This window comes from Choloepus didactylus, chromosome 8, assembly GCF_015220235.1.
Source record: "Choloepus didactylus isolate mChoDid1 chromosome 8, mChoDid1.pri, whole genome shotgun sequence".
Classification (NCBI taxonomy): domain Eukaryota; kingdom Metazoa; phylum Chordata; class Mammalia; order Pilosa; family Megalonychidae; genus Choloepus; species Choloepus didactylus.
The window spans coordinates 16,185,389-16,326,362 of record NC_051314.1 but is presented as its reverse complement, the minus strand read 5'-3'; the positions used below and the strand labels follow the sequence as shown (position 1 = coordinate 16,326,362).

At 50.7% G+C, this 140,974-nt stretch overlaps 5 protein-coding genes and 1 long non-coding RNA gene across 11 annotated transcripts in view; 2 read left to right on the top strand and 4 right to left on the bottom strand.

The window, feature by feature from the left end:
- The window catches only part of MFNG (MFNG O-fucosylpeptide 3-beta-N-acetylglucosaminyltransferase), a 19,394-nt gene extending 4,173 nt beyond the window's left edge, over positions 1–15,221 (bottom strand). The window contains exons 1-6 of one of the 3 annotated variants that reach the window (XM_037846742.1): positions 14,768–15,220; positions 7,146–7,194; positions 6,720–6,822; positions 6,130–6,283; positions 2,692–2,777; positions 695–860 (exon numbers count right to left, since the gene is read on the bottom strand). In XM_037846742.1, the coding sequence (XP_037702670.1) occupies positions 695–860; positions 2,692–2,777; positions 6,130–6,283; positions 6,720–6,822; positions 7,146–7,194; positions 14,768–15,022 (813 nt within the window). In that variant the 5' untranslated portion in view covers positions 15,023–15,220. Of the gene's footprint in view, positions 1–694; positions 861–2,691; positions 2,778–6,129; positions 6,284–6,719; positions 6,823–7,145; positions 7,195–14,767 lie in introns of all 3 variants that reach the window. The other 2 variants (XM_037846744.1, XM_037846743.1) reach the window with 2 other exon arrangements.
- LOC119542182 lies at positions 8,923–10,617 on the bottom strand. Its single transcript, XR_005218430.1, has 3 exons — positions 10,113–10,617; positions 9,441–9,510; positions 8,923–9,114 (listed from the first exon to the last, which is right to left on the bottom strand). It is a non-coding gene; the product is annotated as an uncharacterized LOC119542182 (long non-coding RNA).
- Positions 15,222–18,611: 3,390 nt separating the features above from the next.
- Positions 18,612–44,246, bottom strand: CARD10 (caspase recruitment domain family member 10). Of its 3 annotated transcripts, none has more exons than XM_037847598.1 (21): positions 44,077–44,246; positions 43,654–43,905; positions 42,579–42,716; positions 40,857–41,182; positions 36,935–37,126; positions 35,886–36,041; positions 34,994–35,119; positions 33,093–33,284; positions 31,654–31,788; positions 31,202–31,317; positions 30,304–30,332; positions 29,657–29,822; positions 24,371–24,530; positions 23,813–23,924; positions 23,109–23,352; positions 22,890–22,959; positions 21,895–21,997; positions 20,709–20,867; positions 20,511–20,626; positions 19,939–20,051; positions 18,612–19,721 (listed from the first exon to the last, which is right to left on the bottom strand). In XM_037847598.1, exons 1-21 carry the CDS (start codon positions 44,213–44,215, stop codon positions 19,484–19,486), a joined length of 3,282 nt encoding a protein of 1,093 aa, XP_037703526.1. In that variant the 5' UTR covers positions 44,216–44,246; the 3' UTR covers positions 18,612–19,483. The 3 variants fall into 3 exon arrangements, with proteins under 3 accessions (XP_037703526.1, XP_037703527.1, XP_037703528.1); XM_037847599.1 differs by having other exon boundaries at positions 19,939–20,048; XM_037847600.1 differs by having other exon boundaries at positions 29,657–29,780.
- A 26,114-nt stretch (positions 44,247–70,360) lies between these two features.
- On the top strand, positions 70,361–77,921 carry CDC42EP1 (CDC42 effector protein 1). 2 transcript variants are annotated; one of them, XM_037848052.1, is made up of 3 exons: positions 70,361–70,513; positions 74,701–75,458; positions 76,706–77,921. In XM_037848052.1, the coding sequence occupies exons 2-3, from the start codon at positions 74,996–74,998 to the stop codon at positions 77,299–77,301; spliced, it is 1,059 nt and encodes a 352-aa protein (XP_037703980.1). In that variant the 5' UTR covers positions 70,361–70,513; positions 74,701–74,995; the 3' UTR covers positions 77,302–77,921. The 2 variants fall into 2 exon arrangements, with proteins under 2 accessions (XP_037703980.1, XP_037703981.1); XM_037848053.1 differs by lacking the exon at positions 70,361–70,513 and adding an exon at positions 71,123–71,697.
- Positions 77,922–78,405: 484 nt separating this feature from the next.
- Positions 78,406–82,495, bottom strand: LGALS2 (galectin 2). The gene is made up of 4 exons (XM_037848054.1): positions 82,463–82,495; positions 79,976–80,058; positions 78,793–78,949; positions 78,406–78,696 (listed from the first exon to the last, which is right to left on the bottom strand). The coding sequence occupies exons 1-4, from the start codon at positions 82,466–82,468 to the stop codon at positions 78,550–78,552; spliced, it is 393 nt and encodes a 130-aa protein (XP_037703982.1). The 5' UTR covers positions 82,469–82,495; the 3' UTR covers positions 78,406–78,549.
- An 11,727-nt stretch (positions 82,496–94,222) lies between these two features.
- LOC119541825 (ras-related GTP-binding protein C) lies at positions 94,223–96,803 on the top strand. Its single transcript, XM_037846109.1, has one exon. The coding sequence runs from the start codon at positions 94,268–94,270 to the stop codon at positions 95,462–95,464; it is 1,197 nt and encodes a 398-aa protein (XP_037702037.1). The 5' UTR covers positions 94,223–94,267; the 3' UTR covers positions 95,465–96,803.
- The last annotated feature ends 44,171 nt before the right edge of the window (positions 96,804–140,974 follow it).

The following is a 140,974-nucleotide window of genomic DNA, read 5'->3' as shown; positions in this document are numbered from 1 at the left end:
AGGATTCTGACTCACACGGGTGGGTGGAAGTTCCCAGGGGCCTTCCCAGCCAGCACCATCCGCGGGGCTGGAAACCCCTGGGTCGATGCGCGGCATCGGCAAGACACGCCAGCTCCACCCAGAAGCCGAGTCATCACCTGCCAGGTGGGGGGGATGCCCCCAGCCCCCCGCAGCCAAAGAGGACACCTGAGTGTCCCCACAAAAGACCCGTCCTTCCAAGTAACATCTGTGTTTGAATGAAAAGCAGCGGGCAGTGGCGAGGTCAGCCTGGATGATGGAGGGGCACCCACGGGAAGCTGGGAAAGGGCAGGCCTTAGGGTGCAGGGCTGGCCTGGAGGGACAGGGGGAGGGTGGACGGCTGAGGACTGGAGGCGGTGAGCAGGTTTGAGGGAGCTTAAAGACAAGCTTCATCTTGTCTCTGCAGCTCCTTCTGCCAGCATTTGGGGACTAGATCAAAAAATTTTTAGCATCACAAATGCTGGAAGGTTAGAGCTGGAAGGGGCCGAGTCACTGAGTGCCCTTATAGGGTCCTTCACCACCCTGAGCCTCAGTTTCTCCATTCACAGGGGCTGGCCCAGGCCCCAAAGTCTAGAGTTCCAGATTGATGTCAAATCCCAGAAACAGGGGCAGGAGAGACCCCCCACATTCTCCCGGCCTCACTGTCCCCCCCCCCCCCACGTCATGGCCAGCTCACCTGCTCTGGGAGCTCGGCCACCCCCAGCAGCTGCAGGGTCTCCAGGTGAGAGTGGAAGAGCGGGCTGGACCGCAGGTGGCCGCCCAGCTTACACTCGATGATGTAGCCCACAGTGCAGTCATCCGGCAGCCGGATGAGGGCGGACGTGTCCACAAAGCGAGGGCCGCTGAGGGACAGAGCCATGCTGTCGCCACTGGCCAGGCCCTGGACACCCCGAGCCCTCCTGGCCTCCCAGGCCTCCCCCAGGGCCAGCTGGCAGAGCAGAGCAGTGTCCGGCTCCAGTGTGTGCACTGTGTGGCCCTGGGCCAAGCCAGGACCCTCCCAGGCCTCAGTTTCATAATCTGTGAAATGGTGGTGATAGTGGCCCCACTCTCACGGGGCTGGGGTGGGGACTAAATAGAGGAGTGGTGAGGTGAAGCCCCTTACAAAGGTGTCCTTTCCTTCATTCTTTCATTCATTTATTCATTCACTGTTGAGCATCTATGGGGGTAGTAGATCACATGCAAGGGCTGAGGATACAAGGCTGAGAAACAAACACTCCCTGCCCTCAAGAGACCACAGATGAGCAGATTATTTCCAGACAGTAGGGCTGGCACTAAGTCAGGGAAATACACAGCCCATGGGGCAAACAGAGGGTGAGGCAGACTTCCCAGAGCAGATGGCAGCATTTAGAGTCTTCTAGCCTGAGCCAGGGGCAGCCAGGCACCGAGGGAGGGGAAGGGGAGTTCCAGGCCAGGATGCCACCTGATGGCACACACCCGTTAGTGCCCCTGGGAACCAGGGCTGCCTGGGATGGGTGGGCAGGATGCCCCCTGCACAGGATGCCTGGCCGAGGAGCGAGTGGGTGCAGGGGGCTAGTGCGTCCATGCGGGCTGCCCCTGCCCAGAAGGCGTGCCTTTCACTAATTCTACCAAAGCTGTCATGTAGGTGGGCAGGAGCCCACATGGGGCCACTCTAGGCATAGGAATGACCCTGGTCATGTGTACAGGTGCTGGGGACAGGCCGAGGACAGCGTGCCCGCTCCCCACTCCAGGTACAAATCTCCCCTAGGGATCCCTCCCCATCCTGGGCAGGGCAGGAAGGTGTCATGCCAAGCCCACAGGCCTTGGAGCCAAACCCAGTGGCTGGGTGACCTTGGGCCAGTCACATGCTTAGTTTTGTAGAAACAAGGTTACATCACCTTCCTCCCACGTACTGTGATGCTCCTGGTGGAGCATCGGGCTGGCTCAGGGCCCACCCTCAATACCAGGCAGTGGCCGCTGATGTAGTTATACGCATGATGGCCCACCTGGCAGACCCTGGAGAGCCCAGGCCTTTGCTGCTTCCTCTCCAGTACCCCAGCGTCCCCCATACCCTCATCCCACATTCCAAGGGTTCCTGCCACCTCCAGAATCCCCTCATCTGGGGCCCTCTAGGATAGAAGCTCACTGCTCTTCCAGCTCAAATGCCACCTCTTCCAAGAAGCCTTCCCTCCCATCTCTAAACAGATGGCCCTCTCCCTCCCCTGAGCACCCACACACTTGGCCTGCACCTCCCCTGTGGCACCAACGGGATCAGAAGGGGGCCAGGCCATGAACGGCAGCCAGCCCTTGCTTGCTTGGTGCCTACTAAAGGCCAGCCCAGACTTTTTCTCATTTACCCTTTACAACCACCATTGGCTGTCCTGTGATCAGGTCCATTTTACAGATGAGAGGACTGAGGCTCCCATACACCACATGATTGTGGTGAGCTCCATGAGGGCAGGGGTGGCGGGTGGCTTGGGTAACATTAGATGAAAATAACCTCTCTTGTGGGAAAGGTTTCTCAAAGGCATGGATGCAAATACAAAATATTTTAAAAAATCCAAATAAAGCTTATTTTAAATACAAAAAATAAATAAATAAATAAATGGGGGGCAGTTTCTCCTGGGCTGGCTCCCAAGCCCTTCTGTCTGCAAAGACCATCCCCCTACCCCCAGCAGACCCCACTCCCTGCCCACCTGGGGGTTCCCTGCTCACCTGGCCCATGGGACCATCTTCAAAGCCAGTTTGCGGTTGATGCAGAAGCCGGCGCCCCCGGTAGCAAACCAGAACTGGACCAGCCTCTAGAAGAGAGAGGACCAAGGGGTGGGTGAGGTTCGGGAGGGCTGGGGGAGGGGCGTAAATCAGAGGTCAGCATGGCTCAAAAGCTCTTTATTTTACATCTCAGGAGTCTTGCTACAGCCTGGCTTTATTATGCCCATTTTACAGATAAGGAAACCAAGGCCTGAAGTCACACAGCCAAATAAGAACAGTGGGATTCCTGGGTTATTGCTGATTTTCCCGCTAAACCTTGAGGACTGCTAATTTAGTAGGCTGAGCCCACAATCTGGGGGATTTCCCTTGTGAGGCTAGTTGCTGCAAGGAAGAGGCTAAGCCCACTTAAAATTGTGCCTAAGAGTCTCCCCCAGAGAACCTCTTTGTTGCTCAGTTGTGCCCCCCATCCTCTCTAAGCCTACTCAGCAGGTGAACTCACTGCCCTCCCCCCTACATGGGACATGACTCCCAGGGGTGCGAATCTCCCTCGCAAGGTGGGAAATGATTCCCGGAGATGAGCCTGGACCCAGCACTGTGGGATTGAGAAGATCTTCTTGACCAAAAGGGGGAAGAGAGACGAAACAAAATAAAGTTCCAGTGGTTGAGAGATTTCAAATGGAGTCGAGAGGTCACTCTGGAGAGTTGAGAGGTCACTCTGGAGGATATTCTTATGTGCTATATAGACAACACTTTTTAGTTTTTACTGTGTTGGAATGTTTAGAGGGAAATACCTGAAGCTGTTGAACTGCAACCAAGTGACCCTGATTCATGAACACTATTGTATAACTGTGTAGCTTGCACAGCGTGACTGTGTGATTGTGAAAATCTTGCGGCTCTCACTCCCTTCATCCAGTGTATGGACAGATGAGTGGAAAAATGGGGACAAAAATTAGATGAAGAATATGGTGGGATGGAGGGGATGGAAAGATTAAGGTGTTCTTTCATGTTTTTATTTTTATTTTGGAGTAAGGAAAAGGTTCAAAAATTGATTCCGGTGATGAATACACAACTGTATGATCGTGCTGTGAATAATTGATTGTACACTGTGGATGACTGTAGGGTGTGTGAATAAATCTCAATTGAACTGTATTTTAAAACAAGTAAATGAACAATGCAGGGGAGGAGGGGAATGGGATGTTCTAGATGTTCTTTTTTATTTTAATCTTTATTTTATTTTTTGGATAACAAAAACGTTCAATGTTGGTGGTGATGAATGCCCAACTATATGACGATACTGTAAACAACTGATTGTACACTTTGAATGATTGTATGTTATTTGATTATATCTCCATAAAACTGCATTTAAAAAAAAAAGAATGGTGGGGTTCCCCAACAAACCTAAATCCCTCTGGAATCCAGTTAAATTGACCTGTGTTGTTTTTGTCCACCCTGCACACCCGCCCTCCTTCCCTTGAGAAATGTCTCCACCTCCCTCCCGTGTGGTCCTGGAGGGGCTATCAATCACACCACCTGCTCCCCCAGCCACAGGGTTGGGCAGGAGCCCTGGGAGGGGCCCATTGCCAAGCCCCGCCCCCAGCCCAGTGATTGGCTCAGAGGCAGGCACATGACTCAGGCCAGCCAATCAGATTCCTTCCCTGAGCTCACTCTGCTGACCCTGGGAAGACAGCTCCACCAGGGTCACAAAGGCTGGGGGCTGTCCTCCTGGCCCACCTGCCCCTGCCCTTGCCCCTGAGGACGCTTTTCTGCAAAAGGGGAGAGAGTCAGGCAGACAGGCCTGGGACCCATGAGTCCACAAGACCTCCACATTCCAGTCACTGGTTTAAACCCATTTCTGACCCTGCCAGACATCACCTCAGCCCACGGCCCCTGTCCCCTCCTCCGTGAGGACCCAGGAGTTCACACGTGAATTTCTCTAAGGCTTTTGGGAAACACTTTATCCTTTCGGCTGTACCACCTCTTGGTCTAGCAAATTCCTATTTACCTGGTTATCTCCAACTAAGGTCACAGTTGGTGCTTAAATGATGCAGGGAGCATTGGGCTGAGTTACCTGCCATGACACAGCCAGGAGCTAAGCCCGTGTGGGGAGTTAGGAAGCCTGACTCAGGGGCCTCCTCGGCCTCCTCTGCAAGCTGTGCAACCTTGAAAACCTCACGCCCCCTCTCTAGGCCTCAAATTTGTCACCGGTGAGCACAAACGTCTGCTCCAGTTCTGAAATCTGGTGGTTCTCCTGGCCTGGAGGTGTTCCCCTGCCTGAGGTCGCTGTCAGCTTACTTCTGCAAATGCTGTCCTTGTAGAGGAAGGTTGGGGCTCAGCGAGGCAGAATTAGTGGGTTCTCGGGGGAACGGACCCACACAAGGTACCCAGTAGATGCTTGTGCAATGAACTAATGAGTGAGCGGCTTTAGCTCCCAGACGATCACAGCCACACAACCACGCCCGGCACAGGGTCCTACACACAAATGCTGTGATGCAGGGTCAATCCCTGTTTTGCAAGCCAGGTGGCCAAGGTACAGAGAAGTAAAGTGGGAACTCTTCAGCTGGACCCCAGGATGTGAACCGACCCTAACCCTTTTGGGGTTCTGATGCACTCCAGGGCAGAGTCCTGGGATTCCACTTGGGAGTGTGCCAAGAAGGGTGTTCACGGACATTGTGGGGGACAGGGCACCATATGTGCACGGGGGGGGATGGACATGGCTCAGAAACGAGGCTAGGCTGAGCCGGACACTGGCCCCCTGCGCTCACGGGCATCGCTCACGTGCCAGAGCCCACTGCAAACACTGGATAGGTGACTTCATTTAACTCTTTCTTTCATCTCGGCACATGACCACCCTGTGAGGTAGGGACGGTTACCACCTCTGTTTCACAGATGAGGAAACTGAGGCACGGAGAGGCTGGGTGACTTCATTAAAGGTAATGAAGCCAGGAGGGGGCCGTCCTGCTCCACAGCTGAGTTCTCAGCCCCTTGGGCAAGCTGCTTAAGCAGAGGTGAGTGACCAAGGGTGAGGCCTGGGAAACCCCTCGGCTCCCCTAGACTCAGCCGGCCCCCACCCCCAGGCCCCACGGTGGCCGGCCCGGGCCCCGGGAACATGTTGATTAGGGCTCAAAGGCTGATTGGCCTCCGAAAATTAAGGCTTTGTGTTTTCTGCTGTTTTCCCCCATTGAAGCAGACGGTGACATGTGGACAGGGTGGGGAGCAGGGGAGCCCAAAAAAGGGCTTCTGCTCTAGGCACTGCCTCTGCAAAGGGAGGCCCCTGACCTGTCATTTCCCTGAGGCCAATGGAGCCTGGGCCACCCCAACACTTGGAGCCTGGTGGGTCCTGGGGACATGCTACACCCCCCCAGCTCCTCAGTCCTGCCCCCCAGTCCCCACCGCACCCCCCCGCCCTGGGCCAATACACCAAGGAGGCAGGGAGGGACCCACCGTGCGGTTGCGTGGCTGCGGCTCCGAGGCGTGGATGGGCCGGTTCAGGCTGGGCCTGCCCACGTAGACGTCGCAGGTGGCCGGGAAGGAGGCCAGCAGCCTCAGCAGGGCCCGCGGGTTCATGTAGTTGTCGTCGTCCATGTGGCAGAACCACCTGGTCATGGAGTTGGTTGATGAGGCTGGAGGGTTCCTGGAGCCAAAGGCACCCTCCCCAGACCCTCCCCTGCCAAGGTTCCCAGCCCCAGCCTCGACTGTGCCCCAAAGTCAGTCTACAAACAGTCCCGGGAGGGGGCTCCTGTTTCGTGCTGTAAGCGCCTGAGGAAGGTATAAGCAAGTGAGGGCCGAGGCTCAGAAAGGTTAGGACATTTGCCCAGGGTCACACAGCCAGCCAGGGGCAGGATCTGAATCAGACAGTCTGCCCAGCCCACCGCACACTGCCTGCCAGGTGGGAGGGTGGGTCAGACCCAGGAGGCTGTCCATGATTATATTGACTGGGCCCAGACCACTTCCCTCTTTTGACGTGACATCCTGTTCTGGAGCTGGCCTGAGGCAAAGGCCATTCCTGTCCCCAGAGACCCAGGCACACTCACTTCAGCCCACTGGCCAGAAAGGTGTCGAACTCGGCAGCCATCTTGCAGGACAGGGCTGGGTGGCTGTGCTCTGCAGAGCAGTTGGTGACCACGAAGTGGGGCCCTGGAGAAGTGAGGAGGGGTCAGGGGGACCAGCCGGCTCCTCCCCACAGCCCTGCACCCTCTGGGAATGTAGGGTAGGGCCAGGCCTCAGAGAGCCTGGGGAAACTGAGGCCAAGGGAGGGCTGACTGACGTAGTCTGAGCCTTGTCCAGCATGGCCACTCCCCACATCCCATTTTCAAGGAGAAGCTGCTCCCGCTTGGGCAAAGGGGAATCCCCATGTGCTCAGGGTGGGGCAGCCAGAGCCCAAGCCAGAGCTCGGCTACCCCAACTTCTCCTAGCAACAGCCATGGGGCCGCCACCCCACCCTGGCAGGGCAGCATTACCCAGTCTCTTCTGGAGGCCTTCATCTGGGCTGTCGGTGAAGAAGAAGGTCTGGGGGGGAGACAGAGGTGTGAGGGCTCAGGTCCGCCAAGGGCAGCCCTGGAGCCTGCCCACAGCCCACCCAGCCAAGCCCCCCAACAAACGGCCCATCTTCCCTTAGGGACAGGAACACAGCCCGCTCCCAGCACACCCCTTTAGATCCACAGGACTTTATCAGCTACTCACCAGACAGCACACACACGCAACCTCGTGGTCTACACCAGCCTATCAGTTTCCCACACTCAGCCCTTTATAGACCAGCACCCACTGGTCCACATTTACACACTCGTGGCAGAATCACACCCTTTTCTGCCCCCTACCCATAAACACACACACACACACCAAACCTTCACAGTCACACCTGGCCCCTCCACAATCGCACACTGGGACACTGCACCCCTTAGGGAGACAGTCACACTTTCAAGTCACACAAAGCCCCCATGTAAGTTCAGAGGTCCTAATCCAGCTCCCCCAGACTTGAGGAGGGCAAGCAGTGAGGCAGGAGTGAGCTAAGGGTCGGAGCGTCTTCCCCCTGCCCCGTGGCCCTGCCTCATCCCCAGCGACCCTCGCTAAGCCTCACGTGGCAGGTGCTGCCGTCTGTCCCCTTCACAGAGACAAACCGAGTCAACCCAAGGGCCAGCTCCCGGGCCAGTGGAAGCTGCTCAAGCCCTAAATGAACCGCTGGCATGTGAGACGCAGAGACAGACCCTCCAGAGGCCGCACTTGGGCCCCACGAGGCCCTGGCTACTGCTTTCCGGAAACTTCCCCGCTGCCTTCCCAGGATGCTTTGCTTTGACAGGAAGGTGATGTTGCCAGACAGTCATCTGGGCTTCTGTAGTCCTATTTATTTCCCCCTTCGTTTCAGTTGGGGGGAAGTTCCTCTGAAGCAAGGGGAACCTGGCATGGCCAGACTCACGCAAACAGCAAGGACAGCGCAGATGGCCAGGGAACTCTGCCCTCTGTGTGGCTGCGTCCGGCCCTCTCCCCCAGGCCTGGCTTCACTCCCTGCTCCATGCCCTGGGCACACAGCAGCCACAGTGGTGACCCGGCACCCTCGGCTCCTGCCCCTCCCACCCCGTCACGTCCTTCCTCAGGCTCTTTCCTACCCCCAGAGCCTGCCTGTGGCTGGAATGTCTCCTCCCTCCCGGTGTAGCAAACCTTCCTCCTCCTTCAGCTCTGAAGCAAAGCCTCCCCTGGCCCCCCAGACAAGGGTAGATCCCCCAGTGCCACGTCACAGCCCCTTCTCTCCTCCTCAGAATTGGAGTCACCTCTGCTAGGAGGTGGGTGCCACACAGCACTCTTTAAACATCTGTTGAACTAACATGTTTGTTGAATAAATGGGTGAATGAATGAACAAGCACACATAAACATGGTAGTTATTCAATACAAATCGTAAGGGGATTTACCTAACCCGAACCTAGGTCCTTAGAATCTAAATCCCATCTCATTCCATTGCCCATGTCCCCAAAGGCACTTGAAATGTCACATACGTGTATGCTTTTTAAGTTAAGTGATATATTTATGTTTCAAGTATTAGAGAACTAAATCATGATATAAAGTTTCTCTTGAAAATTAAACAAGCAAGGAGCTTTAAAGAAAAATAACAATAGTGACCATGTAATGAGTCTTATCGTGTACTGGACTTGATGCTCAGTGCTTTTACATGTTGCAGATACTAATATTTTCGTCATCTCACTGCTGAGAAAAGAGAGGCCCAGAAAGGTGAAGCGACTTGCCTGAGCTCACAGAGCTAGTAAATAGCTGAGCTGGGATTTAAACCGAGGCTGTCCGGCCCCAGAGCCCCTGCTCTAAATTGGCTCAGCCTGCTATTCGGTGGTATTACAGCACAGGAGGTGTGGGGAAATGGCAAAATCCATGTCATGTCAGTGACACCACCTGGGAAACTCAGCCTCACCCCTCACAGGTGAGGGCCTGGTGGTCGAGAGGGGGCAGAGGGGAGAGAAGAGAGACAGACAATCAGAAGTGCCGGCCTGGGGCCTGGTCTAACACCCATTCGGCACCCAGCCCAGCAGGTACAGAGCCTCTCGGTGACCCAAGGCAATCCTCTCATCCATCAAGCACATCGAGGGCCTCCCCTGCTCGGAACCCTTCCCAAGCGAGGAGCAAGGAGAAGGCAGCCCACCTGTCTGGGGCCCCTGGGCTACCCATACACCCTCAGGCCACCCATGGCCTGTCCCTGTCCTCCCTCCAGGCTCAGGGCCTCCGGCTGCAAACCCCCTCTCGGCTCAAATACAGACCTCTCCCTCCTTTCCAGGGGTCAGCCCTTCACATCACAGCAGCCCCTGCCTTGAGCCTCAGTTTACCCACCTGTAAAAAGGGGGATGGAGGTGGCCATGAATGTAAAGTGAGATAATGTGTGTGAAAGAACAAGGAAGGGTTGGTCAGTGAAGCTCGGCTCAGCTCCTTGTATCTCAAAGGAAACTGAGACACGGGAGGCCAGGAGGACAGAAGCCAGGGTTGGACACACAGAGGGGTGGGAAGGGACCAGGCCATCTAAGGAGCCAGGTCTTCTTCTAAGCCACCATCATCTCTCACTGGAGACAACAGCAGTATCTTATCACTGGAACCCTGCCCCATGCCCCAAGATCTGTTTTCCCAACAAAACCAGTTTCCAACCCACAACCCAACCCCCCAACACCTTCCGTGGTGCCCCACTGCCCTTGGGATAAAGGCCGGCCTCCTAGGTGTGGCCAGAGAGAGCCATCGTGCCTGGCTCCTGCACCCTGCGCACCCTCGTCTCATCACTTCCGGCCCCACCCTGGAGCTTCTCAGCCCGAAGGACTTTCAGTTCCCCAAACATGCCCCCAACTTCCCCCTCCGAGCCTGTGCCTGTGCTGTGCCCTCTTCTGGAACACTGACCCTCTGCCCTGCATCACCTCCTCCAGGAAGCCCTCCTGTCATCCCTGTACCTGCGTTAGGCCCCTGCCATGTGCTCCCCAGTCCTGTTCCTCTTCACGGCGACAGGAACCACTTGCTTGCAGAGATTCTCTCCTGTCTTTCCCATCAGATGGCAGCACCCTGGAGGGCACAGGCTGGCCCAAGGGGTCTCCTTCTCCTGGCACTTGGCTTCCATCGGGGAGACCCAGGCAGCATCCCCTTCTGAGACCCTCTCTTCGGGTCTACCTCCCACCATCAGATTTAGCTAATGCTGGGGGCCCCTGGATTGCCTTGGGGAAAATGTTGGCAATGCTGAGCCCACCCACTTCCTCAGGGAGGCCATCACCCTCTCAGCTTTAAACACCATCAATAACCGGGAGGCTTTCATTTCCACCTCCAGCCATCTTCTCCCCGGGCATCACGGCCTGAGCTCCTGCCCTCCCCAAGGCCTGCTCCCCGCTCACCGCCCCTCTTGGCACATGGCGGCTCCGCCTGCCATCCTGCCGAGGCCAAAACCTGGTTGTCGCCAGTGGCTCCTCTGTCTCTCACACCCCACATGCAGCCCGCCTGCAAAGTCTGTCCACCCAACTTTCAAAGTATCGGGATGCAGCCTCTTCTGCCACCTCCCCGGCCACCACTGGCTCGCCCCACCATTGCCACCTCCCACGCTCCTCGGCCATCGCCTCTTCCCTGCTCTCTCCTGCCCCCCACCCCAAGTCCATTTCCAACACAGCCCCGAGGGATCCCATAAAACTAAGTCAGGCCTCCCTTGCCCAGCTGCCTGGTACCAAAGAACTACCAGATAGTGGAATCCTCTCGAGTTTGAAGTAGGTAAGTTTGTTGATGAAAACCAGTTAGAGCTACATACTGTCTGGTTCCAGTTCTACGATAGGCTGGAAAAGGCGAAAGCATAGGGACAGAAAAAAGATCAGTAGCTACCATGGATTTCAGGGGGAGGAGGGGGGGATGACTAGGTGGAGCACAGGGCACTCTTAGGGCACTGAAATTATTCTGTATGACACCAAAATGACAGGTACATGACATTGCACATTTGTCACACCCACAGAATTGCACACACAGAATGAACCCTGATACAAACTGTGGACTTTAGTTAATAATAATGTATCAATGTGTTCATCAACCTTGAAGACATCATATTGAGTGAAATAAGCCAGACACAAAAGAACAAACAGTATATGATCTTATTTAGATGACATAATTAGAATGTGCAAGTTCAGAGAGTCAGAAACCAGAATACAGGTCACAGGGGTGGGGTGGGGATGGGGAATGAGGAGTTAATCATTAATGGGTACAGAGCTTCTGTTTGGGGTGAGGGAAGAGCTTTAGGAATGGGTGGTGGTGATGGTAGCACATCATCGTGGATGTGATGAACACCACCAGGTTGTATTCTTGAAAGTGGGTAAATGAGAAATTTTATGGCATATTTATTTTACTACAATACAAATTTTTGAAAAACCCATACAACAGTACAGCACAAAGAGTGAACCCTAATGTAAACTGTGGACTTTAGCTAATCATATAATTATAATAAAACTGGTTCTTCAAATGGTGTAGAAGGGGCACTTCCCAAATTTGGGTTCGTCACTCGGCGTGGCCAATAGAAGTCACACTGAAACCAGGCTGTGACAGAAAAGAGGGTTTATTTACACCCGTGGGAGGACAGGGGGGGAAGCTTTCCCAAATCAGCCTCCCCCAGGTGTTTCTTCAATTGGTTTTTATACCCATTGGAGTCAAAGAGAGTTAATTATTTTAGTTAACATGGAACAGAAGTTTGGAGAATTTCCATAATTTAGTTATTTCCTATTTCCTTTAGAAGCGAGGTGACACCTGTGAGAGGTGCTCTCAGGTGTCTAGGGAGATAGATGAAAAGGCTTTATTCACACCTGGGAGGTCTGAGGACCAGAGATGAAAGCTTATTTAGGTTTTAGGTGCAAACATCACATTTACATATTAATGCAGAATGTTAATAATCGGGAAAATTGTGTGTGTGGGGTGGATATATGGGAACCCTGTACTTCCCCCGCATGATTTTTCTGTAAACCTACAATGGCTCTAAAAGATAAATAAATATTTTTTTAAAATGAGAAAAAAAAATTGGCTCAGTTGTAACAAATATAGGAACTCGATCTTTTCTACACAAAATTTTTCTGTCAACATAAAACTGCTCTAAAAATAAAGTCTATTACACTTCAAAACAAAACAAAACAAAACTAGCTAGATCAGATAAATAGGTGTTGTGGGGAAAAGGGGGTGAAGGTAGGGAGGGCTCCCCGGGAGACCCCTGGGTAGGGGTGGAGGGGTGTTAGGGGTGCCTTGAGGCTGGTGGTCTCGGTTCCTGGGAAGCCTGTGGCTGAGGGGCAAAGCTCGCCGGGAGCGGAGGGCTGGGTTGGATTTGCTTCAGGAGGGGCCCTGACAATGGTGAAAAAGTCGCAGGCATCAGTGAAACAAAGGGAGAAGCGGCCGGCTGGGGTCAGGGGAGGGGGAGGCCGAGGGCCATCTGCTGCAGGGAAGGGTTGCTGTGGGGCCCCGTCAGCCCACCTGCCTGCGAGGGGCCTTGGGGAGGAGAAAGGCTCCCTTCGAGCAGAAAACACGCCGCCCCCGGCCCACCCCCCAGCGCACGAGCCCGGGCTGCTGCCGCCACAAAGGCCCACCTGCCACCAGCCGTCCTTAACCAGCCGGGCCGGGCGCCCAGCGCGGGAGTTAACCAGCTCGGGGCTGTTCCCGGTGGCAGAGCAGAAAGAGGCCCCAAGACCTCCGTCCTTCGTGCAGACGGGGAAGCTGAGGAGTGAAAGGGGGAAGGACCGGCCAATGTCACAGAGAGCAATGAGCAAAAGGGTGGGGGGTGACAGGGACCCAGATCAGGTTCTGAGAGGCACCTCTTCCCCACCTGAGCATCCTCAGTCTTCCAGCTATGCCTTACAGGACAGGGTTTCTAGACTCGGCCCTTTGTGCTGGGGCCTAACACTGGATTCATCACTACCTCTGATCAACCTTGCAAGCCTCAGTTTTCTCACCTGAAAAATGGGGCTGTCAATACCTCCCATGTGGGGTTGATATGAGGGTGTTAAGTAAAGAGATGTGACTGATTTGCAGCCCATGGAAGCTGAACGGCTGGCAGGTGCCTCCCCCTCCCCCTGTGGCTGCCCGGTGGCCTCTGGGATGGAGCCCTAACCTACACCCCTACTCACACACCAGCAGCCAGCTGGGCCCGGGAGATGGAGCAGGCAGCGTCACAGGGTGGGGGGCACAGGCACAGAGGGACCAGTGGTGGCCACTCCTCTAATGCCTAGCCCTGCCAGGCTGGAGGCTCGAGGACCCTCACCCAGACCTGGTCACCCACACAGGCCTCTGGGTGATGCTGGCAAGTGCTTCCTCCTCTCTGGCCCCAGTTTCCTCATCCAGGGCAAGGGCACCAAGGTGGTGATCAGAGACAAGACAGGAAAGGGCCTGGGACCACGTGAGGCCACGCTCCCGGGGATACACACACACAGTGCCATAAACAGGAAGGTCTGCAAGGCCAGCCTCCTTGGCTTCCGCAGGAAGAGCCAGAATCTCCCCAAGAAGAGAAGCTTGCAGGGTCCTGGGGAAGTGCCTGGGGCACTGGTTGGGCAAGGGTTAATCCAGGGAGGGAAGAGGTCAGTGCCAGGAAAGTGGGGCAGGGGAGCCCCCATCCCAAGGAGGCCCTGGCCTTCCCCCATCAGCCCACCTTCTACTTGGTCTCCCAGGAGCTCCCCTCCAAAGGCTCAGTCACTTCCTTCCACTGACCCTGCCACAGTGGAGGACAAGCGTGGGTAAATCCACCCCTCAGCCTGCCCCACAGACAGCCCCCAACATCCCGAATCACTGACTTTGCCTGCGGAGGGCACTGGGTGCTGGGAGGGGAAGAGCTGGAGGGGACTCGCTTGTCACAGCTGCCTCCCCAGGGGATAAGCCACGCATTCCCTGTCACCCACTGGCCTCTTGTCATAACACGTCTAACACTGACACTAGCGCTATCGTGGGAGAATACACACACACACACACACACACACACACACACACACACACACGATCCCACCCGCCAGGCCTCCAACCCCACCTCTTGCCCGCCACTGCCTCAGCTACCACCATTGCAGCGCACACACCCTCTCCTCCTGCGGAAACGGCCCCACAGGAAGCGAGCACAGGGAGGGTACAGCCTGGGCAGCAGAGGCCTGGGGGCTGGGTGCCAGGAAGCCCCTTCTCCCTCTGGAGCTGCTCAGCCCCCTGTTCTCCATTCTCAGAGCATGTCAGGGCCAGGTCCTCTGGGAGATGTCTGCGCCAGCTGCCCAGCAGCCACCACTGCCCCCAGTGCCAGGCTGGGCCATGGTGGGCAGGAGGGAAGCCCTGGCCGTAGAGGCGGAGGGGAGAGAGAAACCCTCGGGGTGGGACCCAGAAGCCCGGAGCCTTGGGCCTGGGCAGCACAGGGTGTCAGGGCCAGCGAGGGGCCCAGGCAGGACCACAGGCTGCCCTGAAGCAAGTGGCATCGCAGCCTGGGAGGAGGGGGGAGCGGGACGATGAGCCGAGATTAAGCAGGCAGGCAGCCGTTTCTCCCTCCAGCGCCAGGGCCCCCAGCCCAGGGGAAAGGCTGCTGGGAGCCCCTCGGGCCAGGGGCCGCTCGCAGGGCCCACAGCCGCCAGTTTGTCACCTGCTCCCTGGTCCTGGAGACCCACGTGTCGAGCAGCAGCTCCAGGCGCGAGTGGTGGAAGGCCCGGGTGGTCTTTACTGCGATGAAGACATCGTGCAGCTGCAGCTCAGGAGGCCCAGGGCTTGGCTGGCTCAGTTCCGGGGTCCCCCGCACCCTCCGTGGGGACGGGCTCGAGAGGTACCGCAGGGACAGGAGCCCCGTGCAAATGAGCGTGAGGAGGGCTCCGGCCAGGCAGCGGAGGGGCCGGCACTGCATCGGCCCTGGGACCCCCGAGAAGCTCAGCCCCCAAATCCCAAACGGACGGGGAGGGGAGGGTACTCAAGAGGGCGCCCCAGCAGAGGCATGGGGGGCAGGCAGGGAGGAGGCGGAGGGAGACGGTGCTGCGGCCCCCGGCCCCAGCCCTCCACCTGCTCCGCGCCTCCCGCCAGCCGTCTGGGGGCCTGGCCCCGCCCCCGCCTCCAGCGCAGCCCGAGGGGTGGGGCCAGGCCCGGGAGCCCAGGGGTGGCTCGGAAAGAGGCCGCGGCTGTAGAGGCAGCTCCAGCCCTGCCAGCTGCTGCGGCGGGGGGTGGTAACAGCCAATGCTCCCGGCCCGGGCGGAAGGGAGGGGCACTAGCCTTCCCGATCCCCCGAGACCTGTCAGCTTGGCTCCAGGCAACACCCATTATTTTCCAGAGTCCTGCTCGGTCCAGCCTCCCAGCTTTTGCTTTGGGTCGTTCCTCCTGGACGCCCTTCCCCAAGCTTCACTCTGCGCACACGTCCCCTCCACCAGGCTTAATTCTATTGGGAATTAGCTCCATTAAGGCTCAGATTGAGGCTTCCCTTCTCCAGGAAGTCTTCCTTGATGTCCGCTCCCTGGCCCCCAGCCATTTGGTACTTTCATGCATTTAATGAACAAATATTTATTGAGCGCCTACTGTGTGCCAGGCTCTGTTCTAGACACTGGGGCTTCACTGATTGAAAAAGAAAAAATCCTTGCCCTGACATTCTCATGAGGAAAACAAGTAAGTAAAATAAATAGGCTGTTGGAAGATGAAATGTGCAGTGGAGAAAAACACAGCAGAGAAGAGGGTCAGGATGGACAAACCTGGAGGGGCTGGGAGAAAGGGGAAAAAGGGGTTGCAATTTAAATAAAGTCAGGGAAGGCCTCACAGAGAAGGCGACATTTGTGTAAAGACCTGAAGGAGGAGTGAGGCGTGAATGAGACCTTGCACCTCCCAGTGCAAAGGTCCTGAGGGGGTGTGCAGTGGAGGCAGCAAGGGGAGGAGATGGGCTTGGGGGTGACACGGGGGAGCAGCTCATGCAGTGCCTTGTGGACTGGCATACGATATTTGGCTTTTGCTTTGAGAGAGATGAGCGCCAGTGCAGGGTTTGAGCCCAGGGACGAGACATGACGGACCTGGAGCCAAATAAGGTCGGTGGTGGCTGGAGAAGGCCCTCTGTCTCCCCTGGCCTGGCTGGGGAAAGAAGCAGCAATAGATAGGCTGCCAAGTGAGAGGGGACAGAGAGGGCCCCCGCCAGAAAAGGGTCCTCAGGGAGCTTCTGTGGGCCAAGCGAGGCACCAGAGACCCTGTGGCAGAGGTGCTGGATCAGCTGAGACAATTTTGCACCTTTGTGCCAGGTCCCCTCACAGCCTATCTTGTCTGGACGGTGTCACCAAGGGATAATCACAAGCTTTGTGCCTTGCAGACCAAGGTCCAATTCTGCCTGGGCCACTCCTGGCTGTGTGACTCTGGGCAAGTTATTTCATCTCTCTGAGCTCTGCTTTCATTGTCTGTGAAGTGGAACAAATACAACCCAGTGAGGATTATGAAATTAGTGGACTTCTCTACCCCATGGGGAAGGCAGATACATAACATGGGGACCAGGTGAAGACATTCAAGCCACAAGGCTCCAGCATCTTGCCCTGGACTCATATGTCCACAGACCAGGCACTGGGCCAGGACCACGCTGGGAAGCTGTTGCCCAAATGAGCCCATGCCCAAGGAGCCCACAACCATCCTCAGAGATGGCTACACAGACCACTGCCCTGCCACAGGACAGAAAGAGGCATGGCCCAGGAGAACTCCCAGATGCTGGGAGGATCAGGTGGGCTTCCTGGAGAAGGTGTCTGAGCCAGACCTCAGAGAATAGGTAAGATTTAGGTGGGAAGAGCAGCTCAGGGAGAAGGAGGTCTATGCCCAAGGCCTTGTGTGGCAAGGAAAGTTTAGCCTGACTCCAGGGCTGTGGCGATTGTCCTTTCCCCGGGGCCAGCACCCTCTCACTCAGGGTACAACTCCCCAGCCCCTGCCCCACGCTGGCCTCGAGCTCCCAGTCAAGGCTCCTCCACGTTCCCTGCTGCTCCCCCAGTCTGCACCTTGTTAAAGGTATCCCCCTCCTGGAGGGGTGGAAAGAGCTGAGGTTCACTGAGCAGTGGCTGTGCCCCAGCCACACGTGCCTGACCTGGCGGCTTCCACCCCGTCCCCGCACACAGCATGTGAGCCTCCACACCACTGGTGAGGGCCCTGGGGCCCAGAGAGGTTACCGGGGCTGCTGGGGGTCACACTGGTCAAGTGGGGGAGCTGGGGCAGGCTCCAAAGGGTCTTTCCACCAAAGCACGCTGCCCACTGCGCCCTGCACTGACCCCATCCTTGTCCTGGCTCCTGGGACAACCTGGGCCCATGGCCACTGAGGTGGCTCCCCTTCCCCTCCCAATCACCTCATCCTTGGGGCTCAGCATCCATCCCAGGGCCAGTCAGAGGCTTCTGAGGCCCCTCGCCCACCTCCTACCACACCAACCCGTCCTTGTGTCCTGTTTGTGAGGCAATAGCCCCTCCCCAGCCATCCAGGCCCCCTTATCCTGTCTCAGCTTCCCCACTCCCCTATGTACGCCCATCCCCAATCCCCAGTCCTGAACCCTCTCCAGAGCTTGGGGCCTGCTTCCACCTGCCTGTCAAGCATGGAGGCAAAGCCCCAGGCCCTGCCCCACTCCCCGGAGTCCTAGAGAACCCCTCTGCTTCTGGCTGCTCCTTTCCTCCTCTACTCAGCTCCCCCACTCAGGCCTGCCTCAGTCCCGGCTCAGTCCACACCAAGGAAAGCTCCAACATGCCCACAGCCCTGCTCCGACACCCTCCAGGGCTCCCACTGCCTAGGGGATGCAGCCCTAGCACCTCGGCCTGGCATTCTGCCACCTCTAGTACTCCCCACCTCCCACTTCCCAGCTTCATTTCCTATGGCCGCCCTGGTGGCCAAATCAAACCCACTTTCTGTCTCTAAGCCTTTCCTCTTGTGATTCCTTCCACTTTGTGTACCCCACCCTACTCCCCATCCGAGCTTCCTTGGAGCAGGGTCCTGCCCATCAAGTGCATCACCCTCAGTGCCAGAGACAGTCGCCTGCACACAGTAAGCCCAAGAGATGTTTCTTGAAGAAAGGAATCCCAACCTCCAAGCTCAAGTGGCACCTCCTCCAGTAAGCCTGCCTGGATTCCTCCCAATGGCAGTGGCCATCCCCATCATGGTAGAGCTGTCTCAGGGACCTGATCACACCCAAAGAGGGTTTGCACATGGTCTTCTGGACACAGCAGCTGGGCGTCTGAAGCCTGAGACTACCCCCTGCTAGCCTGAGCATCCCCACTCCAGGGGACGCTCCTTCAGGGATCAAACGCAGGCAGGGCTGAGTGCAGGGGTGGCCCTGCTGTGGGGCTCTCCCTCAGCCACTCGGGGGCAGGTAAGGTGATGCCAGCACAGATGGCAGACAGCTCCGAGATGAGTCAGGAGCGAAATCCGACCCTCCCCAGGGTCAGGCGGGGACCTGAAAGGTGGTGTCAGCCTGAGCTGGGGACAAAGGGGGGAAGGACGGGAGGAACAGAAGGCCACCAGCTTCTATGAAAAAGTGTTTAATGTTCCATAACATGGAGCCTTTGAGTGAGAGGGCTCGCTAAGGATCCACGAGCCACGATACATTCTGGTGACGGAGCAGCCAGCCCCTCCCCACCTGTCCCTCCAAGAGGCAGGATACAAGCCAGGGAGCAGGTGCTGTGAGAACAGTCCTGCGTGTGCTCGCCGGGAACACACGTGTGTTAGTGCCCAAGTGTCAGGGGGTGGGAGTATGACATTTACACAGGAGAGAACCATGAACATGGGTGAGAGGACACAGGGAGAAGGCATGAGGGGCACGCGGACAGCATTGTGGACTGGGGTGGCCATGGCGGCCATGCACGGAGGACACACGAGAAGGGATCTGTGTAGATGGGGGCCACACAGAAACGGGCCTGGTGCACCCATGGGGCACACTGCATGGGACTCGTGTGCCCGGGCAGAGGGAAAAACGTGAGGCTTCGTGTGGAGGGGCAGGCGTGAGCCACCCCGAGAACTTGGGTGTGCAAACCCGTGCAATGGTGAGAACTCAGACGCTCCGGGGAGAACACTTAAGGACAGGACGCAGCCCCAAGCATGGCTGACCTACGAGTGGGGACATGGAGATGCACGTGGGGTGCAGGAGGGCCCAGAGCAGCAAGTCCAGGGCAGGCAGGAGCTCTGCCCCATGGGGCTCCCACAGGCTCAGAAGCACCAGCCACAAACTCAGGTGGGAGAGCCCAGACCCTAGGGTGCCACGTCCAAGAGTCCAAGGGTCTAGGAAGGCTCAGCATGGGGTGGGGGGACCCAGTGCAACCAGACACCAGGGCCCCCGCTGGAGGACTGCAAAAGGCTCGAGGAAGCCACAGGCGCCCCAGGGAGCTCTCAGGCCTCGCTGCTGCTGCTGCTGCCGCCACCGCCTCTGCCGCACTCCACCCACACGAGGCGGCCCTGCTCCTGCAGGATGCAGCCGCGCACCACCTTGGCCAGCTCCTCCGCATGGCCCCAGGCATGGGCGTGCACCTGCACCCAGGAGCAGGGCAGTCCCCACAGCTCCGGCTCCGAGCCACGGCACTGTCGCAGCAGCTCCGAGTCCCGCCAGCCCTGCCGGCCCAGCAGACCCCTGCCACGAGAGAGTGGGCTGCGGTCAGCTGGGTGGGGGGACAACGACGCACAGAGAGGGATGGGGGACAGAGTTATGCAGAATCAGAGAGCAAGAACAGACCGAGATGAGAGAGACAAAAAGAGAGACAGGTGGCCGTCCAAGAGGTGGAGAAGGACAGAGACACAGGTGGCCAGGAGAGAGCTCCACGCCCCGCCCACTGCCCCTCCCACCTCACCTGACTTCCCGGACGTTCTTCTCGGTCACCTCCACGTGGACGACGATGGGGTAGATCTCGTTCTGGACCAGCTCCCGCACACCCTGCGCGCCCAGCTCCAACAGGCAGTGCTTCTTCCCGGGGGGAGATAAGGCTACATTTTACTCCCAGCCCAGAGACACCAACCTCCCCCTGGCTGGACCCCCTCTCCCAGCCTCCCACTGGGATGTCCCACTTCCCCACCCAGGAGGGGACTCCGTAGCGAGGAAAGCACTGAAGGGGAGGTGGGAGACCTGGGACATGAGCCACCCCCTCCCTCCGGATCTCAGGCTCCCCATCTATATAGATGGAGCTGGCCCCACCCCATCCACCCCCTGGAGCCCCCAGCCAGCGCTCAGTGCAGTGTCGAGGGCAAGGAAAAGGACCGAGAAGATGTATCAGCCGCCACGCACCACCCGAGGCCAATTGCCCCAACCCACCCATTTTGCAAGCGAGGAAACTGCTGCTCATTTGCTCACCCTGTGGTGAACGGACCCTGGCTCTCAAGACCCCCCATCTGCACCTGCCTATCTGCACCCTGCCCGGCACCCCACCTTCCCAACAGACTCCTGAATGGCGCGGATCCTGCTGCCCAGGCCCGGGGTGGCAGGCCGGGCCTTGGGGGCTCCGGGCGCGGAGGCCGGGCACAGCTCCTCCCCCGAGAGGCTTTCTGCAGAGGGAGAGGCAGGGGTGAGGGCTGGTGGGCTGGCTGCCCCGCGGGGCCGCCCCTCCGCCCCGGGCTGCAGGCTCACCCGCTGAGCACACGTGGAAGTCCAGCCGGGAGCTGGGCAGGTCCAGCAGGTTGCGGATGAGCCGGGGCGCCAGGCACTCGGGCAAGAGCACCACTGGCCGCAGGGTGGGCACCAGCAGTGGCCGCACCAGGCTGTAGGGTCTGAGGCTCCGCTCCGGCTCTGGGGCAGGGGGTGCAGGAGAGATGAGGGTGTGGGCCGGGCCCGAGTGCCAGTCCCGGGATGGCCAGCCTCCTCAATACCCAGAAACCCTATCACCTGTCCCCGGCAACCCTGGCCCCCTCCTAAGGCCTGCTGCCCCGGCACCAGCGCACACACACGTGCACAGGGCCAAGCTATAGGCGCCTCCCTGCTTCTCAGCCTCACCCGTGCCCCCTACAGGCCCTTCTCTACTGAGCACCCACAGGGAGGCTTTTAACACTAGTCAGATCTTGGCATTCCTCTGCTTTCACACCAGTTACTTCTTCCCAAAATGCTCAAGGAAAAGGCCGCACCTTCCACGGAGTGACGCAGCCCCAATGAGTCAGGGTCGGCCGGGGGAGACAGTGAGCCAGTGCCCATCTCAGACTCTGTTCCAGCCTCACAGGCCTCCAAGTGCAGGACCTTTGCACAGCCCAGGCCCTGCCCTCTTGGCCCAGTTAACTCTTACTCTCCCCCTAGAGCCCAGGTCACATACTCCCTCGTCCCCAGACAGGCAGGGCCTCCGGCATGGGCTCCACGGCACCCAGTTCTCCCCCACTGGACACCTCACACTTGATAACTAGGGTTTCAGGTTCGCTTGTGTGACTGGCACTTGGGGTGAGCTCCATGTGGGCAGGGAACATTGGGTCCCCTGGGCCAAGCACAACGCCTGTCAGAGTTGGCACTCAACACCCGCTCGCTGTCCTGATGGTCCTCCAAACACACCAGGCACAGCCAGGCCTCTGTGCCTTCGCATGAGCTCTGCCTGCTGCCTGAAACAAGCTCCTTCCTATTCATCCTTGGAGACCCCAGTTGAAACACCATCTCTTTCAGGAAGTTGTCCCTAACTACCCCTCTCCATTGCCCCTGAGAGTTGCTACTCCCTCACCTCGGCACCCCCCAGCCTCTTCTCAATCTGGCCTTAGGCCTCACCCTACTGCCTCTGGTACCCCCTCCCTGGGGCCCTCACAGCACCTGTCACCACACACACGCACACCTGTGCACTCACCTGAGCAGGGCTCCAACAGCAGCTGCTCCGGGGAGTCCCCAGCAGGACCCCCCAGGTGCTTGGGCTTCACCAGCCGCAGTTGGTCCAGGGCTCGCTTCTTCAGCTGGGAAGAAGGTAAGGAGAGGGGCTACCTGAGACCTCAGCTCCACCCCACGAAGGGAGAGAGGAGAGGAAACGGGATGCCAGACCAAGCGGGCCCCACTGCCCAGGCCAGAACAAGCCCCTCCACCACCAGGGGCCTCTCCTGCCTCTGCCCAGCCCAGTGCAGCCCCCAGGCAGGCGAGGACAACCAGAGAAGCAAGCCAGTAGGAACCAGTTAGAGCAAGAGGAGGCTTAGGGCCTGGCTGGTCTATCCCCCACTTTACAGATGGGGAGACTGAGGCCCAGAGGAACCTAATGTCGCACACACCCCTCCCATCCTTCACCCTGGCCCTCGCACCACCCACGTGGGCTTCACCTAGCTGGTGAAATTCTACCTGGGGGGCAGCAGGGCACAGAGGAGACAAATCTTGGGGTCTTTAGCAACAAGGTCACAATGTGACCTTGGGCAAGGTTAATGAACCCAATTAACAATAACGCTGATTATACCAACCCCTAACACATCGTGAGTGCCTACATCGAGTTTTAACTCATTTCCCGGAGCCTCGAGGGAGGTTAGGGTAGGCAGGCCAGGTCCCACGGCTGTCAGTAGCAGAGCTGGGGTGCAGTGGCCCCACTCCCCATCTAAGAACAGCCTCGAGTCACCAAAGCCCTCCGAGCTTCACTGCCCCAGGTACACCCCATGTACACCCTGGGCACTCCGTCTCACTAAAGCCTCTCAATCACCCGGATGTAATCTATTAAAAGGAGACAATGAATGAAATCCTAGGGAAGCAGCAAGGTGGGAGCCTCCCCCTCTCCTCCCCGGGGCTGCCAGAGGATGGAGCCCACGCTCCCCTTTTTGGACGCCCCAGGCCCCTCCCCAGGCCCCGCCCTGCCCAGCCTGCCCTGCTCACGTTGTTCCGGTGGCTGCGGGGCCGGCTGGAGGGCAGGTATTTTTCCTGAACTTCTAGCAGCTGCTGGGCTCTGCAGAGGGCATGGCGTCAACTGTTTGTAGGGAGAAGGGGAGCCCCTCGCCTCCTCTCTCCCAACCCCCCATCCTGCCCCCAGAGGATGGTGAGAGACTGCAGGAAGAAGGAGAGAGCCCCCCACCCCGATCCCCCGTCCGCCGCCACCTCTGGTAATTGGGCACGGTGCCCCGGTCCAGGTCCCGCAGCATGAGGGGGTCCACCCGCGTGCAGAACCACTCCTGCCGCCGCCTGTACGCCAGGCCCACCAGCCGCAGGATCTCCTGAGCCTTCACGCACAGCGCGTGGGGGTCCGCCCGCTCCGGCAGGGGGAAGTTGGCACGAATGTAGAGGGGCTCAGCACCCGGCCCCTTGGCCCAGGCTTCCAGGGCCTCGTGAAAGGACTGGCAGGCTGGGTATGGACAGGGCGGGAGGCAGCAGGGAGGATGAGAGGAGAAAGGGGAGGTCAGGGATCGGTCAGTCCTCTCGAGGCCCCACCCTCCCCACCTTAAAGTGACGGCCTGAGGCCTCCCAGCCCACTAGGGACAGAACTGGGACTCAAATCCAGGTCTCTGGACTCCTAATCCAGTGCTCCTTTCACTGTAAGCTGCGTACTGAGGAGGAGGCAGAGAAAGGGTATGAAAACAGATGACCAGCAAGCAGGCAGCAGTGTGGGGGGCTGGGGGGCTGGGTGAGGAGTACTGCCAGGGGTCAGGAGGTGGAGGGCTGGGGCGGGGCCATCTCCCTCTGCAGCCCTTGGCTTTCCTGCCTGCACCACAGCTGGACGAGCCCTCTCTGGGGCCATCAGCTCTGACCTCCGTAGACTCCCAGCTCCAGTCCCACCCCCTGCCTCTGCACAGGGGCAGACTTACCCTTCTGGTCCATCAGGAAGGGGGATGTGGACGCTTGGGTCCAGAGCAAAGTTCTCTGCTGGGCTTCGGCTTCCAGACAGGCCCCCTCCAGGCCAGTGGCTTCAGCCCTTGGCTGGAGGAAAAGCCAGGCAGGGAGGGGAAGAAATGAGCCTCCCATGGCAGGATAACTCTGGGGCTTCAGGAAGACCAGGGAATGGGGGAGGCCTTCTCTCATAATTCAGAGCCCCTACCTGCCACGGCACGTGTGTATCCAGCCCAGTCAGCCCCCTCCCCGCCCCCACCCATCCACAAGACTCGCCAACCAGCATGGCCCATCCTGTTCTGGTCCCAGGGCTGGGAGCTGTCCAGGTGCCGCCAGCCTGCCCCACCTCTCAGCCGTGCCCGCTTAGCCTTCAACCAGCACGGCTGGGGCCGGCAACCAGCAGCTAATCACTAATCCACCTCCCCCGGGATGGACCCCAGCAGCTCCACCACGGTGTGTTGACCCATGGATCAGAGGGGATCATCCAGCCCAGGCTAAAGCCCTCCGCCCCCAGCTCAGTGGGGAAGGGGCCTCACCTCGCAGGATTCTGCCTTGGCAGACCCTGGCCCAGAGAGCACCCTCCGCACCACGGCCCCAGACCAGCTGTCCCCAAGGAACGGCAGGCCGTCTGGGCTCTTGTCCTGCGAATCGGGGCCCCCCGGGGGGCTCCAGCCAGACACTCGGATGGCCAGTGACCTGAGGAGGGAGACAGGAGCCGGGAATTAAGGGCCAATCAGTACTTTGATTCAGCTCAGCATTCTCAACCACAGTGAGCACCTAGAGAGTCCCCAAATACTTCCACCCCAGAGCCACTGCCTGGAACGCCCTCCCGTCTGGCAAATTCTGCTCATCTTCAAAGCCCAGGTCTCAGGGACCTCTCCCTCCTGGGCCCTGTACACGCTGTGAGGCCCGAGCTTCCCACACGGTCGTTTTGCATCTGCCACACGGTGGCTTTACATGTTCCCTGTGGCTTCCTCCATCAGAAAAAACATCCTCAGAACTGGACTTCTACAGCGTTCAGCTCTGCAGCCAGCAAACACAGGATCTGGCATACAGCAGGTGGTTAATAAACGCCTGCTATGTTCACAGGCTACAGAGGAAGACCTCCATTAAAACACAGAACAGAGGGCGTCCCCATGGGCAGCAGGAGCGGACAGGAGAGAGGGCCACGGCGGAGGGCTTCCCAGGGGAAGAAGTGTCCGGGCCGCCCCTTCGTGAAGGACGCGAGCACTCCGGGGACAGGCGGAGAAGGAAGCGGGTTCCAGGCTGAGGGGACAGCACGTGCCAAGGCGAGGACAGGCCACAGGCTGTGCGGAGGGATTTAACAACGGTAACAGCAGCAGGAGACCCTTCCGGGGCACTTCCCACGTGCCAGGCACCATGTACTAAGCTCCTTGCCTGATGAACTCATTTAACATCCTGGGGAACGTCTCCTGGAAGAGGCAGGCCGGAGCAGGTGTGAGGAGGGCACTTCCTTTGCAGTGGGAGGGAGCCGATGAAGGTTAGGGCAGAGTCCCAAGATCCCCACCATGGCTCTGCCGGTCCCTAGGTGAGAACTGGGGAGGCCCCGTGGCCCTGGGGGCGGGGGCCAAGCCGGGTAATGGGGAAGGGGCGAGGCCGGGGTCAGCAGTGGGTTGCAGCTGGAGGGGCGGCCCAGAGAGGGCCCCGGGTCCGTGGCCAGCCTCCTGGCCTCCCCAGCCACAGCCATGCTGCCCTCTGCTGGCAGCCAGGGGTGCGCGAGGCTGGAAAGGATTCTACTCAGCACCCCAACGTTCAACCCAATGGGTGCGGGAACTTGGCTCCTGGGAAAATGGGTCTCAGCCCCAACCCTCCTGGGTCTCACTGTCCCCTCAGTCAAAACAGAGCACCAGGCCTGAGGGGCTGGGGCAGGACGCTGACCGGCACTGGTGCAGTCCCGGGGTAGCCTGGCTCGCAGCCAGAACTGGATTTTAATGGAATGGAATAAAAAGTAGAAGCCTGCCTCCCACCCGGTACACCCCACTATTGCCTGCGACCCTCTGTTTCAGGCATGGGTACCGGGTTTCAGTATAAAATGAACTTCTTGCTGTGGGTGAGGTCAGACAAGTTTGAGAACCAGTGGTATGGAGGTCAATGGCAGGAACTCGGGAGCCAGCCGGCCTGGCTGCTTCACCTCTAACCCTCGGGGTTCCCATCTGCACCTACCTACTTCACAGTGGAACCAAATGGGTTAAGACACAGGAAGCTCTTAAAACAGTGGTAGATGTGTAATATGTGCTTGATAAAAACGTAGGCGTCTGCTGCCACCAGGTGTGATCCAGACAAATTGCCTCTCTCTGGCCCTCAGTTTCCTACCTGTTTCAATCCTGTGGATGACCCCAGAGGAGGGCCCAGCAAGTACAGAGCACCCAGTCCTCCTACCCCCTGCCACCGGGCTCCACACGCCTCACCCCTCCCTGCAACTCGAGGCCAGGACCACCGTCCAGAGCCAGCCCCAGGCTTTGCCGCTCTTCTCCTGGCACCCGCCACGCCCTGCTCCAGGAAGCCCTCGCCAGGGCCCTGAGGGACCGGGCACCCTCCCTGGGCTTCCACAGCACCCCGGCTCTCAGAATTTTCAGGGTCCACCGCGGAGGGCTCTCCCTGAGCCCCAGGCCTGGACAGACAATCATGAGGGGGAGAGAGAGGGCGCAGTGGGGGTACCACCTGCTCCAGCCTCCCGGGACTCCTGAGTCTGCAGTGACACAGTGGGGAGGGCCCCAACCCTGTCCTGCGGGGCAGTGGGGAGGATGGGTGTGGTTTCCCATCCACCAGGTGAGGGAAGAAGGGACAAGGCCTTGACTCAACTCTGGGGCCCTCATGGGCCAAACTTCCCCACCTTCCCACCCATACACCAGAGCCCCGGAGGAAGATTTCTAGGCAATATACTGAGGGGGCCTAGAAGGCTTTGACTTAAAGAAGCCAGGGTTCCCTGCAAGTCTGCCCCTGCTTTGAACTGTCCATCTCACCTTCCCCTGTCCCCCTCTGTCACATGAGTGTTACCACTTTCTCCACTGTTCATCTACCCAGGCCCAACTCTACACTCACCTCCTCCAGGAAGCCCTCCATGACCACCCACTCCCCTCAGACCCCACATTGTGGTGCTGATTACACTGTTGACAACAGAGCTGAATGGTGATGCGTGCCAGGCACCACCCTAAGTGTGTCACGCAGGTTACCTCACTTAATCCTCTGGAGGAGGTATCCCCCCGTTAGAGATGAGAGAAACTGAGGCAGTTAGTAACTTGCTGGGGGTTATGCAGCTGGGACGGATGGTGGAGTCAGGAAATGAATACACACTCTTAACCCCAGCCCCCCAGACCTTTAAGAACCCTCTGTGTGCAACGATAGAAGATGTCAAAGATGCTCTGAGACACGTGAGCAAGCACAGGGCAGGTAGGGGGGCTCACAGAGACAGCACCTGGATAGGGCACCCTCCCTCCCCGTCCTCTTCCCTCAGAACCAAACTCACTCTTCAGCTCTTCCTCCATGTCTCTGGCCCGTCTGTCTGTCCATCCTTCAGCTGCCCCAGCACCCCACTGTCCACTCACCCTCTGCCCCACCCCAAGGCCCCAGCAGCAGAGAAGGGCAGGGGAGATGGAAGGGCTGATGGAGGAGACAGCAGAGACTGTAGGGAAGAGATGGGCAGCGGGAAGGGGCCCACACATGTGGGTGCCCGGCAGCGTGGGATTGGAAGGGGCATGTCGAAACCCCCAACTCCACCCCCAAGTGGCCTTGTGACTTGGAACAAATTCCTGACCCTCTCTGGGCCTCAGTTTTCTCATCTGTACAGTGGGGCTAAAAATACCAGGCCCTGCCCTGGGAGTTACAAACAGTAGTTGACATGGATTTACTGCTCACTCGGGGCCCTGCACCAGTCTAAGTACTTCAGCCAGGATGCTGGAACCCACAACCATCCCAGGGAACAGGGTCTATTGTGAGTCCCATTTTACAGAGCAGGAAACTGAGGTCCTGGGAGGTTAAGTGACTTGCCCACAGCCCTACAGTAGCAAGTGTCAGATCTGGGATTTCAGCCTGCTCTTCCCAAACGGGGCCATAACCCTGTCCCACGACTCATGCAGAACCCCCACCCCCAGGGCACTGGCCACGGTCAAGTCCTGGGGCAGCAATGGCCGTCACCTCCCCCTCTGCCTGTGGGTCCACCTGCTTTTCCCTCAGCCCCCTACCCCGTCTAGCACCCTCCATTTCTGCATCTCCCCCAGCCCTGGCCGAATCTGTACTCTTCTCCCCAATTCTCTCCTCCCCGGGCACGGGCAGCAGAGGTAGCCCCACGTGATCAGGGGGCCCGACCCGCCAGCTCTGCCCCCATCCCAGCGCCCCCTGGACAGCAGCCAGGACCCCTGCTGCAGGCCCGGGCTAGAGGAAGGGAGGAAGAGCCGAGGCAGACAGGAAGGGAGGCACCTCCACCCCTTCCCCCAGAAGCACGTCCTGCACAGGGAGAAACAATGGCGCGCTGGGCCGGCTGCCGGGGCTGGGGGCGGGGGCCGGGCCCAGCTGCTGGCAGGAGGTGGGAGGCCACCGGCCCTGCTCCGGCCCTGATTTGTTGTGTGACCTCTCCACATTCCACATTCCACCGCTGATGTTTGGGTTTGGTGCTTCCTAAGCCCTTTTCAAAACCCAAATCTGATCAGGTCACTTTGGACCTAGGCTCAGGCACATCCAGCTGTGTGACCTTGGGCAAGTCACATAACCTCTCTGAGACTCAGTTTCCTCCTCTATAAAACAGGGATGATCATAGTAACACCTACCTCCCAGGACAGAGAAAATCCTATACGGCAGCAGGCTGCAAGCGCTGCATTTAATAAGTGAAACCCTCCCAGCTTCCCCGGGGTCCACAAGCCAAAGTCCACACTTTCCCAGCCTGACTCACAAAGCTCGGCCCAGTCCCACCTTTCACCTTTCCCCCTCATTCCCCCCATCACACTGCCTGTCACTGCCAAACTCTGGGCACTTCCCCTGCACAATCTCCGCTCTCTCCCTCTTCCATGCCACCCAGTGTGCCCTCCCTGCCGGCTCCCTCTGGCTGAGTTCAGAGGCCACATTCTCTGCTGCCTCCCAGCCCCCCTGAGCACTGCACCACTCAGAGCAGGGAGGCCGCTCACAGGCCACACAGCCAGAGCACACGGCCTGCGGTGACTCGGAGCTAATGTGTCCCCTGAGTGTGTCACAGGCTTGAGGCCACACTAGCTGCAGGGGCTCCTGTGGTGGCCCAGCCCTACCCACACCTCGAAGCTCAGCTGGACGGCTCAGTGTTGCCGGGAGCCCACGGTCAGGGAGGAGTGAGGGGCAGGGATGTCAGGAGAAGGGCCCCTATGAATAAACGGCTGCCATCCCTGGTGCCCCTATGTGCCAGCTGGAGCCAGGTGCTCTGCTCACACTCTCACCCCTGTTCTCGGAGTGTCCCTCTGGGCTGATGGAGGGATGTGGAGATAGATGCTGGTGATGGTAGCACAGCATTTTAAATGTAATTAATGCCACTGAATTGTATGCTTTTGTGTAGTATGTATGTTGCCACAATAAATCAAAAAATCAACAAAACACACCCACATGGAAAAGAGCTCATTGGTGCCCCCTTCACTGAACAGGAAACTGAGGCCCTGAGAGGTGAAGTGACAGCCCAAGTCACACAGGGGATAACTGGTGGCGACAGGATTTGAATCCAAGGTCTACCTGTGTCTGGAGGCTTTACTATTCCGGCAGCTGCATAAAGCCAAGGCTCAGTGCCCCCTCCTTCCTCACCCCTGCCCACCCTCTCCCAAGGAGCTGAGACCCGGTTGCCGCGGTACCTGTTGAAGAAGTCCAGGCCGCAGCCCCGGGCCAGGAGGCCGTCCGGCTTTCCCAGGGGCCACACGCTGTCAGAGGACGAGGAAGAGGAGAGGCCGGGGGACCAAGGCTTAAGCGTCACACTCCCTGGAGGGGAGGAGTGAGGGTCAGGGGTCCCGGGATGGGGAACTGGGAGACGGGGAGGGGAGGAGTGAGGGTCAGAGGTCTCGGGCTGGGAAACTGGGGCAGGCTGGGGTCCATGAGAGGGAGTTGAGTGCCCCCAAACCCAGCGGCCCACAGGCAGCCCCGAACCCTGGGCCTTGGCAGGTGGGAGGCCCTAGGAGCACCCGGGGCCCACTGCCAGGGCCTGCGGGCTGACCCTTCAATTTCCCAGGAAAGGGAGGGCGGTGGGCAGGAACCGAGGAGGCGCCTCCCACCACACGGCTGGGTGTGGCCCAGGACTGGGCTGGGGGTGAGAGACACGTCCCTTGTCCCCCAGCCCTCCCAAGCAGGGCCTTCCTGCCTGGCCAGGGGCACGGGGCAGCCTCAGGAAAGGGGACACAAGCCCTTTCCAGGCTTTACTCCTGCCCAGAACAGAACATAGGCCCCAAGTGGGCTGCCAAGCCCTGCCCCCATACGACCCCTCCCCGCAGTCCCCAAGGGCTGTTACCTGTGATGTCGGACATGCTGCTGAAGGACCTGTGCAGGAAGGGCGGGAGGGGGTGGGTCAGGCATGGTGGGGGCCCTGCCCGCCACAGGGTCCTGTAGCCCCTAAGCAAACCCAGGCTAGACCCAAGGCGGGGGGCCCAGGTACAGGGCCCCCATCTCCCCTAAACCCACAGGGCAAGAACTTAACGCCCGGGCCTCTGCTGCATGTTGTTCCACCTGGAAGTCAGCCTGACCTTCAAAGCCGGCTCCGGAAGCCTCCCCTGACCTCTCACCCCTGACCTCATACTCACTCTCTACTCTGAATTGTCCTGTGCAGCTCTGGGGTCTGCCTGCCCACTGGCCGTGCCCTCCTCATGCACGCCCGTCTTCGTGGGTTTACTCAGTTCCTCGAGCCCCTATTGATTATGACCTCCCAGAGCCCAGAATTTCTTCAGTAAATGAAAAAAGCAAAGGCCACTTATAGGGGAAAAGACGTGGCAGAAGAGGGTACGCCAGCAGGCAGGTATCCCCTCTGGGTCTTGCCATCAGCGGACGTGGCTGCTGGTGCCGGAACCTGGGCCCAGCTCCATGGCGTGGGGTCTCGGAGCCCTTGGGACATCCTCCACGCCCCCTGGTCCTGAGCCAACCAGGCTTCCCCCTGGGTTTAGGATCTTCAAGGCTTAATCTCCAGTGACTCTCCCCCTAGGGTGCTCGGGGGTGTGTGTGCACTCTGCCCTCTGGCCTTGGCTTAACCTCTGCCCTGGGCTACTCCTCCATGCGTGCACCTGCGTCTCCAGGGGCACCAGCTGTTAACAGGCGGTAAAAGGCACTGACTGGCCATGGGGGTGGTGGCTGCCTGCCCAGCCTGGCATCAGGGCTTCAGGGCGGCGGCTGCCTGGGGGCCAACCCCTCCTGTGTACCTCTTTGGGGGTGCGGGGTCCTCCTCACGCTGCCGGCGGAGGATGGAGCCGGCGCTGGGGGGGAAGGGCAGAATGGAGAGCCGGTTGATCTCCTTCTCGCTGTCTGTGGCCTCCTCCTGCAACACCACGACAGGGCCTGGGTCATCCCCACTGCCCGGCACCTTCCCAGACCCAAAGCACCTAGTGTGTGCCCATTCCAAGATGAGGACTAGAGTTCAGCAAGATGACAGTGTGTGAGCAGCAGCCCCAGGTCCCCTGGTACCCAGGCCCAGCACCAAGCTGGCTCTGGGGGGGGGGGGGGCAGTGAGGCACTCAGCCTCCCTGGGCCTCAGTTTCCTCACCTGTGAAATGGAACTGTCAGCAAACTGGAAAACACTCTACACGTCAGCATTTGTATGAAAGTGATCAGCAACCCCCCACCCCCCATATCTGGGGCAGGGTGGGTATCTTACCGACGTGTGGGGTTCTGATGCCCCAACAACGGCCGCCTCCCCAGCTGCATCTGGAACCCCCAGCAGGGAGGGGACCTCACTCAGGCTCCAGGTGCTGCTGAGGTTGGAGCACAGGGAGTGGGAGGAGGCACAGGCCTGGGAGAAGAAGGGGAGAAGGGGAGGGTCAGCTGAGAGCCTGCCATGTGTCAGACACAGGGACACAGGGGAACACGGGAGCCAAGATCCCGGCCCTCAGGGAGCTCACAGGCCAGAGAGGGAGACAAACTGTAAACAAGCAAACAGATGAACAAAGCAGCCCCAAGCTGTGCTCAGAGCAGGGAAGGAAAGTTGGCCCGGGGCAAGAAATCACCCAAAGGCCCCACATAGCCTGGGAAAACTGGGAAGGCTTTCCATCCAGTGTAGGGTTTGAACTGAGAACTCCGGGATGAGCGGGTACTAAGCAGGTAAAGGGGGAGGGGGGCACATGCGAAGGCCCTGTGGCAGCACCGTGACCCATTCCAGGAATTAAAAGGCCACCATGGCTGAGACGCAGAAAACCAGGCTGCAGGGAGGGAGGGGCTGAGGGGCCCACCCTGCAGGACCTCACGGACATGATAGGGGCTTTGTCGTTCCTAAAAGCAAAAGAGCCACTGAGGGTTTTACAAGGTAGGAAATCATTTCCTACCTTGCTTCCTTTGTCCCATTCCTCCAGGCCCCATGGACCAAATCCCTGGCTGGCTGAGCCCCTCTTCAAGCAAACCCGAGATAGGAAAAGGCAGAGCCCGGGCAGGCACCCCAAAGGCCAGTGTCTGGTGTCCAAGGGGTCTGGGCCTGACTTCCGGGCTGGCTGGTCATGTGACCTCGGGCATGCCCCTGGCCCTCTCTGGCCTGTGCAATGAGGGGATTGGATTAGCTGGTCTCTGAGGGGCTTCTAAGTTCCATGTTTTGCATTCCAAGAAGCTCACACCCCAAGGCAGCCAAGCTTCACAGAGTATATGTAAAGAAAGTTTCAAACTATTCTGCATGCCCCAGGAGCACCCCTGGGAACTCAGAGGTCTACCCACATTTTCCTGTCCTGCTCTCTCATGCTCCCCCGCCTGGCCCAGGTGCTCCAGACCCCAGCTGAGTGCTCCCCCCCAGACCCACATACTCCCCACCCTGGCTGAGAGCACCTTCCAAGACCAGCGCGTTCCTTCACCCAGGGTGAGGGCTCTGGCCAGGACCCACACGTATCCCACCCCTGCCAGGGCCTGCACGTTCCCAACCCCAGCCGAGGGGTCCCACATACTCCTGGCCATGGCTGAAGGGTCCTGTGTGTTCCCAATCCCAGCTGAGGGAGCCTGCCAGTTCCCTCATGTTCCCACCTCCAGCAGAGGTCTCCCACCCAGTACTGCGTGTTCCCAACCCCAGCCAAGGGTCCCCCCCCACCCCGGGACCCTCACCTTCCTGACCCTGCTCACCTTGAGGCAGGGACCGCCCTGGGCCCGCTGCAGCTGGGCCTCCAGCAGGGCCTTGGCACCCTCCAGGCTGGTGAGCGTGGTCAACAGCTCGTCCCGCTCGGCCTGCAGGCCCCGCACCTGCTTGCGGTACTGGTCCTTCTCGATAAGGCTCTGCGAGTACTGCAGCTGGATCCGGTCGCGGCTCTGGATGGCCTGGGGAGAGGGGCAGGAGGGCACTGGAGGCCAGCGGCTGACAGAGCCACACCGGCTGTCCCGGCCTCTGACCTCATGGAGAGGGGTGACAACAGAAAGAACCGCTGACATTTATGAAGCACTTCCCATGTGTGCCAGTTTGTATATATAATGTCCCCAGAAAAAGCCATGTTCTTTAATGCAATCTTGTGGGGACAGATTGATTAATCTTTTTGATTAGGGTATGAACTCTTGATTGGATGTTTCCATGGAGATGTGACCCATCCAACTGTGGGTAATACCTTTGATTAGATTATTTCCATGGAGATACATACGGACCCTGCCCATTCGGGGTGGGTCTTGATTTAATCACTGGAGTCCTATAAAAGAGCTCACAAACAGAAGGACCAGAGAGCAGCTCAGAGAAACATTTTGGAGATGACCGCTGAAAGCAGTCTTTTGCTGACACTTTGGAGATGCTAGCCCTGTGTTTGCTCCAGAGAAGCTAAGAGAGGACAAAACACCCAACAGCAACATTTTGAAGAATGCACAGGAGCTGAGAGAGGAGCTGGAACACAACCCAGGTTCAGCAGATGCCAGCCACATGCCTTCTCAGCTAACAGAGGTTTTCTGGACGCCATTGGCCATCCTCCAGTGAAGGTACCCTGTTGTTGATGGCTTAGTTTGAACACTATTATGATCTTAAGACTGTAACTCTGTAACCAAATAAATCCCCTTCTGGTATTTTGCATAATGGCAGCATTAGCAAACCGGAACACTGTGCCAGGCCCTGGGCTGATTATCAGCTCATTTAATCATCACAATAATTCTGTAAGTTAGATATGGCTATTATGTTCATTTTACAGATAGGAAACCAAGGCACAAAGGTTATACAGCTGGCAGGCACAGAGCTGGGATTCAAACCCAGGGATTCAAATCCAGAGTCTAGGCTCTTACCATTTCACAAGGAACAACCTAAAGCTCCTCAGGAGACCTGCTCTGTGTTAGGGGCTTTATTCACAGCATCTCGGTGAGTGGAGGAGCTGAGGTTCAAGCCCAGCTGGTGGCATCCGAGGTGCTTTTCCCACAATGAGGATCAGGGTCCCTGACAGCAGGGCCCATGGCCCGGACGTGCCACCCATTGCCACAGAGGGAGCTGGGGCTAGGAGCAGCCTGGAGAAATGCAGACTCCTGGGCCCTGCCCAGGACCACCTGAATCAGAATGTCTGGGGGTGAAGCCCCAAATCTGCATTTTCACCAAGGGAGGCCCATTCCGGTTTGTAGACTCCAACTCCCTTAGTGGAGATGCTGGGATTCCAGTGCGGTCCTCCCCCGCTGCATGGGGTGGGGGGGTGGGTGGTCTTACACAGGAGGGCTGGGGGCCTGGGGGCAGAGGAGGGCCACGGTGTCCAAGGCTGGGAGCCAGAACATTTGAGAACTTCATCAGCAAATCTTTGCAAGCTCTGTGCCAGGGCATCTGTGCCAGGACCAACTTTCATAACTGCCACAAGAGCCCAGGTGAGACAGGGGGGTTCAGGCTGCAAGGCTGGCCAGTCTCGAGAGCTCAAGGTCCCACTCTGTGTTCTCCTTGGCTTGCAAGCCCCCTCCTAAACCACCTGGTGGCCTGTTCAACTCTGTCTGCAATTCTAGTCCTGTCCGCTTCTTCTGTCCCTGTGTCAGAACCAACACCTGGGACGGGGCTTGGCCCACCTGAGCAGGCTGGGGCTCACCTGGTCCCGCTCCTTCTCGATCTCCTCGAGCTGGGCCAGCACGGTGGCCATGCGGTGCTTGTAGAGGTCACAGTCTTTCTGCAGCGTGCGGTGTTTCAGCCGCAGGTCCTCCATCTCCTGCAGGTACTGCGGGCAGGGAAGGGTGGGCCCGCGTCAGACTCCAGCTACGGCTGGAGACCCTGGGCCATCCTAGATATGTACAGGGACGAGGGGCGAGCTAACCAGCAGGTGCCCACGGGCCAGTGAGAGAGGCTGGGCTCCATGGTCAGACAGGCCTGAGCCCCAACACGACAAGGGCCCATCTCCCCAGCTGGGGAGCCTGGGCCACCGACTTCCCTTACTGGGCCTCAGCTGCCTAATCTGTAAAACGGGAACAATAACACAGTAATGCCACCCACCCAGCCAATGTTGCCCCCCCCCCATTTAAACTGAAACCAGCCCTCTTGCCCTACTCTGTTTCTTCCACAATGCTTGTCATCAACTACACAAAATAACTGACTTCTTTTTATGTGTTTGGCATAACTGTTTGTCTCCCCTGGTAGAATTTCCTCCCCAGAAGCAGGGACCTTTGTTTTACTCACTGATTATCACAAGGGCCTAGGATGGTGCCTCAATACCTATTTGAGAATGAATGAATGAATGCACAGTTCTTAGCACGGTACATTGGCACACAGTAGGTACTCAATAGTGCCACTGTGATTGACTGTGTTACATTCCCTGAGGCCTGGCACAGAGCCTGGCACAGAGCCTGGCACGCAGTAGTACTCAGAGAAGGTCAGAGGGAGTGAACTGCTGATGCCCAACAGGGCCCCCACCAAGAGCTGGGCTAACAGCAGGAGAAGGCGATTAAAGGGGGGTGGGGGATCAGGGAGGGGGCTATGGCAGATGCTACCTTGTCCCGCAGCTCCTCTGCCCACTGCAGCTCGCCCTGCATGGCGTGCAGCTTCTGGCACAGCTCCTGCCTGCTGTCCTGCGCCTCCCGCCAGTCATGCTCCAGGATGTCCAGGAGGATACGCTCCGAGCCCGGGGCCCCTGGCCGGCCAGCCTCCTGGGGGTCAGAGTGTAGGGACACCTCAGCGTCTGGCCCAGGGGAGGAAGGAAGAGACACGGCTCCAGCCCTCGGACCCCCTGGGCCCCACCACACTAGCTCTTCCAGCTTGGCCACGGCCTTGACCTCTCGGGACCTCATCCCTGTCTCTCTCCTCACCCCTTCCACCCCCTGGAAGAGTGTGCGTGGCACCTCCAGTCCGGCTACCCTCCAGGGAGAATCTCGGGTGCAAATGAGGTAAGAGGCCCAGGGCCTGCTCTGAGGTTCGGCCAGGGCCAGGATCTTTTTATTAACAAGAACCAGGCCCACTCACTCTCACCCAGGCTCCCACCCACACCCACAGCAGCAGCAGGTGGCTGGTTCCAAAGCCTCTTCCAGCCCCGCTGACAACAGGGGGGCCCTGGGTCCGAGATGCAGCTCCCAGGCCCACACCCCAGCCAGGTACCCCACCCCCATGAAATATGCCAGGGCGCTGGCTTCCATCCCCCGACTCCCCATGGTCAAGAGGCAGGCCCACCCACCCAGACATGGGGCCCTGGGGCCACCCAGCCCTCAGGCGCCTCAACCTTCTCAGGGTCAGAGGAAAAATCCGAGGAAAGCTAGGGACCCTCTCCCCAGAAAAACGCTCACACCCAACATCAGGCACAGTTTCAGAAAGTTCAGAGGCCTCCTGGAGGCCACCCAGGGCCCCAGACTAAGCACCTAGATTGCCAAGCTCTAAGGATCCCCACTGGGAACCTCGGGCAAGAGGCCGGCCTAGATTCTCGTCAGATCCTAGACCCCCTGGTTCTTAAATCCTCCACATTCCAGGCCTCAGGGGGATAGGGCAAGGAGCAGGAGGGTCTGCCTCCCTAGTCCGGCCCCCCGGGCCCCAACAGCACCGCCCTTCATACCTGCTGCAGGCCATCCTGCAGCTCCTGCAGCGACGCCGTCAGCCGCTGGTTCTCAGCACGCAGCTCGGAGACCAGGTCCGTGTTGTCTGGCTCTTTCTCCTTCTCCTCGACCCCGGGGAGCAGCCCCCTGTTCCTGCGCAGCAGTGCACATTCTTCCTCCAGTCGGCTCACCTTGAGCTTGAGCTGATCCACCTGCAGCCCAAGACATGGGTCAGCCCAAGGTGGGGGGAGGGGGGTACACCAGGGACCACCAGCAAGGTCAGCGGCGGGGAGGGAGTAGTCTCGCTGCCCACTGCCGGCCACCTCCCAGCTTCCCACAAGGGCCTGAGCAGGCAGCCTCCCAGGACTCATCTATGAAGAAGGGACAGGCTGGCCAAGTACACCGAGGAGGGAAGGGGACAGCGAGGCCAAGGCCACCCTCCCAGGGAAATCTCTGCTTCAAGGACTTGAGGGCGGATGTGCTACATCACAAAATGCTCATCTGTGCCCAGCTCTGACCCTAACTCAGGATGGCCAGGTACAAGCCATGGTCCTTCACTGTGCCTTGGCCTCCACATCTGCCACAAGCCCAGGAAAGAGACTTTTCAGGCAATGGCAGGAGCCAGGCTCTCCCCATCCTACCTGCCTCCCAGCTCACATACACTCATGGAACAGATTTGAGTCTGATCTTCCCCTAAAGAAATCCTGAACAGAGCCTGTACTTAGAAAGATTATGCTAGTGGCGTGCCCATGCCAAGATCAGGTTTCAGTTTATCTACTTTCATCCTGAGCAAGTTGCTTACTTCCCCCAGGCATCAGTTTTCCATTCAGTAAAATGGGCCCAACCAATATTCCTGCCCCATCATCTGCCTCCCAAAGTTGCTGCAGGAATCCAACAAGGCAGTGGGTGGGCAGTGGCCTTTAAGCTGTAAAAGGCTGGCTGGAAAGCTGCCACGGGCATGACTGTGGGGTCTTCACAGTTTTAAATAAAATCCCAGGACCCCAGCCGGTGTGGGGGGTGGGTGGCGGTTGCCTGGCTGGGCGGGTGTGACATGCAGGGCCAGTCTGATGGTCTATGACAGCACTCACCCAGGGTCATCATTTTCCAAATCCGTGCGGGCTCTGAGGTCAGACGGGACAAGAGTAACAGCAGGTGGCAGGAAGCAAACTGAAGTCATTGTCGGGAAAAGGTCACAATGACCTCTGGGACTGCACGCAGGCAGCCAGCGTCTGGTGTCCTAGTGGCGCCCTGGCCTCTCTTGGAAAATGATTTGCCAGTCCCCCCCCCCATCCCCACCACACACACACACACACACACACACACACACACACACACACAGAGCAGGCTGCAGGCAGGGTCAGGCAGTTCCACGAATTAACAGTCCACTCCTCCTCCGCAAAGGACTCAGAAAGAAATTCATGACTCGGGCATTCCTTTCCACTCACAAAACATGCTTTGTGAATTGCCAGAGAAAGACAGCTAGTTACAAGGGCAAACACAGTCACACCCACCCAGGAAACCGCAGCCACACACCGTGGCCTCTTGCCCGACCTGCGGCCAGACGGCTCCCAGAACGAGCTCAGGAGACAGGGCACCTGGGAGTCTCTGCTGAACGCCAGCGAACACAGAAGCACCTCATCCTGGTGCCCAAACTCACTTGGCACAAAAGTACAGCACTTGTTCTTTAAGTTTATGTTGCTTAGAAACAACAGCTCATTAAATTTGCACCTTATAAAACATGATATTAAAGCACAGTCACTGGCACACCTGTCCTTGGCGGGGGGAGAGGGAGAGCCAAGCTGCCAAGGCAGACGGAATCAGCTGTTCTGTTAATATCCACCTGAAACGCCTTTGTGCCAGAAAAGCTCCCAAAAGTTAAGGCGAGTTTACAATAGTTAAGTTTTAAATAAAGAAAATCATATCTGTTAATTCAATTTCCCCCCTTACTTTCTACCTCGAAACTGGGAAAAAGCAGCCGTTCTCTGCATAGCAGCACAATGCCTTACACCATGTGGTCATACTATGTGCGCCCACCAACCACAGCACCTCCAAGGCTCTGGTTCTCCACCCCCCAGAGCAGACCCCAGCCAGCCTTACACACAGAGGACTCGGCCCCCCACCACGGCCCTCCACTATCACATGCACACTCCCGCCAGCCCACGAGTTCCAACTCACGGTCACACTGACCCAAAGGGGCCACAGGCCAACCGACACTGGCCACAGCTTCTCCAGCAAGCCCCATGTCTGTCTCAGAAACAAAAAGAACCCCTCTGGTTGCCGAGCAGCGCCGAGAGCAAAGTCAGAAATTCTGCAGTCTTGGGACCTTAGGCAAGTGCCCTAACCAACTGCTCTGTGCCTCGGTTTCCTCATCTGTATGTGGGAAAATAACAATACCCCCTCCCCCCACCACAGACTCCTGGAAAATTAAAAGTTCATGTGTGGAAAGTTCCAAGGACCATGCTTGGTGCACAGGTAGTGCTGTGTAACTGTTACATCATGCTCGTTAGCAACCTCCCTGCTTTGAGGATGAGGAAACTGAGGCACAGAGAAAGAAGCTTTGCTCATGCCCTACCTTTCATCAGTGGCAGAGCCGGGCCTAGAACTGTGGCCCCTGGCCCTGCCCACCACTCTTTGGTCTCAGTCTGCAGCCAGCCTGTGGACCTCTGGCAGCCTCCACCTCATGCCCGACACCAGCAGGCCCTTGGACAACAGCCCAAGCTCACTCACGACAGCAAACAAGCCACCTACACCTTCAAGCAGGGCCAAGCAGCCTGGGCCCTTCAACCTGGTGCCTCAACACCCCTGATCAGGACTCTGTTCCCCCAGATATCAACCTGCCAGCCAGGCAGAGCTGCAGGCACCCACAGTCTACAACCTCATATGCCAACCGCCACCTACAGGGCCATGCCTCTACCCACAGCACCACAACCCCAGCCAAAGCTTCACGGGCAAGGGGCTTCAAATTCCAAGTCAGACTCCACCATGGAAGCTTGCACAGTATTACCGGACACAGCCAACTGGATGTCGCTGGACCCATTAAAGCCTGCGACATGCACTTGCTCATTAAATCCTGGGGACAACTCCCTGCAGCAGCAAAATACCAGTATTACCCCCCTGCAAAGACTCAATAAGAACCTAAGCAAATGAGGCTCGGTTTCTCGGGTGGTAAAAGGTAAAGGTGTGGCTCCACTTGCTGCTGGATAGAATTAAGGAGCTCTCATGGGATGGAGAGCAGACAGGACAGGCGGCAGTTAGGAGACCAGAGCTGTGCCAGGCGGACCAGTTCCCACTCAGGCAGTGCTGCCTCCTGGCTGTGTGACCTGGAGCCAGTCCCCTTCCCTCTCTGAGCCTCAGCATCGGTATTTTGAAAAGAAAACCTGGGGCAACGTGCTTCATGAGGATTAAATGGCGTGATGCATGTAAATAACTTGACACACTCTCCGCACTCGGTAACAACTATCAGTGACAAGGCTAACGACAAGATAGGTTTTGATTGCTGACCCAGTGTCTTAAACTCACTGAATCCTCATAACCCAGGATTTTATGGCCTTGGCACTGCCAGTATTTTTGGACTGAGTAATTCCTTGTTGTGGGGGGCCATCCTGTGTGTACTGTAGGACAGTTAGCAGCATCCTCGGCCTGTACCCACCAGATGCCAGTAGCACTCCCTAGTTGTATCAACCAAAAATGTTTCAGATATAGACAAATGAGTCTAGGGGATAAAACTGCCCCCAGTTGAGAACCACCGGTCAAATCCAATCAGTGCTACTAACATGCACTTGTTAGACATGAGAAAACGGAAACACAGGGCAGTGACATGACTTAGCGAGGCAGGCAGGTGGTGTCTCTGGGAAACGAGCTGGCTAGCAGGTTACCGCTATTTTTCTGCAGAGGCTGCCCTGTCCCCAGCCTAACCTACCCAGTCTGTCCTCCCAAGCCTACCGCCAGCTGTAAGTCCCGGCTGCGCAGCACTGCTGAGTTCTTCTCCTCGCTGAGCTGTGCCAGGCGCATGGCGATCATGTAGTTCTCATCCTTGAGACGCAGCAGCTCCAGGTTGCCCGCCTCCCAATCCTCCCGCAGCCGCTGGCAGCGCTCCTGGGCCTGCTGCTGCTCCTGCAGCCGCTGCTCCAGCCCTGCCCGCTCCTGCTCTAGCGCCCGGCCCCGAGCCTGCAGCTGCTGCTCCCGCTGCAGTTGGCTGGTGCGAGCTTCCCGCAGCCGCCGCACCTCTGTCATCAGGAACTGGGTCAGGCCCTCGGGCCCCTCCTCGTCTGCCAGGACAGGGGAGAGAAAATTCAGGTCAAACCAAAAAAAAAAAAAAAAAAAATACAGGAAGACAGCAAAATGTACAGAAAAACTCAAACCATAAAAACATTAGAAGGAAACTAGAATAAATTTTGGGTAAAGAAGGCCTTCCTAATCAAGGTACAAATTCCAGGAGTTATAAAAGAAAAGATAGACAAATTTATGTAACAATCTTTACACCTGTGAACAATGAAAGATGAATGAAGTTATAAGACAAGTGACAAAATGAGAGAAAATATTTAGAACATAAAACAAAGGATTCAGAACCCTAATATATAAAAAGCTCCAACAAATCAATTAAGAAAAAGGCAAGCAACCTAATGGGAATCTGGCAAAAGTTATCCATAGGCAAGTACCATAATAAGAATGGCTAATAAACATAGGGAAATATGCTTACACTCATCAGCAATAATAATAACAGTCACCACTATCATTTGTTGACTTCATTCTTTATGCTAGATAAATATATTAACTTAGGTAATCTTCATGACATTATAAAGTAAGTACTATTGTTATTCCCATTTTAAAGACAGAGAAACTGAGGTAAAGAAAGGTCAAGTCACTTGTCCAAGGTTCACTGATAGTAAACCGTGAATTGCATCTCTCAATGAAGTTTAAAACTTGAATAACATTGTTTTTTCACATACCAGACTAGCAAAAAAATGTTTAAAATACGTGATCACTCACACACTGTTGGTGGGAGGTATGTCGGCTTAAAGTTTAAAATGCACACAGAGAAATTCTGCTGCTCAGAACTCTTCCTCAGACACGCTCACATTTGCACAAAGATGCACACAGAAGGATGTCCCTAGCACCATCGTTTGTAATGTTACAAAACTGAAAACAACCCAGCTATCCAATAACAGGGGATGAGTTAAATTAATTATGCACAACTTCACTCCTGAACACTCTGTGGTCATTTAAAACAATGTCAGGATCCCCCAAATCAGTTGTTCTGGAAAAAAGCAGAACGATCCCATTTGTGAACATGCATGTATATAAAGCAAAGAAAAAGGAGACTCACCAAACTGTTACCAGCAGAGTTGAGGAAATAACTGACGATTTTTTCACTCTACAGCTGCCTGTACCATTTTGATTTTTACAAGAAACGATAAGCCCATGTACACCTGAACCGTACATGGCTGAAAACCATTTTAGACAGGAAAAGCCATGTTAAGCTTGTGGGCTTGGACATCAGACTAACTGGGTTAGAACCTCAGCCCCACGTTCAGCCTGCTGTAGGGCCTTGAGCAAACCCCTCCAGCTCTCTTGGTGCCTCAGTTTCCCTAATGGGAATCTGGCTTACAGGGATGGCGTAAGGACCTTCTGCTCTGGCAACTTGAGACACTGGTGACCACTCACCGAGGATCATGGAGCAGCGCTGGGCGGGCTCCTGGCCTGTGAGCAGCGTGAAGTGCTCGGGGTAGTAGAATTCCAGGGCTTCCAGGAAGGCCTCATAGCCCCTCTTGCCACGGCAGCGCAGGATGTCCATCAGGCGCCCTGGGGAGTGGCGGGGTTGGGGGGTTACCCAGGGGTTGAGGTGAGGGCTTCCCCTGGGGCCTGGCCACTTCCTCCTGCCATGCCCCAGAGCCCGAGATCCCTGGATTTTTGAGCCAGTGATACACACAGGGGTCTGTCCCAACACATCAGGAATGGGACCCTGTCTGCCAAAGCCTAGAAAGCCAGCCCCCTCCCCTCCATGGCATCTGTGCTCCAACAGTTCCCCAACCCCCCCCCAAACACATGCACACGTGCACGCACGCGCGCGCGCACACACACACACACACACACACACACACACACACGCAGGGCCAGCAAATGCAGCCCGCCTTTCCCGTGCACACAGCAGGGCCCTCCATCCACCAAAGCAAAGTAAAAGATTTCTCCCGGTGGCCAATGCCTGGAATTCCACAACTCGACCCTCATTCCTTTGCCAGATCTGGTTGAGACACGCCCTGTGGGAAAAGGGACCCTCGTAAAGCTGACACGGGTCTTGAGCCCTGAAGGAGAAATGACTCTCCAAGGAGTGAGTCAGGCAGGAGCAGATGGAACCTAAGGGATCAAAGGGCACAGGAGATGTGCCAAGTGGGCCAGCTCTGACCAGGAGGCCCCAGGTCTAGTCAGCCCAGCAAGGACAGACAACCCCCTGCACTAACTTGGGCCCAGAAAGTGGGAGGAAACCCCAAGACAGACAAAACCCCTGGCTCTGTTGTGAGCACTGCGGGCACCAGCTGGGCCACCAGGCGGTTCAGGAGCAGGGGAGATGGTGAGCACACCCAGTGGGCCCACTCTGTGGATGTAGAGACCAAACCCAGGGCACCAGGCCCCTGGCCTCACGCCCCAGGGCTCTGGCCCTGCGTGACAAGTCCCGGGGAGGCCCCGCGCACTGCCCGCTCGGCCCTGCCCGGGCGCCCCCCCCCCCCCTCCTGCGGCTCACCGGTGCGGTTGACGCGGCACGGGAAGCGGTAGGTGCTCAGCACCTCCTCCTCGTCCTGCTCGTCGATGACCCGGCACTGGCGCAAATACGGAGTGAGCTTGGCGGGGTTCAGGGCGCGCGTCAGCCGGTGCCGGAGGCCCTCGATTCTCTCCCACAGTGCGTCTTCCTCCGCCTCGGACCCCGAGCCGGCCCCGGTCTCCTCCTCGGCCTCCCCGGCCTCGGCCCCGCCCGGCATGGCTGCGTCCTCGGCGTCTGCGGGCGAGAGGCGCACGGGGTCGACAGGGGCGCCCCGGGAACAGGGCGCGCCTGGCGGTCCCACCTCGGGGCGTCGTCAGCAGGACCGGCCGCCTATCGCCGCCGGAGACCCTCCCCCGCGCCCCGTCTGCCGGACGGGCCCGCGGTCCCCGCGCCCCCGGGACTCACCCCACACGCCGCAGCCGCCTCGGGCTCCCGGGTCCGCGCTCGGGCGGCGGCTCCGCCGGCGCAGGGGGGCGGTGTCCGCGGTGCCCCCGGCTCCGCCCCCGTCCCCGAGGCCGCCGGGGCTGCCCGGGCCTCCCCACATCGCCACCCCGGCCCCGGCCGAGCGTCCTGCCGCCCCGCCGCCCCGCACGTCCGCCCGCACGCCGCCCTCTGGCCGTCCGGCCGCGCGCCTCCCCCCGCTTCCTGTTTCCCGCCGGCTCTCCCGGCCCTGGCTCCCGCGGGGTCCGGGCGGCCCGCCCACACCTGCCCGGCCTCCGGGCGGGGCGGCACGGGACACGCCCGCTCATACCCTCCCGCACGCCGGGCACACCTTCCCGGGGGCTCGCGGGGTCGGCTCCCGCTGCTGCCAGCTCCCACCCGTGGAGGCTGCCGCTCACACCTGGCACAGACCGCACGCACGCAGCCCGCACGCTACCGCACAGGCTCACCCTGCGCCAGCCACGGGCCCCGGTCCCACGCGACGCCCGCGTCTCTCAAGCAGCCTTCGCACGCGGCCCACCAATGCACACGTCCCACCTGACGGCGCACACGTCACACCAGCATACATTGCACACACCAAACGGGCACACGTCACACCAGCACACAGCATCCCACCACCCTGGGCCACACATCACACCAACTCATAATGCCACGCCATACAGCGCACACATGTCGCTCAGCACACATGTCCCAATGCACGTCACATCAGCACACATGTCACCATACACAGTGTCATACCACACAGCACACATGTCACCCCAACATGCAGTATGACATCACAGGACTCACACATCACACCCAGAGCACAATGGCCCCCACAACAGCTACACATCACACCCTGGGCGTATGCTACACACAGGGTCATAGTCCTATCTGCTCCACCTCCTAGGCAATGAGTCCCCCTGCCTCTCCCCCATGTATCCCCCACCCCCACTCCACCCCCCAACCGCCTGAGTTCCCCTCATGTCCAAAGCCCTCCGGTAGCCCTGATCAGCTGTGGGGCCACTGGCGTTCTCTGTGTGGGGACACTGCAGGCTGTGTGGGGGGCACTGAATCCTGATCCCAGGTGGGCTTCTAACCCACAGTGTCCTGAGCCTCTTCTTGCCCTCTACAGACCTCAGTCTCTCCAGATCGACTGCAAGCTCTGGCACCCTCCCTCAAGCCTGACATCAGCCCTTGGGTGGGCAGCCAAGGGCAGAGGTCATGGCGTCCTTCCCAGAGATGGGAGTCTGAGCTCCAGGGTACCACTGCCAGCTCCCCTTCTACATAAAGTCCCATGGAGAACATGGGGATCGGGGACCCCACATTTCCCAAAGGGCGTTGCTTGGAATGCTTGTCCCAGAGATGCTGGAGGTTGAGGCTTCTGTGGTCAAGGTCAAGAAAGTCTGAGATGCATCCATGCCCTACCCCTCTCCTGGGAGACTGGTGGCAGCTCTCCGTGATGAGGACTGGGTATGTACCTGTATCGGCTGGTGCCTGTGATACCTTCTCTCTATGCTTAGAAACTGCCAGTAGAGTTTGCTGGGGGCAGGGGGCAGAGAGGGCATAGCTGGTACAGGAAAGAGGCGTGCTGCTCCCCAAACCCCTTCCTTACCTTCTGCACTAGATGTCACGTGCACATGCATTACTTATCCAAAGATTCAACTCTAAAAAAGGCCCTGCAGGGAAGAAACTGGCGTAACTTTATATATCTTGATGTGGATTCCCAAACTTAATTGACCATATAAGTTTTGTTTGTTTGTTTGTTTCTGTTTTGGGTGTTACCTGTTTATGTCCGGGGGAAATGCTTTGGTAATACTGAATTCTGGTGCAAATTCCTCATTTGACATAGGAGGAAGCAGAAGCCCCAAGAGGGAAGGAACTTGCCCAAATTCGCAGGGTGAGGCAGTGGGAGAGCCTGGCCCTGCCTTCTCTTTCTCCTCTTCCAAGCCCGGTGCCCAGAGCCAGCAGGCCGTCCTCAGGGCACACCTTCTCTCTCCAAACCCCGGTGCCCTCAGCCTCTTGCTCTCCCCGCCCAAACACGCACACAGCGGCAACTCCCACCAGCAGCCCTGCTCTTCGTGAATGTTTTAACTTGGCCGAGACTGGAGTGGAAGCTTTGGAAAATGTGTATGTGGTTAATTATTTCCTCATCAAAAAGCCTAAGCCGGGCCCAGAGATAAGATATGGAAATGGAGAGGCCTGCAGGTAAGTGGACTGGGAAGCAAGTGGGCACCGGGGCTGAGCAGGGCCATGGTGGGGTGCCCCTGGGTGCCCGACCCTCCTGAAGAAGCCACAGAGTCCCCGAGGGCACACCCTCCCCCGCGCACCTTTGCACGCGTAGTCACGCACACTTACCCTCGCACACTCCCACTGTGGGCAGCAAGCCAGGTGTAAGGAGGCGCGATGTACTTGCTTCTCCACAAACAGTGCTTCCTGGGCATGGCCTCCTCATCCGTCCCCGCTCCCTGAGCCGTCCCTCGGCACCGAGGGTGGAAGCTCAGAGACAAGTTACTAGACCTTTCTGCACCCCATCCCCACCCCTGGAGGGCTCTAGAACAGCCTGAGCACCAGGAGATGCTCAACACATATGTTCAGTTACACCCATGCGCCAAAGTCCCTTCCTCTCCCTGCTGCCAGGGCCCACAGCAGGACCCCATTCCATGGTGGGGGGTGGGGGTGGGGGGACACTGCTAAGGCGAATCACAGGAGTCAGGGCTGGAAGGGTCTTTAAGACCACCATTTTACCTTATTTGGGAAACTGAGGCCTGGGGTTGTAGCGGTCTCCTGGGCTCTCTGCCACTCAGGGAAGTAAAGAAGGAAAAGATCAGCAGGAGCAGCCCTCCCAGGAAAGTTGGGGTCCAGGGTAGGGGCCCCTCGGATGAGGGGCACCCCTGTCTCCAGCTTCCGTTTCCTCCATGGTCACCAGCGCCAGTAGCAGGGAGCTGAAATCCTGACTCATCCTCACCCCAACTTAGACCAATTGCAGAAATCTGTGCACCTCTGGCCTTGGACTAGACTTGGGGCTGGGAGGGTGGGGCTGGGGAGGACTGGGAGAAAGCAAGGCAAGGAAAAACAGCCAGAACTCAAGGTTGGGCTTTTCCAGCCATGCTGCAGAGCCCCTCTGTGCCTCAGTTTCCCCTTCTGCCCCAGGAGGCCATGGGAGGGAGATGTCTGCCCAACAGGTTACAGACCCCCAGTGGGGACGCAGGGCACAGCCAAGAGCTGCCACAGGAGCACGAGCCACAAGCCAGGGGTCTCTTGGGAGAGCTTCCTGGAGAAGATGGTCCCCTAGGGAATGCTGCCTGAGGGCCAGAATTCCTGAGAAGGCCCACAGAATCATCCAGGCTGAGTCAGCGGGAAAGGGCGGGCCAGGAGGACCCGCCAGCTCTGAATCACCGCCGGCCGGGCCGGCTGGTGCACCTTCCTCTGCCCACCCCCCTTGCCGCCCCCACAGCGGGGTCACTGGGTCCAGGGTTCCATCCCTGCCCACGGCTTCCCTGAGGCCATGACCCGGGCAGGTCTCTCAGCCCGCCTTCCGAGGCTGAACAGTGGGGACAAGAGTGAATGTGGCTCAGTGACAACAATAGCAAGCATTTTTGAGCATGTATCATGTATCAGGCATATTACATACAAGTACTTTCCAGGATTAGCTCCTTAAATCTTCATAACAAACCTGCTGGGTGAGTCCTCCTATTATCCCCGTTTTTTCACATGAGGAAACTGAGGTTCCACAGCTAGTACGTGTGGAGCTAAACAGGCGTTAGTGTTGGTGTTGCACTGAGTCTGGGGGAGACGATCTGCCCCGCCTTGCCCCCTCACCCGGCAGCCCAAGTCATGCCCCTCTCTCCCCTGCCAGTCTCTCAGCCCAGCCCCGCATGGGGGCCTGGGGGACCAAATAAATCAGCCCAGACCCTGCCTGGAGGGAATAGCCTCGCCCAACCACCTTAAGGCTCTGCTAAAGCCAGGGAGGGAAAGGCCATCCAGACACAAGGAACAGCCAATGCAAAGGCACAGAGGTGGGAAACCTCACCCCACGTTCCCAAAGGGACCCTGGGTCCCGCACTTGCTTTGACTTGTACTATTCCGAGCCATCGGGCCTCTTCACCATGGTCCCATGACTCAGCCTCCCCGTCCAGGCGGGGAGATGAGGTGAGTGGGCGGTCCCTGCCCAGAACGCGCGTGAATGATCAGCCCACTGGGGTTCACAGAGGGAGCGGGACCCTGTATCAGGTGCTGAACTCATCCAATCTCATGCAAACCGCATCCCCCCCCCCACCTCCCCCAGGGTGGGACCGCCGCCGAGCTGCCCCATCCCAATCAGGATGCTCAGTTGGCTTCATCATGCACTGGGGAAAACAAGCAGCTGGGCTGTGGACCAAGAAATCCTGACTCTGCCCCTCCCTTGTTACTGGACTTTGGGGAGCACGCACCTCCTTTCCTGGCCTCGTGTTCCTATCTGTGCAGTGGGGGTGGCCTGAGCAAAGAGAGCTGGCAGCAAGGTCAGGAGCCCAGGTTCTAGAGCCAGACAGCCTGCATTCAAATCCCTTCTCTGGGCCTCAGCCTCCTCATCTGTAAAACGGGTCCGAGTAATGGCACCTACCGCTTAGGGCTGTTCCAAGGATGAAATGAGTCGATGCCCGGAAAAGACTTCCCTCTGCCCTGTACGTAGGTGTTCAGCAAATAGCTGTTTTCCATGCATGCCCGCCTGCTGGGAAGAGCGCAGGGCGGGGTGGTGGTGGATTCTCCCTTCACCACGCAGCCCCCTCGTCCACGCTCCTCCCGGAGCACCTGGACCCTGCAGAAGCTCCCAAGTCCCCGTCTCTGGGATGCTTTTCCCTCCCCTTTGCCCATGTCCAGCTCCTCCACACCCTTGGGTTCTCTGCTCGCACATCCCCCTTCCCAGGGATCTTCGTGGCCACCCTGTGGAAAAGAGGGCCTCCAGTTTTTTTTCCTCTCAGCCCCTTATTATTTTCCCTTCAAAGTTCTGATCGTAGTCTGTGAACTGGCATTTTGGCTGTCCATCCCCCCTAGAGTGTAAGCCCCTGTGGGCAGAGAGGGTGCTTGCCTCATTCACTGCTGCATCCCTGGGCCTAACCCAGAGCCTAACACACAGCTGGCACTCACGAGATATGCATAGGGAATGAATGTATAATAATAGATATCAGGTTTCTGGTGAGCCCCACACACTGAGTGGACTCCCAGAGCTCAGAGATCACAGGCCCCTCCTTGTGCACGGGAGACAGCTCCGAGTGCTTTGCAGAGATTACTGCTTTAATCCTCACAACACACCTGTGAGGTAGGCACTGTCCTACCCTCATTTTACAAGTGAGAAAACTGAGGCTTAGAGTTAAGTAACTTGCCCAAGAGGACCCAGCTGGGAAGTGGGAAACCTGGGATTGGATCCCAGGCACTTTTTGGTTCTTGAGCCTGCCTGCTTTTAGACACTGCCCAATACTGCAGGCAGGAGGGTTTCCCGGAGGTGTGATGCAAACTGGGCCTGGAGGAGTGGAGCAGATTACTGCACCACAGACAGGAGTGAGCATTCTGGGATAGACAGTGTATCTGGGGCAGCTGGCAGGAGTGGAGTAGAGAGAGGGCCTGGAAGAACCACCGGGGAATAAGGTTGCAGGTGTTTTGCTTATCCATTGCTGCATACCAAACCACCCCAAAACACAGTAATATAAAGCAGTACCAGTCGTTTGGTTCATGAATCTGCAATTGGGTAGGACTTGTCCCGGCTCACATGGCATTACCTACAACTCTTTCAAGAAATGTGCATCTCTGTCGGATGCTGTTCTGGTTTGCTAATGCTGCCATTATGCAAAATACCAGAAATGGATTGGCTTTTATAAAGGGGGTTTATTTGGTTATAAAGTTACAGTCTTAAGGCCATTAAATGTCCAAGGTAAGGCATCAACAATAGGGTACCTTCACTGGAGGATGGCTGATGGCATCCAGAAAACCTCTGTTAGCTGGGTAGGCACGTGACGGGCGTCTGCTTATTCCTGGGTTGCATTTTAAAATGGTGTTCTCCAAAATGTCAGCATCAGCTTTTAATGGCCGTCTTCAAAATGTCTAAGATGCAGCAGTGAATGCCTTCTATCTGAGCACTTACAGGGCTCCAGTGATTTAACTAAGACCCACGCTGAATGGGCGGGGCCACACCTCAATGGAAATAATCTAATCAAAGGTATTACCCACATTTGGGTGGGTCACATCTCCATGGAAACAACCTAATCCAGAGATTTCAACCTAAATGACACTAATACATCTGCCCCCGCAAGATTTCACTGAAGAACATGGGGGGACATAATACATACAAACAGGCACAGGTGCATGCCCAGGAAGGAGTGGGGCTGCTTGGTCATAGGGGAGACAGATTTTCAGCTTCAGTAGAGACTGCCAGTCTTGCCAAGTGCTTGTACCATTTTACACTCCTGCCAGCACTGTGTGAGTTCCAGTTCCACGTCTTTATCAACACTTGATGTTGTCAGTATTTTGAACTTTAGACATTCTATAGGAGGTGAAGAGAAAACCAGTTTTTTGAATGAAATCTCGCCAAGACCCACTTTTCCTAAGATAGATCAAAGGAGAGGCTAAGTGAAATGAAATACTGTGGACAATAAGGAGACTACAGGGCCTTCTTGCTATTGTTTTATTTGGTTTTGCTTTATTTAGCTATTTACATATATACAGAGAGAAACAGAGGAGTGGTTTTGTGTTGTTAAATTAAAAGTAATCAGAAGTAATCATCTAAAGCAGAAATGATCCCTACTTGAAAAAACTACTTGGTTGACAGTGGCATGCAGTCAACCAAGAGACAACTCTAAATAAATAAACTCAGAAATGGAGATGTGGTGGAAAATGAATGAGCGTAAGCATCAAATCCATTTCAGTATAGAATTAAAACTAAGCAAATGGAGAAGTTATGGTGAAAAAAAAACCAGAATTAAATTGTTATAAACCCTGACAAAGTAAAAATAATACCAACAATAATAACTGGGAAGGGGGAGAAGAGTAAAACAGCTAATTACTTCGTCTCTTATTGCAAAAAAAAAGCCATTTCATATTGACTAAATTAAAGCAAGGAGTTTTCAAAAAATGAATCCAAACAATCTAGGTAAAAGATAACATTGTCAGGCTGGATAGAAATAACAAAACCCAACTATATGTTCCTTACAAGAGACATAATTTAAATGTAAGAACACAGAAAGGTTGAAAATGGAAGGAAAGAAAGATATACCACTCGGACAATAACCTAAAGAAAGCTATTTTCTTTGTACTATTTTTTGCAACTGTCCTATAAGTTCAAAATTATTTCAAAATAAAAAAGTTAGAGATGGAGAGAGAGAGAAAGGGGGGGTAGGGGAGGGTAGGGGAGTGGAGAGGAGGGGAGGGGAGAGAAAGGAAGGGAAGAAAGGAGGAAGGAAGAAAGGAAGGGAGGGAGGGAGAGAGAAAAAATCTGCTATAACTGTCCCAATGTTAAGTACTGGGTAAATATTTTTTAGGTTAAAAAATATTACCAGAAATAAAAGAGACATTTCATGATGATAAAGGGGATCAATAAGGCAGAAAGATAGAATCTCAAATCTGTATGTACCCAATAGCACAGCTTCAAAATATAAGCAAAAATTAATAGAACTAACAGAATAAATGAATCTACAGTCCCAATTGAAGATTTTAACATGTCTCTTTCAACACATTTATGTGAGTTTAGCAAGGTAGCTAGATTCAAAAATGAACTGCATTTCTATCTACTTAGCCACAAACAATTAGAAAAAAGCATTTTAAAAATGAAGCTATTTACAAGAACACAAAAAACAACTTCCTAGGAATAAATCAAACAAAAGATGTGCAAAACCTCTACATGAAAAACTACAGCACATAATTATGTATTAGTCATCCGGGAAATGTAAATCAATACCACAATGAGATACCACTTCATGCCACTAGGATACTGTAATCAAAAAGATGGAAAATAACTAGTGTTGATGGCTATGTAGAGAAACCAGAAGCTCTATGCATTGCTGGTAGGAATGTAAAATGGTGCAGCCACTTTGGAAAACAGTTTGGCTGTTCCTCAAAAAGTTGAATATAGAGTTACCATATGACCCAGCAATTTCACTTCTAGGTATATACCCAAGAGAACTGAAAATGCCTGGCCACTCAAAAGTATGGAATCTGAATGCACAGCAGCATTATCCATAATAGGAAATTGTGCAAACAATCCAACTGCTCATCAATTTATGAATGGATAAGTCGAATGTGGTATATCCACACAATGGAACGTTATTCAGCTATAAAAAGGAATGTACTGTTACACGCTACAACATAGATGTAACTTGAAAACCTTATGCTAAGTGAAAGAAACCATACAAAAAAGGCCACATATTTTATGATTTTATTTTTATAAAAAGGCCAGAATAGACACATCCATGGAGAAAGTATATTAGTGGTTTCCAGGGGCCGGAGGGAGGGGCAAATGGGTAGTTATTGCTAATAGGTATGAGTTTTCTTTTGGGGATGATGAACATGTTCTGAAATTAAATAGTAGTGATGGTTGGACAACTTTGTAAATATTTGAAAATCACAGATTTGTATACTTTAAGTGGGTGAATTTTATGGCCTGTGAATTGTATCTCAATTTTTAAAAGGTAAAAAAATTTTAAAACATCACTGTGTGAAATTATAGCTCTAAATAATTGGAGAGATATACCATGTTCATGGACTGGAGGAATCAATATAGCAAAGTGTTCTAGTTTGCTAATGCAGCTGGAATGCAAAACACCAGAAATGGATCAGCTTTTATAAAGGGGGTTTATTTGGTACAAAGTTACAGCCTTAAGGCCATAAAGTGTCCAAGGTAAATCATCAGCAATCGGGTACCTTCACTGGAGGATGGCCAAGGGCCTCTGGAAAACCTCTGTTAGCTGGGAAGGCACGTGGCTGGCGTCTGCTCCAAAGTTCTGGTTTCAAAATGGCTTTCTCCCAGGACATTCCTCTCTAGGCTGTGGTTCCTCAAAAACGTCACTCTTAGTTGCTCTTGGGGTATTTTTCCTCTCTTAGCTTCTCTGGAGCAAGAGTCTGGTTTCAACGGCCATCTTCAAACTGTCTCTCATCTGCAGCTCCTCTCTCAGCTTCTGTGCATTCTTCAAAGTGTCCCTCTTGGCTGTAGCAAGCTTGCTCCTTCTGTCTGCGCTTATATAGTGCTCTAGAAAACTAATCAAGGCTCAAGCTGAATGGGTGGGGCCACACCTCCATGGGAACTATCCAATCAGAGTTATCACCCACAGTTGGGTGGGTCACATCTCCATGGAAACACTCAAAGAATTACAATCTAATCAACACTGATACATCTGCCCACACAGGATTACATCAAAGATAATGACATTTTGGGGGACATAATACATTCAAACTGGCACACAAAATTATCAATTCTCCCAACTTACTCTACAGAGTCAGTGCAATCCCAATCAAAATCTCAGCAGTTTTTCGCCTGAAGTTAATTAACCAGTTCTAAAATGCATTTAGAAATACAAAGGAAAAGCCATTTATGTAGTACAAAAACAAGGAACAAAACTAGAGGACCAGATATCAAGAACTATTAATAGTACCGTAATACAGACAGTGCGGTATTGGTGCAAGAAAAAACAAACTAATGGAACAGAATGGAGTCCGGAAACAGACGCACACATTTGCTTTGTGACAAAGGTGACATCACAGTGCAGTGAGTAAAGGATGCTTTTTTCAGTCAACAGTGTTGGGTCAACTGGAGAGAAGATAGAAAAAAATTGTGTCTTGGTCCTGTATTAATTTCCTGTGGCTTCTGTAACAAGTTATCACAAACTCAGTGTTTTAAACAATAGAACTTTATTCTCTGAGTTCTGGAGCCCCAAAGCCCCAAAATCAGGATCACTGGGCAAAATTGAGGTGTCAGCAGGACCACGCTCCCTCCAGGGGCTGAAGGGGAGAATCTATTCCCCGCCTCTTCCAGCTTCTGAGGACTTGCTGGCATTCCTTGGTCTGTGGCCACACCACTCCAATATCCAGGGCCGGCTTCTTCAAATCTGTCTTTGCCCCATTTTTACATGGACTTCTCGCAAGCATGTGTGTGTGTGTGTGTGTGTGTGTGTGTGTGTGTGTGTGTGAAATCTCCCTCTGCCTTCCTCTTATAAAGATACCTGTGCCTGCATTTAGGGCCCACTTGGATAATCCATCCCAAGGGCCTTAACTTAATCACTTCTGCAGAAACTTCGGCGTATAAGGTGACATCTACAGGTTCCAGAGATTTGGAGGTGGATATCTTTGGAGGGGCTCTTTTCCAGCCTACCACAACACCTACTTCACAACATAAACAAAAATAAACTCCAGACCTGAGTGTGAAAGATTAAAACTATAAAGCTTTAGAAGAAAGGATGACTTTGGAACAAGTGAACATTTTTTAAACCAAAAACAAAAGAATAACCATAAAAAGGAAAAGATAAACTGGACTATATTAAGAACTAATTAAGAGCTTACGTTCAATAAAAACAACTTTAGGAAAGCAAAAAGGTACCCACAGAGTGGGAGAAGATATTTGTGACACATACATACAGCAAAGAACTTCTTAGAATATATACAGAATGCCTACAGATCAATATGAAAAAGGAGCGGATAACCCAATAGAAAAATGAGCGAAAGACTTGAACATACAAAAGAGCATACCCAAATAAATGGCAAATAAATACATGAAAAGGTGCTCAACTTCATTAGTCATCAGGGAAATACAAATCAAAACCACAATACAATAATATTGTACACCCACCAGAATGGCTAAATTGAAAAAGGCAGAACATGCCAACTGTTGGCTAGGATGTGGCACACTCAGAACAGGTGGAAGTGTGAATTGTCACCCCCACTTTAAAAAACTTTTTGGCAGTTTCTGCCAAAGCAAAACATATGTAAATCCTTTGACCCAGCAATTCTCCTTTATACCCAAGAGAAATGTGTACACATGTTGACCAAATGACATATACTGCACTACAACAGTCATAGCAAAACTATTTGTAATACGCAAAACCTGGAAACTACCCATTGTCTTTTAGATAAAATAAAGTGTGGTATATTCATGCAGTGGAGTACTATACAGCAGTGAAAATGAGTAATGTATGGCAGGAAACTATGTGGGTGAATCCACAAACACAATGTTGAGCCAGAGAAGCCACACAAAAAAAGAGGACGTATTATACATGATTCCTTTTACATAAAAGATAAAAACAGACTAGTCTGAGAAGTCAGGACAGAGGTTATTCAGGGAGAGCTGTTGGAAGGGGGCACCAAGGGGAGCTCATGGGGAACTAGTTATGTTCTGTGCTTTCTCTGGTAAGTTCATTTTGTGTACACGTAAGATTTTTGTGCATATATATTTCAATAAACGAGTGTATCCCCAAATGAATAATTATATGTAATAGTATGGATAACTGCCAAAATGTCATCTAGTGACAAAAGCAAAGTGCAGAAATGTGCATTGTATGCCACCATTGTTTAAAAAGAGTGGGATGAATACATCCCTCACTCCCACCCCACGCACATCCGGGTACAGTTTGTAGTCAGAGAAGGATTGAAGGCTGCGGGACCTTGGCCAATCACAATGTCTCTGAGCCCCAGTCTCCTGCCGTGAGGAGAACCAGTGTGTGTCGAGCGACTGGCTGACCACAGCGGGTCTATAAGTGCCCGGACGCACCTTCCGCAGGGCGGGGACGGGGCTGGAGCCTTCATCTGCACTGCTCGTAGATGGACACACGGTGGCGCCCGCTCCGCGCAGGTCCCGGCCTCTGACGTCGGTTACAGAAAGGAGCTTAGGGGGGAGGTAGTTTCTTTCGCACGTGCTGGGGCTGGGGGTGGAAAGGTGGAGGCGAGAAAGCACTGTCCCTGCCCTCGAGGCTGGACTGGCACGTTGGGGAGACCCGCAAAGTAGGGAGAAGGGGTAAATACTCTCCCTGTGGATGGAGCACTGGCCTGAGATTTGGAAGCAGGTTCGGTGGGGTCCCCGCCACCCCACCCCTGTAAGATATGTCCAGCGGGAATCTGTGAATGTGACCTCATTTGGAAAAAGGTTCTTTGAAGATGTAATTAAGCTAAGGATTTTGAGAAGAGATTATCCTGGATTATCCGGATGGGCCCTAAATCCTATCAGGAGTGTCCTTATAAGAAGAAAAAACATTATTGTTATATGAGTATGAATTTTGGTTTAGGGTGATGAAAATAGTCTGGAAATAGTAGTGAAAGTTATAGTATTGTTGATGTACTTAGCATCAAAGATCTGTCCCTTAAAATGGTTAAAATTATTTTTGTTATGTGTATTTTACCATAATTAAAAACAAACTAATCTTTTTTTAAGAGAGAAGACAGGAACACAGAGGAGGCCAGGTGAGATGGGGACAGAGACTGGAGTGTTGCAGCCACAGGCCAAGGAGCACCTGGGCCACCAGAAGCTGGGGGAGGCCAGGAAGGCCCCTCCCCTCGAGCCTTCGAGGGAACTGGCCCCGCTGACACCCTAATTTCAGACTTCTGGCCCTCAGAACCACGAGAGAATCCATTTCAGTTGTTCAAGCCCCCTAGTTTGTGGTAATTTCTTACAGCAGTGCTAGGAAACTAATAAAGATTTTTCAGTTCTCTCCCTGCTGGTCAGCCTCCAGGATGGTGCCCAAGGCCCCCAACTTCTGACCCTACCATTTCCTTCCCAAACCCAAATTCCACCACGCCCGCTGCTCCCCAAACACACTGGCTCTTTCACACCCCCACACTTCTGTTCTGGATAGGCCCCTTTCTGGCCTGCCCTTCCCGGCTGGGTTCCCTTGAGAACTCCTGTACACCCTCCAAGGCCCTCCTTAAACATCCTCGCCTTCTAAGTATATTAGTAGATTGTGAATCGGTGGCTCCCAGCACACCTGAACAACCCATCTCCCTTGGCTGACTGCGTCCACTTGCTCATTTTATCATCACTGTCAGTTCAGCTGCATGTCCTCCCACTAGTCCTCACCTCCGGGCCTCTCCATCCCCGGCCTCGGTCCTTGTTCAGGCCTCCACTTCCCTCACCAGGACCATTATGCCACCTCCCCACTGATCTCCCCACTCCAGTCAGACCCCTCCAATCCATCACCACTCTGCAGCCTTGGTGCTCTGGTGTACCCTGTCACTCTCTTGCTCAAAAGCCTTCCATAGCTCCCTGATGCCCTGAAGAGGATGTCCAAAGAATGATAGTACCTCCAACCTCCCCTCCTGGCCTTCTCCATCTGTCACTCCAGCCATTCCCAACACAGCCATGTGCTGCATCTCTGGGCCTCTGCAGCACCCTTCGCCCCGAACGCCCTTTCCCTGTCTTATCAGTCAGCTCCTCCCCCGGCACCCGCCACTCAGCAATCACAACAGCTCACACGTCCAGCCCATCATGAGGCCGATCAAATGCCAGATGCGGCTGTAAGCACTTTGCATGGGTCAACCCTTTGAATTGTTACAAGAATCCAGTCCCAGGAGAAAGGCACCATTACTATGTCCAGCTCACAGATGCAAAAATGGAGCTCGCAAGAGAGAAGAAATGTTCCGAAGTGGCAGAGGGATCTGAACCCAGCCCTCAAGTCATTCCTCCCGACAGGGGGCCCAAGATGGTTGAACTGAACTGTTGAAACCTCCCCTTGCCCACACCCCAACCACTGATCCCCAATTAATCGCTCTCTGCTCCTGTGGGTTCTCAGTTGTGTAAACACACCCTCGCCACAATTACACAGTGGTCTCTCCACCAGACAGGTCCTGGAAAACCTCACTTTACTTCTCCAGGTAAACTCCTGGTAACTGGTGCAGCATAGGGGTTCAATAAAGTGGAGTGAACCAGTGGACTCCAGGGAAGTCGGGACCTGGGGACTTCGAACTTCCTGAAAGAAAATTACGAATTATGCAAATTCTCTGGGGCAGGCCCTCTGCCTTCCCTCTCCCACTCTTATCCTCCCTCCCACCCCCAGCCCACCCCTCCCAGGTTTCTGGGAGAGTGTCTGGGCTCACCAGAAAGCGCCCCAGGCTCTCAAGTGGCGGGTTTCCTGATTACAGATGAAACCAGGGCTCAGAGCTGGTGAATCACCAGCAGCCACCAGCCAGGGCGTGTTGCGGTATCAGGCGAGGCCGGGAGGGAGAAGCCAGGCCCCCTCCCACATCCCTCCACCTCCTGCTAGCCCCAACCCTGCCGTTGCTGTCCCACCCTGCCTCCCCAGCAATGCAGCCTTGGTGATACATGGAGGGGAGAAGGTCTAGCCCTGGGGCAGGTTTGAGCATCTCCTGGACTGCTCCTCACCCCCAGGCCCCACAGAATCCACAGCCTGGACGGTTCACAAATCCTCTCCCAGCCCTGGTCTCTTCTGACTCAGTGATCACACCCAGGGAGGTGCTCTGTCCCCATTTTAGAGAGAGGGAAACCGAGGCTCAGGGGGCAGGGACTACACAGGACCACTGTATGCGAAATGAGTAGGACACGGGGAGTTAAATCCAGTCTTCTGCCACCGGTAAGGTTGGAAGTGAACTGACCATTTCTTGATTCAAGGGTCACAACTTTGGAAAGCAAGAGTGAAAAGTGTGGATTCTCAGCTCCCGCCCCAAGAGGCCTGGAGGAATTTTATCAAGCCTCCTGGGGTGGGAGGGAGATGGGAGATTGCAACACAGGGGCTAAGAGAACAGGCCCAGTTCAAATTCCAAATCGACTCCTTACAAGTCATAGGCCTGTGCGCAGTAGGGCAAGTTTCTTAACTTCTGTAGGCCTCAGTTTCCCCATCAGTAAAATGGGAGCCACCCATAGGATTTTGGGGAGGTGATCAACAGCACCTGGCACCCAGTGTGTGCTCAATAAACAGAGGCTTTTTTTAAAAAAGCTATTTTGAAGGAATTGCTTCCCAGGGAAAAAGCATTTGGAGGGAATCCTTGTCATCAGAGAGGAATGTTCTCCACACCTGCCAGGTCGCAGTCTCAGACCTGGGGCCTTGTAATAAATCCCAGGGCCCGTCCCACCCCAGACCTGCCCCAGCAGAGTTTGGGGGAGGGAAGCTGATCTTTTTTTAACAAGCACCCCAGGGGGTTCCTTGTATCAGGCAAGTCTGGGACTCCCAGGGGTTGAGGATCAGGTCTTTATCTGAAGACTCTTCCACTAAAACACCTTCCACCCACCTGTCCACATGTCTTTGAGGCAGAACCAACTTTCTCTTTTTCCCAAATAATATTGATACTCGGTATTGAGCGCTCACTAGAGCCAGGTGCGGTGCTAAATTAACCCAGCAACAGCCCCGCATCAGGTACTTTTGTTAGCCCCATTTTGCAGAGGTCCCGGGAGGTTAATAACCCGCCCAAGGTCCTAGGGCTGGAACTCGGTGGAGCAAGGACCCGGCCGGGAGCAGGGTGTCGCTGGGGCCGCAGGGGCTGAGGTCTTCTGCCGGCAGGGGCGCGTCTCCGCGGTGTTCGAAGCCAGGTAGCAGCCCCAGTCCCCAGACCCTGCCTCTCGCGGTGTCCGGACCCGCACGGCCACACAGAGTCGCGGCTGTTCTTTACCTGGCTCCTCTCCGTCTTCGGGTCGGGAACCCAAGAGGGCGCTCGCGAGCCGCCACGGGAAAGCTCGGGCTGCAGGCCGGGGACGAATGATCTCATCTCCCCCTCCCGCCCCCATCCCAATGCTCCCACAAACCGCCCCTCGCTCCTTGGCCGGCGCCCTTCTCCAGCCGCATCTTTTCGCTAGCCAGTCAGTCACACTCTTTCCCAACTTCAGGCTCCCTCCTCCAGGAAGCCCTCCCTGACCGTCTCCTCTGGGCCAGCTGGCCCCTCGGTACCCCCACAGCCCTCTGGGGGACAGTTGCCTCAAGCACGTTGTGCGCTAAGGGTACTCTGAGCTGGGATGGGGCGAGGAGGAGGAGGGGCAGGAGACAGGAGTCATCGCCATCCTTCTGGGTTGGCGGGGGGGGGGGGGGGGGGGGGGGCGGGGGGGGACCGGGGGGCACAGGGGCAGGTCTCCCTCGGCCGGTCTCTTCCAGCCGGACTGTGACCCCCAGGCCCTCAGTCAGTACTTGTTGGGCAATCTGAGGGCGTTTTGGCCGGGGCGGCCTGGAAGGGGAGGCGGGCAGGGCTGTTTGCTTCCCCAGAGCCACCTTTGGCCAGTCTCTCCCCTCCATCTGCCTGGACCCCGAGTCTGGGGCTTCGAACGTGGAGAGGTTCTTTGAGATGTGAAGTGACATCTTGGCCCCAGGTCACCCTTGCTGATCTCAGGCTTCCTAGCTGTCAGACCCCATCCTTGCGTGCGTGGAGGCCACAGGGAAAAACAAGAGAAACGGTGCAGGAATGAGGCTGACCAAGTCCCCAGTCCAGTGACCCAGCGTCCAGAGCCCCGCTAGTGCAGGGTCAAGCTAGAGCTGAAGGCTTGTAGCCCCAGGAGAGCATCCGGTCCCCTCCTTCCCGGCTCCCTTAGCCCCTCCCCCAGCAGAGCAAGGGCGGGCCCTGGTAAGGGGAGGGGGTGGAGCAGGGTGGGGTGCTGGGGCCCTGGAGCCAGGGACACTTCCTGTGGACATTTGACTCCCACATTCCTCATCATTCCCAAGGCTCCCCACTCCTCCTCCAGCCCCCTCTTCCCCGCACACCCCCTGCGTGGGTGGAAGGTCTGGGTCTGAACTGGCTGCCCTGAGCCTGGAGGGGCACGTGGGGGCCTCTCCTGGGGAGGGCCTGGGGTCTCTGCTAGAGGGGCTGCCCAGAGAGACCTGTCGGCACACCGCCCCGGGGATCCCTCTGATTCTTATAAACAGGAAGCCCCCCTCTCCTCCCCTGCCGCAGACAGGCCCCCATGTGTGCAGACGCTGGGCTCGGGAGGCCTTGACCTCTCCACTCGTTTCCTGTTGGCGGAGCCAGAGGAGAAGGAGACAGAAAAGGCCTGGGATGGGGGAGAGGCCAGAAGGAGTGTGAGAGCAGAAGAGAAGAACAGGAAGGCTGACAGGAGAGAGGCCCGAACAGGCTGAGCACATAGTAGGCCTTCAAGGAATAATCTGTGGCCTGGGGTTGGGTAAAGAGGAGAGGGGCCACGCTGGGGGAGCAACACAGTTGAGGGGGAAGAGGCTGGAGGTTCCCACTCCCCTCCCACGGAGGCCTGGCACACAATAGGTGCTCAATAAATATTTGAGACCTGTGTTTGAGATAAGTAGGGGAGAGTTCTTGGGAAAGCAGCACTGTTGGGGGAAGGGGAGACTGGGGCTCCTGGCCTGGCTGTCCCTGCGGGTGAACAGCCCCCACACTCATTGTCCCTGTCTGGCCCTGCCGCTCCTGGGGCTGGCTGGGCCAGGCCACTGTCTCAAGGCCCTTTATTTTTAAAATCCCTGCGGTGTTCCTTCCCCAAACCGAGGGAGCAGTGCCAGCCACAGCTCAGCCCTGAGGCTCTCGGCTCAGGGCCCGGAGGCGCCGGGGGTGGGGCATCCGGCCACCCCGCAGCTGCCGCAGCAGGGAGGACTGCCAGGCCAGCCAGCCTGCCCAAGCAGGAGAAGGAAGCCCCTGGGTGCTCGAGCCAAGCCAGGCCCGAGGCCTTAATCCTTGGTAGAGGGGTAGCGGCCCACTAGGCTGGCAACCGGGTTTTGTATATTGAGTCCGGTGGCTTATTATTCTGTAGAACGAATTCTTGTATCCCCACTATGTGTAGAGCATCTCTTGTGTGAAGGAGGCATGCTGCTTGGCCTTGTGGGGTGACAAAGAGGAGGAAGACACACTTTCTCTTTTCCAGAGAGGTGGGGCCTTCAGAGAAAGGGGGCACTGCAATCATGGGGTGGTTCTGGCTCCACCCCCCACCCACCCCCCAAGCTTTGTGCCCTTGGGAAAGCCCTTTGGCCTCTCTGAACCTCAGGCTCCTATCTAGCTGCTGTGGAAGACTGGGGTCCCTGTCGGTCAGTAACCATTCTCAGCCCAGAGGAAACAGCAACAAACAAGACAGTCACCTGTCCCTGCTCTCAAAGGGAAGTTAATTGAGGTGGGTAGTCCAGGTAGGCCTCTGAGGTGGTGACTTCTGAGCTGAGAAGGAGGCAGTCCGGCACTCATCTACCAGCAGAGTGTTCTGGGCAGAAGGAACAGCACTGCAAAGGCCCTGGGGCAGGAGGTGGCTTGGTTGACCCGAGACAATGCCATGGAGGTCTTTGCAAAGTGCCAAGGCTGTGCCCTGGGAGGGATTGTTATTGCTATTGTCACTCCATCCAGCCTGGAGAGGAGACTCATGCCCTGGCCAGAGCTGTCCCTGCATCCTTTCCCCTTTACTTACTCCACCTAGAGAATGCCAGGCTGTTGTGTGTGGGCCCTTGAACTTCAAAGGATCGTCACGCCGGCCCAACCCGTTTTCTCCTATGATCCTCCCCACCAGCTGTGAGTTAGAGCAGGCAGGGGTTATTATACCCATTTGCTGGATGAGGAACTGAGGCAGGATGGAGGATGCAGAGGTGGCGGCTTGCTGAGATCACCAGGGCCATTAAGGACAAGAGCTGAGCCACACACCCAAGGAGCCCGGTTCCCAGACTGCTGCATCCACCCTGCGGTGGCCCCTTGAGCACCCAGACTGACCCCTCCCCCCGCCAAAACCCTTCCCTGCCATACCTCAGCGTCTGTCCCAGTGCCCACAAACCAACAAGCTCCTCTCCAGCACACAGACTCCACCAGGAGGTGCCAGCCACCCTCCAGGCTCCCGCCAGAGAAGAATGCGGTCTGACCCTCCCCGCAGGAACTCTGGCCAGCAGGCCTTGGCAGCGGAGAGGCCAGCTGAGTCAGCAAGAGGCTGAGTCAGAGACCTAGAGGGGGCTGCCCACTCCCCAACCCTCACTCTCCATAAGACCCTCCCCCTGCTTGTGTGGGCACCATCCAGCCCGGTTAACCCCTGCAGGCCTGATGGGCAAGGGGCTAGAGAGAATCAACGGGACAGTCACCTGACAGAGAAGTGCTGTGCAGCTTCAGGGAGGTGACTTGGCCTCTCTGGGCCAGCTTCCTCATTCAAGAGCACCTTTGCTCACCCACAAGGATGTTGTCAGAATCTGTATCAATTAATAAAGGGTATTCTGTGCATAAAACCATGCAAACCACCACGTCCCACCACTGCGAGCTGGAGGTGCAAATTTCCGCATTCCAGGGCAGTGGCTGGGCCCTGCTGCCAGGTGCTGAGTGAGTGTTCAGTGAGTTCTTGCTGTGCTGTGGCAGTTAAGTCCGTGACAACTCACAAAAGGCCAAGAAGCCTGAACATCCGCAATAATTATGACACTCCCCTGACCTGTGTTGTCAAGCGTCTTTCTCAACCATTTCCTTTGATCACATGCATTATTATTCCCACTTAACCGATGAGAAAACTGAGGTCAGGGAGGCAAAGGGAACCTGCCCAAGACCACAGCTAGACGAGTTGGAGCCAGGTCTTCTGGCTCGAGGGCAGACATTTGGGAAGGGGATGCAAGGGACGTGGGGAGCATCTTTGTGCAGCCCCAGGAGTGGAAGGAGGTGCAATGGGCAGAGGTAATAGGGAAGTGGTTTCTGCCTCATTTCAGGAGGAAATTCTTGGCTGGCAGAGCTGTCTTCTTGGGAAATGAAAGGTGAGCTCCCACCCACCAAAGGGTGCAAGCAGAGGCGACACCCACCAGTCAGGGATGCTTCTGATATCTGCCCCAGGAGGAGGTGTGTGCAGCGCAAGAGGTCCCTTCCAGTACCTAGAGAGATCCAGGGCCCCTTCTGAGTGTGGTCTCAGAGCCCTGCCCTTGAGGCAGCAGGGCATGGCAGCAAATGCCATGGGGGAGAGGGGCGATCACTGGATGAACCCAGGTCTTGGAGTCAGGAGCTCCAAGTTCAAATCCCAGCTCGTCAACCAGCAAGCTGTGTGTCCTCGGCAAGTTGCTTTCCCTCTCTGGGGCCTCCCTTTCTGCCTCCAGCACACAAAGGAGAAAATGCACAAGAAAACCCTTCATCCACCGAAGTGGGCAGGTTTTTGTTAAAAGAAAACAGGCGGAGCCATGTGTCCAGGAATGAGCCCGTGGTCGTGGGGGTGAGGAAGGAGCCTCCACCTGCACGTGAAGCGCCAGGAGCTGGCCGGGGTCTGAGAAGGCCAAGCTGGAGATGGTCAGGGCAGAGCAGGGCTGGCCTCCAGCCCACGGGCCTATCTCCCGGGCCAGGCTGGACCGCAGAGAATAAGCCATTGTTCCTGCTCCCCGCACACTTTTCCTGTCCCTGACCACCCTCCCCTCCCCCCACTCTCCACACCCACCCCCCCCTTCCCTGCACTGACAACAAACTAGAGGACTCCCCCCACCGCCCCTCCATCCAGGCCGCGAACCCCAGGAGAACCCAGCTCCATCGCCCCCAGGATGAGGGCTCCCCCAGGATGAGGGCTCGGTGTCCCTGACTCTTCTGCTGCCTCACTCTGCCACCCCCCCCCCCCCCCCCCAACGCGCTGCAGGCGCCTCAGCCCCCTCCCCCTCCCTCCATCTGTCCTCCTCAGGGGTGGGGCTGAGGAACTGACCCCACATCCTTCCTCAGTCTCCGTCCAACTTCTTGTCCTGTTCTCCAGGAGCAAGGGAGCCTGGTAGGGGGCAGGGAAGCCCCCCTCCCCCCATCCCCATTTCCCTGTGTCGTCGCAGTGAACAAGGAACCAGAGCTAAATGGGCCTAGAAGGCTCCACCGGAGAATTCTTCCACTGGGCCCTTTTCCCAGAGCTTGGAATTCCAGAGGCGCTTCCTGCCCTGACAGCTGTCTCTGGGAGACATGCTCCCTCTGTGGGCCTCGCGGCCACTCCCTCCAAAATACCCTTGGGATTAGCTCCCTTCTTCACCCTCCTGCCCCCAAGACCTCCTCACACCCAGCCATTGCCTCGATATAGAGCCGGGCAGGAGACAGCCAGGGCTAATCTGCCACCACCCAGTCCCCAGTCCCCCCCAGTGCCAGGCCAGGCCCTCGCTCCCGAAGGTCTCTGTCATCACATCCACTGACTCCCCACAGCCACACACACACACACACACACACACACACACACACACACACTTAGCAGGGCCAGTCTGGTCTCGCTCGTGGCTCTCACACCCTCTTCTTTGCACAGCCTCACACGTCACAAATCTCATCCAGCCTCCTCCAGGCAGCCACCCAGGAAGCCCCACTGAGTATGTGCTCTGTCTGAGCCTTAACTGTCAGTGAATCTGTCCGTTTCAGGCTGCTGGGCTGGGAGTTGAGCACACTGTAAAGCTCTCAACAGACACTCACCCCCATCGAAGGCAGCCATGGAGCGGTGGCAGCAGAGGACTCCCAGCTCTTCCACAGGCTCATGGGCAACCTGCAGGTCCTTCCGTCTCTGGGCCTTGGTGTCCCCAGAAGCCCTCTGAGACCCTGGAGACCTCCTCCCCCATCCCAAGTATTGCCTCTTGGAGCTCAGGGGTAGGAGGAAGGAACCAGAAGGCTTAAATTTCCTTCTAGGAGGGTCTCTATCCGCCTCAGAACATGTCCTATCCTTGTGGTTAGCAAGGGAAAAAAAACATCTGGCAGGGCTGCTCACGCCTCTGCTAATGAGGAAAACCTGATGAATGTTCCTGAGCCACCCCAGGGCCTGGGATCCCCTAGGAGCCATCGCTGGTGAAAGTGGGGGAGCAGTGCCCATGCCACAGAGGGTCCTCCCACGGCTCCTCCCTCCCGAAGTATGACACTCAAGGCTTCCTTTCTGCCCCCACCCTCCCCAGTAGATCCTTCCCAGCTTATCCTCTACCCGCTTTCCCCCGCCCCTTCCCTCCCTCCACCCCCTGCCAGATTACTTACCAGCCCCATGTGCACCAGCTCCCCAACCCTGGTCGAGGCTTGCCCTCCCTCCACCTCTACCCATGGACAATCTTACCCAAGACAAGAGGCCCAGCTCACATACCACCTCCTCCAGGAAGCCTCCCTGGACACCTCAGTCACTCCTCTTCCTTCCTGGCCCCTTCTACCACTATTTTGGCTCTTCCTTCCCTTTGAAAGCTTGGCCTATGTCTTCCCCACCAGACTCTAAGCCTCTTGGGGACAAGGACTGCATCGTAACTCACCCCTGCCTCCTCACAAGGTACCCAGCCCAGGGCCTGGCCCACGGCAGGTCCTTACTTAATGTGTGTTAAATAAAATTGCCTCCTGGGAAACGGAAAAGAACAATGGTGATAAAATAGCGTTACTCTTCCGTGATAATTTGCTACAAGTCAGGCAATGATATAAGCCCTTTCTGATCATTACAGATGATACAACTGAGGCCCAGGCGAGGGAGTGACTTATACAAGGCCACTCTGCTAGTAAGAGGCCAAGCCAGCATCTGTACTTGGGTCTGTCTGACTTGGAAGTTCACGCTGGGTCATAGAAGTGAGGGTATGGGATCCATCCCCCTTGGCCCCACTCCAGGCTGCCCTGGGCGTGAGAGCATCCCTGAGGAACTAAGTCAATAGAACGAACCTCTTGGAAGATCCAGTGCCACCCCCTTCCCCTGCAGCATCCAGGTCTCCTGCCTGAGTCCTGCCCACTGCGAGTGGCCCCAGGGAGACGGTACCTGCCCTCATGGGAGTTGCAGTCCTGGGGGAGAACAAGGAGACACCCCCCAACCCCCATGACAGCCCCAACCATTCATTCCCCAAATGTGCTGTTTCACTGGAGACCTCACAGGTATGGAGGATGGGTCAGGTCCAGGGAGAGGGGTCTCTCTGAAGAGAGGATGTGACGTCTCAGAGCAGCCTTCCAAGCTGCCCAAGGCTTCTTTTGCCCAAGGTGACCCACTGATGGAGGTGAGGGAGGGGTAGGCATGTGAGAAGACACACCCAAGGTGAGATCCACACCGCCGGTTGGTAGAGGCCAGGTGTGAGTCAGTGTAAGGGGAGTGCAGGCAGGAAAGGGGAAAGAGTGAGGCTGGTGGGTGCATGCGTGGGTGGACAGGTAGATGGATGGATGGGTGGGTGGGTAGATGGGTATGGGTGTAGGCAGTGGATTGAGAGATGAAGGATGGATAAAATGGGTGGGTGGATGTATAAGTGGACAAATGGATGGGGGAGGAAGGATGCATGGATGGATACCTAAATGGATGGGTGGGTGGATGAATGAATGGATGGGTGTAGGCAGGGTGTCAGCGGAGGGGTGAGTAAGTAGATGGGTAGAAGGATGAGTGGGGGGTGGATAGATGGATGGGTAGGAGTTTTAGCAGTGAGAGATGGATGGATTGTCAAGAACAGAGGTAAGTGGATGGACCAGTGGACACTTGAGAGATAGCTGACTGGGAAGACCAATCACTGGGTCAATAATCAGATGCATAAACTGACCAAAAACGCTGTCGGCTTTTGGGGTGGAAGGGCTGAATGCTCCCTAGGTGTGCGGACTGATAGATGTGGCCAAGCCAACTCACTCAGCTCAAGGCTCACACTTCAGACTTCACTGAAGCCTGGTGGGCAGCCACTGGCATCCTTGGGTGCCCAAGGGGGAAATAGCCATCTCCAGATCTGCCCTACCCCTCCACCCTGGCTCTGTGGAGAACTCACTGCCCAGAAACTGCCTCCTTCCCTTAAGTCCCCTGCCTTGGCCCACCCAGTCTGCAGAGGTGAGTTAAGGAAGCAGCTGGGGTCTGCAACTATGACCCAAGGGGCCTCCCTCCCCCAGGACAGGGCAGGAGATGGGGGCTCCTGAGTCCAGGCAGCCTGTCCCATCAGCAGCCCCCAGGTCCCAGCTGGAAGGCATTTGTTCTGCATTCTGCGGTGATTACAGCTCTGCCAGAGTTAACCCCTACATTCCTGGGCACACGGCCTCTTGGCAGGGGAAAGAAGAAAAAGGAAATTGCGAGAGGAGAAATAACACAGGAAATAGGGGCTGTCCATCCCTGCATCCTTCCCAGGGATGCTGAGATCTCTCCCTTTCTCCCATTTAAGGGTGAGTTGCACCCTTAAACCAGGAGTAGAATCAGGAATAGGGACGTATCCTGCACAGGGAAGGTACTTCCATCTGGGGACAGGCTGCGCATGAGCGGAGAGAGCTCCTTTCAGCCTTGGTTTACCCATCTGTAAAACAGGGCACAGAATTGCTGCTTTGCAAAGTTAGTGTGGATTCAGTGAGCTGGCAAAGACAAAGTACCCGACACTTAGTAGGCAGGTTTCCAACCACTGCGTGTTCCCTTCCTCCCTGTGCCTCCCAGCCAGGAAGTAAAGAAGATGCAGTGAGCATGCGGCAGGCTGTAACCACTTCATTAGGACTGCTTTCTTGGCCATCTCTCGGGCTCGCAACCCACCCGCAAGTAGTTACTGTCCACATGGTATCATACTCATATTATAGATGAGAGACTCAAGGCTCAGAGAGGCCAAGTGCCTTGCCCACGGTCACACAGCTGGGAAGAGACAGGGCCAGGATTTGGGCTCAGGGCCTTCGACATCACACCAAACTGCTTCCTTTGCCAGCTTGCTCCAGGGACCTTCTGATTGGTGTATACTCAGTGTATAACCAGGTCACCTTTGAGATTGAAAGGAAGAGCTATTGATAATTACTCTGGGACTGCCCTAGGCAAACTGGGAAGGAGGGCCATCCTGCCACAGTAGGAGGCTTTGGGTATATCACTTTCCTTCTCTGCAAAATGGAGATGATGGCAGTATCCCTCCACCCCCACCCCAAGGCTCTCAAAAAGATTAGATGTAAAAATGCATGGAAGGGGCACAATAAATGCTGGTTATTCCCACTACTGTTAAAAATAATAACCACAATAGCAGCAGCCTCCATCTCTATCACAGTCCTTCCAGACCATTCTGGCTGCCTGACACTGCCTCAGTGAGGCTGGACACCTAGTCTACGGTTAAGCCCCCAAGACCCAGCCTAATTCCCTCCTGGCCCTTGCCTGTGCCCCCCACAACACCTCCCTCTGTGGTCCCTGCTTCTCAGAGCTGCCCTCCTTGCCCTCATGTTCTTCCAGGGCTCAAACATTTTGCAGACCATTTCCAGCTCTCCATGGGACAAAACACTGCCCTGCCTGACCCCAGGGAAAGAGCCCCTGACCTACTGAAGTCTCAGTCCTACAACCGAGCCACCTGAACAAGTGCTGGAACTCTTTGTGCCTCAGTTTCCTCATCTTTCTAGCACAGAAAATAACTCTCTCCCTTGGTGGCCCACTTGAGGACTCGGGGAGCCAGTGGAGGAGGCTCAGCACTCTGCAAATGCGAAAGACCCTGACACCACCATGTGTGTGTCACTCCAGCTCCACATCTCCAGCCACAGCCGCTCAGACTCTTCCCTCCGGCCACACCTGCTTCCCCCATGGTGCAACAGGTGGGCGCTCCCACTGCCCTCTCCTCTGCCATCCTGTCCTGCAAAACATAACTTCCTTTAGGAGACCTTCCTGAGCTCTTCCCCCTGCCCTGCAGTCTGGGTTAGGGACTTTCTGTGCCTGCCCCCAGGAGCTCAGAGTGCACGAGGAGTGGTCAGAGGAGGGCCACAAACAAGAGGCAGGGCTCATAGGTCTAGCTCCCCTCCTCGAGGATGGCACAGGGTCCTGGGCAGGGCTGATCCCCTCCCTCCCTGCCAGGGGGTGGGAGGAGTTCAGCCAAGGCTTCTGAACCTGTCTGAGGTTGTGACCTCATTCACCTGTTCAGCAAGCCACTTATGTGTTGACAGAGAGGGGAAGGCCTAATAAGATGACGTCTGCCATTATTATCCCACTTTACAGGTGGGAAAACTGAAGCCCAGAAAGGATATATAGTAGCTGAGGCAGGATGGGAAGCCGGCTGTCCAGCTCGGGGGTCCACCGCCCTGGCCACCACTGTGCACATGATCTGCTGGGCCTAGACCCCCAGTATGGCTGCAGTCTGTGTCCTGACACCCGCCGACCCTGTGTCATATTGAAAGGAATGGAAAGTTGGGAGAAAGGGGTGTGGGCATCCCACACTTGTGAAACTCAAGGTAGAAACAGATCTCTCCGTCATTCAAGGCCCAGGAGATCGGGCTTCCCAGTTCCCCAAACTCCAGCAGGCAGTAGCTGGAGGACTCAGGAGCGAGAATTCTCAGGCCCGGCGCCCCAAGGCCGCCCGGGAAGCCGCTGGGGGAAGGAGCCGGCCTAGGCCAGCCCGCACATTCCCTGGCTCGCCCTGCCCCGGGCGACGCGCGGGGGCCGGGCCTGGCCTGGCGCCCCCCACCGCGTGCCTTCCAGCTTTGGCCGCTGCTCGGGCGGCGCGGACGCGGCCCGGGAGGGGGGCCCGGCCCCGCCCGCGGACGGGAGGAGGAAGACGGGAGGAGGCAGCGCGCCCTCACCCCGCCCCCGCCCCCGGATCCAGCCCGTGGAGCCCGCGGCCAAGGAGGCGCAGACCGGCCCAGCCACTCTCCGGGGCGGCGCGCCTGGTCGCGCTGCCGCTGCCGACGAATCTGCCCTTCAACCCCCGCTCGCGGGGCTCTTGGAGAGAAGGTAACAGCGCTCTGGCCCGCGAGTCCTTGGGCCCTGGGTGGGCGAGGCCGCTGGCCGGCTGGGGGCACGCGGCGCCCCCAGGACTCTGCACCCTCCTGGGCTCTCGGGAGCTGGGGTGGGGGAAGGGGACCCTGCCTACCAAGGGCGCACCGGGTGCCAACAGGAAGGCCCGGAGCGCTGGCCGCGGGAGCCACGCGGGGAGGCTCAGAGTTTTCGGGGGTTTTTTAATGTTCCCCGCGGGCGGGAGGAGGGAGCAGAGAATTGGAGGGGGCGAGCAGAGGGCCGTCTGCGCTCCTTCCTGCGCTGGGAAAGGAAGGACACGCGCGGGGGGCGATGTATGGGAATGTCGGGCTCCTCCGCGGAGGCCGGCGCCGAGAGCGGGAAGTGGGGAGGGGGGGTGTGTTGGGGAGATGGGCCAGGCACCCTGCCCCCCTCCCCAACTGCCGCATTCCAAGCCCGAGCAGCGATGAAGTCATCCCGTCCGGTTCTTCTCCGGCCAAGGCAGCCAGCTGTCCCCTTTCCCCGAGTAGGGACCCCCCACATTCTGCCGTCTGTATCCCCAGAGGGTATGTTTTATGGTTTAAGCCTTCCCGGACTTCCGATCCCAGCTGCCGTCGAGATTGTTCTATCCTTGCTCAACTGTGCAACATCCGCGCGATGTAAAGCCCATTTTCTAGACCGGAAAACTGAGGCTGGAAGACAAGGGACTGACTCGGGGCCCGCGGCGGCACGAAACTGGGACTGCAACCAGGGCGGGGAAAGCCCCGGGCCGCGACCGCTGCGCTTCGGGAGTGGAAGGCTAATTGTCTCTAACTTACGGTGGTGGAGTCGGAAGCGCGCCCCTCCCCCTCTCCCGCCTGGGTCTTCCCCTATTGCCCGTGGTGCCCTCTGCTCCTCGCGCCCTCGGAGTCCGGAAAACCGGGTCCCCCGCAGTGTGACCACGGACAGCTTGCCACCCCTTTCTGGCCGCTGGACTTCCAGGGGCACGAAAAGTCAGTGCCTTGGGGAGTTAACCCCTTATCCCAGGGTCCGGAGCCGGCTTGGGGAAGCCCCGCCCCCTGCGGGAGGAGCGGCTGTTATCCAGCGGGCCTCCGGCGGGGCGGGGGCAGTGCGCACTCGCGCATGGCCTCCGGGAGGAGATGTGGAGAGAACCGCGGCGAGGGCGGCTCACCGGTGACCCCCAGGTGAGCCCCGGAGTGCGCCCCCGGAGCGCCTGAACCTTCGCTGCGGCCCCTACTGGCCCAAATACTGCGGGGTCCCTGCCCGGTCGCCCAACCTCGTCCTTGCGGGCTCTACCACCTTTGAGTGAGATCCTACCATGTGCCCAGGCCCCGACCGTCCTCCTGCAGGGTAAACATTAGGACTCTGTTTTTAGACCTGGACACAGAGGCTGCGTGTGCTCACTCGTGCCCAGGTCGCAGGCGCTGACTGCACAGCAGAGCCTCTCCTGCCTCCCAGACCTGCCCTCCGTGTCTGGGCATCCCACCCTCCCAGAACTCTTACCCCTTCCCCTCTAGTCTTCACCCTCCCCCCAGGGCATTTGCTCTTGCTGATGGTAGAATCGTGGGCAGGGTGCCAGCCACCTGGCTTGTTTTGCTCTGTGACTTGGGACAAGTCACTCCCCTTTCTGCGCCTTGTTATTTCATCTGTAAAATGTAAGCATTAACCAAGTCTTGGGTGTTATCCCTGAGCTGGGGTGGGGGGGCATTGCACCTCAACATCTAGAGGCCTGCTTACTCCAGTACCACGTGGGGCTCACCTGATTGCCAGCAATACCCTGCGGTCAGCATCAAGTGCCAAATGACTGCCACCAGCATTTAGGGTCGCAGGGATTCCGAGATGAGGACATCAGTGAGGGGGTTGGATTTGAACCCAGGGTGCTGTGCTCCCAGATCTGAGGGTTTCACTGCAGTAATTTCCACCTTTACAGCTCCCCTGGGAAAGGGACCCACCTGGGTTGTCGTTGTCCCTGTTTTACATGTGGAAAGGCAATGCCCTACCCTTAGCCACAAAACGCCACAGGGTCTCTACTGCAGCATCAGGATGGGGGGGGCAGTTACTCCTTTTGGAGGTGCTCAGAGGCATTTGAGAGGTGGGATCATCTTAAGAAGAAGCTGGTCCACCTTATCAAAGTGGCCATGGGGTTGGGTGGGGCGGGATCCCCCTTTGCCGGGAGGGGAGGGGCTGTCTCAAAGTCAGGAGGTTGGGGGTGGGGGAGAGGCAGCAACTGTGGCCACGTGACAGACACCATAACCCCACCATATGGCATTTCACAGAGTGACCCCCAGTTCCCTTCCCCCAGAAGTTGTTCCTTGATCTCTGGTAAGCAGGGAGGGAAAACTGGCCCTGCCGTATGACCGTGGAGGAGTCCCTTCCCTCCAGACCTCAGCTCTCCTGTGAAATGGGCTAACCCTCCAGCTTGGGCGGGCTGTGGGAGGAACAGATGACATCATGTAGTGGCTGGCAGACTGCAGAGCGCTTCATGACTTCAACAAACATTCCAAGAGGACCTCTCGGTGCTGGGGGTGCCAGGGGAAGGGATGATTCAGACACCCCCCCCACTGGGGGGAGGAGTCAGGGTAGGGGGAGGATCAGATGGTGGGAAGGGAAGAGAATGTAGTCAGAAAACAAAGCGAGCTTTGTCCTATTGCTGTCTTTGTTTTTATCTTGTTATTTAACCTATTTTGAAATTCAAATAACATTAGAAGGGCAGTATTGAGATTTTTATGCTTGGAGGTGGCAGCGGAGGTTTTAAAAAAAAATAGTGAACTCTCAGTCTAGGTGTTCTTGTTGAGCGTTGTTATCAGCTTTTATCAGCTGAGGTTCCAGGACCTGGTTTTGCCCAAGGTCACTCTGAGGACTGGTGACCACTGGCCGGCCCTCACCATTCTCTGGAGGTGGCAGGAGGTGATCCTTTGGCATGAAGGTTATCACAAAGATCTCCTGATAAAAACTGGTGTGGATTTAGCACTTGCTGTTTGCAGAGGCCCAGCTGGGTGCTGGGAGGGAGGAAGGCAGGAAAATCCAGGCAGCTGCCCCACCCTGGCGTATGTTGTCCATCTGTGGAGACAAGACCCGGCTCCGAAGCCAGTCGAGGGCTGCGTGAGTCAGAGGCTCTGAGTTCCAGTCTGGACTAGCCCTCTCGACGTGACCTTGAGCAAGCTTAGCCCCTGTCGGGCCACAGGAGAACCAGAGGATGGACACAGGAGTCCCTCCAGCCTGGACTTTCTATTTTGGGGATCAGACCAGGAATATTATAGGAGTTTAGAGAAGGGTGGGGCTGGGCGGGTGAGGGTGGGGGCCAGGAGGGGAGCCAGGGGGCAAGGAATAGCTTTTAGCACCACCTGAGCTTTTTCTAAAACTTGTTGACAAGAAGACTCCTATCTCAATTTGTCAAACTATGATAAAGTCCTTTCCTGCAGGCCTTCTCAGAGCCTTGAATATGCTCAGGCCTGCAGGAGGGAGCTGGAAAAAGCCACTTTTGACCTTTTTCCAGGAAGCGTCTTGCAGGCTGGGAGTTCTAAGGAAACTCTGTGCAGGATATTTACACAGCAGTCCGTGATACCTTCGCCCAGGCACCTCCCCTCCTCCTGTCCTCTTAGGGTAGAAGAGATTTTAACTCAGAGAAGGGAAATGACTTGCTCCACACGCCAGCAGGAGGCAGTGCCCCTGGGGCTCAAAGGCGCTGCCGTTTGGGGCCCTGCTGCACCTTTTCCTACTGTGTGGCCTCGGGCAAGTCACTTTACACCTCTGTGTCTCGGCTTCTCTCTGATAATAGAGCCTCCCCAGGGCTGTTGTGTGTTAAATGAGATGATGCAAGGAAAGCAATGGCACTTCATAACGGGACCGTGTGTGATTATCCTTTATACTTTGTACTGAAGTTTTGATGCACGTCTCAAATATACAGCTCGGCGAACGTTTCATGCTGCCTCCCAGTCAGTAGCCACTCAAGGGCAACCACAATTCTGATTTCTATCGCCATTGATTTGTTTTGCCTGTTCTTGAACTTCCTATCAATGGAATCACACGTGTGTCCTTTGTGTCCAGCTTCCGCTCGGCATCTTGTCTGTTGGACTCCATCTGTGTTGTTGGGTGTAATCATTGTTTTCTGTGGCTGTTATTATTTGAGCCCAAGATTCCCCCTTCTGCCAGGGCCACCCTCACATTCCTCTCTGTGTTTCTTCTAGGTCTTGGCCCCTGGGCAGGAGAGGGGCCATCCACCTTTGAGGCCTGCTCAGTCCTCGGAGAGAGCATCTATCCTTGTGTCTGCAGGGCTGGGAACCGAGACCCTGGGAGAGGTGGGCCATGGGCCCCCCACAGCCCCAGCATCTTGAGGCAGCGCCTTAAGAGAGCCAAAGGACAGCATCTGCCCACTCCTTCCAGCCGGAGGGAGGAGCTGAGAAGTGGAGCCCTGAGCCCAGCCCCACTCCCTTCCCCTGCCCTGGGTGGGCAAGGACCAGCTTCTGTGAACAGCCAGAGCTGATGCCAGGCCCCCAGCGGGCCGGAGGAGTCCCCGCCATGAGCCTGGGCAAGCTCTCTCCAGTGGGCTGGGTGTCCAACTCGCAGGGGAAGAGGCGGCTGACCGCGGACATGATCAGCCCCCCACTCGGGGACTTCCGCCACACCATGCACGTGGGCCGTGGCGGGGATGTCTTCGGCGACACCTCCTTCCTCAGCAACCATGGCGGCAGCTCAGGGAGCACCCACCGCTCGCCCCGCAGGTTCCTGGCCAGGAAGCTGCAGCAGGTGCGCAGGGTGGGCACGCCACCCCGGCGGATGGCTTCCCCGCCCACGCCCTCCCCCGCACCGCCCGCCATCTCGCCCATCATCAAGAACGCCATCTCCCTGCCCCAGCTGAACCAGGCCACCTACGACAGCCTCGTGGTGGGCAAGCTCAGCTTTGACAGCAGCCCTGCCGGCCCCACCGACAGCCACTCCAGTTACGGTGAGCCTGGGTTTTCTGCCCATTTTCTGGTGAGTCAGCCAAGACTCCACATTTGGAGGTTCAGTCACCCCTGCAATTGACTGGTCTCACCCCGCAGTGAGGCCCAAACCCCAGAACATGGATGGGGAGGGGGTAAAGATGTGGCAACCAGCTTACTGCCTCAAATACACCGAGGTCGAGAGGGGAGGAAACGGAGCGTGAGGTCTAGCTGCCCCTAACACACTGTGTGACTCGGGCAAGCCCCACCCTCTCTCCCCTTTTCCCCAAAGCAGACCCTTGGGGTCAGAGTGACAGAGAGAAGCAGTTAAGAGCCTGGGCTCTGGGTGCAGATCCTGGTTCTGCCTGATTTCCAGCAGCCGAATGACCTTGGTCAGCTTCAAGTGTCACTGGTTCCTTTGGGTCGTTGCCAAGGTCCAGTACGATAGTACATGGAACGGGCGTGCCCACAGCCTGCTACATAGTAGGAGCTCAGGACACGTGAGCTGTTTTTGTTACTTGAACAAAGGTTCCTGAAACTTTACAAATTTGGAAACCACTCGCATGGCCCCAAGCCAGAGGCCCTTCCTGCCCTGAGAAGTGGCAGGTGCTGCCTGGGCACTGCTGGGAGCCGCGGGCCTGTGCTGCCACCTGCTGGCCGTCCCCTGCCCTGCAGCTTTTCCCCTCCCCTGCCCCCCCATCCCCCGCAGACACTTCCTCTGACGCTCTCACTCCGGGGGCTGCTCAGAACCCTCCCTGAGAATGGACTGCAGTAACCCCATTACGTCTCAGGCCTGGTGGACCTGGAAGCAGGGGGCTGGAGCAGATGACCTTTGTAGGGCTTGCGTTGTCCTTCGAGTCTGTGATTTCTGTGCAGTCAGACACTGGCTGCTGGTTCCATCCCTGGGCCCACAAACCAGCTCACGTGCAGCCAGTGTCATGACCATGTCCAAGTTCATGGTTGGAACTAAGAACCAGAAGATTTGAGCTCCACCCCATCAGAAGCCCCTTCTTCTAGTCCGAACCTAAGCCTCAGTTTCCTCATCTGCAAAATGGAAATGAGGATTATGTCAATTTTCAGACTTTAGGGTTGGTGGGAGGATCACACAAAGAGACCACAGGCTCCACCCATAATACAGAGATGGGAGAACTGAGGCCAGAAAGGGGAATGACTTGACAGAGCCCACACACAAGGCAGGGTTGCTTCTGGCTCTCCCCTCCCCAGCACTTAGGGCTTGCAGCTCTGACCCTCCTCCCCATTTCTCTTCTAGGCTTGGACTCTGGGTTCTGCACCATCTCCCGGCTGCCCCATCCAGAGAAGCCTCATGACAAGGACTGTGATGGTTCCTTCCCCTCTGAGCCTGAACTTCGCCGCTCCGACTCCCTCCAGTCCTTCCGCCTTGACCTTGACCTTGGACCCTCCCTCCTCAGTGAGCTGATGGGGGTCATGAGCCTCTCAGAAGCCCCCACAGCTGAGACCCTGGCCTCTACCACAAGCCCCCCAGCCCCTGCTGCAAACCCCCCAGCCTATGGACCCTGTCCCAATGGGGTAACCACTGGGTCAGGCCCGGTGGCTGAAGCAAAGGCCAGCCCGGCAGGAGGGGGTCACCGTGCACGATTGGACGTTGCCTCGGGCAGGTGCTGGGGAGCGGGCTGGTCAGTTGATCGGGTCAGTTGCCACTACACAAAGGTGGATGCTCAGCGGGAGCAGGTGGAGGTGCTCCCCCAGGCCCAGGCCTCCTGGGAAAACCTGGATGAAGCGTGGGGAGCACCCCAGGCAGGTAGCAGGGCCTCTGTGCCCAGTACAGTACAAGCAAACACCTTCGAGTTTGCAGATGCCGAGGACGAGGAGGAGATCAAGGTGTGAGTGGCCAGGCTGGATCCAGGGACCGTAGCCTGGGTCCATGAAAAGCAGGGTGCAGAGTCAGCCCCTCATCTGATGGAAGTGGGTCCTGCCAGACGGAGATGGGGAGAACCCGAGTTGCCCCTACACCCCTCCACACCTCTGCAGGATGGACATGGGAGGAAGGACAGAGGGGACCAGTCTTGTTCTGGGGCCTGGGTGTTCCTAGAGGGTCCCCTCTCCCAGGCTAACCTGCCTCCCCCACTGCCACTGGGGCCCAGGGGCCATTCCCAAGGTCCCATCCCCACCCAGTGCCAGCCCCACTGACTGGAGGGCCCAGCCTCACAGTGAGGCCTTTGTGCCGGGAAAGCTGTCCCCACTGGGTGGGGGGCAGGGGACATGGCACACAGGCCCATTGTCTGGTCTCCCAAAGGGGCTGCCTGCCCCCAGATCATCCTGGGCTGCCTCCTGCAGGGTCCCCGCTATTTCCCCATAGCCCTACCCAATGGCCCAGCTGCAGCAGCCTCAGAAGAAGGTCAGGGGTGACCTCATGGGAAGGAATCCCACTTTCCTGGGTACCCCAGACCTGCCTCTGGGGCCTGATTAAAACAAGTTGTTTTGATAAAGATGTTTGGGCACCTGGAGAATGCTGTCAGCTCCACCTGCTTAAATACCCTCCCCACCAGGGAGCTTGGAAAGCCAAGGACCCCCTCAGGCCCCCAGCGAGGGCCCAGGGCAGGGCTAATGAGTAACGGGGCTAGAATGTCCCTGCGATAAGAGGCCCAGGTGGGAGCCCTTTATCTGCAGTCCTGGGAACAGTTCCTGGCCCAGGAAACTGGGACCAGTGGGGGCCCCAGAATCCCACAGGACAATCGGCACCTGCTCTGGTGGAGAGAGAGCCGGTAGGCAGGGGCAGGCTCTCCGAGGTGGTTGGGAGCCTGGGCGCTGCCTTGGCGTCCTGCCTCAGTACCCGCCCCCCTTGGCGGTCCTGAGACTTTGTGCCTCAGTTTCCTCTGTATCCCGATGCCGCGAGCATTAAAATGCATGGGAAGCAGTAACCACAGATCCTGCCACAGGAAGGCTCCACAATGGTGGTTTATTTTTTTTGCTTTTAACCTTGGGGGAGAAAATGGGGCCAGAGGGACAGGAACTGCAAGTGGACGGGTTGGGGAATAGAGCCAGGACCCCCAGGCTGCCAGTCCTTGTGTGGCTCAGGAAGACTTGGGGTACGGGGTCTGGCAGGGGTCTTCTATCCTGCAGGGTGCTGCCCACTCACTCGAACTCGAAGGAGGAGATGCTGAGCCCACCCTGCACACTCAGGTAGCTCAGGTGGCTAGAACCCAGCCTTGTAGGAAAGGTAAACCGGTACCCATCTTGCAGCTTCACCTTGAATTCATCGCTGTCAAAGTCCACTGTGAGCTGCAGAGAGAAAGGAGGTGTCAGAGGCTGGGGTACCCTGCCACCTGGGACCTCCCCTTGACATCCTCCCCGGCCCCTCTTCCCCTTTCACCTCACCTTGACCTCTGACCCTGGGCCAAAGCATAGGTGATTTTCCCGCTGCTCCCGCCCCCAGTTGCCATCCCGTGAGTTGCAGACGATGGTGGACTCTCTGAAGCGTGGGTTGAAGTGCAGGTCTATCTTCTCAGGCCCCTGTCCCAGATTAATCATAAAGCTGCCAGTGGAAGGGTAATAGGTGAGGTTTAGGGGCCACTGCTGGGGAAAACGGCTTGCGGGGAGGGAGTCTTGACTGCCAGCCGACTGGCAGTAACTTAAGAAAGGTCATATTAATCAAGATCTGTGCCCTAAAACAAGGGAGGTGACCACCAGGTCAGACCTGGCCCTGCAGTATCGTTCCGTCAGGGGTGTGTACCAAGGCTGTTGACAGGAGGATGGCTATCAGTGACAGTTTTAGGAATTGGGGATACCTGTCCTGGAAGTCAGAATTGTCTTTAGACATCTGAAACCCCTTACATTTGGCTAATGTGGTGAGCTCCCTGACACTACAGGTATGCGATGAGGGGTCGTGTAACCTTGGCAGGATCACTACAGGAGTCTGGGTTAGACATCTGTGGTCCCTGGGAGGGAAGACATTCTGGGGCATGGGGTGCCTTCTTTCGGAGGTCTCAGGCCAGGGGTACCCCATATTTCTACAGCCTTGAGGAACCCAAGGAGGGAATGATCATTTTTCTTTTGCTCCTACCTGAGACATTTGCCAGCAAAAGTTGATGAGGGTCAGTCTCAAAAAATGCTGAATGAATTGTTCTGCCCAAAGGATAAATGCAGCTGGTCGGGCTTGCAAACTCGATCATTTGTCACCCCCTGGTGGTCACCCCTGGTATTACATGCACGAATAGCTGGCTATGGTTCTATTCAGTCCCAGGAAGAGAGTGACGTCATTGTGGGGTTTGGACTTTCCGGGGAGGCGCCCGATCCACTGGGGGCTGGGCAGAGGTCCAGGAGCTTCTCCTCCTGCCCCGCCAAGGAACGGAGAACACAGCATCACCTTGAATTCTGAGGGCTCCCAAACCCAGCCTCAGATGTGAAGGCACATCCTACCGTGAGAAAGACCAGCAGGTGTGTGGATGCAACGATGTGAAAACAGCCCCCTTGGCCCGAGGTCCGACCACCGACGCTGCCGTGGTGTATCCCACAGGGCTGCCCCTCCTGCCCCACCCCCACGACCCCTCCCCCAGCTCACCCATCGGCATCGTTGGCAACCTTGCCCTTGATCTTCAGGGTTGCCCCCAACTTCATGTCCATGTTCGTAATCTCGAATTTCCCCTGGGCCAACAGAGAGAGGGACATTCCACCTGAGTCCCATCAGAAAGCCCATCACACGTGGTGGATGAAGCCCAATCATGGGCACCGTCCCCCTGCCCGGGTGAGGGTCCCGAGGCCTGGGGAGCTCCATGCACCAGCTGGTGGGGCAAGTGACAGCAAGCTCCATCCGAGGCTTCCCAGAGCCCCTTTTCTGTTTTTGCTTCCACCCACCCCAGCCCAGCAAGATGTGCAGCTACATCTGAAGGCCTGGCTGGGGAATGGGGGACTCAGTTTACCCATCCATGAAATGGGTAGACTGGTTCCTGACAACCCCTCAGTCCCAAACATGTTCAAGGGCCCTTAGCAGCTCTCCAGAAACAAGGACAGAAAATATATCAGCCTCTCGTCCAAAACAAAAAAATCTACAAAGCACCCTATGTCATATGTCTGAATACGTGCACCTAAATCCCTCTCCAAACCCTATGTCCTTCATCCCTAAAATGGGCTCATTGGATCTGTTCACTCAAAAATAGTTGCCGGGCCCCTGCTGTGTGACAGTTTGGAGATACTGAGGCTGGCAGCAGCCACCTTCAAGCTGCTTGGGGGGGACTCGAGACACTGTTTGTAAAGCCCCAAGCATAGGACCTGGCCTGGACCAGAGGCCAGTGGAGGGCGGCCACCATTATGGTATCTTGTTATGCATTTGCTCCTCGGTTTCCATAGGACCAGGCAGTGCCTGGATTTCTACACAGCAGGAGCTTCCCGCAGCTGCACTGGTTCAAAGTGAGGGTCTCGGAGCTGGGCTGGCAAAGGCGCTCACCCAAGTTGGAGAAAATGTCCATTTTTCACTGAGCAGTGGTGGTGTAGGGCAGGCACCAATATTTAGAGTGATTTATGGGAGAGCATTTTTAACTTCTGGGGTTTCTGTTCATTGATAGGCCATTGTCCCTAAGAGAGCACAATCTGAGACCCTTCAAGGACAGCGGCTGAGGGAGAGTGACCGACACTCCCCGCCGGCAGCTGCCACTTTCTGCGAAGGAGAGACGTGAGCCCCTTAGAAAGGGCAGGACTATAAGATGCTGCCCTGACTCTCCCAGAGGCAACACCTTTGAAAAGGTCAGAAAGAGGAGAGGTGTCCACCGTGGTGGCATGTCACACGCGTGCCTTAGGACAGGGTTGCTCAACGTCCATACGTTGACATTTGGGGCCAGATGATTCCTTGTTAGGGGAGTGGGGAGGCCGGCCTGGCCTCAACCCACTCAGTGCCAGCAGCCCACCCTTCCTGCCCTCCCCCTCCCCTTGCCAGGCCGTGACATCCAAAAATGTCTCCAGACATTGCCAAATGTCCCCTGGGAGTAAAATCTCCCCAGCTTGAGATTTGCTGCCTTAGAGAAAGTGGGATTTGGAAATTGGAGGCCTAACCCCTCAGATCTTACCGTAATGGCTGGATCACCACCTTTGGAGTGGGATAGTCTGGACGAAAATGCTGGTCAGAGTCTTACTAGTAGACTGAGGTTATCCAGAGAGGGAAACACCGGAACCTCCCGAAGGGGCCAAAATGATAGGAGGGATGTAAAGCGTGTGCCTGCAGCACAGCAGGTGCCTGTGTTCAATGCACGCGCTCACGTCCAACACCAGATGGCACGGAGAACACCCAGTCTCCCTGTCTCCCCCCAGTGCTTTGCTGCTCTCCCTCATCTGTTCCCCCCGCAGGATGTGGGCCAGCCCCGCTCTTTCTGGGTCTCAGTCACCATCAGTGAATATAAAGGAGGAGGACTAGGTGGTCTCTGCAGAAGGAGGAAGAGTGGAAAGCAGAGGGGAGGGCTGTGATGAAGAGGGGGAGGAAAAGGACTCTGGACAACTAAGGTGTCCTCTCTGGGGAGGGGCGTATAGTCCCTTCCACACATGACCCTCTCGAGTCTAAGCCTCACAGGGTGGCATTTATGGTCCCATTCCACAGATGGGATGTCTGAGGCTCAGAGAGGGGCAGTGACTTGCCCAAGGCCACACAGCAAGTGTGGCAGAGCCAGGTGTGGAATCAAAGAACCAGGAGCTCAAAGAGCACCCACTCAGCCCCTGCAATCTACAGATTGCCGCCTTGGGCAAGTCAATCCCTGAGCATCAGTGTCTTCATTTTTAAAAAGCTCAATAGATGTTAGTTATTATTATCACCATTGTTATTATTACCAATGAGGAAAGTGAGGCTAGAGAGGGAAAGTGACAGGCTCAGGCCCCTGCTGCAGGTGGGTGGCAGGGGGAGCGGAGAACCTCGGGCTGAAGGTTGGAGATGACCTGTCCAACTTCCCCGCTGTACAGATGGGGAAACCAAGAGAGGCAGCGATGCTGCCCCCCAAGCATCCTCCCCCGCACCACCCCACCCCAGATAAATGCGTGGGTGACCGCAGGAGGGACCCGGCAACCTCACCGACATGGCAGCGGCTCCTGGTGGCAGCTTCCACGGCTCCTGGAGGGCTGTGCTCGGGTCCCACTTCACGGTCCCACTTATATCCTAGAATATTACATATTAACAAGCCCAAGGCCATAAATGTGGACTTTGGATCCCTGGGCCCAGGTGTCTCCTGTCCGGAATCTCCCCGAATCCTGAACAAACAGTGAAGGAGCCTCTCCCAGCCCCAGCCCAGCCCGAGCATCTTTCTGGCCTCCCTCCCGTCCAGGGCCAGGGCGGGCTGGGGAGGGAAGGGCGGGGGCTGGGGGAGTGGGCGAGGCAAGCGGCCGGGGCAGTGGTTGGGGGGGCATGGGACTGGGAGTCAGGAGCCTCGGAGACCCCCCCAGCTTTGCCCCAACAAACACCCTGTGAGCTTAAAGCCACCCAGCACCCCCGGGCCCAGCTTCTCGTCTTGATGGTAAAAGTGTCTACACTTCTAATTGTCTCTGCTATGAGTCATTTTGAGAGTCTTCTTTTTGTTTGTTTTACCCTCCACCCCATTTTTTCCCTGATGGTAAATGTAACTTTTTAAACTAATGCAAGGTGGATTCAAAGAGAACATCTGGAAGGCTCTACAGCACACTGTTGAAAGTGGTTCCCTCTGAAGCAGGGAGTAGGAAGGGATTAGGTGGGGCTACTGGGGATTTAAAGGTTTGGCTCTTTATTTCCATTACTTATGTAACTGACATGCTTACTATAGAAAATCAGCGATATTTAATAAGAAGTAAAACAACCACCCAGTCCCGCCACCAGGAGGGAACTGCTTGCTCTGTGGGCCTATTTCCCTCCAGGTGGTTTTCGGTTTTCTCCGCATTCTGTAAACTGCAGCCATCCCTCCATCTACACAATTGTTTATCCCGCTTTGTTGAGGGAACATTAAAACCCACAAATCAATATTTCAAAGCTGTATTTTAATGGCTGTGAAATATTCCACCCTCTAATGACTAAATTTATTTAGCCAATTTCCTTCTGCCAAATACCTACATTAATTCTAAATTTGTGCCATTAAAAAACTGCCGCATTAAATCTATTTGCACATAATCTTGACAATTTATTTAGCGCCAATTCCCAGGAGAAGAGGGTTTCTCGAGCCCTGGGTTTGTCGTCTTCCATCGGAGTTGGCTGTCGCCACCCAGGGTGGAGAGTCGGAAGATGTGTCCTCTGGGGCCCTCAAGTTCCGGGTGCTGACGTGGACTCGGTGCCCCGGGCTCCCGCGGGCCCCACCCAAGATCTGCTTCCCGGGGGCTTAGAGGGAGTGAATTCCTCATTGTAATCCCAAGGAAATTAATTCCTTCTTGGCCTTTTTCCCAGAGCCACAGTGAAACTGGAACAAGATAAGGAGTTCTAAAGTGTTTCTACACAGAAGGGCTCTAATCTACAGAAACTACACTTTCTAAAGATGTGTTTTTCTGATTATAATAGCAATACTATCTCACTAAGGAAGTTTTCAGAAAGTGCACAGAGTAAAAAGAACCTAACCGCTCACTTGTTTTAGAAGACTACTGAAAGGCAAGGAACATGGTCACACTTATGATTTGTGCACTTAATGGTGTGTATGTTTTATATTGATGAACTATTTCAAAAATGAACAAGAATATAAAGGAAAAGAAAACATAAAAATCACTGATATGCGCACCTCCAGCTTCCTGTACTCTTAACAGGGGCTGCCTTCCGGAGGGTGTTTTATAGTCCACAAAGCACTTTCTCTAACCCTCATTTAAACCTCACGATAAACTCTCAAGACTTTTATTCTCCCATCATTCACACGAGGAGCTAAGTAGGTAGCAGAGCAGCCTTGGGCTACCAACCCCTTGCTCCGGGTCGGCCAAAGCACGTAGCTCAGTCTGCTCTTAGCAAAAAGAATACTTTGCCCTCCAGGAGTGTGCCCTGAAGCTGTTTGTATGGTGGCCACATCTGAGGTGTCCCTTAGGACCCCACCCTGCTGCTCGTGCCCTTGTATAATCTGCTCCCCGTGAGAGTGACTGGACCCAGGAACTGGCTTCTAGTAGATTACTAGAATATGCGAACGCGGTGGGATGTCACTTCCAAGATTAGGTTAAAAAAAGACTGACTTCCGTCTTTCTCTCTCTTTCTCTCTCTCTCCTCTCTCTTTCTCTCTCTCTCATGCCAAGTTGTGAATAGCCCGATGGAGAGGCCCCATGGCAAGGCCCGTGTTGGTCTCCAGCCAACAGCCAGTGAAGGCCTGAGTCCGCTAACAGCCCCACAAGTGAACGTGGCCGTGCATCTTCCACTCGTGCCCTGAAATGACAGGCCAACACATCCACTGCAGCCTTGCGAGAGACCCTGAGCCACAGGCACCTGGCTAAGCCATGTCTGGATTTGTGACCCTGCAGGAGCTGTGAGATAATGTTTCCTGTTTGAAGCCACTAAATTCTGGAGCAGTTTGTTACACAGCAATAGATAGCTGATACACTTTGCTGAACAATTCTTATCGAAAGCTTGCTAAGAGAAAAAAACATGAAAGTATCCTGCTTATTGATCTTTAAAAAGAACCAGCTGTTGGTTTTGTTTCTTTTCATTTTCTACCTTTATTTTTATTAATGTTTTCTTTTTTAATTTTTGGTTTATTTTATTGTTCTTTTTCTAGCTTCTTGAGTAGAATGCTTAGTTCATTATTTTTTCATCTTCTCTGTTTATTAATAAATGCATTTTCAGGCTGTAAATTTTCCTCTGACTACCACTTTGGCTACCTTTTGAGGTATTCTACTCCATACTTTAAATGTTACCGTTGAATCAAGCCAGATGATCAGAGAGTTGTTTTCAGCACTTAGTAAGTGTTTAATAGTTTTTGACTGACTTGCTGAATAGCAAAAAAAAAAATAAAACAAAAAAGAAGGAGAAGAAAAAAAGTGGGATGGGGTGCAGTTGAAATGTGAAACATAAATTAATGGGATTGGCTAAGTGAGCTACAAAATATAGTTGGCCTGTCATGCAGCCATCAAAAATCACACTTTCCGAGACCCTCTCTGACCTGGTTCCAGGCCCATAATGCAATGATAAATGAATCAAGTGGCTACAGAGGCAGGTTCCCAGGACCTCGTAATGGGCCCTGGCAGAGCTGCGCTCATGCATTGCACGTGAGGCCGCAAGAGGAAGAGTCTAGCACAGTCCTTAGTGTGTGCACCTCTGGGCACCAAGCAGGACACTGCCCTGCTGCCCCCCCGGGTCCGCCTGGTGTGAACACAAGCACGGATGATTGTACTCCAAGGTGTGGGATGGAGAGGCTGCACAGACATACAAGACACAGCCAGGCCTTCAGGAGTCCAGGTCGATATGGGAGGCAAGCTTGGGCATGGGAAACAACGAGAAACCCCTAACTATGTCCCCAACCGGGAGGTATTGCACAGGTGTGCAGGGTGGGGCACAGGGTGCAGAGCCAGCGTGGGGCTTGAGTCATCCGGGAAGACTTCAGAGAGTCCCAGAGACTCAGGGCAGGAGGGGCTCTAAAGTGCCATTTGGAGAATGGTCCAGACTCAAACCTTTGTCTTACCACTTCCTGGCTGTGTGGTCTTTGGCCAAGTTGCTTAACCTCTCTGAGCTCTGTTTCCTCCTCTGTAAAATGAGAACAGTAAGTGTTGTGAGGGATAAGGGAAATAAAGCCTGGCACTTCGTTCACAGTCAACAGATACTATTTGCAGTCCTCATCAGGACAGCGTTCCACCTGCCAGCAGGCGTGGGCAGCAGCAGCCCACCCCCACCTGGGCTGGTCATAGCTTGGGAAGTGGGGAGGCACCCCTCAACCCCTCCCAGGGTCCCATTATGACTTTCAAATGTCCCCAAGCACATCTGCCTTCTACCATATAGGTAAAAATTATATTTTACAACTGCATCGGTGTAAAGATGAATATATCAATATTACATATTAAAATGTTCTCTTCAACCTGAAAGTTTCATTTTTTTTTCTCTTCTGATTTAACAAGAAACCAAAACATTTCAGTCCAGTGGTGCTATGCCAGCTAAGCCCCAGGAGAAGCCGGCCCCACACTTCTGGCACCAGCTGCTGCTGAGGGACTTCGGTCTCGAGGTCTCTGCCATCCCGGGTTCTATCCTCCCAAGGAACAAACGGATCATCAGACGGGTGACACCTGTCCCCACCGCCCTTCCTCCACCCCCTTCCCACCTCCCACCCCCAACAGCCTCTTTTTCTGGAGGTTACAGAGGGAGCCAGGGAGGCGCAGGGACAGTGCCAAGCCATTGGCCTCAGACGGGCTGAATCTCCAGTCCTGGCTCTGTGCTCTACAAGCGGAGTGTCCACGGGCAACTCAGCATGAGCCTCAGTTTCTCCATCTGTCCAAAGGGGCTAATGGTACCTTCCTCCCGGGGTGGTCATGGGAATTAAAAAACTTTTTTCTTAATTAAAAAATTTAACCAGTGAATGCTTAGCCAGTACAGAGTTTCTGATTAGGATGATGGAGAAGTTTTGGTAATGGATGGTGGTGATGGCAACACAACTTTGTGAATATGATTAACACCACTGAATTTCAAACACTTGAAAGTGGTTAAAATGACAAATTTTATGTTTTATATATGTTACCACAATTTAAAAAAAAAACAACAAAACGCCCATAGAGCTGTACAACACAAAAAAAAACCCTAATGTAAATTCTGGGCTATAATTAATGTAATATAAGTCTAATAGTATTGGTTCATTGATTGTAACAATGTAGCACATTTGACTGCTGTGGACGGACACCAGGCGCATCTGGGTGAAGGTGACTTTGCAACCGAGACTTTCCCTGTGCTGGGTAAATGTGTGATCTTTTGTTTATTGTGCTCACTTTGCTTCCTTTTGTTTCATTTAGCCTATCGAGTTGATCCAGGGGTCATACATGTGGACTTGGTGGCTTTCAGCCCCACTATCTGTGACCCTGAATTTGTGGCTCTCCTTTTGAATTTGTGCAGTTTGCATAGTTTGCGGCTGAGGGGAACCATTTGTATCCGAGGAGCTCCTACTCTGATATTCTGTCTTCGCGATTTCTGTTGGGATTACCCAACCATGGGAAACTTTCATAGTGTGCCGGCTACATCTCTCTTGGGAACTATTCTTAATAACTGGTCTAAATTTAGAGAGTATCACTTAAAAAGGAATTGTTAGCACATTATTGCAACTCTGTGTGGCCACAATATAAATTAAGTAAAGGGGCAGAGTGGCCAGAAGATGGGACTCATGAACTTTAGGTAATTATCCAGTTACAAATGTATTACAAGAACAAAAGATTTTGAAATTTAGTAAAGATAACAGATGCATTGCAGCTGCAGCCAGCTAGCTGTGTTATAGCAGAATGTCTTATGAAAGACAGAGAAATCCGCAAGGTAAAGGAAAGTTACGATAAGAGAGAGACATGTGAACTTCCACCTGTGGGTCAGTGGCAGGCCTCCCAGAGCAAGGAGATAAGAGAAATGATACACAAGTGCCGGCCTGTCCGTTTTTAAAATGAAGTCAGAAAAAAGACCCGGCCCAAAGTTAAAGCTATCTTAGCTAAGAAGGATTGGGATCCAGAAAACTGAAATACCTGGGAGGACATTAAGAAGTAACTAACACAATTTAAAAACTGGCAAAACTGCAAAATGTCAAATGGGCGCAAAGTCCCTTTAACAGCCCCTTTTTGTCAGTGAATAAAACTATGGTTATGAGAAAAAATTTTTCCAGGTAATTAATTAAATCGGGAAAACTTCTCCTAGTAACCAGGAGCAAACGCTTTAGCCCATATGCTCCTACTATTTCCCCCACCTGCTGAGGAGGCTGACTCATGATGCATAAAAAGGTGGACATAGAGGAACAGCCACCGGGTGGCAAATGGGAAAAACTTTAGGAATCCCCCTCAAATGCTCCAATTTAATAACTGTTTTACGAGATTGTGAGGCTTATCCCTGGCTTCACCCTCATTGAGTGTCCTATAGTAGGGGACATATACACAAAGCCAATATGCCTCTAAAGAATTTAACAAAACTGTGAAGACAAAATACTTTGGTGAATGTCATGCAAAATTAATCATTGGGGTTTTTGGGGAAACAATGTAATATCTCTATGTTCCTTTAATCCTTGTCAAAACATTATATATTACTGTTTCAAAATGCATTGACTTAAGTGTTTTAAATATTTAGCATTATTCTGACAAGTTTGATTTTAACAGTAATTGTATGTTATAAGATATTTGCTTGAAAGAGTTTCCAGAATCATTTTGGTAACTTTTAAGATAAAATATTTTTTAATGTGTTTTTATTAAAAGGAAAAAGAAAGTAATTTTGTTCAGGAAAGATTTGAGGGGTCTCTCTTTAAAAAAATTTTAAGCCTTAGTCAAACAAAAATTTAGTTTTCTCTGTTTAAAAATAGTAAAGCTTCCTTGGATTATTGACTTGTTTTTAGTAAGAAGTTATAAAATATTTGTCTGAATAACAAGTCTAAAAGGCAGAAAATCTGTGTTTTATCCGAATAACCTCTTGTACTTTACGTTAACTTGATCATGTCTTTGGTTAAGAATAGCAAGTCTTCTCACCTGTAAAAATGCTAAGTCTTTTCCTTAACTTTAGTTAAATAAAAAACCAAATATTGTTTCAAACCTGACAACTTTTAACATGTTGCTTTCTCGAGATCAAGCCATAAAAGATATTTTTTTATCCCAAACAGTTGCAAAGGTTTGTTCTTTCACTTTGGAAAAATGAAGTGCTAAAAATGGTTAAACTCATTTGATATAAGTTGCATGAGAACTGTTTAGGCAATGTTATAAAAATAAAAGAAATTTTCTAACCTTCTTTTGGTTACTGACCTGTGTAATATTAAACAACAATACAGTGCTGTTAATAATAGCTTTAGTTATTTTTTAAATGCTATATGTCACAGAAACGTCCAAATTTCCTTGTCATTTACACTGTTTTACTATGATGGTTCTCTGAAAGTGCTTGCAGTCAGCTACAGGTCAGAGCTTCATCTTCAACAACAACAAAAAAGACTTTAAAAGAAGCAAGGCAAGTATATAAATTATGTTCTACTCATTATCTAACATGACTCTAGTAAAAGTCTAAAGAAAAAGTTAAAGTTCTGTTTTAATTGAAGTGCTTGCATATTTAAACCAGGATCCTAGTACTGTGCGTGGTGTCTCCCCATCTGAGTTATTAGCTAGACCCATTTCTGTGGTCCCTAAATCTATAACGGTATCAACCACATCACATGGGCAGCTCCAGAGGTAAATAGGAACATCCCGTAACTAAAAACTTTTAGTACGGACATCTTTGGCTCTGTCTGCCAGAAAAGACTCAGTCACTTTGGCTCTTCAGTGGGCACTACCTCCAGACTGGCTCTCTGTCTCATAGTGCTGGAGGGAACCCTGGAGCCCACTGTCCTGTTTTCCAGAGAACCAAAGATGCTGCACTATAACAACTAGCAAAGAACATGCCTCCTGGATCTATAATTGCCAGAGCGATGTGGTTGAAACCTAAAAACACAATTAACTCTAAGGCCTGCTTCTATGGGGGGACAGCATGTATAGTATTGTAAGCTTAACACCCAATGCAGCTCAAGATAAAACCTGTGCATTAATTAGAATTAAATGCTGCACATATATACCAGATAAATATGACAATATCTCTTCTATACTAAATCATATGTAAAATAATATTGATCATGGTAAAAATTATCATGAACTAAACTCATTTCCTAAGTGGTTCATGAATTTACCTATGAAATAGGAAGTAGCATTAGCTTGGCTTTTATTTTGTTGCCGTATGTTTGTCTTGCTGTTGCTTGTGTTGTGTCTGAGAATTTATGTCCAGGTCATCTTCCAGATGATTATAAGAACCTCTTCTCCCTTCTCAGCAGGAAGCAGTTACAGAAAATAGACCTCCCCCAACTTTCCCTTTTATAAAAAATGCTCACCATCTTAAGAATAAGCAAATATCACATAAATAGGAGGGATTTGATAGCTGGATAAGTAGAAAAAATACTCAATATGATTCTTTAGCTGGCAAATGCTTAGTATAGTCTTTAGTAGACAAAAAAAAAAAATGTTAATTTTGATGACTTCAACACAAGCAGCCTTGAGTTATTCTGAGCATAAGAAGCCCTTGTTGAAATAGCTTGCTGTTGATTTAATCTCAATAACAAAAAACTTATTCTCTGTTCCCAGGAACTTTCCCAGCATTGCCTGCAGTAGGATGCAAGGGACATCACCATAGGGTCTGATAATCAGTTCCTTCTTCTCCATGAAAAACAAGCCTGAATGTGGGGAGGACTTCAAGAGAGCAGGAGAAATGACCAAAGAGGTTTTTGTCTTCTGCATTTTCCCCTCTGCTTTCTTCTGGATCTTGGCCATTTCTTTTGTCTGTTTGGGGTTGTAAAAATGTCCAAACCACTCTTCCCACTCTGAACTGGTCTTGGAAATATTTTTTTTCATCTGGTTCCTTGCTGATGCATCATCAATAAACTCACCTTCTCACCAAAGCAGAGACTGGTTTCTCTGTTTGATGTGGGATCAAGGGGGCCTGACTATTTGGGACCTTGTTTTCCAATGGTAACAATTTGGCAACTGTGGCAGGACTCCTGCTGCTTTTATTGCAGCCTTGATCCATGTCTCATCAGCTGTGGGGCTCTCCTGGACCCCTCGGCTCTGTGCCTAGCAGCTGCCTGGGAATTTTCCTGGAGGACCTGGACTAGAGGGTCTGGGTGGGGGCTCCTGCCGTGGACGGACACCAGGCGCACCTGGTGAAGGTGACTTTGCAATCGAGACTTTCCCTGTGCTGGGTAAGTGTGTGATCTTTGGTTTGTTGTGTTCACTTTGCTTCCTTTTGTTTCAATTAGGCTAGTGTGTGAAAAGGCTAATTGAGTTGATCCAGGGGTCGTGCATGTGAACTTGATGGGTTTGAGCTCCACTCTCTGTGACCCCAAATTTGTGGTTCTCCTTTTGAATTTGTGCAGTTTGCACAGCTTGCAGCTGAGGGGAACCAGCTGTATTTGAGGAGCTCCTACTCTTAACATTCTGCCTTTGTGATTTCTGTTAGTATTACCCAGCCAGGGGAAACTTTCAAAGTGTGCCGGTTACATCCCTCTTGGGAACTATTCTTAATAAATGGTCTAATTTAGAGAGTATCATTTGAAAAGAAATTGTTAGCACATTATTGCAACTCTGTGTGGCCACAATATAAATTAAGTAAAGGGGCAGAGTGGCCAGAAGATGGGACTTGTGACCTGTAGGTAATTATCCAGTTACAAATGCATTACAAGAACAAAAGATTTTGAAATTTAGTAAAGATAACAGATGCACTGCAGCTGCAGCCAGCTAGCTGTCTTATAGCAAGATGTCTTATGAAAGACAGAGAAATCCGCAAGGTAAAGGAAAGTTACGATAAGAGAGAGATATGTGAACTTCCACCTGTGCATCAGTGGCGGGCCTCCCGGAGCAAGGAGATAAGAGAAAGAATGATACACGGTGCTGGCCTGTCCGTTTTTAAAATTAGGAAGTCAGGAAAAAGGACCTGGCCCAAAGTAAAAACTATCTTAGCTAAGAAGGATTGGGATCCAAAAACCTGAAATCCCTGGGGATCATCAAGAAGCAACTAATACAATTTAAACATTGGCAAAACTGCAAAATTATCAGGCTGGCGCGAAGTCCCATTAACAGCCCTGTTCGGTCAGTAAATAAAACTATGGTTATGAGAGAATACTCTGCCGGGTAATGAATTAAATCGGGAAAACTTCTCCTCCTAGTAACCAGGAGCAAAGGCTTTAGCCCATATCCTCCTACTGTGTCCCCCACCTGCTGAGGAGGCTGCCTCATGATGCTTAAAAAGGTGGGTAAAGAGGAGCAGCCATGGGGTGGCAAATGGCAAAAACATTAGGAATCCCCCTCAAATGCTCCAGTTTAATAACTGTTTTACAAGATTGTGAGGCTTATTCCCAGCTTCACCCTCATTTAGTACCCTATAGTAGTGGACATATACACGAAGCCAATATGCCTCTAAAGAATTTAACAAAACTGTGAAGACAAAATACTTTCAGGAATTTCAAAATTCATTTAAAATTAAATCATTGCGGTTTTTTTGGGGTGAACAATGCAATACCTATATGTCCATTAATCGTTGTCAAAAGATTCTATGTTACAGTTTCAAAATGCATTGACTAAAGTGTTTTAAATATTTAGCATTATTCTGACACGTTTGTTCTTAATAGTAATTGTATGTTATGAGATGTTTGCTTGAAAAGAGTTTCCAGAATCATTTTGGTAACTTTTAAGATAAAATATTTTTCAATGTGTTTTTATTAAAAGGAAAAAGAAAGTAATTTTGTTCAGGAAAGATTTGATGGGTCTACCTTAAAGAAATTTTTAAGCCTTAGTCAAACAAAAATTTAGTTTTCTCTCTTTAAAAGTCACAAATTTTCCTTGGATTATTGGTCTGTTTTTAGTAAAAGGTTATAAAATTTTTGCTGAATAATCAGCACAAAAGGCAGAAAATCTGTGTTTTATCAGAATAATCTCTTGTACTTTCTGTTAACTTTATCATGTCCTTGGCTCTTTAAGAATATCAAGACTTCTCACTTCTAAAAAAGCTAAGTCTTTTCCTTAACTTTAGTTAAATAAGAAACCAAATATTGTTTCGATCCTGACAACTTTTAACATTTTGCTTTTTAAAGTCAAGCCCTAAAGGATATTTTTTACACCAAACAGTTGCAAAAGATTTGTTCTTTCACTTTGAAAAAAAAATGAAGTGCTAAAAATGGTTACATTCATTTGATATATGTTATAAGTTACATAAGAAATATTTAGACAATATGATAAAAAATAAAAGAAATTATCTAACCTTCTGTGGGTTACTGACCTGCATAATGTTGTACAACAATATAGTGCTGCTAGTAATATTATATGTCACAGAAACAGCCAAATTTCCTTGTCAGTTACATTGTTTTACTCTGAAAGTGCTTGCAGTCAGCCAAAGGTGAAAGCTTCAACTTCAACAAAAAGGACTTGGAAAAAGAAGCAAGGTTCAGACACGAAAGGAGAGATATTTGTATGTTACCACTTCTGTGAACTCCCTGAATGATATGAAATCAATGTCTTATAATGGAAGAATATTGGGGACCTAGTGATAGGCAGTAGCTCGTGAGGGGGAATGATAATCTAATATGTTCAGATACGTTAATGATGGTGAATTCAAAGTGTGGTAATGGATAGGGGTGACAATTGTTTATTAATGGGATTATAAGTATCAGAGTTGTACTGAAGGCAAATAGGATTCAAAGGGGTTGTTTAAAGGCATATTTCCCCACAGATCAGTACCTCAAGTATAGATTGGTGCATGATATATTTCTAAGGTATGACACTAGCACAGAGAGTTGAAAACAGAAGGGCATATGGGAAAAATCTACACATTGCATACTAGGGATGATGATTATTGGGAATACCATACTATTATTCCACAAATACTGGGAAAAAATAATTGAGGGCTGACAATAGCTGTGAGGTGTTTTGGTCATGAGAATTGTCTAAAATGGAGAGTGATGAGGATTGTACAACTGAGTAATGATAATGTGAGATATGGATGGATTATTGTGGATATAACATATGCTGTGGGAACTTAGGAACCCCCTACTTTATAAGTCAAGCCCGCACTATTGAGGCTTGCTCAGGTGAAACTTATGGTTGTAAAGGGGAGGCTGACGGTGGTGGTGGCGGCTGCCCCGGGGAGGCGGCGGCGGTGGTGGACTGGGGAGGCGACGGCCTGGCTTAGCCTAGCCTGGCCTGTCAGGGCGCGGGCGGCGGCGGCTCCGGCACCATGTCCCTGCAGTACGGGACGGACTCGGCGCCCCTCGCTGGGAGTTACGGCGCGGCGGATTCGTTTCCAAAAGACTTCGGCTACGGCGTGGAGGAGGAGGAAGAGGAGGCGGCAGCCGCGGGCGGCGGGGTTGGGGCGGGGGCCGGCGGAGGCTGTGGTCCCGGGGGCGCTGACAGCTCCAAGCCGCGGATCCTGCTCATGGGGCTCCGGCGCAGCGGCAAGTCCTCCATCCAGAAGGTGGTGTTTCATAAAATGTCACCCAACGAGACCCTCTTTTTGGAAAGTACCAACAAGATTTATAAAGATGACATTTCCAATAGCTCCTTTGTGAATTTCCAGATATGGGATTTTCCTGGGCAAATGGATTTTTTTGACCCAACCTTTGACTACGAGATGATCTTCAGGGGAACAGGAGCATTGATATATGTCATCGATGCCCAGGATGACTACATGGAGGCTTTGACAAGACTTCACATTACTGTTTCTAAAGCCTACAAAGTTAACCCAGACATGAATTTTGAGGTTTTTATTCACAAAGTTGATGGTCTGTCTGATGATCACAAAATAGAAACACAGAGGGACATTCATCAAAGGGCCAATGATGACCTTGCAGATGCTGGGCTAGAAAAACTCCATCTCAGCTTTTATTTGACTAGTATCTATGATCATTCAATATTTGAAGCCTTTAGTAAGGTGGTCCAGAAACTCATTCCACAACTGCCGACCTTGGAAAACCTATTAAATATCTTTATATCAAATTCAGGTATTGAAAAAGCTTTTCTTTTTGATGTTGTCAGCAAAATCTACATTGCAACAGACAGTTCTCCTGTGGATATGCAATCTTATGAACTTTGCTGTGACATGATTGATGTTGTAATCGATGTGTCTTGTATATATGGGTTAAAGGAAGATGGGAGTGGAAGTGCTTATGACAAAGAATCTATGGCAATTATCAAGCTGAATAATACAACTGTACTTTATTTAAAAGAAGTGACTAAATTTTTGGCACTGGTCTGCATTCTTAGGGAAGAAAGCTTTGAACGAAAAGGTTTAATAGACTACAACTTTCACTGTTTCCGAAAAGCTATTCACGAGGTTTTTGAGGTGGGTGTGACTTCTCACAGGAGCTGTCACCAAACCAGTGCTCCCAGTCTGAAAGCATTGGCGCACAATGGCACACCGCGAAACGCCATCTAGCCTGAACTCCAAGCTGGCTCTGTGCCAGCTTGCTCTTCACTTCAGGGTCAGATGCCACGTCCTTACAGGACACGGGAGCTGCCGCTGTGGGAATCTGGTGCCTGTCCCACTAGAGACAAGGGGAAGAGTTTCTCATTCGGATGAAAACCCCTTCAACTGGTGGTGTACAACTGAAGCTACTATTTCTTTTTTTAAAAATGGCAAAAAAGAATTCTAGAGACCACAAAACTCAAGTGTGTCTTTCTCCTCTTTTGGGTCTTATTTTAGTAGTTGGGATATTTTGGACCTGGAGATAACACCAGTTACCCAACCTTGCCAGAGAATGTTGCTGTCAATTACCAGTTGAAAAATAATAGAAAAAACTGAATTTTTATATGCTTCACTTAGGTTTTCATTTGAGTAGTCTCTAAAACTCCTGCCTTGCTTAAGTTCTAACACTGCCTGTCAGATTTCAACTTTGGACATAGCACCCCTAAGACCTTTTAAATGCGTTTGCTTGCTAACTCAGAAGACACATAGTCTGACTGCAGAAAAGGACGTTCCTGTATTTGTTACTGAAGAAATGAGAGAAAAATTTATGCTGCATCAGCTGGAGAGCAAAGCTCAACAGTGGCTACATTAGTTCCTTTGGAAGTGTTGAGGACAAAACTTTGAAACAAAAAATTTTTGCACCTATGTTTTGGGTACCAGATGTTTGGATTCGTGCATTAGATAAATGATCATGATGATATAACAAAGGTGATTAAAAAGTTTTCCCCACAGTCTCTTCCTCGGGGGGAGAAATTGATTATGTTACTGAAATGTTTAGCTTCTTTAATCTTGATTTCCTCTGTTATCTTTTATTCCATGCTCTCTAGATTCCTTAGGAATTGCTGTTTTGTTGACCCTAAGGCACTGGTGGACTATCCACTGGGAGTTGGAGAGAGCACATGGTGCCACAACATGTGTTTTACATACTTTGTCTCCTGTATTCTGACACAAAGTGTCAACTGTGGTACTTTCTTCGCCTAGGATATTAATTCTTAATTGCTTATTTTTGTGGATGGTTGATACCCTTTCTGTTGATTTACATTTATACATTTTTACTCCACATGCCCAGTAGTCAAAGTATTCCAAAGCCACTGGACCACTTGAGTACATAAGTGCCACTGTTTTATGAAATATGTATATTCAGGTCTGTAAACCTAACAGTGTGACTTGGAGTGCTTCCTGCAGATGATTCTGACTGTTGAGTATTTACATGGACCATGGTGATATCCAAAAGAAAAATGCTTTTATATTTATAGATTATTTCATTGAACTATATAAATGGGTATCAATAAATGTATTTACTCCAAAATCAGTTTTTCTATTTGCCTAGAGGTATAGGAGGGTGGGGTGAGGGAGCACTGGGTTGCCCTACCCTATCATTTTCTCATCTGTTTCCCTTTGTTTTGCTGCCCCATATGGCTAACGTTCCTTGTTTCAGGATTTAACGTTGAGTCCTGATGCAGGATTTCATGGCTTGATACTCAGGCATCTCCCTTGGCCCTTTTCTGCTTAGTATAGCAGGTCTAGCTAGGCCTAGGTGAAAATGTGTTTCATTTTGCTGTTTCATATCAACAAATCTTTCTTATGGTGAAGAATATCCAGGACCTGGCATAACTGATGCATTATATCCAAGCTAAGAAGGGGTAAGTAATGAGTTAAGTAGAAAACCATATAACAAAATAATTCCAGCTTGTTTTTTGCTTCTTCCAGTTCTGAGATACTCAGGGATCCTCAAGTGTTAGTTAAATCAATATTATCTATTTAAATGCTTATATAGTTAGATTGTGACTATACTTATTGGTAAAAAGTTTGCATTAAACTAGTAAAATAACTTCAAACACTCACCCTCTTTTCCCCCAAGGGCCCTGAAGGAGCCGAGTCTCCAAAGGGAATGTGGACAGCTGTTGAGTTTAGCTGGAGTGTATTTGTTAATTGTAGCTTCCCTGTGCTGCTTCTAAACAGTTAGGAGACTTTGGACATAAAGAGCACCGTGGTGGTACATAAAGGGATAGCAACTACTACCAATTATTTTAGATGGTTTATATGTATTACTTCATGTAATTGTTACCATCCCTTATGAGATAGGTACCATATGGTACTTTATTCCTATTTTACAGATAGGGAAACTGAGAAAGAAACTATGAAGTGGTGGAATTAGGAATGGGAATGCATGAAATCTGATTCCAGAACCTGCATCCTTAAACTGTACACAACCCTGCTTCCTTAGTAGGGAGGGAGATTTGCCCATTGTGTGTCCTGTGGAAGAAGGATTCTATTGTTAAATTTTAGAAACATGCATTCTATAGTCTCTTCTTGGAGATTTACTATGTACAATCAAATATTAAAGGTTCTGAAAAGACCTGCAATAAAGAAACCTTGACATGTCAAAAAAAAAAAAAAAAAAAAAAAAAAAGGGGAGGCTAAGCCCACCTATAATTACGCCTAGGAGTCACCTCCAGAGAACATCTTTTGTGCTCAAATGTGGACTTTCTCTAAGCCTAACTCTACAAATAAATTCATCACCTTCCCCCCGATATGGGACAGGACCCCAAGATGAATGAGTCTCCTTGGCCACGTGGGACATGGATTCCAGGAATGAGCCTGACCCTGGCATCGAGGGATTCAGAATGCCTTTTGACCAAAAGAGGGGAAAGAAAGGCAACAAAATAAGGTTTTAGTGGCTAAGAGAATTCAAATAGAGTCAAGAGGCTGTCCTGGAGGTTACTCTTATGCAAGCTTCACCTAGATAAGCCAAATGACCACAGTATGATAAGCCCAAGTCAACAGTAGCCCTGAGAAACTTTAAGAATTCCCAGAACCCTATCTGAGACTCCATAAAAGTTTCACTCACTTATTTGTCATAAACTTAAATCCTTCAGAGTGCTCTTATGCCAGCTGAGTCCCCAAACACAAAGGCAATAGCCTCTTCAAGAACATCAACTAGATGTGTCCCCTTTGCTCATAAAGTTGACACCCCTTTTCACAGGAACAAGTTAGGGTGGTCACTGCCTAGACCACCCTGAAGATCAGGAAAGTGATTAAACTAGAGGAAGGGGTAGCAACAGACAAGATGGAATTTAACAAAGGATTATGAATACTGAATCTTTATATAATTTTCTTTTTCTTAGTTACTAGAGTATTAGAATAGCTAGAAGGAAATAATTGAAATGGTAGAAGTATAACCCATAACATCCTTTGAAATTTGTTCTATAGCAACTTGTTAAATTGTAATTTGAAAGCTGTACCTTTTTGTATGTATGTGAGATTTCACAAGAAGGAAATAACTGAAACTATGGTACTATGACTCATAATAACTGGAAATTTCCTAGATATCTACTTGCTAAATCCTACTTTGAAAGTTATTACCTTTTTGTATATATGTTATATTTCATAATAAGGAAATAACTGAAACTGTGGAATTGTAACCTATAATATTCTTTGAAACTTGCTCTCTAACTACTTGTTAAATTGCACTTGGAAAGTTTTCACTTTTATGTAGATATGTTATATTCCACAATAAAAATATGATTAAAAAAAGAAGCAAGACAAGTATATAAATTATATTCTACATATTAACTAACATAACCCTAGTAAAAATGTAAAGAAAAAATTAAACTTCTGTTTTAATTGAAGCGCTTGCATGTTTAAACCAAGCCCCTAGTACTGCGCATGGTGTCTCCCCATCTGAGTTATTGGCTAGACTCATTTCTGTGGCCCCTAAAACTATAAAGGTATCACCCACATCAGAGGTAGAGGGGAACAAGCTGGTACTGAAACACCTTTTACCATGGACACCTTTGGCTCTGCCTGCCAGAAAAGACTCAATCTCTTTGGCTCGTCAATGGATACTACCTCCAGACTGACTCTGTTGCACGGTGCCGGAGGGAACCCTGGAGCCCACCGTCCTGTTTTCCAGAGAATCAACGATGTCGTGCTACAACAACTCTACAAAGAACATACCTCCCGGAGCTATAATTTCCAGAACAGAGTGATGTGGTTGAAACCTAAAAACACAATTAACACTAAGGCCTGCTCCTATGCTGGGGGCAGGGGGACAGCATGTACAATATTGTAAGCTTAACACCCAATGCAGCTCAGGGAAAAAACTTGTGCATTATTGAGTATTAAATGCTGCACATAAATACCAGATAAATATGACAATATGTCTTCTTTACTGAATCATATGCAAAATGATATTGATCATGTTAAAAATTATAATAAACTAAGCTCATTTTCTAAGTGGTTAATGAATTTACCTATTGTGCTGATTTGAGTGTATTATGTCCCCCAAAATGCAATTATCTTGGATGCAATCTTGTGTGGGCAGATGTATTAGTGTTGATTAGATTGTAATTCTTTGATTCAGTATTTCCAAGGAGATGCGACCCACCCAACTGTAGATGATAACTCTGATTGGATAATGTCCATGGAGGCGTGGTCTCACCCATTCACCATGGGCCTTGATTAGTTTATTGGAGCTTTATATAAGCTCAGACAGAAGGAGCAAGCTTGCTACAGCCAAGGGGGACACTTGGAAGAACGCACAGGAGCTGAGAGAGGAGCTTCAGCTTCCAGAGACATTCTGGAGATGGCCTTTGAAAGCAGACTCTTTTTTTTTAAATTCATTTTATTGAGATATATTCACATACCATGCAGTCATATGAAACAAAGCATACATTCGATTGTTCACAGTACCATTACATAGTTGTACATTCATCACCAAAATCAATCCCTGACACCTTCATTACCACACACACAAATAAGAAGAATAAAAATTAAAGTGAAAAAGAGCAATTAAAGTAAAAAAGAACACTGGGTGCCTTTGTTTGTTTGTTTGTTTGTTTTCCTTCCTCCATTTTCCTACTCATCCATCCATAAACTAGACAAAGGGGAGTGTGGTCCATATGGTTTTCCCAGTCACACTGCCACCCTCATAAGCTATATTTTTATACAATCGTCTTCAAGATTCATGGGTTCTGGGTTGTAGTTTGATAGTTTCAGGTATTTACTGCTAGCTATTCCAATTCACTAGAATCTAAAAAGGGTTGTTTATATTGTGCGTAAGAGTGCCCACCAGAGTGACCTCTTGACTCCTTTTGGAATCTCTCTGCCACTGTAGCTTATTTCATTTCCATTCACATCCCCCTTTTGGTCAAGAAGATGTTCTCCATCCCTGAAAGCAGAAGCTAAGAGAGGACAAAAGCCCCAAGAGCAACGGAGAGTGACATTTTGAAGAGGAGCTGTGGCCTGGAGAGGAATGTTCTGGGAGAAAGCCATTTTGAAACCAGAACTTGGAGCTGATGCCAGCTACGTGCCTTCCCAGCTAACAGAGTTTTTCTGGACGCCATTGCCATCCTCTAGCGAAGGACCCAATTGTTGATGCGTTACCTTGGACACTTTATGGCCTTAAGACTATAACTGTGTAACCAAATAAACACCCTTTTATAAAAGCCAATCCATTTCTGGTGTTTTGCATTCCAGCAGCCTTAGCAAACTAGAACACTATGGAATGGAAAGTAGCATCAGCATGGCTTTTATTTTGCTTGCCATAATGTTTGTCTTGCTGTTGCCTGTGTTGTGTCTGTGAGTTTCTGTACAGAGCATCTTCCAGATGAATATAAGAACTTCTTGGCCCTTTCTCAGCAGGAAGCAGTTACAGAAAATAGACCTTCACCTACTTTCCCATTTATAAGAAATGCTCAGGAGATGCACTTCTTAAGAATAAGAAATATCACAGAAGGAGAGGGGATTTGATAGCTGGATAAATACAAAAAAATTCTCAATACAATTCTTTAGCTGGAAAATGTTTAGTATAATCTTCAGTTGCCAAAAAAAAAAACAAAGTTAATTATGATAACTTCACTCAGGCACCCTTGAGTTATTTTGAGCACAAAAAGCCCTTGGTTTTTTTAAATTAAATTCAGTTTTATTGAAATATATTCACGAACCATACAATCATCCATGATGTACAATCAGCTGTTCACAGTACCATCATATAGTCATGCATTCATCACCCCAATCTATTTTTGAACATTTTCCTTACGTCAGAAAGAATGAGAATAAGAATAAAAAATAAAAGTTAAAAAGAACACCCAAACCATCCCCCCATCCCATCCTATTTTTCATTCAGTTTTTGTCCCCATTTTTCTACTCATCCATCCATACACTAGATAAAGGGCGTGCAATCCACAAGGTTTTCACGAAAAGCCCTTGTTAAAATAGCTTGCTGTTGATCTAATCTCAATAACAACAACAAAAAACTTACTCTCCATTCCCAGGAACTCTCCAAACACTGCCTGCAGGAGGATGCGAGGGACATAACCTTATGGTCTGATAGCCATTGCTTTCTTCTCCCTGAAAAACAAGCCTGATGAGGCGAGGACTTCAATACAAGAGACACTGGCAAAACAGCTTCTTCTCTTCTATTTTTCTCCCTCCTGCTTTCATCTGGATCCTGGCCATTTCTTTGTCTGTTTGAGGTTATAAAAGCCCAAATCACTCTTCTCACTCTGAATGGTCTTGGAATGATATTTTTCATCCAGTTCCTTGCTGATGCACCTTCAATAAACTCACCTTCTCATCAAAGCAGAGACACTTTTTCTCTGTTTGACATGGGATCAGGCAGGCCTATTTAGGACCATGTTCTCTGACAGTATCACCTGCAGCTCCCCTCACCCCACACACCCTGTTGAGCTCCACGTGTGGCCACACTGCCCTCCCTGCCCATGAACTTCTCCAGGTGCATTTCAGCCTCGAGCCCCTGTTCTGGCTCTTTCCTGCACCTGGAGCTCCACCCCAGCTCCTGGCTGGATTGAGCTCCTTATCATTCAGTCTTGGTCACCTTCTAAGAGAAATCTGTCCCATCCATGTCATCTGGGGTTTCCCCACCCTGTCAGTCTGTTCCCTTCACTCTAGTTTCTTCCCTTCATTGAAATGATCTCATTCTCGCATTTATTTATGTGTTGCCTTCTCACCGGGGTGATATTGCCCCCAAAGGAATGAAAATTGATTTCTAGGGGGTTATGAAAAAAATCCCTTTTTATGTATAAAGCACAGATGCAGGACACATACAGTACATCTGGGTATTAAAATTTCATGGGGTTACAGAATTTCTGTTCAGGGAGAGGGAGCAGTGTTGGTGACGGATGGTGGTGATGGCAGCACGACACTGTGCATGTGATTCACACCGCAGATTTGTATACTAGAAAGTGGTTAACATGGGAAAACTTATGTTTTCTATATGTTACTGCAATAAAAACATGTTTAAATAAAAATATAATTTTAAAAATGTGATGGGGTGCGATTTGGAAAAACATGTCTCAAAACGGTCTCTGGGGGAAATAATGAAACACAGATCTGGCTTTCCCTTCTGCCTCCCCTTTTGAAGGTATTCTCAGGGGGCAGAGAGTGGGTCTGTCTTGCTCATGCTGTATCCCCAGTGCCCAGCACGAGGCGTGGCACAGAGCATGTGCTTGTGTCCGTCAAAGGAATGAATTGTCTCTGGGCAACAACCCGCAGTGGTGGACAGAGAAGCACAGACCCAGGCTTGAATCCCAGCTCAGCCACATGCTCAATGGGTGACTTCGCAAATCAGTTCGTCTCTCTTGCCTCAGTTTCCTCATTTGTAATACGGGGAGAATCATGGCCACTTCTCAAGGGGATTAAGTCAAAAAGAACACATGGGACGGGGCTTGGGGTTTTGGCCAGAGACAGTAGACACAAAGGGGAAGGGCAGTCAGAGGAGGGTGTGATTGTTAGGTTCATGTGTCAACTTGGCCAGGTGATGGTACCCAGGTGTCTGGTCAAGCAAGCACTGGCCTAACTGCTACTGCAAGGACATTTGTGGCTGGTTAATAAACCAGAAGGCTGGTTTCTCAAATCATCTGTCAATTGGCTGCAGCTCTGACTGATTACATCAACGAAGGGCATGTCTCCCACAATGAGAGCTGGATTTCATCCAATCAGTTGAAGACTTTTAAGCGAGACAGATAGAGGACCTTCACTTCTTCTTTGGCTGAACAGCAAGGCGTTTCCTAAGGAGTTCATCAAAGTTGCCTGTTCATTGCCTGAAGAGTTCATCGAATGTCTTCATTGGAGTTGCCAGTCTGCTGCCTGCCCTACAGAATTTGGACTCATGCATCCACACAGTTGCGTGAGACACTTTTATAAATCTTATATTTATAGATATCTCTTGTTGATTCTGTTTCTCTAGAGAACCCTAACTAATGCAACTTGGTACTGGGAGTGGTTCTTGAGAAACAGAATCTTAAAATGGACTTTCACAATTGGTTTTCTACTCTGATTAGATTCAAAGGCACTAATGACTCCGTTTCCAGTAATCAAGATGGCACTGACAGTCCATGGAGTGAGTTGGCAATGGAGATATGCAAAATATCACCATTTGATTCTCCTTATCATACGCTGTATGAAGGCTCTGGGTGACAGCGTTTTTGACACCTTAACAGAGTTTTGCAGAGTTAAGAGGTATAATGATGTCGGCTGTTTGCTATTAGACATGCTGGATAAAGTTATAAGAGAAAGGGATGAATTAAAGGCCTCAAATTTAAAACTTAAGTGCTGTATGACAGATGGAAAGGTTTCTATGTGCGCCTTGAAAGAAACTCTTATTGCCTGTGGCTGCAGACTTGAGATTTCTGAAAACCAGACCCAGACTCTCACTGTGCAAGTAGCAGATTTACAACATAAACTAAAATCTCAACCTCACAGGGTGTCTGCTGTTAAAGTAAAGGCATTGATTGGAAAAGAATGGGATCCTGAAACTTGGGATGGGGACATATGGATTGATAATAATGGCAGTGAGGACATTGGAACCCTGGATTCTGCTGAGTCATTATTAGATATACCTGTAGTGGTCTGCCTTGAGGAAACAGCACCCCCCCCCACCTCTAGTCTCCCCTAAGGAGCCTGCTATCCAACTTCCACCTAAAGAGATTAAGCCTTCCATGCCTGCTAAACCTGTAATCACCTCCCCTGAGAAAGCAGCCCTCACTCCTCTGTCTGGAAAGATTAATCCTGTTTCATGAGGTGAAAGTGCAACAGAATGTCCTGAGGTAAATGGCTTGAGGGATACTTCTAATTCTTTTCATGACCCACCCACACCACCAGTCTTTGCTTCAAGACCTATAACTAGACTAAAGTCCCAACAGAGCCTAAAGGGTGAAGTACGAAGTGTGGCCCATGAGATACTCCAAAAGAACTGTATGGGTTTTCCAACTTATGCAGAGAGAAACTAGGGGAATGTGCGTGGGAATGGATATCAAAGGTGTGGGATAATGGTGGAAAGAATATAAAATTGGATCAGACTGAATTTACTGATATGGACCCACTAAGCAGAGATTCTGCATTCAATGTTATAGCTTGAGGGGTTAGAAATGGCATTAACAGTTTATTTGGGTGGCTGGCTGAAACATGGATCAAAAGGTGGCTGACATTACCTGAAGTCGAAATGCCAGAACTGCCCTGGTATAATGTAGAGGAGGGTATTCAAAGACTTACAGAGATTGGAATGTTGGAGTGGATTTATCATGGAAGATGTGCTCACACACCCCTGGAATGTCCAGAGGACACAACTTTTACCAGGACTGTGAGGAATAAATTTGTGAGACTAGCTCCATTATCCCTGAAGAGCTCTTAGTCACTTTTCTCTGTAGGTCAGATATTACTGTAGGAACTGCTGTCACTGAGCTGGAATCCTTAAACACAATGGGGATAATCAGATTCCAAGTCAGCAGAAGCCAAGTGGCAGCAGTTAATCATCAAAGACAAGGTGGTTGTGGCTACCATAATGGAAAACAGGCTCAAGGCAGTAGTCAAAATAATCTGACTCACAGAGACTTAACAGCATTGGCTAGTAGATCATGGAGTACCTAGCAGTAAAAGTGATGGGCAGTCTACTAAATTCTTGTTTGAGCTGTATAAGCAGAAGAATTCTAGGTCAAGTGAACAAAAGTCTCCCTTGAATTACAAAAACAGAGAGTCATGGCCCCTTAATCAATTCCCAGTCTTGAGACAGTTTACAGATCCAGAGTCCCTTGAATGAGGGGAAGGCTGGGTACTCTTGGGGAAGGACCCTGTTACACAGCCAAAAACTTATACTGTTAATCTTCCTCCCAGCCTTCCCCAGGGGAATCTACAGCTTTTTACCAGGGTAACTGTGCATTGGGGAAAAGGAAATAATCAGATATTTCGGGGATTATTAGCCACACTGGTTTGGAAGTGACATTAATTCCTGGAGACCCAAAACATCACTCTGGTCCACCAGTCAGAGTTGGGGCTTGTAGGTGTCAGGTAATCAATGGAGTTTTATCTCAGGTCCATCTCACGGTGGGCCCAGTGTGTCCCTGGACCCATTCTGTGGTTATTTCCCCAGTGCCAGAATGCGTAAATGGAATAGACATACTCAGCAACTGGCAGAATCCTCACATTGGTTCCCTGACTCATGGAGTGAGGGCTATTATAGGAGGAAAGGCCAAGTGGAAGCCACTAGAACTGCCCCTGCCTAGCAAACTAGTAAACCAGAAGGAGTACTGGATTTCTGGAGGGATTGCAGAGATTACTGGCAATCGTAAGGACTTGAAGGATGAAGGGGTGGTGATTCCCACCACATCCTCATTCAACTCTCCTATGTGTGGCCCCTGCCACAAGACCCCCAGCCCCTGCTGCAAACCCCTCAGCCCATGGACACTGTCCCAATGGGGTAACCACTGGGTCAGGCCCAGTGGCCGAAGTGAAGGCCAACCCAGCAGGAGGGGGTCACCGTGAATGATTGGACGTTGCCTCAGGCAGGTGCTGGGAAACGGGCTGGTCAGTCGGCCGGGGCAGTCATCACTACACAGAGGTGGATGCTTGGTGGGAGAAGGTGGAGGTGCTCCCCCAGGCTCAGGGCTCCTGGGAGAGCCTGGATGAAGCATGGGGAGCATCCCAGGCAGGCAGCAGGATCCCAGTGCCCAGTACCAGCAGAAGCAAAAACCTTCGAGTTTGCAGATGCTGAGGAGGAGATCAAGGTGTGAGTGGCCAGGCTGCACCCAGGGGCTGTGGCCTGGGTCCATGAAAAGCAGGGTGCTTATCAAGATAAGCAAATGTCATGAATTCAACAGAAAATTGCAAAGCTTATGAAGATTCAAGAAGATACTGACAAGCCAAACAACCAAATTAAAAAGCTGGAGGAGACACAGAACTTGGAGCAATTAATCAAAGAAGTACATACAAATCTTAAAACAAATTCAGTGGGTTAACTAAAGACATAAAAGACATTAAGAATACCCCAGAAGAGCATAAAAAAGAATTTGAAAGAGCAAATAGGAAAATAGCAGATCTTGTGGAAATAAAAGAAATAAAAGATACTATAGGCCACATTAAAAATACAATATAGAGGAAGAAGATGGCTACATAGAGAGGAGTGGAAGCTAGGTTGTCCCCTTGGAACAACTAATAAACAAACAGGAACAACTAGCAAATAATCTGGAATAACTGCGATGGGATAAACATGACTACCCACTCATCATTCACCTATCTGAATTGGGAGGAATGCCCAAGAGCACAGCATAAAATCTGTAAGTAGAAACAGCTGATTGAAGCCGGGAGTCCCCTCCCCCCATGGCCTGAACTGCAAAGCCTCATGGTGCTAGAGAGCAGCACTCTCTGAGCAAGCAAATATAGCTCAGCTGAACTCCAACTGGAGTTCTAATTAATAAACGTGGACTGCTCAATACAAGCTATGAATCCCCAACAAGCAGGCAGAGGGTTTTGGTGACGACTGACCTTGGAGAGCCAGAGGGTGGCTGTGGACTGGCCCTGAAGGGGGCTTTCTGTCCCTGTTTCAGTTCAATGGAGAAAGCCTCAATCATTTTCAGTTCCCAGTGCTCTGACCCATACAAGGGTGGAGATAGCACAGGCAGAGAAACTATGCAAATGTAAATGGCCTCTCTCCAGTGGGTGTATCTTCCCTAAGAGGAAGAAGGTGGTGCCAAGCTCCACTACTTGCAATCCATTCAGAAGAAGACCCCAGAGCCGTGGGAAAAACAGCCATGGGCTACACCTCTTTACACCAGTCAGGAGCTACAGGCTGACAGGTGCCACATGCTGGGCCAGAAAAGCACAGTGACTTGAGGCCTCACGGGGTGTACTAATCTTCTAAGACACCCTCAGGGAAACTGGATACTATTGCCTCCTTCCAAGACCTAAACCTGTTCTGGTCTGGGAAAACCTGTTTGGGGTAACCAAGAAAACCAGATGTCTAGACAACAGAAAACTACAACCTACACTAAGAAAAACAAAGGTATGTCCCAGTCAAAGGAACAAACTTACACTTCAGTTGAGATACAGGAATTTAAACAACTAATGCTAAATCAATTTAAAAAGTTTAGGGAAGATATGGCAAAAGAGATGAGGTGTATAATGAAAACACTTGGTGTACATAAGGTAGAAATCAAAAGTTTGAAAAAACAACTGGCAGAATCTATGGAAATGAAAGTCACAACACAAGAGATGAAAGACACAATGGAAACATACAAGAAGAGACCTCCAGAGGCAGAATAAAACACTCAGGCACAGGAGAACAAGACACCTGAAAGCTTATGCAAAAAGGACAGGTAGAGAAAAGAATGGAAAAATATGAGCAATGTCTCCAGGAATTGAAGGACCACATGAAATTCAGGAATGTGTGTGTCTGGGTGTCCCAGAAGGAGAAGGGAAAAGGGGCAGAAGCAATAATAGAGGAAATAATCAATGAAAATTTCCCACCTTTTATGAAAGACATAAAATTAGGGATTGAAGAAGCACAGTAAACCCCAAAAAGAATAGATCCAAATATACCTATGCCAAGACACTCGATAATCAGATTATCAAACATCAAAGATAAAGAGAGAATCCTAAAACCAGCAAGAGAAAAGCGATCCATCATATACAAAGGAAGCTTGATAAGACTATGTGCGGATTTCTCAATAGAAACCATGGAGGCAAGAAGGAAGTGGGGTGATATATTTAAGATACTGAAAGAGAAAAACCACCAACCAAGAATCCTACATCCAGGAAAACTGTCCTTAAAATATGAAGGAGAGCTTAAAACATTCTCTGACAAACAGACAATGACAGTTTTTGAACAAGATACCTGCTCTACAGGAAACACTAAAGGAAGCACTGCAGACAGAAAGAAAAAGACAGGAGTGAGAGATTTGGGTACAATTTTGGGAGATAGTAAGACAGCAATGTAAGTACACTGAACAAAGATGGCTGTGAGTATGGTTGAAAGAGGAAGGTTAGGAGCATGTGGGACACCAGAAGGAAAGAGGAAAGGTAAAGACTGGACTGTATAACTCAGTGAAACCTGGGGTGCTCAACAACTGTGATAAAAGGTACAAATGTGTTTTTACATGAGGTAGACCAAATGAATGTCAACATTGCAAGGTGTTAAAAATAGGGGAGGATTGGGAGAAAAATGCAATCAATGCAAACTAGAGACTATAATTATCAGAAACATTGTATTATGCTTCCCTTAATATAACAAAGGCAATATACCAAAGCTAAATGTATAATGGGGGGGGGGGGGGACATAGGGAAAGGGTATGAGACTCCTGGCATTGGTGACGTTGTCTGACTCTTTATTCTACTTTTGTTTAATGCTATCTTTCCTTTTGTTGCTTCCTAGCTGTCATGGTTTTTTTTATTTTCTCTCTCTTTCTTTTTTCTTTTTCTTTTGTCTCTGCACCTTCTTTGACTCTTCCTCCTTCCTTGAGGAACAAATGGAGATGTCCTAATATAGATAGTGGTGATGGTGCTGAATACATAAATACATGACTATACAGGGAACTGAGGATTATTTACTTAGGATGGAATGTATGGTGTGTGAACAAAACTGTCTTAAAAAAATGGGTTGATAAAGTAACCTTGAGGGCACTATATTGAGTGAAATAAGGCAGACACATAAGGACAAATATTGCAGGGTCCCACTGATATGAGCAAATTATAATGTGTAAACTCATAGGCATGAAATATAAGTTACCAGGATATAGAACAAGGCTAAAGAATGGGGTATGGTTGCTTATTAAGAAAAGAATGTTCAACTAGGGTGAACTCAAATGTTTGGAAATGGACAGAGATGATGGTAGCACATTGTGAGACTAACTAACAGTGCTGAATGGTGTGAAGGTGGTGGAAAGGGTAAGCTCAGGGTCACATATGTCACCAGAAGAAAAGCCGGATGTTAAAAGATGGGAGTGTATAAAACAATGAATTTTGTAGTGGACAATGTCCGTGATCAACTATACAAATATTAGCTATCTCTCTCATGGACTAAAACAAATGTATGACACTAATAGAAGTTAATAATAGAGGGGCATATAGGAAAAATATATACCTGTTGCAAACTATATACTACAGTTAGTAGTATTTTGACATTCTTTCATCAACAGTAACAAGTGTACTATACCAAACTATGAATCAATAATAGAGGGGGCTGGTTAGGGGTATGGTAGGATTTGGGTTTCCTTTTCTTGTCTTTATTTCTTTTCTGGAGTAATGAAAATATTCTATGCGGGACACTGTTATCGAGTTCTGACTTGGCAGGCCTGGGCCAGGGGAACTGATCAGCCCCTAGGAAAGGTAGTGGGGCACGGGTGGTAGCGCCCTCCATGGCCCCCCGGGCCTGAGAAAGTGGAGCCGAATGCAGGCCCCATTTCCTCACCCCAAAGTACAACCGTTGGGGAGGGCTTGCCGGAACCCCCCCCCCCCCCGTGCCTTACCCGCACCCTCCACCCTCTTCGTTACCGGATCAACTCCCGCCCCTTTTCAAACAACCTCCGCGCCCTCTCAGAACCAATCCAAGCCTTTAACCTCTACAGCTACCCCGCCCTCTAAACCTCCCGATATAAGCTTGTACTCTCCCTTAATAAACTCTCTTGGCTTCTTCACCCTAAAAGAAACGTGTCCTGCCTGTTCCTTCTCGCCGCCCTCCACACCTTGCACGCCTCCGCCGGGGACCGGGCCCAGTCCCCCGCCTCGCCCTCGCCTCCGGGAAAGAGCCCCCGCCGCCGGTACCCTCCGAGCAATCCCGAGAGCCTAGGATTTAGCACCCGGCCGCCACCCCCTCCCAGACGAGTCAACTGCGACCGCAATTCTAAAAATTGAAAAAAAATTAATTGTGGTGATGGATGCACAGATGTATGATGGTGCCATGGGCAATTCACTGTACACTTTGAATCTTTGGATTATTGTGAACAATCTCAATATATACATGAGAGACACACAACAGCAGATTTGAAGAGGCAAAAGAAAGAATAAGTGAACTAGAGGATGTACCAATTGAATGTGAATGCACAAAAGAACAAATGGTGAAAAAAATCAAAAATTTGAAATGGATCTCAGGGAAATGATGGATAACATGAAGAGAACAAATACAAGAATCATTGGTGCTCCAGAAGGAGAAGAGGAAAGAGCTAGGAAGGGCTAGGAAATAGTTGGAGAAAACTTCCCAGCCCTTATAAAAGACATAAATATGCAAATCAAAGGAGCCCAACAAACTCAAAATAGATTAAATCCAAATAGACCCACTCCAAGATAGAAACTAATCAGACTGTCAAATGCTGAAGAGGAGAAAGTTCTGAAAGAAGCAATGCAGAAGTGATTCACCACATACAAGGAAAATCACATAGGACTAAGTACCATGGAGGCAAGAAGGCGGTGGTTTGACATATTCAAGATTCTGAAAGAGAAAGATTTCCAGCCAACATTTCTTTATCTAACAAAGCTTTCCTTCAAAAGTGAGGGATGGTTTTATTTTTTAACAGAAAAACAAATGCTGAGAGAATTTGTTAACAAGAGACCTATCCTGCAAGAAATACTAAAGGGAGTTCTACCAGCTGAGATAAAAAAGGAAAGAGAAAGAGGTATGGCGAACTGAAGATTATTAGTAAGGGTAACTTAAAGGAAAAAAGGGGAGGGGGGACTAGATCTGACAAATAAAAACCAAAGGATAAGATACTTGATTCAAGAACTAACTTTACAGTAATAATTTTGAATGTGGATGGATTAACCTCCCCAATTAAAAGATACAGACTGGCAGAATGGATTAAAATTATGATCCATCAATATGCTGTTTATAAGAGACCCATCTTTGACCCAACATCACAAAGAGATTGAAAGTGTAAGGATGGGGGAAAAATTCCATGCAAGCTGCAGCCAAAAGAAAGCAAGGGTAGTTATACTAGTATTAGACAAGATAGACTTTAAATGCAAAGATGTCATGAGATACAAAGAAGGATGCTATATATTAATAAAAGGCACAATTCACCAAGAAGAAATAACAATCATAAATGTTTATGCACCCAATCAAGGAGCTGTAACATATATGAGAAAAACATTGGCAAAACTGAAGGGAGAAATAAACATTTCTACAATAATAATGGGAGGCTTCAATACACCACTCTCTTCTATAGATAGAACAACTAGACAGAGGGCCAAAAAGGAAATTGAAAACTTAAACAATGCAATAAATGAATTAGAATTAACAGATATATGTAGATCATTGCATTTCAAATTACCAGTATATACATTCTTCTCTAGCATTTATGGAAGTTCTCCAGAATATATCATATGCTGGGGCACAAAACAAGTCTCAACGTATTTGAAAGACTGAAATTATTCAAAGCACCTTCTATGACCATAATGAAAGGCAGCTGGAAATCAATAACTACCAAAGAACAAGAACTTTCACAAATACATGGAGGCTAAACAACACACTCCTAAACAATCAGTGGGTCAAAGAAGAAATTGGAAGAGAATTGATAAATATCTAGAGATGAATGAAAATGAGAACACAACATATCAAACCTATCAGATGCAGTGAAGGCAGTGCTGAGAGGGAAACTGATAGCTCTAAATGCATACATCAAAAAAGGAAAAAAAAAGAGCTAAAACCAAGGACCTATCTGAACAACTGAAAAGCCAAAGAATGAACAGAAAACTAACCCTAAAACAAGTAGAAGAAAAGAAGTAACAAAGATTAACGCAGAAAAAAAAAAAAAAAATCAATGATCTGGAAAACAAAGAGAAAAACAATAGAGAGAATAAATAAAACCAAAAGTTGGCTCTTGGAGAAGATCAATAAGATCAACAAACCCTTAGCTAGACTGACAAATTAAAAAAGAGAGAAGACCCAAATAAACAAAATCAAAAATGAGAGCCGAGTCATTACTATGAATCCCAAAGTAATTTTAAAAATCAGAAGAGGATACTATGAACAACTGTACCCCAACAAACTAGACAACCTAGAGGAAATGGACAATTTTTTTGGAAACATATGAGCAACCCAGACTGACCCGAGAAGAAATAGAAATCCTCATCAAAGCAATCACATGCAAAGAGATCCAATCAGTCATCAAAAATCTACCTGCAAATAAAAGAGCAGGGCCAGACGGCTTCAAAGGGGAATTTTACCAAAATTCCAAAAAGAATTTACACCATTCTTGCTCAAATGCTTTCAAAAAAATGAAGAAAAAGGAGCACTACCAAACTCATTTTATGAAGCTAACATCACTCTAATATAAAACCAGATAAAGATGCTACCAAAATGGAAAACTACAGTCCAAACTCCCTAATGAATATAGAAGCAAAAATTCTCAACAAAATACTTGCCAATAAAATCCAAAGGCACATTAAATGAACTATAGACCATGACCAAGTAGGGTTCGTTCCAGGCATGCAAGGGTGGTTCAAAATAAGAAAATCAATCAATGTTAATACAACACATTAACAAATTGAAAGAGAAAACTCAGATGATCATCTCAATAGATGCTGAAAAAGCATTTGACAAAATTCAGCATGCTGTTTTGATAAAAAACACTTCAAAAGGTAGGAATTGAAGGAAACTCAATATGTTAAAGGCATATAAGAAAAACCCACAGCCAGCATAGTACTCAATGGTGAGAGACTGAAAGCCTTCCCTCTAAGATCAGGAAGGAGACAAGGATGCCTGTTGCCAACACTGTTATTCAACATTGTGCTAGAAGTTCTAGCCAGAGCAATCAGGCAAGAAAAACAAATAAAGGGCACCTAAATTGGAAAGGAAGAAGTAAAACTGTCATTATTTGCAGACGATATGATCCTATATTTGGAAAATCCTAAGAAATCAACAACAAAGCTACTTGAGCTAATAAACAAACTCAGCATAGTGTGGGGATACAAGATTAATGCACATAAGTCAGTAATGTTCCTATACATTAGTAATGACCTAACTGAACAGGCAGTCAAGAGAAAAAATCCATTCACAATAGCAAGTAAAAGAATCTAGCATCTAGGAATAAACTTAATCAAGGATGTAAAAGACCTCCACACAGAAAATTACCAAACATTACTAAAAGAAATCAAAGAGGATCTAAATAGGTGGAAAGTTATTCTGGGCTCATGATAGGGAGGCTAAACATCATTAAGATGTAATTCTACCCAAACTGACCTACAGATTCAGTGCAATCCCAATCAAAATTCCAACAACCTACTTTGCAGACTTGGAAAGCTACTTAGCAAATTTATTTGGAAGGGAAAGGGGTCTCAAATTGCCAAAAATATTCTAAAAAAGAATGAAGTGGGAGGAATTACACTTCCTGACTTTAAAGCCTACTATAAAGCCAGAGTGGTCAGAACAGCATGGTACTGGCATAAAGACAGACATATTGATTAGTGGAATTGAATTGAGATTTTGGAAATAGACCCCCCCAGATCTATGGTCAACTGATTTTTTATAAGGCCCCGAAATCCACTCAACTGGGACAAGACAGTCTCTTCAAACAAATGGGACTGGGAGAACTGGATATCCATATCCAAAAGAATGAAGGAGGACCCCTACCTCACACCCTGTACAAAAATTAACTCAGAGTGGAACAAAGACCTCAACATAAGAGATGTGTCAGTTCGATGTATTATCTCCCCCAAAATGCCATTATCTTTGATGCAATCTTGTGGGGCAGACATGTTAGTGGGGACCTAGTTGGAACATTTGGATTAGGTTGTTTCCATGGAGATGTGCCCCAGCCAATTGTGAGTGATGACTCTGATTGGATAATTTCCATGGAGGTGTGGCCTCACCCATTCAGGGTGGGTCTGAATTAAATTACTGGAGCACTATATAAGTTCAGACAGAAGGAGTGAGCTTGCTACGGCCAAGAGGGACACTTTGAAGAATGCCCAGGAGCGGAGAGAGGAGCTGCAGATGAGAGACAGTTTGAAGATGGCCGTTGAAAGCAGACTCTTGCTCCAGAGAAGCTAAGAGGACAAACACCCCGAGAGCAACTGAGGGTGACATTTTTGAGGAACTGCAGCCTAGAGAGGAATGTCCTGGGAGAAAGCCATTTTGAAACCAGAACTTTGGGGCAGATGCCAGCCATGTGCCTTCCCAGCTAGCAGAGGTTTTCTGGACACCATTGGCCATCCTCCAGCGAAGGTACCTGATTGTGGATGACTTACCTTGGACACTTTATGGCTTTAAGACTGTAACTTTGTAACCAAAGAAACTTTATAAAAGCCAATCCATTTCTGGTGTTTTGCATCCCAGCAGTATTAGCAAACAAGAACAAGAGGCAGTACCATAAAACTCCTAGAAGATAATATAGGGAAACATCTTCAAGACATAGTAATACAGGCTCTAAGAGGTAGCTTTTTAGCCCTTACACTAAAGCACAAGCAACAAAAGAAAAAATACATAAATGGGAGCTCCTCAAAATTAAAAGCTTCTGTGCCTCAAAGGACTTTGTCAAAAAGGTGAAGAGGCAGACACTCAATGGGAGAAAATATTTGGAAACCAAATATCTGATAAGAGACTGACATCCTGCACATATGAAGAAGCCTTACAATGCAATGACAATAGTACAAACAGCCCACTTATAAAATGGAGAAAAGATATGAAAAGACATTTTTCTGAAGAGGAAATACAAATGGCTAAAAAATACATGGAAAATATATTCTTCTTCACTAGCTATTAAAGAAATGCCAATGAAAACCACAATGAGATATTATCTCACATCAGTAAGAATGTCTGCCATGAAACAAACAGGAAACAATAAATGCTGAAGAGGATGTGGAGAAATTGGAACTCTTATCACTGCTGGTGGAAATGTATAATGGTACAGCTGCTGTGGAAGACACAGAGAACCTATTTTGTTTCTCAGATGTGGCCTTTCTCTCTCTACGCCCAACTTGGAAAATAAAATTATTACCTTCCCCACTACATGGGACATGACTCCCAAGAATGAGCCTGGCCCTGACACTAAAGGATAGAGAGTACCTTCTTGACCAAAAGGAAGAAAAGAAAGGTAACAAAATAAGGTTTCAGTGGCTAAGAGATTTCAGATATGGTTGAGAGGGTATCCTGGAGGTTACTCTCATGCAACCTTCAGCTAGATATTCCAGATGGTCACAGTATGCCAATCCCAAATCAACAATAACTCCCAAAATCCTAAAGAATACCCAGGTACCTATCTGAGATCTATGAAAGTTTCACTCTTTAAGTTTATTTTTCAGAGCATTGAATCCTTCAGACTGTTCCTATGCAAGATAAGTTCTAAAACCCAGAGGCAACAGCCTCTCCAAGAACATCAACCAGATGCAGCCCCCTTCCCCATAATGTTGACACCTCTTTCCAATATGAACAAGTTAGGGTGGTCACTGCCTAGCCATCCCTGAAGATTGAGACAGTGATCAAAGGAGAGGGAGGAGTAGCAAATGACAACATAGGATTTAACAAAGGATTACAAATATTAAACCCTTATATAAACTTTTTATTTGTTTCTAGTATAGTAGAATAGCTTGAAGGAAATAACTGAAATGATGGAAGTGTAATCCATAACATTCTTTGAAATTTGCTCTGTAGCTACTTGTTAAATCGTACTTAGAAAGTTATCATCTTTCTGCATATGTGCTATATTTCACAATAAAACATGTTTTTTTTAAATGTTGATGAGGATCAGTCTGAAGAAATGCTGAATGATTCTTTCTGCACACAGATGACCCCAAGTTCCTCTGGTCGGGCATGCAAATTCAATCGCTTACCACCCCCTGGTGGTTGACCCTGGTATTACATGCATGAATAGCTGGCTATGGTTCTATTCAGTCCCAGGAAGAGAGTGGTGTCATTTTGGGGTTTGGACTTTCCGAGGAGGCCCCCCAATCCTCTGAGGACAGGGCAGAGGTCCAGGAGCTTCTTCTCCCACCCCTCCTCTGGCTGTTGGGGACAAGCTTGAATTCTGAGGGTCCCCAAACCCAGCCTCAGACGTGAAGGCACATCCTACCATGAGAAAGACCAGCAGGTGTGTGGGTGACAGACAGCAATGATGTGAAAACAGCCCCCTTGGCCCGAGGTCCAACCACCGACGCTGCCGTGGTGTATCTCACAGAGCTGCCCCTCCTGACCCACACAACACGACTCCTCCCCTAGGTCACCCATTGGCATCGTTGGCAACCTTGCCCTTGATCTTCAGGGTTGTCCCCAACTTCATGTGCATCTTCGTAATCTCAAATGTCACCTGGGCCAACAGAGAGAGACGTTTCACCTGAATCCCCTCAGAAAGCCCGTCACACGTGGTGGATGAAGCCTATTTGTGAGCATCACCCCATCTCACCGTCCCCCTGCCCAGATGAGGGTCCTGAGGCTTGGGAAGTGCTCCACGCAGCAGCTTGGGAAGGAAAGCACCAGTGCCCTCTGACCAAGGCTTCCCAGAGCCCCTGTCTTGCCCTTTCTGCTTCACTCCCACCTGTTCCAGCTCAGCAAGATGCACAACGGCATCTGAAGTCCTGGCTGGGCAGGACTCAGTTTACCCATCTGTGAAATGGGCAGACTGGTTCCTGCCTCCCCACAGTTCCCAACTATGTTCAAGTGATGAAGGTGTTGTTCCCTAGCAGAACCCCAGAAATAAAAATTTACTTCGTTCCCGCACCAAACCTTACTAACAGAAAATAGACCGTATCAACAGCTCATCCAAAATGAAAAATTGACAAACCACCCTAAGTCATATGTCTGAACATTTCCACCTAAGTCCCTCTCCAAACCCCATGTCCCTCATCCCTAAAATGGACTGATTAGATCTATTCACTCAAATATAGTTGCCAGGCCCCTGCTGTGTGACAGTTTGGAGATACTGAGGCTGACGGCAGCCACCTTCAAGCTGCTTGGGGAGGACTCGAGACACTGCTTGTAAAGCCCCAAGCACAGGACCTGGCCTGGACCAGAGGCCAATGGGGGACAGCCACCATTATGGTTACATAGCATTCATTTGCTCCTCAGTTTCCATAAGACCAGCGGTGCTTAGATTTCTACGCAGCAGGGGCTTCCCGCGGCTGCACTGCTTCAAAGGGAAGGTCTCGGAGCTGGGCTGGCAAAGGTGCGCACCGAAGTTGCAGAAAACGCCCATTTTTCACTGAGCTGTTGGGCAGGCGCCAAAGATTTAGAATGATTTATGGGAGTGTGCTGGTTTGAAATTGCTAAGACCCCCGGAAGTGCCATGCTTTCTAAATCCAATCTTGTGGGTGCAGGCTTATCCTGGATGGGATCTTTTGATTAGGTTGTTTCCTTGGAGATGTGACCCACCCAATTGTGGGTGGGACCTTCTGATTAGATTATTTCCATGTAGATGTGACCCCATCTGTTCAAGATGGGTCTTAATTAGTTTACTGTAGTCCTTAAGAGAGCTCAGGGAGAGAGAGAGCTCAGAGCCAATACAGACCCAGACACTTGGAGATAAAGACAGAAAGACAATTGGAGATGCTGAGCTAAGAAATATAGTCCTGAGTTTGCCCCGGAGAAGCAAAGTGAGAACCCACAGATGCTTATGAAAAAAGCCACTGGAATCAGAAGCTGAAAGCATCACAACCCAGGAGCAAAGGACCAACAGACACCAGCTATGTGCCTTCCCCACTGACAGAGGTGTTCCAGATGCCATCGGCCATCCTTCAGTGAAGGTATCCTCTTGTTGATGCCTTCGTTTGGAGACTTTTATGGCCTCAGAACTGTAAATTTGTAACCTAATAAATCCCCTCTATAAAATGCAATCCATTTCTGGTATATTGCATTTTGGCAGCTTCAGCAAACCAAAACACAGAACATTTTTAAATGCTGGGGTTTCTGTTCATTGATAGGCCGTTGTCCCTAAGAGAGCACAATCTGAGACCCCACAAGGACAGTGGCTGAGGGAGAGTGACCGACACTCCCCGCCGGCAGCTGCCACTTTCTATGAAGGAGGGACGTGAGCCCCTTAGACGGGGCAGGACTGTAAGATGCTGCCCTGACTCTCCCAGAGGCAACAACTTTGAAAAGGTCAGAAAGAGGAGAGGTGGCCACCACGGTGGCATGTCACACATGTGCCTTAGGACGGGGTTGCTCAACCTCCGTACATTGACATTTGGGGCCAGATGATTCCTTGTTAGGGGAGTGGGGAGGCCGGCCTGGGCACCGCGGGGCGTTTATCAGCAGCCCTGGCCTTGATCCACTGGATGCCAGCAGCCCTCCCCTCCTGCCCTCCCCCTCCCCTTGCCAGGCCGTGACATCCAAAATGTCTCCAGACGTTGCCAAATGTCCCCTGGGAGTAAAATCTCCCCAGCTTGAGATTTGCTGCCTTAGAGAAAGCGGGATTTGGAAATTAGAGGCCTAACCCTTCAGATCTTAACATAAGGGCTGGATCACCACCTTTGGAGTGAGGGGGCCCAGACTAAAATGCTCAGCTAGTCTCTTACTAGGCGACTGAGGTTACCCAGAAGGGGAAATACCAGAACCTCCCAAAGGGGCCAAAATGATAGGAGGGACGTAAAGTGTGTGCCTACAGCACAGCAGGTGCGTGTGTTCAACGCACGTGCCCACGTCTAACGCCAGATGGCACGGAGAACACCCTAGCTCCCTGTCTCCCCCCAGTGCTTTGCTGCCCTTCCCCACTCTCTGCAAGAGAAACAGGGTGGGGATGGGAGAGCTAGCCCTGGGTGGGGAGAAGCACCCCCACTCCCCTTGTGCCTCCTGGGGGTTTTCTGGCTGAACCGGAGGAACCCAAGCCCCCAAGTATGGACATGGGGCTGCTGCAGGGCAAGGGCATGAGAAAGGCTGGGGTCGGGGGTGCATCTGGATAAATAGGGTGTCAGGATCTGTTGGAGGGTGCAGGCCTGGGGTCCTCCTTTTCACTCAGCAAACGGGAGAGATTGTGGCACAGAGAAAGACAGGGAGGCAAAGCCAGAGTAGGGTGGGGTGAGGGTGAGTTCACAGGGCTCAGGGTTGGGGGGTGGGAAGGAACTAGGTGTCAGGCAGCAGGATCTAATCCCAGCTCTGCCTCTGACTGGCTGCATGACCTGGGGCCGGCCCCGCTCCTTTCTGGGTCTCAGTCACCACCAGTGAATATAAAGGAGGAGGACTAGGTGGTCTCTGGAGAAGGAGGAAGAGTGGAAAGCAGAGGGGAGGGCTGTGATGAAGAGGGGGAGGAAAAGGACTCTGGACAAATAAGGTGTCCTCTCTGGGGAGGGGCGTATAGTCCCTTCCACACATGACCCTCTTGAGTCTAAGCCTCACAGGGTGGCATTTATGGTCCCATTCCACAGATGGGATGTCTGAGGCTTAGAGAGGCACAGTGACTTGCCCAAGGCCACACAGCAAGTTGTGGCAGAGCCAGGTTTGGAATCAAAGAACCAGGAGCCTCAAAGAGCACCCAATCAGCCCCTGCAATCTACAGATTGTCGCCTTGGGCAAGTCAATCCCTGAGCATCAGTGTCTTCATTTTTAAAAAGCTCAATAGACGTTAGTTATTATCATCACCATTGTTATTATTACTGACGAGGAAACTGAGGCTAGAGAGGGAAAGTGACAGGCTCAGGCCCCTGCTGCAGGTGGGTGGCAGGGGGAGCGGAGAACCTCGGGGCTGAAGGTTGGAGATGACCTGTCCAACTTCCCTGCTGTACAGATGGGGAAACCAAGAGAGGCAGCGATGCTGCCCCCCAAGCATCCCACCCCGCCCCTCCCACCCCAGGTGAAGGCGTGGGTGAGCACAGGAGGGACCCGGCAACCTCACCGACATGGCAGCAGCTCCTGGTGGCAGCTTGCACGGCTCCTGGAGGGCTGTGCTCTGGTCCCACTTCACGGTCCCGCTTCTATCGTAGAATATTACATATTAACTAGCCCGAGGCCATACATGGGGACTTTGCATCCTTAGGCCCAGGTGTCTCCTGTCCCAAATCTCCCCGAATCCTGAAGAAACAGTGAAGGAGCCTCTGCCAGCCCCAGCCCAGCCCAGCCCAGCCCGGAGCATCCTTCCTGGCCTCCCTCCCGCCCAGGGCCAGGGTGGGCTGGGGAGGGAAGGGCCGGGGCTGGGGGAGTGGGCGAGGCAAGCAGCCCAGGCAACAGGGCAGGGGGCGGGTAGCATGGGACTGGGAGTCAGGAGCTTCGGAGGCCCCCCCAGCTTTGCCCCAGCAAACGCCCTGTGAGCTGAAAGCTACCCAACCTCCCCAGGCCCAGCTTCTCATCTTGATGGTAAAAGTGTCTAGGCTTCTAATTGTCTCTGCTATGAGTCATTTTGAGAGTCTTCTTTTTGTTTGTTTTCCTCCACCCCATTTTTTCCCTGATGGTAAATGTAACTTTTTAAACTAATGCAAGGTGGATTCAAAGAGAACATCTGGAAGGCTCTACAGCACGCTGTTGAAAGTGGTTCCCTCTGAAGCAGGGAGTAGGAAGGGATTAGGTGGGGCTACTGGGGATTTAAAGGTTTGGCTCTTTATTTCCATTACTTATGTAACTGACATGCTTACTATAGAAAATCAGCGATATTTAATGAGAAGTAAAACAACCACCCAGTCCCGCCACCAGGAGGGAACTGCTTGCTCTGTGGGCCTATTTCCCTCCAGGTGGTTTTCGGTTTTCTCCGCATTCTGTAAGCTGCAGCCATCCCTCCATCTACACAATTGTTTATCCCGCTTTGTTGAGTGAACATTAAAAACCACAAATCGATGTTTCAAAGCTATTAAATATAGCTGTGAAATACGCCACCCTCTAACGACTAAATTTATTTAACCAATTTCCTTCTGCCAAATACCTACATTAATTCTAAATTTGTGCCATTAAAAAACTGCCGCATTAAATCTATTTGCACATAATCTTGACAATTTATTTAGCGCCAATTCCCAGGAGGAGAGGGTTTCTCGAGCCCTGGGTTTGTCGTCTTCCATCGGAGTTGGCTGTCGCCACCCAGGGTGGGGAGTCGGAAGATGTGTCCTCTGGGGCCCTCAAGTTCCGGGTGCTGACGTGGACTCGGTGCCCCGGGCTCCCGCGGGCCCCACCCAAGATCTGCTTCCCGGGGGCTTAGAGGGGAGTGAATTCCTCATTGTAACCCCAAGGAAGTTAATTCCTTCTTGGCCTTTTTCCCAGAGCCACAGTGAAACTGGAACAAGATAAGGAGTTTTCAGGTGTTTCTACATAGTAAGTCTCTAATCGACAGAAACTACACTTTCTAAAGATGTGTTTTTCTGATTATAATAGCAATACTATCTCACTAAGGAAGTTTTCTGAGAGTGCACAAAGTGAAAAGAACTTAACCACTCGTTTCAGAAGACTACTGAAAGGCAAGGAACATGGTCACACTTATGATTTGTGCACTTAATGGTGTGTATGTTTTATATTGATGAACTATTTCAAAAATGAACAAGAATATAAAGGAAAAGAAAACATAAAAATCACTGATATGCGCACCTCCAGCTTCCTGTACTCTTAACAGGGGCTGCCTTCCGGAGGGTGTTTTATAGTCCACAAAGCACTTTCTCTAACCCTCATTTAAACCTCACGATAAACTCTCAAGACTTTTATTCTCCCATCATTCACACGAGGAGCTAAGTAGGTAGCAGAGCAGCCTTGGGCTACCAACCCCTTGCTCCGGGTCGGCCAAAGCACGTAGCTCAGTCTGCTCTTAGCAAAAAGAATACTTTGCCCTCCAGGAGTGTGCCCTGAAGCTGTTTGTATGGTGGCCACATCTGAGGTGTCCCTTAGGACCCCACCCTGCTGCTCGTGCCCTTGTATAATCTGCTCCCCGTGAGCGTGTCTGGACCGGGGAACTGGCTTCTAGTAGATTACTAGAATATGCGAACGCGGTGGGATGTCACCCATTTTCAACATGAACAAGTTAGGGTGATCACTGCCTAGACACCCCTGAAGATCAGAAAGTGATTAAATTAGAGGTGGGGGTGACAACAGAGAAGATGGAATTTAGTAAAGGATTATGAATACTGAATCTCCATATACACTTTTTCTTAGTTGCTAGGGTATTAGAATAGAAAGAACTGTAATGGTGGAACTATAACCCACAGCATTCTTTGAAATTTGCTCTATAGTTCCTTGTTAAATTTTAATTTGAAAGTTATCACCTTTTTATATATATGTTATAGTTCACAATAAGGAGATAACTGAAACTGTGGAACTGTAACCCATAACATTCTTTGGAATTTGCTCTCTTAACTACTTGTTAAATTATGCTTGGAAAGTTTTCACTTATATGTGTATATGTTATATTCCACCATAAAAAATATGATAAAAAAAAAGTGATGGGATATCATTTCCAAGATTAGGTTTAAAAAAGACTGACTATATCTATCTACCTGTGTCTCTCTCTCAAGCGGAGTTGTGAGTAGCCCTATGGAGAGGCCCCGTGGCAAGGCCCGTGTCGGTCTCCAGCCAACAGCCCCACGAGTGAACGTGGCCGTGCACCTTCCACTCGTGCTCTGAAATGACAGGCCAACACCTCCACTGCAGCCTTGCAAGAGACCCTGAGCCAGAGGCACCCGGCTAAGCCATGTCTGGATTCTTTTGCTATTTTCTACCTTTATCTTTTTTAAAGTTTTCTTTTTTAATTTTTGTTTTGTTTTATTGTTCTTTTTTCTAGCTTCTTGAGCTGAATGCTTGGTTCATTATTTTTTCATCTTCTCTGTTTATTAATAAATGCATTTTAAGGCTGTAAATTTTTCTCCAACTACCACTTTGGCCAGCTTTTGAGATGTTCTGCTCCACATTTTAAATGTTGCTGCTGAATCAAGCCAGATGATCCGAAAGTTGTTCTCAGACTTTTTAAGTGTTTAATAAATAGTTTTTGACTGACTTACCAAACAGCAGAGAAAAAAAAAGTGGGGGGATGGCAGTTGAAATGTGAAACGTAAATAAATGGGATTGGCTAAGTGAGCTATAAAATATAGCTGGCCTATCATGCACCATAAAAAAAATCACATTTTCTGAGACCCTCTCTGACCTGGTTCCAGGCCGACAATGCAATGTTAAATGAATCAAGTGGCTACAGAAGCAGGTCCCCAGGACCTTGCAATGGGCCCTGACAGAGCTGCCCTCACGCATTGCACGTGAGGCCACAAGAGGACAAGCCTAGTGCAGTTGCTAGTGTGTGCACCTCTGGGCGCCAAGCAGGACACTGCCCTGCTGCCCCCTGAGTCCCCCTGGTGTGAACACAAGCACGGATGATTCTACTCCAAGGTGTGGGATAGAGAGGCTGCACAGACATACAAGACACAGCCAGGCCTTTGGGAGTCCAGGTCGATATGGGAGGCAAGCTTGGGCACAGGAAACAACGAGAGACCCCTAACTATGCCCCCAACTGGGAGGTATTGCACAGGTGTGCAGGGAAGGGTGGGGCGCAGGGTGCAGAGCCAGCATGGGGTTTGAGTCATCCAGGAAGACTTCAGAGAGTTCCAGAGACTCAGGGCAGAAGGGGCTCTCAAATGCGTTTGGAGAATGGTCAAAACTGCCTCAAGAAAGGCAGAGAATTCTGCAAAGTAAAGGAAAAGTTATGATAAGAGTGAGATACATCGACTTCCACCTGTGATTCAGTGGCAGGCCTTCCAGAGAAATTAGATAAGAGAAATAACGATACACAAGTGCTGGCCTGTCAGTTTTTTTTTAAATTGAGATTGTTCACATACCATACAATTATCCAAATATCCAAAGCGTACAATCAATTAATTGCCCCTGGTACCAAATACTAGACATTTCTACTATTTGTACAGTTAATCATGGACATTACCCATCACAAGGTTCACTGTTTTATACATTCCTATCTTTTAACCTCCAACTTTCCTTCTGGTGACATATGTGACTCTGAGCTTACCCTTTCCACCACATTCATATACCATTCAGCACTGTTAGTTATTGTTACAATGTGCTACCATCACCTCTGTCCATTTCCAAACATTTAAGTTCACCTTGTTTGAACATTCTGCTCGTAATAAGCAACCACTCCCCATTCTTTAGCCTCATTCTATATCCTGGTAACTTATATTTCACATCTACAAGTTTACATATTATAATTAGTTCATATCAATGAGACCCTGCAATATTTGTCCTTGTGTGTCTGACTTATTTCACTCAACATTGTGTCCTCAAGGTTTCTTCATCAGCCCGTTTTTTTTAAGATGGTTTGTTCACACACCATACATTCTGTCCTAAGTAAACAATCTATGGTTCCCTTTATAGTCATGTATTTATGTATTCACCACCATGGCCACTATCTATATAAGGACATCTCCACTTCGTCCACAAAGCAGGAATAAGAATCAAAGAAGGTAGAGAGACAAGAGAAAAAGAAAACCAAAACAAAACATGACATCTAGGAAGCAAAAAAAGGAAGGATAGCATTAAACTAAAGTAGAATAAAGTGTCATGCAACATCAGCAATGCCAAGAGTCCCATACCCCTCCCTTATGTCCCCCTCTTATATGCATTTAGCTTTGGTATATTGCCTTTGTTACATTAAAGGAAGCATAATACAATGTTTCTGTTAATTATAGTCCCTAGTTTGTGTTGTTTTTCCCCCAATATCTGTCTATATTTAACACCTTGCAAGGTTGACATTCATTTGTTCTCCCTCATGAAAAAACATACTTATTTCCTCTATCATTGCTTCTGCCCCTTTTCCCATCTCTTCTCATTCTGGGACACCCATGACACATACATTCAAGTGTTTCATGTTGTCATTCAATTCCTTAAGACATTGCTCCTATTTTTCCATACTTTTCCCTATCTGTTCTTTTGTGTGTAGGCTTTCAGGTGTCTTGTTCTCCAGTTTCTGAGTGTTTTCTTCTGCCTCTTGAGATCTGCTCTTGTATGTCTCCATTGTGTCTTTCATCTCTTGTGTTGTGCCTTTCATTTCCATAGATTCTGCCAGTTGTTTTTTTGAATTTTTGATTTCTACCTTAGGTACACCCAGTGTTTTCTTTATAGCCTTTATCTCTTTTGCCATATCTTCTCTAAACTTTTTGAATTGATTTAGCATTAGTTGTTTCAATTTCTGTATTTCAGTTGAAGCATAAGTTTGTTCCTTTGACTGGGACATAACTTCATTTTTCTTAGTGTAAGTTGTAGTTCTCTGTTGTCTAGGCATCTCGTTTCCTTGGTTACCCCAATCAGGTTTTCCCAGACCAGAAGGGGCTCAAGTCCCAGAAGGAGGAAATATTCAGAATCAGGTTTCCCTGAGGGTGTGTCTTAGAAGATTGCCTCAAGCCGCTGTGCTTTTTCTAACCTGCACAGGAGGTGGCTCATGTCAGCCTGTAGCTCCTGAACGGTGTAAGGAGTGTGACCCGTGGCTGTTTCCCCCAGGCTCTGGGGTCTGGTTCTGAATGGAAGGCAGGGAGTAGATCTGGACACCACCTCTTTCCTCTTAGGGAGGATACACCCCTGGGGAGTTTTCATTTGCATTTAAATGGGTTCTTTGTCTCTCTGACTCTGCTATCTCCACCCTTGTCTGGGTCAGAGCCCTGCAAACTGAAAATGGCTGAGGCTTTCTCCACTGAGCTGCTCAGGTTTAGAGAAAGAAAAAGGGATGCAAAGCCCCCTTTCAGGGCCAGTCCATGGCCCTCAGTTTCACCCTCTTGTCAGAGACTGTATACAGTCATTTGGGCTCCTCCTCCCAACACAGAGAAGTCCCCTGGCTCCTCAAGGTCAGTCATCCCTAGAAGCCTCTGTCTGCTTTTTGGGGATTTGCAGCTTGCATTGAGCAGTCCATGTTTGCCAATTAAAACCCCAGATGGAGCTGGACTGAGGAGTATTCACTCGTTCAGAGAGTGCTGCTCTCTATCCCAGCAAGGCTTTGCAATTTGGGCTGCCATGTGGGGAGGGGGCTCCTGGCTCATGTCTGCAGTTTCTACACACAGATTCCATGCTGTGGTCTCAAGCATTCCTCCCAACCCAGGTTGGTTCACAATGTGTGGACAGTCATGGTGGTCCCCCAACAGTTACTCCAGATCATTTACTAGTTGTTCCTGGTTGTTTATTATTTGCTACAGGGGGATAACTAAGTTCCACTCCTCTCCATGCCACCACCTCCTGCCATCCAGCCCTGGCTTGTCAGTTTTTACAATTAGGAAGTCAGAGAAAAGGAGTCAGCCCAAGTTGAAACTATCTTAGCTTAGAAGGATTGGGATCCAGAAACCTGAAATCCCCGGGAGGACATCAAGAAGTAAATAAGACAATTAAAAATTGGCAAAAAGGCAGATTGTCATACTGGTGCAAAGTCTCTTTAACAACTCCGGCCAGTAAATAAAACTATGGTTAGGAAGAATACTCTTTTGGGTAATTAACTAAATTGGGAAAACTTCTCCTCCTACTAACCAGGAGCAAACAATTTAGCCCACATCCTCCTAATACATCCCACACCTGCTGAGGAGGCTGCCTTATGATGGTTAAAAAAAGTGGGAAAGAGGAGCAGCCACTGGGTGGCAAACAGCAAAAATATTAGGAATCCCCCTCAAATGCTCCAATTTAATAACCATTTTACAAGATTGTGAAGTTTATCCCCAACTTCACTCTTTGGCCCTTCAATGGACATTACCTCCAGATTGGCTCTGTTTCACAGTGCTGGAGCAAATCCTGATGTTTTCCAGAGGACCCACGATGTTGTGCTACAACAACTATACAAAGAACATACCTCCCAGAGCTATAATTTTCAGAGTACAGTGATGTGGTTGAAACCTAAAAACACAACTAACTCTAATGCCTGCTCTTATGGGTCGACAGGAAGTATAGTATTGTAAGCTTAACACCAATGCAGCACAGGAAAGAAACTTGTGCATTAATTAGTATTAAATGCTGTACATATATACCAGGTAAATGTGACAATATCTCTTCTATACAAAATCATATGTAAAATAATATTGATCATGTTAAAAATTATAATAAGCTAAACTCATTTTCTAAGTGGTTAATGAATTTACCTTTGTAACTGAAACTAGTATTAGCATGGCTTGTATTTTGTTTTCCATATGTTTGCCTGCGTTACCTGTGCTGTGTCTGTGATTTTATGGCCAGAGCATCTTCCAGATGAATATAAGAACGTCTTTACCCCTTCTTAAGAGGAAGCAGCTACAGAAAATAGACTTTCATCCACTTTCCCTTTTAAAAAGAAGATATGCTCGTGAGATGCCACTTCTTAAGAATAAGAAAATCTCACATGAAGATGGGGGATTTGATAGCTGGATAAGCAGAAAAAAATACTCAATACAATTCTTTAGCTGGAAAATGCTTAGTATAGTCTTCAGTAGACAAAACAAACAAACAAACAAACGTTAATTATGAGCACTTCACTCAAGCAGCCTTGAGTAATTCTGAGCATAAACAGCCCTTGTTAAAACAGCTTGCTGTTGGTCAAAGAGCTGAGGGAAGTGCTAAGATGGCAGCATTGAAAGGAGTGAAAGCTAGTTAGTCCTCCTGGAACAAATAATAACAAGGAACAACTAGTAAATAATCCGGAATAACTGCAGGCGGACAAACGTGACTGTCCCTTCATCACACACCAACTTGAATTGGGAGGAATGCCCGAGATTGCAGCATAAATCTGTAAGTAAAAATTGCAGATTCAAGCTGGGAGCCCCTTCCCCCATGGCCTGAACTGCAAAGCCTCAAGGTGCTGGAGAGCAGCTCTCTCTGAGCAAGTGAATACAGCTCAGCTGAGCTCCACCTGGGGTTTTAATTAGCAAAGCTGGACTGCTCAATACAGGCTATGAATCCCCAAAAAGCAGACAGAGGATTTGGTGATGACTGACCTTGGAGAGCTGGAGGACCTCTCTGGGAGGCTGAGGTAGCCCAGAGGACTGGGTGCTGTCTCTGGCCAATGGGTGAAACTGAGGGTGGCCGTGAACTGGCCCTGAAGGGGGAATTTCTGTCCCTTTTTTGGCTCAGTGGAGAAAGCCTCAGGCATTTTCAGTTCCCAGAAGTCTGACCCAGACAAGGGTAGAGATAGCACAGGCAGAGAGACTATTCAAATGCTAATGACCTCTCCCTAGGGAGGGTATCTTCCCTAAGAGGAGAGAAGTGGGGCCCAGCTCTACCACCTGCCTTCCATCCAGAACCAGATCCCAGAGCCTGGGGAAAGCATCCATGGGCCACACCTCCTTACACCAGTCTAGAGCTACAGGCTGATAAGCACCACCTGCTGGGCAGAAAAGCACAGTGACTTGAGGCCTCACAGGGTGCATCAATCTTCTAAGACACACACTGAGGGAGATGTGATACTATTGCCTCCTTCTGAGACCTGAGCCCGTTCTGGTCTGGGAAAACCTGATTGGGGTAATCAAGGAAACCAGATGCCTAGAAAACAGAAAGCTACAACCTACAATAAGAGAAACAGAGTTATGGCCCAGTCAAAGGAACAGACTTACACTTCAACTGAGATACATGAATTTAAACAACTAATACTAAATAAATTCAAAAAGTTTAGGGAAGATATGGCAAAAGAGATGAAGCACATAATGAAAAACACTGCATACATAAGGTATAAATCAGAAGTTCAAAAAAAAAAAAAAAAAACAACTGGCAGAATCCATGGAAATGAAAGGCACAACAAAAGAGATGAAAGATACAATGGAGACATACAACAGCATTTCTCAAGAGGCAGAAGAAAACACTCAGAAACTGGAGAACAAGAAACCTGAAAGCCTACACACAAAAGAACAGATAGAGAAAAGAACGGAAAAACATGAGCAATGTCTCTGGGAATTAAATGACAACATGAAATGCAGAAATGTACATGTCATTGGTGTCCCAGAGGGAGAAGAGAAGGGAAAAGGGGCAGAAGCAATAATAGAGGAAATAATCAATGAAAATTTCCCATCTCTTACAGAAGACGTAAAATTACGGATCCAAGAAGCGCAGCATACCCAAAACAGAATAGATCTGAATAGGCCTACACCAAGACACTTAATAATCAGATTATCAAACATCAAAAATAAAGAGAGGATCCTGAAAGCAGCAAGAGAAAAGCAATGCATCACATACAAAGGAAGCCTGACAGGACTATATGCATATTTCTCATAGAAACCATGGAGGCAAGAAGGAAGTAGTGTGATATATTTAAGACACTGAAAGAGAAAAACCACCAACCAAGAATCCTATATCCAGCAAAACTGTCCTTCAAATATGAGGGAGAGCTTAAAATATTCCCTGACAAACAGACAATGACAGGGTTTGTGAACAAGATACCTGCTCTACAGGAAACACTAAAGGGGCAACTGCAGACAGAAAGGAAAAGACAAGAATGAGAGGTTTGGAACACAATTTGGGGAGAGAGGAGCACATCAATGTATGTACACTGAACAAAGATGACTGTAAGCATAGTTGAAAGAGGAAGGTTAGGAGCATGTGGGACACCGGAAGGAAAGAGGAAACATAAAAACTGGGACTGTATAACTCAGTGAAACCTAGGGTGCTCAATGATTGCGATAGAAGGTACAAATATGTTTTTACATGAGGTCAGACAAATGAATCTCAACACTGCAAGGTGTTTAAAATGGGGTGGGATTTGGGGGAAAAATAAAATCAATGCATACTAGAGACTATAGTTAACAGAAACATTGTATTATTCTTCCTTTATTATAACAAAGGCAATATACCAAAGTGAAATGCATATGTGGGGGATGGGGGCCACATATGGGAAGGGTATGGGACTCTTGGCATTGGTGATGTTATCCGACTCTTCAGTCTACTTTAGTTCAATGCTATCTTTCCTTTTGTTGATTCCTAGCTGTCATGTTTTGTTTTGTTCTCTCTTCTTTTTCCTTTTTCTTTTGTCTCTCTACGTTCTTTGACTCTTCCTTCTTCTTTGTGGAAGAAACGGAGATGTCCTTATACAGATAGAGGTGATGGTAGTGAATACATAAATACGTGACTATGCAGGGAACCATCATTTGTTTACTTAGGATGTAATGTATGGTGTGTGAACAAAACCCTCCTAAAGAAAAAAAAATTGGTTGATGAAGAAACCTTGAGGGTACTATATTCAGTGAAATAAGACAGACACATAGGGACAAATATTGCAGGGTCTCACTGATATGAACTATTTCAGAGATATGAAATATAAGTTACCAGGATATAGAATGAGGCTCAAAAATGGGGAGCAGTTGCTCATTATGAGCACAATGTTCAACTAGGGTGAACTTAGACATTTGGAAATGGACAGAGGTGATGATAGCAGGTGGTGAGAATAACTAACAGTAATGAATGGTGTGTGAATGTGGTGGAAAGGGTAAGCTCGGAGTCACCTATGTCACCAGAAGGAAAGTTGGAGGCTAAAAGATGGGAATGCATGGAACAGTGAGTCTTGTGGTGGACAATGTCCATGATTAACTGTACAAATATTAGACATCTCTCTCATGAGCTAGAACAAATGTATGACACTATAAATAGAAGTTAATAATAGAGGGGCATATAGGGAAAAAATATATACCTATTGCAAACTATATACTACAAGTAGTAGTATTTTAACATTCTTTCATCAAAAGCAGCAAATGTACTATACCAAAACTATGGATCAGTAATGGAGGAGGGTGGTTAGGGGCATGGGAGGATGTGAGTTTCCTTTTTTTGTCTTTCTTTCTTTTCTGGAGTAATGAAAATGTTCTAAAAATTGAAAAAAAATAATTGTGGTGATGGTTGGACAGCTGTATAATGATACCATGGGCAACTGATTGTACGCTTTGGATCTTTGGATAATTGTATGGTATGTGAACAATCTCAATTAAAAAAATAAAAAAAAAAATAGCTTGCTGTTGATCCAATCTCAATAACAACAAAAAAACTTACGTTCCGTTCCCAGGAACTCTCCCAGCATTGCCTGCAGGAGGATGCAAGGGACATCACCATATGGTCTGACAGCCAGTGCCTTCTTCTCCCTGAAAAACAAACCTGAATGAGGGGGGGACTTCAAGAGAACAGCAGGAGTGACCAAACAGCTTTTTCTCTTCTATTTTTCCTCCTCTGCTTTCTTCTGGATCCTAGCCATTTCTTTGTCTATTTTGGGTTATGAAACAGCCAAACCACTCTCCTCACTCTGAACTGGTTGTGGAAAGATTTTTTTCATCCAGTTCCTTGCTGATGCACCTTCAATAAACTCACCTTCTCACCAAAGCAAAGAGACTTGTTTCTCTGTTTGACCCCGGATCAGGGGGTCTGACTATTTGGGACCATGTTTTCTCACAGTAACAATTTGGTGACCATTCCAGGACCCCTGATGCTTTTACTGCAGCCTTCACCCAAGTCTCATCAGCTGAGGGGCTTTCCTGGATCCCTTGGCTCCGTGCCTAGCAGCTGCCTGGGAATTTTTCCTGGTGGACCAGGACTGGAGGGTCTGGTTGGGGGCTCCTGCCGTGGACGGACACCAAGCGCACCTGGGTGAAGGTGGCTTTGCAATCGAGACTTTCCCTGTGCTGGGGAAGTGTGTGATCTTTGGTTTGTTGTGTTCACTTTGCTTCCTTGTGTTTCAATCAGGCTAGTGTGTGAAAAGAATAATTGAGTTGATCCAGGGGTTGTGCATGCAGACTCAGTGGGTTTGAGCCCCACTATCTGTGACCCCGAATTTGTGGTTCTCCTTTTAAATTTGTGCAGTATGCACAGTTCGTGGTTGTGAGGAACCAGTTGTATTTGAGGAGCTCCCACTCTGATGTTCTGTCTTCGTGATTTCTGTTGAGATTACCCAGCCAGGGGAAACTCTCCAAGTGTGCCGGCTATATCTCCCTTGGGAACTATTCTTAATAATTGGTCTCAATTTGGAGCATGTCATTTTAAAAAGAATTGTCAGCACATTTTCCCAACTCTGTGTGGCCACAATATAAATTAAGTAAAGGCTCAGAGTGGCCAGAAGATGGGACCCCTGACCTTCAGGTAATTATGCAATTAAAAATGTATCATGAGAACAAAAGATTATGAAACTTAGTAAAATAACAGGTGAGCTGCTACTGCAGTCACCTGGCCATTATGTGCAGTACGGCTAGCTGTAGGAGATTCTCTCAAGGGAGACAGAGAAATCCGCAAGGTAAAGGTAAAGTTTTGATAAGAGAGATACGTGGATTTCCACCTGTGCTTCAGCGGCGGGCCTTCCAGAGACATTAGATAAGAGAAATAATGACACACAGTGCTGGCCTGTCAGTTTTTAAAATTAGGAAGTCAGAAAAAAGGACCGGAACCAAAGTTAAAACTATCTTATCTTAGAAGGATTGGGATCCAGAAGCCTGAAATCCCCCAGAGGACATCAAGAAGTAACTAGTACAATTTAAAAATTGACAAAAGTGCAAATTGTCTGATTGGCACAAACTCCCTTTAACAACCTTGTTTGTTTGGCCAGTAAATAAAACTATGGTTATGAGAGAATACTCTGCCAGGTAATGAATTAAATTGGGAAAACTTCTCCTAGTAACCAAGAAGCAAAGGCTTTAGCCCATATCCTCCTACTGTGTCCCCCACCTGCTGAGGAGGCTGCCTCATGATGCTTAAAGAGGTGGGCAAATAGGAGCAGCCATGGGGTTGCAAATGGTAAAAACATTAGGAATCCCCCTCAAATGCTCCAATTTAATAACTGTTTTACGAGATTGTGAGGTTTATCCCCGGCTTCACCCTCGTTGAGTGTCCTATAGCAGTGGACATACACACGAAGCCAATATGCCTCTAAAGAATTTAACAAAACTGTGAAGACAAAATACTTTCAGGAATTTCAAAATTCATTTAAAATTAAATCATTGTGGTTTTTTGGGGTGAACAATGCAATACCCGTATGTCCATTAATCCTTGTCAAAAGATTGTATGGTACTGTTTCAAAATGCATTGACTAAAGTGTTTTAAATATTTAGCATTATTCTGACAAGTTTGATTAATGGTAATTGTATGTAAGATGTATGCTTGAAAAGAGTTTCCAGAATCATTTTGGTAACTTTTAAGATAAAATATTTTTTAGATGTGTTTTTCTTAAAAGGAAAAAGAAAGTAATTTGGTTCAGGAAAGTTTTTATGGGTCCATCTTAAAGAAATTTTTCAGCCTCAGTCAAACAAAAATTTAGTTTTCTCTCTTTAAAAGTTGCAAAGTTTCCTTGGATTATTGGTCTGTTTTTAGTAAGAGATTATAAAAATTTTTTCTGAATAATCAGCGTAAAAGGCAGAAAATCTGGGTTTTATCAGAATAACTGCTTGTATTTTATGTTGTTTATCATCCCCTTGGTTGTTTAAGAATATCAAGACTTCTCACTTTTAGAAAAAGCAAAGTATTTTCCTTAATTGCAGTTAAATTAAAAACCATATATTGTTTCAACCCTGACAACTTTTAACATTTTGCTTTCTCAAGGTTAAGCCCTAAAGGATACCTTCTTATTCCCAATAGTTACAAAGGATTTGTTCTTTCACCTTGAAAAATTGAAGTGCTAAAAATGATTACATTCATTTGATATCTTATAAGTTGCATTAGAAATGCTTAGACAATGTAATAAAAAATAAAAGAAGTTTTCTAACCTTTTGTTGGTTACTGACCTGCATACTATTAAACAACAATATAGGGCTGCTAGTAATAGTTTTAGTTATTTTTAAAATGTTATATGTCACACAAACAGCCAAATTTCCTTGTCAGTTACACTGTTTTACTCTGAAAGTGCTTGCATCAGCTAAAGGTGGGAGCTTCATCTTCAACAAAAAGGACTTTGAAAAAAAACAAGGCAGGTGTATAAATTATGTTCTACATATCAACTAACATAACCCTAGTAAAAATGTAAAGAAAAAATTAAACTTCTGTTTTACTTGAAGTGCTTACCTGTTTAAACCAAGCCCATAGTACTGTGCATGGTGTCTCCCCATCTGAGTCATTGGCTTGACCAGCTTCTGTAGTCCCTGAATCTATAAAGGTATCACCCACATCACATGGACATGCTCCAGAAGTAGAGGGAAACAAGCTGTTACTGAAACACCTTTTACTACACACACCTTTGGCTCTGCCTGCCAGAAACCACTCGATCACTTTGGCTCTTCAGTAGACACTACCTTCAGACTGGCTCTGTTTCATAGTGCCTTAGCAAACCCTGGAGCCCACCATGCTGTTTTCAAGAGGACCAATGATGTTCTGCTACAACAACTGTACAAAGAACATACATCCCGGAGCTATAATTGCCAGAGGAGAGTGATGCGGTTGAAACCTAAAAACACAATTAACACAAAGGCCAGCTCTTATGCCAGTGGTAGGCAGGCAACATATATAGAATTGTAAGCTTAACACCTGATGCAGTGCAGGATAAAAACTGTGCATTAATTAGTATTAAATGCTGCACATATATACCAGATAAATATGACAATATCTCTTCTATACTAAATCATATGCAAAATAATATTGATCATGTTAAAAATTATAATAAACTAAACTCATTTTCTAAGTGGTTAATGTATTTACCTATGAAATAGAAAGTAGCATTAGCATGGCTTTTATTTTGCTTTCCGTATGTTTGTCTTGCTGTTGCCTTTATTGTGTCTGTAAGTTTATGTCCAGGGCATCTTTCAGATGAATATAAGAACCTCTTCGCCCCTTCTCAGCAGGAAGCAGCTACAAAAGATAGATCTTCACCCACTTTCCCTTCTATAAGAAATGCTCATGAGATGTCACTTCTTAAGAATAAGCAAATATCACGTAGCTGGATAAGTAGAAAAAATACTCAATATAATTCTTTAGCTTCAAAATGCTTAGTGTAGTCTTCAGTAGCCAAAAATAAGCAAACAAACAAAAATTTTAGTTATGATCACTTCACTCAAGCAGCCTTGAGTAATTCTGAGCATAAAAAGCCCTTGTTGAAATAGCTTGCTGTTGATCTAATCTCAACAACAACAAAAAAACTTACTCTCCGTTCCCAGGAACTCTCCCAGCATTGCCTGCAGGAGGATGTGAGGGATTTCATCATATGATCTGATTACCAGTGCTTTCTTCTCCCGGAAAAACAGGCCCAAATGAGGGGATGACTTCAAGAAAACAGGCGACCTTGACCAAACAGCTTTTTCTCTTCTATCTCTTTTTTCCCCCTTCTGCTTTCTTCTGGATCCCTGCCATTTCTTTGTTTTGGGGGGTTATAAAAGCCCCAACCACTCTCCTCACTCTGAATGGTCTTGGAAAGATTTTTCCCCCCAAGTTCCTTGTTGATGCATCTTCAATAAACTCACCTTCTCACCAAAGCAGAGAGACTTTTTCTCTGTTTGATATGGGATCAGGGGGACCTGACTATTCAGGACCCTGTTCTCTGACTGTAACACTTGCAGCTCCCCTCACCCCACACGTCCCCTTGAGCTCCACCTCCAGCCACAGGCCTCCTGCCCATGGGCTTCACCAGGCGCATTGCAGCCTCGAGCCCCTGTTCTGGCTCTTTCCTGCACCTGGAGCTCCTCCCAGCTCCTGGCCTATTGAGCTCCTTATCATTTCAGTCTTCATCTCCTTTTAAGAGAAATCTGTCCCATCCACGTCATCTGGGGTTTCCCCACCTGTCACTCTCTTCCCTTCACCCTGTTTAATTCCCTTCATTGAAATGATCTCATTCATGCATTTATTTATGTGTTGCCTTCTCATGGGGGTGATGTTGCCCCCAAGGTGGTGAAAATTGATTTCTAGGGGGGGTATGAAAAAATCTCTTTTTTATAGATAAAGCACAGATGCAGGACACATACAGTACATCTGGGTATTAAAATTTCATGGGGTTACAGAATTTCTGTTCAGGGAGAGGGAGCAGTGTTGGTGACGGATGGCGGTGATGGCAGCACAGCACTGTGCATGTGATTCACACCGCAGATTTGTATACTAGAAAGTGGTTAACATGGGAAAAGTTATGTTGTCTATATGTTACTGCAATAAAAACATGTTTAAATAAAAATATAATTTTAAAAATGTGATGGTGTGCAATTTGGAAAAACATGTCTCAAAAGGATCTCTGGGGGAAATAATGAAATACAGATCTGCCTTTCCCTTCTGCCTCCCCTTTTGAAGGTATTCTCAGGGGCAGGGAGCGGGTCTGTCTTGCTCACACTGTATCCCCAGTGCCCAGCACGAGGCGTGGCACAGAGCAGGTGCTTGTGTCCGTTGAAGGAATGAATTGTCTCTGGGCAACAACCCACAGTGGTAGACAGAGTAGTCCAGACTGGGTTTGAATCCCAGCTCAGCCACATGCTCAATGAGTGATTTGGCAAATCAGTTCATCTCTCTGTCCTCAGTTTCCTCATCTGTGATACGGGGAGAATCATGACCACTTCTCAAGGGGATTAAGTCAAAAAGAACACATAGGACGGGGCTTGGGGTTTCAGCCAGAGACAGGAGACACAAAGGGCTTTGAAGGGCTGTCGAAGGAGGGACAATGGCTGGCCCCAGTCCTGCCGCATGGACAGGAGACCCTGTGTTTGCCTGGCACTACCCTCATGGTGACACGCTGTGCAGAGGTGGTTGCCAGTGGCCACAGGCGAGCTGTTCTCTGGGAGAGTGGGAAAGGAGCAAAACCAGAGCTGCAGTCCCCACTTCAATGGAGTGTGGGAATGGGGGACCAACACGCAGAGGACAACTCTCACTGCAAAGTTCCCCAGGGGTGGGGTGCAGGCAGGGGGATCTCAATTACCCCAGGGAGCAGAGGAGGCTTGGACTGGAGAGGAGAGGGTTAAAATGCTTCTCACGCCTTAAATAGGGGCAGGGGTTGGGGCAGCCTTGGGAATCCTAAAATGCACACTCCCTTAGCCCTTCTGATGCACAAAGCTTTCCTTCAGCCAAAGTAGACCAGATGAAGCTAAGTCAGACAGACAAAGCTCTCCTGCCCACTTGGCGGCAGACCGCCTGTGTGACCCCTGCCAGGGGCTGACCCCTCTGAGCCTTGCCATCGTCAGTAAATGGCAATGATAATCCCTACCTCCCAGAGTCATGGTAAAAAAATGGTGAATGTACCCACCCAAGTCAAGCACTGGCACACAGTAGGTGCTCAGTAAATGATAGCCCCCAACCACCTTATGAGGGAGGTGCTGTTATTATCAGGCCCATCTTACAGTCAAGAAAAGTGAGTGCAAATAAGTGGGGTCATATGCCCAAGGCTGCTGGGGTGGGGGCTGGTCTTGGCTCAGCAGCAGGGCCCTGGACTCCACCCTAGATCAGGGGGCATGGGCAGGGGACACCCTGACAGCTGAGTGACCCTAGGTAAGTCCCATCTCCAGCCTCTGTCTGGGGGAAGATGTGTTCCGGGGATCCTTTGGGATCCAATGGTGTGTGTTTGTCTTGGATCCCAGTTTGGCCACTAGCACTGGGCACTCCCTGGAGCCACATGCTTGGGGACCTTGTTCCCAATAATGATTCCCCAACCTTAAGTGAGAAAAAGCTGCAAAGGGAGGTGAGGACTGTGTGCCCCAAAGTACTCTCGTACCTGAAGCAGGAAACTGGTATTCAGAGTGACCGGCTTATAGAGAGGGTAGAGCAGGGATTGCCCTTGGGGACCAGGAGAGAAGTTAGGTGGTAATGAGGTGTTTTTCTGCTGTGCTCTTTGAGAACAGGGGAGCTTTAGGTACATGGACAAACATAATCCCAGGGCTGCCAGGCAGATGCTGAGAAGCCTCCCTGACTGAAGAGAGGATGTGCTCAGGAAGGGGAGAACGTCATGTACATAGGGCATGCAGTAGGTGCTCAGTAAATGTTGGAAGTGTGGGTGGGTGGATGGGAGGATGGATGGATGGGAGGATAGATAAATGGATGGGAGGATAGATAAATGGATGAGTGGTTGGATAGGTTGATGGGAGGATGGATGGGTAGACGGGAGGCTGGGTAGGTGAATGTGTTGTTGGTTGGGTGGATGGGAGGATGAGTGTGTGGGTGGGTGAGGGGACAAATGGATGGATGGGTGGTTGGACAGTGGATTAGCAGCGAGAAGCACCCATCATAGAGCCCAGAAGGGTGGGTGTTTTCAGGAACCCCAATCGAGTGACAAATTGCCCCCTCCTTCCTCCCACACTCTCCTGGCATATTATCCAGGCCCTTTGGACCAGGGAAGCTCCTTCTCAGGGTCATACTTACCTACGCTCACTTGATAACTGGGTAGTTTTATAGAAGAGACCATAATGCTCTCAGTTCTGCTTCATATAAGACACAAGATGGGGAGATTTAGGTGTTTGAAGAAAAAAAAGTATTTGTCACCTCCTGCTGGCCACTAAGAGAACAATCTAAACTAGGAAGAAAAACAGCTTATCAATTGCTAAGCATCTACCTAAAAAAAATTACAAAACTAAGCTATGCATGCAATAAAAAAAAAAACACTTCACACAGCTCAAAAGAGGTTTACAGCGTAAAGTTACTCTCCCTGCTACTCCAATCCCCACTGCTACCCTGGGGCAAATGTCTTTCTTTTGATCCCTTGCAGAGATAATTCTACACAGCACATGCACCCAGGTGACAGCATGCCATCATGCTGTTGTGTACTTTGTCTTTTAACAATGAATCTTAGATATTGTTCCATATCAGTAAAACACTTTTCTCTACCTAAAGTCTGGGTTGCATTCCACCTACAGCTGTCTTCAGCAAATCCCCTTCTGGTGGACATTTAGGTTATTGCTAATCTGGCTTTTACAAGCAAAGCAGCATGACCATCCTTGAACATGGCCCTTTGTACATGTGTGTCATGCTAGTCAAGGGCTAAATCCATGCTGACTTTTTACATACACTCTTGCTTTAACCACATGGCAACTTCTGAAGTAGGTATGTCTCCATTTTATAGATGAGGAAACTAAGACTCAGAGAGGTCAGATAGCCTACCCAAAGTTACCCAGGAAGTGGAAACTTAGATCTTCATGCCGGGTTGATGGCTGCCCATTCAGTGTCTTTGTGTGAATTAGAAAAAGACACAAGCTCACCCCATGTTGAGGCAGTTTGCAGCTGGAGGTGGGCTTTTGGTCAGGTGCCATTGCACACTGCACAATCTGCCCAACCCTTTGTAATGGCTCTATTGGGTTCCTGTTGTCATCCCAAAGTGGATTATGGGATCTGGTGCAGGAGATCTGGGAGTGTTGCCAAAAACTGCAAGTTCACTGCCCGATGCACACTGAGATCAATATAGTGACACTGGTACTTCAGAGGGAGAAAGCTTTATTTCATAGATGCAAAAAAGGAGACGGGAGTAAAAAAAAAATCTCAAACCTGTCTCCTAAAGAGTTTAGGGTTTTCTATGAATTCAAACAAGGGGAGGTGGAGTTGTTATCATTACAGTAACAAGTAACTAAGCTAAAATAGTGATTACAATAACAAGTATAAACAACTATAATATCATGTAAAGGGGTGGAACTAAGCTAAATTGACCATTAGAATAACAAGTATAAACAATGTAGTCAGCAGTTACAACCCCCCCTTATTTTTGTTCATTCCTCAGTCTTGAGGGATTTTGGATGACAACCACTCTGGCTTCTTCAAGCTGAAAAAGGACAAAATTATCAGGGGTAGGTGAATGAAAGCATTTTGCCTGCAGTTGAAGATATTCACGTGTTCCTGGTTGTCATTCTTGGAGAAACTGATACCCCTGGGTTTCAAGGCTTAACTGCATAGAAACAATATAGAGGCTTTAAGTCTAAAAAACAAATTTAACAAATAAATTGAAAGTTATAGGTTCAAAAAGGAGGAGAAGGCTCATGATTAGGGGACTTATAAGTGAATATAACTATGTCACATTGGGGAAATAGCTTGTGCTGGTTTGGATTAATTATGTCCCCCAAAATGCCATGTTCTTTGATGCAATCTTGTGGGGGCAGACATATTAGTGTTGATTAGGTTAGAATCCTTTGATTGAGTGTTTCCATGGAGATGTGACCCATGCAAATGTAGGTGATAGCTGAATCATTTCCATAGAGGTGTGGCCCTGCCCATTCAGCATGGGTCTTGATTTAATCACTGGAGTCCTTTAAAAATGCTGGCACAAACCCAGACACTAGCTGGCTTAGCTCAGAAATGCTTGGAGTTGTGAACCCCTGACACTGGCTGCAGCTTAGAAGAGATATTTTGAAGATGGCTATTGAAAGCTGACACTGACATTCTGGAGAACGCCATTTTGAAACACAATCTGGGAGCAAGCAGATGCCAGCACGTGCCTTCCCAGCCAACAGAGGTTTTCCAGATGCCAATGGCCTTTTTCTGGTGAAGATACCCTATTGTTGATGCCTTACCTTGGACACTTTATGGCCTTAAGA

Coding starts and splice junctions, on each gene's coding strand:
- CARD10 (XM_037847598.1), bottom strand. CDS start 44,215: ATGTGGGGAGGCCCGGGCAGCCCCGGCGGCCTCGGGGACGGGGGCGGA. Junction 24,531..29,656: donor GGCCTGGACTTCTTCAACAG/GTACCGCGGCAA, acceptor CTCCCTCCTCAG/GTCACTGGCCATCCGAGTGT. Junction 20,627..20,708: donor CTTCCACGTGTGCTCAGCGG/GTGAGCCTGCAG, acceptor CTCCCTCTGCAG/AAAGCCTCTCGGGGGAGGAG.
- CDC42EP1 (XM_037848052.1), top strand. CDS start 74,996: ATGCCAGGCCCCCAGCGGGCCGGAGGAGTCCCCGCCATGAGCCTGGGC. Junction 75,459..76,705: donor CGACAGCCACTCCAGTTACG/GTGAGCCTGGGT, acceptor TTTCTCTTCTAG/GCTTGGACTCTGGGTTCTGC.
- LGALS2 (XM_037848054.1), bottom strand. Junction 78,950..79,975: donor GTTGCCAACGATGCCGATGG/GTGAGCTGGGGG, acceptor TTCCACTGGCAG/CTTTATGATTAATCTGGGAC. Junction 78,697..78,792: donor GCCCAGGGTCAGAGGTCAAG/GTGAGGTGAAAG, acceptor TTCTCTCTGCAG/CTCACAGTGGACTTTGACAG.
- LOC119541825 (XM_037846109.1), top strand. CDS start 94,268: ATGTCCCTGCAGTACGGGACGGACTCGGCGCCCCTCGCTGGGAGTTAC.